The following is a 115,354-nucleotide window of genomic DNA, read 5'->3' as shown; positions in this document are numbered from 1 at the left end:
CGTCAGCGGAGGCTCTATTTCCTCTCACTGTCTGGGTGTCGGCGCGTGAGGTCAGACCCCCTGCTGTGACCCCTGCTCCCGCCCCTCACACGCACACCTGCACCCGATGACCTGGAGTAAAGGATCTCTGAGAACATCACCACACTGAGGAGGTGAAAGCTGCAGTTCCACACCTGTCTCTCTAACATCTTCAGGTTGGGCTCCCTAACAACCATCTGGGTGTAGTTGGGCTGGTTTAGAAGACGATGCACAGAGGGGAAATTTGAACCTGCAACCTTGAGATCTGCTGTCAAATGCCCTAACCACTGAGCTATGCCATCCCATAAAGGACACTATTTGTCAAGGAGACAACTGATAACATGAAGAGCTGGTAACATCAGGTGTGGTGCATAAGTCTTGTTCTAGACTCCATAGGTGTCTGTTAACACATGATCTGCTTTGTAGACACACACAGAAATATGACACCATAGCTCATGTTCATTGAGTTATTTGTCTGTGAATTCTGTTTCCTGGAGTCATTCTATCTGTGTAAAATATTTTCTGTTGACAGGAATGGTTTTCCCCCTATATGATTATTAGACAATACAGTTCCTTTGTGGTGTGTTCACAATAATGGCCAATGTCCAAAGTGTTAGCTGGTAACCAGAAAGGTGCCAGAGCTGGTCATGGAATTGCTGACCTTCTTCAGGACCTTGACTCGTGTTACGGTCCTGGCCAGCTGAATGTGTCCCCCTGGCTCAGTCCAACCGTGTCTGTGTGGACAAGGCCAGGGCACGCTCTGCCTGTCTTCTATCCTTTCATTCAGATGGAGGGATGATAGGGGGCCTGTTGGCCCCTCCCCCCTGCCCCTCCCCCCTGCCATTCCCGGTCTATAACTTCCCCCCTGCCCCTCCCCTGCCCCTCCCCTAGCCCCCCCCCTCTGTCGCTGACCCCCCCTCCTTGGCCCTTCCCCCCTACCAAATATTCCCAGTCAGGCCACAGGCTTTACTGTCATTAAACAGACCTGTGCCAGACCTTGTCATTGGAGCTAATGTCATAAATGTTGGCCACCCACCTCATTTAACACTCCCTTGTCATAACCCCCACCCCCTCCCTCTCTCCACCCAAAAATATGAGCCGGGAAAGGGCAACAGTTGGTCCCAGTCTCATCTGAAGCGTTGTCTGCCTGCCTGCCTGCCTGCCTGCCTGCCTGCCTGCCTGCCTGCCTGCCTGTCTGTCTGTCTGTCTGTCTGTCTGTCTGTCTGCCTGTTTGTCTGTCTGTCTGTCTGCCTGTTTGCCTGTCTGTCTCTTCATGTCTCACCCAGCCTGAGCTGCTCTGTGCCCTGGAGTCAGACCCAGTTGCCTCTGACAGGAAGAGATGATGACCAGGTCTTCATCTCTGTCGGATTAGGGAAGGGATTTATATATGCATCCTGCTGCCGGAACTTGAGCAAGATCAGATCACAAAGGGTTAGGGTTACCCTACTGGGTTAGGGTCCTGGGGTCGAGATAGTTGGTAGAGATAGATTGGAGAGATGGTAGAGATAGATTGGAGAGATTGGAGAGATGGTAGAGATAATTAGGAGAGATAGATTGGAGAGATAGATTGGAGAGATGGTAGAGATAATTAGGAGAGATAGATTGGAGAGATAGATTGGGGAGATGGTGGAGATAGTTCGCAAGGATGTTTAGGAAGGATAGTTAGGAAAGAGAAATAGTACACTGGTTCTTTAAAGATCCCAACGTTTTAATTTCCAACTTCCAGAGCAATCTCAGCAGTTCTCAAAATGATCATTTGCAAGGCAAATTAAACAAACATGGTCACTAAGCAACACGTGTGCAACCCAGACATTTACATTTAGTCATTTAGCAGACGCTCTTATCCAGAGCGACTTACAGTAAGTACAGGGACATTCCCCCCGAAGCAAGTAGGGTGAAGTGCCTTGCCCAAGGACCCAACGTCATTTGGCACGGCTGGGAATCGAACTGGTAACCTTCAGATTACTAGCCCGACTCCCTAACCGCTCAGCCATCTGACTCCCAGACGCCTGGGAGAAAGAAAATATGGAACGAGGATGTTGACTGATTTCCCCTCAGTGATGAGTGAAACTCTTCCAGGTTATTGACCATGTTTCAGAATAGTTTCAAGTTGTACATGTATTATTTATTTGTTTTAAGTTTGTTTGCTGTTTGCAACAAGTGCAAGAACAGGTGCATTGCCTCGTATCTATCGATTGTTTCCTGGCAGTCTAATCTAAATCCTACGTGGGTCTAAATCTTGATTTCTACATAACTAATCCCAATCCTATGTGAGCTAACATTCTTAGAAACAATATATTAACAAAACATGATTGTGGTCACAGTGCCTGGATGTAAAATTCATGTTTACTTTTACTGTGTACTTTAGTAAACCATGTGATCTTGCTATCATATATCAGCCATTTCAGTGAGGTGATGACATCACACCGAATGCAGAATGCGCAACGTTGGCCACTGTGTGTTCTCTGGCTGGTGAGTTCTGGAACTCAACCAGGAAGTATTTCAGCTGTCTGGAGGAGTCATGATGACACAGTACAGGAGAGTCTGTCTTACAGGGGAGTCTGTCTTACAGGAGAGTCTGTCTTAAAGGAGAGTCTGTCTTACAGGAGTCTGTTTTACAAGACTCTGTGTTACAGGAGTCTGTCTTACAGGAGAGTCTGTCTTACAGGGGAGTCTGTCTTACAGGAGTCTGTCTTACAGGAGAGTCTGTCTTACAGGGGAGTCTGTTTTACAGGAGAGTCTGTCTTACAGGAGAGTCTGTCTTACAGGAGAGTCTGTCTAACAGGAGTCTGTCGGTAGTCTGTGTTACAGGAGAGTCTGTCTTACAGGAGAATCTCCCTTACAGGATCTGCTGAAACTGTGTCAACCTTCACTTTCTCTACCTATTCCTGGTGATCAGAGAACACAGAAAAAACATGTAAACTTGTTAACCTGGACTAGATGTTTTCTGATATTTTAATCACGTTAGTCCAGTCAGTTAGTCTCAATCCCACACCACGGGGAGAAGCGTAAGGTCTGCACAAGATGCAGGTTAGTCAAACCAGTCAACCTCGGTTGATAGACTTTTTTGCCGAGTCACTACTTGACCCGAACTCAGCCGACAGTGTTTTCATGTTTGCACAGCTCCAAATCTACAGCTCCATCTCTGCAGCCTGGGCTGCTGTAGCCCTCTGCTCCTCCCAACAGAGCTGCACAATCAGCCCTCTGTTGTGATGGATGAAGCCTCAGAGTGTTAATCCAGACCCTGAACAGCTTAGAAGTGTGGCCTGCGTCCAACTAACTATTTCCCAGCCATCTTGAAGCTAATGCTGTATAAAATGAGCTGTCACTCTTCTGAATGGTTAACTCCTTGATCAGAGACTTGTTGCGCCGGTATTGATCGACGTGTACCTGGTGATTAGGTTGCGTAAAGTTTGGCCTCACTGGTCATGTGTTCTGCTTTAGAGAGTTATCGATGCTGAAACCAGTCATGGGTAGTATCCTATTTTTGTTCAATGTTCCTAGTAGCTGATGTGGTTAGTGAAGACAGGATTTTCCCTAACTGACCCTCCAGGAGTGTTGTTACAAGGCCTGTCGAGACAGTAACCACAGTGGAGGATAGACAACTCACACATTACACACCAGCTACAACATGGTGATTGGCTGAGTGTTCTTTACCTACATCGTCGGCATTGTAGAATGATGTAAACACTTGTGTCGCTGACATCATGTATTTGATCAGAAACAATGATTTTAAACCTCACTTCTAAGAAACACAGTGTTGTTCATGGCTCCTGCTGAGGTGAGGCCGGGCAGGGAAGGGGGGGAGGGGAGGGAAGGGGAGAGGGGGGAGAGGAGGGGGGGTGAGGTGAGGGGGCAGGATTATGTGGTGAGTTTCTGCTTCATAAAGCACCATGAGTGCTTGGACCTGAAAGACTGAGAACCCTGAAGGACTGAGAACCCTGAAGGACTGAGAACTCTGAAGGGCTGAGAACCCTGAAGGGCTGAGAACCCTGAAGGACTGAGAATCCTGAAGGACTGAGAACCCTGAAGGACTGAGAACCCTGAAGGGCTGAGAACCCTGAAGGGCTGAGAACCCTGAAGGGCTGAGAACCCTGAAGGACTGAGAACTCTGAAGGGCTGAGAACCCTGAAGGGCTGAGAACTCTGAAGGACTGAGAACTCTGAAGGACTGAGAACCCTGAAGGGCTGAGAACCCTGAAGGGCTGAGAACCCTGAAGGACTGAGAACCCTGAAGGACTGAGAACCCTGAAGGGCTGAGAACCCTGAAGGGCTGAGAACCCTGAAGGACTGAGAACTCTGAAGGACTGAGAACCCTGAAGGGCTGAGAACCCTGAAGGGCTGAGAACCCTGAAGGACTGAGAACCCAGAAGGGCTGAGAACCCTGAAGGACTGAGAACCCTGAAGGACTGAGAACCCTGAAGGGCTGAGAACCCAGAAGGACTGAGAACCCTGAAGGACTGAGAACCCAGAAGGACTGAGAACCCAGAAGGACTGAGAACCCAGAAGGACTGAGAACCGTGACCCTGAAGGGCTGAGCTAAAGCAATGTGATTATTATGACACAAAAGGCCTGATCCTGCAGAACTCTCAGAGTAGCACATGAGTCTTAACTCATTGCAACCCAAAAATACCAATCATCTCAGAATAGATGAGTTCAGAGCAATGCTACTCTGAGCTGCCTGCCATGGTAAACATCACTCAGGCAAGGTTCCAGTTATCCAAAGATGCTGAGTATGGTCTGGTACAGACTGGTCCAGACTGGTCTGGTCCAGTCTGGTACAGACTGGTCTGGTACAGACTGGTCTCAGTACAGTCTGGTACAGTCTGGTCGGGTCCAGTCTGGTCCAGTCTGGTACAGACTGGTTTCAGTACAGTCTGGTACAGTCTGGTTGGGTTCAGTCTGGTCCAGTCTGGTCCAGACTGGTCTCAGTACAGTCTGGTAGAGTCTGGTCTGGTACAGTCTGGTACAGTCTGGTTGGGTTCAGTCTGGTCTGGTCCAGTCTGGTACAGACTGGTCTCAGTACAGTCTGTACAGTCTGGTTGGGTTCAGTCTGGTCCAGTCTGGTACAGACTGGTTTCAGTACAGTCTGGTACAGTCTGGTTGGGTCCAGTCTGGTCCAGACTGGTCTCAGTACAGTCTGGTAGAGTCTGGTCTGGTACAGTCTGGTACAGACTGGTCTCAGTACAGTCTGGTACAGTCTGGTTGGGTTCAGTCTGGTCCAGTCTGGTCCAGACTGGTTTCAGTACAGTCTGGTACAGTCTGGTTGGGTCCAGTCTGGTCCAGACTGGTCTCAGTACAGTCTGGTAGAGTCTGGTCTGGTACAGTCTGGTACAGACCAGTCTCGTCCAGCTGGTTTTCATAACCCGGAGAGGTGTGGCACAATGACAGATGCAATACATGATAAACCATTCACTGTACAAATAGTATTGTTGGCCGGCAATGACAATACACCGTCCTGGAAACGACAGCATTCCAGCTACATCGTCCTGGAAACGACAGCATTCCAGCTACATCAGTCAAACGTATAACACCTGTTTGGCACAACAATAAACATCTCCTTGTCCTGTCTGGCTCTCTGATTGGTGCAAGTGAAGTATCTTGTGAAGTTACACAGTTTCCAAATAATGACTTGAGATTGCAGTCTTGGGAAATTAGATAAGACGCACCCAGAAGTCAAAGTAAATAGTTGTATCGGCACAGAGGTTACGAACTGCTGAGTTTTACACCGTGGTTCTAAATCCTTCCCTGTGCCGTGAGACTGTGTTGACAGGGTGGTCAGGTACATTTACATTTAGTCATTTAGCAGACGCTCTTATCCAGAGCGACTTACAGTAAGTACAGGGACATTCCCCCGAGGCAAGTAGGGTGAAGTGCCTTGCCCAAGGACACAACGTCAGTTGGCATGACCGGGAATCGAACTGGCAACCTTCGGATTACTAGTCCGACTCCCTCACCGCTCAGCCACCTGACTCCCATAGGAATAGAGACCCTGACAATAGAAACCATGTCTGAAAACAGGACTGGGCTTCAGCAGAAAGTTGGGCAATGTTGCCACATGACTCCCTACTGGCAAGGTGTTTCTTTGTCCAGAGTTACCTCAGTAACTCTGGAAGCTGGGTAAGGGTTAGGGTTAGGGTTAGGGTTAGGGTTAGCTGGCCGGTCAAGAGAGCTTGGGCACACACCAGGGGATCCCTGCTACAGTACTGGGAAACTAAACACTTGTTTTAGTTTTGTAGACCAGAGTCTTGGCTGCGGGTTTGGACATTGATCCAGCACATGCAGCAATGCTGCGTGGCTCAGATCCAAGCTGTCCTTTATGTGGGAAAGAGAACAAGTGGCTTTTGTTCTCAGTGACAGATGTGTGATGGAGGTGTGTCTGTGTGGTGGTGTTAGTGTTTGTCTGTGTGTGTGGTCTTGTCTAAATAACCCCCACAAGGAGGGTAAACGAAGTCCTTGAAATCCTTGTGGGGGCATTTTTTCGGGCCGAACAACTTCAAGAGATATTCTAAGAGGGTCAGGGGTTAGGTTTGATAACCAAGTTTGAATGAGAGTGAATTGTCTGTCCTTACTAGGATAGTAAAATAAACCTGTGTGTGTGTCTACGTGTGTGTGTGTGTAGTTCTGTTAAACTTATGCAACAAGTAATCTGTCCCACTGCCACATCCATCCATCCAGTTCTAGAAGGTTGAGAGCTGCCAGATTGTGCTCCCACCAGCCAGCACAAGCGCCCATTCTCTGTGAGTGTTGGCTAAGCAGCTTAGCAACCCCAGGAGCTCTCAGAAAAGCCCTGGAGGGTCTCCTTTCATTCATCTGGGACTGATTAGTGACCACAAAACAGAGGAGAGCTGCACATGTTCATGCCCCGCTGGAAGACCTAACCTTTACAGAAAAAGACAAACTGCCACATTGAAATGAGCAGAAAAAGATATTAGATGTTTTAGTCATCTGTACTTTTGAGGCGTACCTTTCTGCATCTCGTTGAAAGAGGGCTATTTCTGTCTCCACATGCTCAGGCAATCAGCAGAAGGGGGGGATTGTGGGATTGCTTGAATACGTAACTGAGTGGTCAGCGAGTTCAATGAACTGGGCTCCAGAACTGCCCTGCTTCTCTGGGCACTGGCCAGAGAAGGAACCAATTACCCAGTTACCCACAGTCATGCACTCACACACACACACTCTGACTCTCTCACACACACAAAGTCACTCTCTTACACACATTCAAACAAGGACATGCACAAACCCTCTGTCTCACACACAGACGTGCTCTGTGTGTTCTGCCTCACTCCAGAGGCCTGTGTGTTCTGCCTTGCTCCAGAGGCTCTGTGTGTTCTGCCTCGCTCCAGAGGCTCTGTGGGTTCTGCCTCGCTCCAGAGGCTCTGTGTGTTCTGCCTCACTCCAGAGGCCTGTGTGTTCTGCCTCGCTCCAGAGGCTCTGTGTGTTCTGCCTCGCTCCAGAGGCTCTGTGTGTTCTGCCTCGCTCCAGAGGCTCTGTGTGTTCTGCCTCGCTCCAGAGGCTCTGTGTGTTCTGCCTCGCTCCAGAGGCCTGTGTGTTCTGCCTCGCTCCAGAGGCCTGTGTGTTCTGCCTCGCTCCAGAGGCCTGTGTGTTCTGCCTCGCTCCAGAGGCCTGTGTGTTCTGCCTTGCTCCAGAGGCCTCTGCCTCTGTCTCGACACCAGGGCACGAGGCGGCCAGGCTGGCGACCGGGGCTCCTCTTTTCCACCTCTCACCCCGGCCCCCGGCCACCAGCCCCGGGCCCCCGTCCCTGCAGGGCCCCTAAATCCACCCTGATTAAAAGGTCTATGAGTGGGATTTTAGATGGGCTAAATTTGTTTTAATCCCACAGTAATTGAACAGAAAGAAAACAGAGGAGGGCAGTCAGAAATCTGTGGGCGTTATTGTTGCTGTTCAACGGTAGGCAGCTTTTCCCATGACCCTTCCTTTGTTGGAAAGAGCCTGCAACTTATCTTGTTAGTGTAGTAGGAGAGAGGGAGAGAGACAGAAATAAAGAGAGAAATATAAATAGAGAGAAAGAAAGAAAGAAAGAGAAAAGGCGTGAGAGAAGCAGAGAAAGAGAAAGGTAGGGAGAAAGAGAGATCATTTATCAGTCTGCTTTATATGAAAAGCAGCAGTGCCAGTTTGAAACATGATGTTATCAGGCTAGTGTACATTAGAGCCCAGGTCACCATGGAGCCTCTTGCGGCTGTCTGTGGTTCTAACCTGCAGAACACCAGGTCACCATGGAGCTTCTTGCGGCTGTCTGTGGTTCTAACCTACAGAACAGAGGAGCCGACTACAGTAACTGTACAGCTGAATAATGACCTTCCTGGCACAGTCACAATGCTGAAGGAAAGTTTTGGATCCTTTATTGGATGTGTGGGAAAACCTTAACAGGCCAATAATTCTGCCTGATCTATATGGTTGTATAATCTGATTGGTCGTTAAAATCATTGGCCGTATCAGAATGTTGACGAGATTGTTTGTACGTTCACCTGTCTGTGACTGGAGACAGGATACCACCACAGAACACGGCCCCGGGTCCCTGAGGCCCTGAGGGCCTGAGGCCCTGAGGCCCGGAGGGAATTATCCAGTCACACGTCCAGCTCCTCTGCTCTTTATGTAACGTCTTATTCAAAGTGTGAAGGAGGTCAACACGGGGACTGTCTCTGAAAACATGTTTGGACATCGGACGCCCATCCCAGCTGTTGTCACACCAGCCCAGTCAGAACCCCCTTCTGCCTGGTTCACCCGGCCCCAGTCAGAACCCCCTTCTGCCTGGTTCACCCGGCCCCAGTCAGAACCCCCTTCTCCCTGGTTCACCCGGCCCCAGTCAGAACCCCCTTCTGCCTGGTTCACCCGGCCCCAGTCAGAACCCCCTTCTGCCTGGTTCACCCGGCCTCATTAGAGAAGGCCCTCCTGAACCGGAGCCTGAACAAAACAACAGACTGTCAGCCAGAGTTAGAGGAGATCTCTGTGTTGTTGTAGAGTCACTGGAGCATCTGGATTCCAGGGGGCTCAGCCAACTGGGGGGGATGAGGAATGGAGGGACAGGGAGGAAGAGATGGAGGACAGGGAGGAAGAGATGGAGGACAGGGAGGAAGAGATGGAGGACAGGGAGGAAGAGATGGAGGACAGGGAGGAAGAGATGGAGGACAGGGAAGAGGAAGGAAAGAGAGAAGTGGGAGAGGAAAGGAGAGAGAGAGGGTAGGGTAGGAGAGAAGGGAGGACATTTCATCTCAAGGCTTAGCCGGCTCCAGACCCACAACACTGCATCACAGCACTGGAGGAATCAAACAGATATTGTTTTCTGAAATACTTAAATACCAGTGAGATTGTTTTCCAGACTAACTTCTGAATCTAAATACAGCTCCCATTGGATCACACATACACACTAGTGCGATACGAATTCCTCTGGTGTCCATGACAGTGTGAAGGTCTGAATGGAAGGTGTTAAACCTAGGAGGACCAGGAATCCCCCAGCATGATGATGCATTACTAAAGCATTCCTACTGGACCTGATGTACAGCCAGCCAGCCAGCTAGCAAGCCAACCAATCAGACAGCCAGTCATTGAATTAATCAGTCAGTCAGCCAGTCCACTCAGGATCCTGTTGGTTTGAGATGGGTGTGTGAGTCTGACTCACAGGAGGCAGAGCCTCCGTGCCTTTACACACGTTTCTCCCCCCTCCCTTTCTCCACTTTCTCCTCTCCTCTCCCCCTTCCCCTCCCCTCCTCCCCCCTCTCCTCTCCCTCCTCCCCTCCCTTTCTCCACTTTCTCCCCTCCTCCCCTCCCCCCTCTCCCCTCCCCCCTCCTCCCCTCCCCCTCTCCTCTCCCTCCTCTCAGTCAGACATGGCAGACGTGCACAGCAGCTCATCGTCTCTCATTCTCGCGCTTTTTTTCCCCCTCTGATGTCACTCAGTTCTCAGTAAGGGGACACTTTCTCTCTCTGTCTCTCTCTTTTTGTCTCTCTCTCTCTCTCTTTTTGTCTCTCTCTCTCTCTCTCTCTCTCTCTCTCGCTCGCTCTCAGGCAGGAAGCTACCCGAGCTGGTGTGCGTGCCTGTGAGCATGGTACATCCTCTGTGAGAGAGAGATCAGCTCTACTAACACAGGTGAATTGTTCTCCAGTGTCTTGTGACCAGGCTGCAGTAGGAGCGTCTCTATAGAGTGCTTTCAGAGGAAGGACAGCTTGTCAACAGACCAGAGCTGGACATCACCTCCCACCTGTCCCACCCCCAGCCTCACCCCCAGCCTCAGCCCTAGCCCCAGCCTCAGCCCCTGCAGCTCACCTCTGATGAACTCAGCAGCACACACACACATCCTCACACGGATTCACACACACACACGAGAACACACACACACATGAGAACACACACAGACACGAGAATACACACACATGAGAACACACACAGACACATTCTCACAGAGATGCACACACATACGAAAACACAGTCTCACAAAAACACACTCATAATCATCCACGAGAGTACACACACAGGTGCCCACACAAACCTCAACTTTCTACTGAATTATACACAAGCTAGACACTTTCTTTCTGTGGTTTTTACAAGGAAGTTAAAAAACACAGGAAACACAACAAGACCTCCGCTGAACGATGTTCTGAGAAATGGAACCACCCTGTCTGTTTTAAGCGACCTTGTTTAAAGTTTAGTAGGCCACTGCTCTAATAGAGACAGTTTCCAAACCAAACCTTTCCTCATGTCTGTTCCTCCACAGCTCTGTGGACAGACACCCACTCTGAGGGGGCAGACTGATGCGATACGTTTCTCTGTGACGTCGCAAAGGGCACAGAGGGAGCACCAACTGCAGGCTGCGAGCACGTAGGCACGGATCTGACTGAACAAACATGACTGCAGCTCTCTTTCAGCTCAGTGACTTCACATTCAAATCATTTGAATCATCGGGGCTGATAGTTTGGTGTTTAAAAAGGTTATTGGGTGACAAATGAAGTGTGTTGTTTTTCTTTCCTCTCTACAAAGGTGAACATGCCGTTGCCACGCCAGCGCTGCCCTGTACTGCCGCTCCAGAAAGGCTGTTCCAGGAGGTTGACAACAGAAGGATTAACCATGCAGACAGGAATGAATTAAAGCCGCACGAACAGTGTCAACAGTCCTGCAGCTGCTGGGGAGAGAGCTGAGGACAAGAGTAGAGATGGTTTATCCTCTGAAAAGGGTTAGAGCCCTCTGGGCCTCCACACACTGACCAGGCCCTCTGGGCCTCCGCACACTGACCAGGCCCTCTGGGCCTCCGCACACTGACCAGGCCCTCTGGGCCTCCGCACACTGACCAGGCCCTCTGGGCCTCCGCACACTGACCAGGCCCTCTGGGCCTCCGCACACTGACCAGGCCCTCTGGGCCTCCGCACACTGACCAGGCCCTCTGGGCCTCCACACACTGAACAGGCCCTCTGGGCCTCCACACACTGACCAGGCCCTCTGGGCCTCCACACACTGACCAGGCCCTCTGGGCCTCCACACACTGAACAGGCCCTCTGGGCCTCCACACACTGACCAGGCCCTCTGGGCCTCCACACACTGACCAGGCCCTCTGGGCCTCCACACACTGATCGATCGATCGACGCTTCATTCAATGATCTGTTGGTTGATAGACAATGTGACGGATGATTGAATGATCATTTGTTCTAAAAACAAATAAAAGTAAGTATATTTCACTAGTTAACGTTATTAATGTTTATTCAAAAATAAATTGAAGTGGTTACAGACTTCATTGTTTCCCCATTCCAACATCTTTTGGATGTTTGTTTTGACACACGAGTTTGGGGCAGAGTGACTTTCCCCGGCTCCAGTTTTTGTTTTGTCCGTGATCATCACACCGCACTGTACGTTTGACAGCCAAAATCCTGTTGCTTTGATTGGATGTGAGAGAATCGCAGTAATGAATGTATGCACTGTTGCCAGGTTCAGTCAAGCGTTCCTAAAAGGGGGCGGAGACTAACTAATCTGTTCTCTGCAAACTTCTTGGAAGAGTTTGTTGGGCCCAGGCTAGGAGAACAAGAGGCCCCAGCAGCAGGTTAACATGGTGCCCAGGTGGGGGCCAGTGTGACAGGCCCCAGCAGCAGGTAAACATGGTGCCCAGGTGGGGCCCAGTGTGACGGGCCCCAGCAGCAGGTAAACATGGTGCCCAGGTGGGGCCCAGTGTGACGGGCCCCAGCAGCAGGTAAACATGGTGCCCAGGTGGGGCCCAGTGTGACAGGCCCCAGCAGCAGGTAAACATGGTGCCCAGGTGGGGCCCAGTGTGACAACTCTGTAGCTTCAGAACAGCCTGCTAAAATAATCTGTAGAACCATCAAGATAATCGGGACATTACTTAGGATTGTTGGAATGGGGGAAATTGTCCTGATTTTCCTGTGGTGTGTCCCCATCATTAGATGTTTCCCTGCTCCAACATACCTGATTCACATGAACGTGTCATTATCAGGCTTCTGCTGAGCTTGATAACGACTGATTCAGTAGAATCAGGTGTGTTGGAGCAGGGAAACATCCTAGATTAGAACGTGCAGGACAGAGGTCCCTGAGGACCAGCGTGGAGAGAGGCTGTTAGAGAGAGAGGGGAACTGCTGGGTGTTCAGCCTTGCAGTTAGCCAAGGGACAGCACTGACAGGTTATCTTGACCTTTGATCTGTGACACTCAGGAGGGCAGCCTTTAGTGACCGTTCTGTTTTTGTTGGCGTGCTTATTATGGGATGTCCTACCTCTGCCCCTGTGGTCCATCTCAGTCATGCATTACCGTTTGTTTATAGTGTAACACAATGTACAGGATGTCCGTGATGAGCCACTTTGAACCATTGTAGTGCCCTTTAAAGAAGGTATGCTGGGGTTGAATTCAACTACATATCCTTCCTTTCAACCGTCTTCTTCCCTGAGCAAACATCCAGTCGGTCACACGGAGATGTAGCCTATAGGTAACCACGGTAACAATGAGCAGCAAAACCAGGATTTCTTCTCAAAATAAAGGATCTGAGATCTAAGACTGTGGTTTCGTGCGCCATCGTTCACGCGAACGTCTGGGTATGTTCTCCATTCAACACCCGACCAGGAACTGAGACACATCGAGTCACTTTGAAAACAAAGGAAATCAGCGGCAGATAGAGCAGACAGAACGCTGGTTTCGGGAAACAATCTCAAAGAATGTTTTACTTTAGGAATCTCTATTGTTTCAGACTAACAATCAACCCTGGTCGTCACTCTCCAAATTTATATTTCTGTACACCATTGAGGAACTACAGACGAAATAATCTAACGAGAGGTGACCATCTCACTTTAACTTGCATTTAGAATACACTTGAGCAATTCGGTCAGTTTAGAGTCAACGGTTTACTTTAGTTTTTCAGCTGACTGGGCATGAGAGCGATTGTCGGACTAAATGCTCTTGTTCTTAATGATCAGCTAATGGAATTAATTGTGCTCACGCAAAGCCACACATGATCCTAAGCAATGCTAGCATGCAGGACAGCACGCGTCAGCCGATGCCCAAAAGTAGCTCCAACAGGTCGTTATTTCAATCGTTCGAAACTTGGGAAACAAGCCTCTGAAATATATGGATATTTGTTTTAGTGTACTCCAGAGTGTACTTGAAGAATGCTATATTTGTGGACTCAGCTATCTAGGCTGAGATACTTCAAAGTTTCTCTTTCTACGACTGAGTCCTGCTCTCCTTTCATGTAACACCAATCTTAGATTCAGTCTGCGGTACGGTGTTAATTTTAGGACATCTTCAGATCTCAGACTCAAGTGTCAGACTCCTATAGAACAGAATTTGAAATTTGAGCATGTTATTCTGGACAGCAGTCCAGAACAACATATGCTCAAATTTTGTCTAACATTGATATAAATGTACCCGACTACGTTAGTTATATAAGGTATTTTATTATGAGCTTTCATTGTGACAAGGGGAGCCATTGTTCAGACGGCCTGGAGGAGTGAGTTAAATAAAGTGAGACGTGCAGTGCCGTCTTGGTTCCGGGGCATTGGAAGCCCGTGTCCTTCTTTTAAAGCCCAAACCTAAGTTTAGCATATAGAACCATCGGCTACAGTTATATGGTTTAATGATGTTATGTTGTTACTTGTTGGAGTGGCGTTTGTGTGCTAAACTACTTTTCATTTGGTGTCCTGATGTGACTGATATAGCTAGCTAACAACATCTGATGGCAATTCAGTTCAGTGATAACGCTATTCGTGTATTGTTAATGGCCGGCGTTAAGAGCTTCTTAACGAATCTGGGAAACCCGGCCAATATCGCTTGATGAACAGACTGCCACTGACCCTTCCTATGATCAAGAACATTTTCTTCATCTCCAGAATTATACATTTTGGGATCAATAACGGATCCTGATGAGAAGTAGGGTAGGTTTCAATGCTTTAAATGCCTTAATAGTATCCATGGCAACCGGAGGACTGGGTTTACTTTACACGTGTGAACTAGCTTGCAGAATTCGTATTATATCAAATAGTTTGCTTGCTGTACCAGTTAACAGAAACAACACCATGGTATTCACTTTAAAAGCTGCTTTAGCTAATTCAGAAACCTAGTAAACAGCTCCCTCATCTAGCTCTGACAACTTTTTTTCTGACGGCGTTTTGTCTGAGAATGACAGAGGTTTTTCTAAGATTGAAGCCGTTTCGCCTGAGTCTGACGACTTTTGGTCTGAGACCTGACGCCCTTTCGTTTGAGTCTGACACTTCAGTCTGAGATCTGAGGATGTCCTAAAATGAACACCGTACGCCGCCTTGTGGAGGAAGAATGCAAAATCGAGAATCTGAACATAAGTGAAACCTCATTTAAGGATTAAAACTAATTTATTTTCAGTTAGGATTCTTGGCAGAGAAAGAGGACTGCAGTTCCCGTCACCTCATCCTGCTCTCTTAGCTGAGGAGGGGGTGGTAACCTTATCTCCGGTTCTCTTTTGTTTCGTTATCATTCACCAGCACGACTACCACAAACTCACACTGTAAAAGATGACTGGTACAGACACATCCAAGCCCAACACACTGAAACTTTTGTTACAGCATCACCTGCGCTTCTGTAGGGTTACACTCCAACCCTCCTCCTGGAGAGATACCCTCCTGTAGATTTACAATCCAATCTTGCTCCTGGAGAGATACCCTCCTGTAAGTTTACACTCCAATCCTGCTCCTGGAGAGATACCCTCCTGTAGGTTTACACTCCAATCCTGCTCCTGGAGAGATACCCTCCTGTAGGGTTACACTCCAACCCTGCTCCTGGAGAGATACCCTCCTGTAGAGTTACACTCCAACCCTGCTCCTGGAGAGATAACCTCCTGTAGATTTACACTCCAATCCTGCTCCTGGATAGATACCCTCATGTAGGGTTACACAGGAGTATCTCTCCAGGAGCAGGGTTAGATTAATCAGAAACTGCTTACCTCAGCATCATAGGGTCCCTTGACCAAAGCCGTTGTTTCAGTGACGATGACCTGTGCCTGCTTGACCCCGCTGATTATGGTCATTCTCAACCGTGTCTTCTCAAACAGTCCAAAGCAGCCGACCGGACCCTGGGGTTTCCTGAGATAGTCCAGAGAGAGATACCAGGGAGATACCAGAGAGAGAGAGATGCCAGAGAAAGAGAGAGAGAGAGAGAGAGAGATGAGGAAAGGGCAGAGAGAGAGAGATGCCAGAGAGAGAGAGAGAGAGAGAGAGAGAGATACCAGAGAGAGAGAGAGAGATACCAGAGAGAGAGATACCAGAGAGAGAGAGAGATACCAGAGAGAGAGAGAGATGAGGAAAGGGCAGAGAGAGAGATGCCAGAGAGAGAGAGAGATGCCAGAGAGAGAGAGATACCAGAGAGAGAGAGAGATACCAGAGAGAGAGATACCAGAGAGAGAGAGAGAGAGATTCCAGAGAGATGAGGAGAAGGCAGAGTGAAGAGTTCCAGCTTTCTTGTCAGCCAGACTCTCACAGAGGGGCGACTCATCCTCCAGTCTCTCTCCCTCCTTCCTCTCATCACCTGATGTGCTAATGCTATGAAGCCATTATGCTGTCAGTGTAGAGGCCTATCACGGGGCTGTCAGATCTCTCTCTCTCTGTATCTCTCTCTATGTCTCTCTCTCTCTGTATCTCTCTCTATGTCTCTCTCTCTCTGTATCTCTCTCTATGTCTCTCTCTCTCTGTTTCTCTCTCTATGTCTCTCCCTCTTTCTGTATTTCTATCTATGTCTCTCTCTTTCTCTGTATCTCTCTCAATGTCTCTCTCGCTCTCTGTATCTCTCTCTTTGTCTCTATCTCTCTATATCTCTCGCTCGCTCTCTGTTTTGTTCTCCCAGCTTGATCTAAGGCCACTTGGTGAACCAGTGGTGTTCGTCTCAGCCTCCTAATTGAGTTTAGAACCAGGCTGCTGCCGCAAATCTGATAGACGAGACTAAAGATAGAGGTCCCCAGAGAGACAGGGCGTCTTGAGTCTTCACTGCTCTGTGCCAAATGTGACCTCGATAGAAAAATATCTTTTTTTTGTCTGTTTTCCCAGGCAAATAAAGGTGGGTTAAAACAGTAGTTTATGTAAGGAGTTAATATATATTATTTACACTGTGTTATTTATTCACCGTGTTAATTTGATGTGTGTGAGTTTATTCCTGTTCCTTGGAATTCTTGCAGCTTCATCTTGTGACCACTAGGTGGCAGCGTGGGACACAACAATGCCGCCCGTCATCTTTTTCACAGAAAGCTGCGAAACACTGACTGAAAATCGTTGTTTAGATATAAAAAGATTTTAAGAATGCAACCAAAAACATGCTAAACTTGAAATGCATTTGATTTCCACACAGTTTGTCTTGTTGCTTAGAGCCTCCCTGAAGTTTCAGTATCAGATCCACATTTGCATTTAGGTAAAAAGTTAATGGCTCTTAGTGGCTTTTAAAAGTCATGGCTCACGCGAGGGCAGAACTGGCACAGGGACAGACCACTGTGTTGTGTCCGTAGAAGACCGACTTAGCAGAAGGAGTCGTTATAAATATTTAATTCTGATTCTCATGAATTATAAACAACCCATTACACCTAGCCTCACGATATGCTGTAAACTACATTTACATTTAGTCATTTAGCAGACGCTCTTATCCAGAGCGACTTACAGTAAGTACAGGGACATTCCCCTGAGGCAAGTAGGGGGAAGTGCCTTGCCCAAGGACACGACGTCATTTCGCACAGCCGGGAATCGAACCAACAACCTTCTGATTAATATCCCGACTCCCTAACCGCTCAGCCATCTGACTTCCCCAAACTAGAAGTTTAAAGGTCCCATGACATGCTGTTTTTGGATGCTTTTATATAGGCCTTAGTGGTCCCCTAATACTGTATCTGAAGTCTCTTTCCCGAAATTCAGCCTTGGTGCAGAATTACAGCCATTACGAGCAGTCCCACAATGAGCTTTCCTCAGGACGTGCTGTTTCTGTGTTTGTAGCGTTAAATGCTATAAGGAAGAAAGAGGCGGGCCTTTTCATTGGTGGGCCAAGTTCTGTGTAGCAGAAAAAGGGGAGGTTACCTTCCCTATTGAGACGTCACAATATGGGGTTTTTAAAAACCGAGCGTTTGAGCTCTCATTTCCTCTAAGACGGGGAAGAATACTCAGGGCTTGGTTTACACCTATCGAAATTTCTAGCCACTGGTGGACCAAAGGCAGTCTAGGGGAACTCATATTAATGTTAAATAACCTCCTAAAGTGAAGTTTTCATGTCATGGGACCTTTAAAGGTTTGCTCCATCCAGGAAGAATGTTTCTGGGTGTACCTCTCAGTGAAACTGATGGAGATTAAGGCTGCATATATCCTAATCTTTTTGCATGCCTGTCTATTTGTCTGTTTCTCTGTCTCTCTGTCTCTCTGTCTCTCTGTCTCTCTGTCTGTCAGTCTGCCTGCTTTTACTGTACATCTATTGGGAATATCCGTGTTCCTGGAATGTCATGTCCAAACTGATGCTGGAAGCCAGTGTCAAGAGAGCAATAAGAGAGCAGATAAGTAACTCAAGGTCCAACCAAACCATTCATATTCAGATCAATTATTCAGCATCTGCAAGCCCATGAATACATTTCCCTCTCGTGTTACTGGCTGTAGAACAGGGGCCTCTCTGGGACATCCGGAACACGTAACATGGAATATGGAACACGTAACATGGAATATGGAACACTGAACATGGAACACAGAAAATGGAACATGTATTTTGTAATGTTCCTAATTTATTGCTGTCCACTTTCCTTGTTGTAGTCATGAACCAAGACACTCAGGTTAAACTACTTTAACTTCATTATAAACTGGTGTTTTTCATTTGACAACAGAACTGCATGGTTACAATCAAATTTTTGGATGACACTACTATACCACAATGTTTTAAAAAATTGAACATTTGAAAATGTCAAAGGTTACTTTCCTGGCATACTTCCCAATGTGGAGTTAATGTATTGATCTGGAGCTGCAGAGGAGGTTCAGGCTGAGAGGAGATCTAACCACGAGGAGGATCTGACCACCTCCGTACGATCTCATAGTGAGATCTCTGAAATTAAACGTACACACACACAAAGATACGCATCCATGCGCGCACACACACACTAGCTGAATTTCATGTATATTATGCGTTGTTCATCCCTGCTAATTGCCCTCCTAGTTGGTTATAATACTGGTAAACTGCATCAGTAAGGGTTAAGGCTAACGTACAATACATCATTTTTCTTTCTTTTTTTTTTCTTTCCTTTGTTTTCTTACGCTGACCTAGAACGTCATTGTTCAAATTATATGGTGTAATTTCGTTTCTTTCTGGAAGTTATAGAAATAACGGTAATAGCTGCAGGGATTTCGCAAATTCAAATCCCGGTTATATTGGTGTTTCTTCATCGCTGCAGAACCTTCTGCACACATCAGAAAGGTTCGGCCAATAAAACTCGAGCGAGGGTTAAAGCCCCTTTGTTGCCATGGACACCATGACAGGCTCCGTAGTACCGACCTGACAGGCGCATGGAGTACCAGACGAGGGAGGGGGGGAGGGGGCGTGTCGAACAGACATTCCTCCTACCCATTGGCTGAGAAGGTGTCACGTGCTCTATTATGGAATGCTAATGCGCAGAGTTGGGCTCTCCCTCCCTGCTGCCCTCGAGCTGCTGTATTTCAGGACCGCCGGATAAAACAACATCAAGACATGGTGTAGCGAAGCAGGCAGGCGGCGAGACAGCGTACACCAGTGGGGAATCACACGCTCTCTTCGGAAGGTATGGCGGCTCAAATACGTTTCGATCCTAAACAGGCCGTTCGAGGACTCGGAGCGGGAGCTCTTGTTGTGCTCACAAGGGTCAGTGACCGTGCTGGTCCGAGCGCGTGCGTGCGTGCGTGCCACAGGACTACTGAGGGGCAAACGACGTAGCTAGCTAGCTAACGTTAGCCGAACTAGCTATCCACTACAAGTAACTCTGAAACAGCAAAACATGTATTAACAGTTGATGTAACCATAGCTTCATACGCAGCACACTGGATTTCATAAGGCAATTGTTGTAGATGTGATTAGTAAAGGAATGCGCTTTTCTGCCAACCTCTGATCCGGTTAGGCATTCATTGGCATAACAGTTGTAGTTACTGGATTGAGGGCGGTCTTAATTTCTCAGCGTGTACTGTGACCAGCTTTAACATAAATTGTAAATTTGTTTCGTATACAACCCAGCTCTTCCGGGGAATGGGGGGTAGCTAGCTAGCTTGAGCAAGTACCCTTTTGAGAGAGTTCAAATCTGTCCCCTGGGTCACGACCCCGGGGTGGGGGGCTGTCTGGGCAAGTGCAGCTGTAGACTCTTAACCCGCATGGGGGAAGTGTAGCCTTCCTGCCCCTGGCTCATTCAGGGACCCAAATTAGAATTTAATGGACGCTAAAGACTTCCTTGGCGTCACTAGAGCTTATACATGCGTATGTACACGCACACGCACACACACACACACACAGATCTATAAGTCACAGGTCTATTTGCATATGTTCCGAACGTAATAAACTTCATTTAAAAGGATATTATTAATCTTAAATTGAAAATTTGACATGTATATTTTAAGATTTGGTATGTGTCTCTTTTTTTGGTTTGTTGTTGCTTTGCTGACAGCCTGCACGGACTCCACATGTTTAGCTCATGCCCCGTGTCACCCAGCATGCCCTGACCATGTTCCAGAGAGCTTCTAGTGATCTTCCAGAATGCTTGGCATTGCATACATACATACATACATACATACATACATACATACATACATACATACATACATACATACATACATACATACATACATACATACATACATAGCCTCACATGTACAAGTGTCTGTGCTGTGCAAACCCTCCCTAACCTACGCCACGGGCATATTCTCCTCCCCTGATAACAGCAGTTCCTTGCTGCTTGAGCTGAAGTGCTCAGCTGTACTTGTGCTCTGCAGTCACTGGGCTGTCTGTGTTCACAGCAACCAAGAGTCTGTCTGGCGTCATTACACAGTGTCTCAATCATACCTGATGCTCTGCAGTCGGCTCTAATTGGCTGATTTTCAGAGGCAGACAAACTGATTGGTCTCTTGTTACAGCAAAGCCTCCGCCACGCCTCCAGGCTTCGGGGGTTAATTGTTAAGTGTGATGTGATGTCTGGGATGTGAGTGGGAGGACTGAGGCGGTTATTATGGGATGAAGAGCTGTTCCTGACAACTCTGGAAGGTGTTTAGCTCTAGGAGTGTTCAAGCTGGTGTTGCTTTGAGATCATTTACACCTCAACGTGTGTGTGTGTGTGTTTGTGTGTTTGCTGCCCGCTGCCTCACCTCTCTCAAGTTTCCAACTAGATGCCCATACAGGTGTTGAGGCTATACTCTGGTCTGGGTTAGTGGTGTTGTGTTTGAGGCTATACTCTGGTCTGCGTTAGTGGTGTTGTGTTTGAGGCTTTACTCTGGTCTGCGTTAGTGGTGTTGTTTTTGAGGCTATACTCTGGTCTGGGTTAGTGGTGTTGTGTTTGAGGCTATACTCTGGTCTGCGTTAGTGGTGTTGTGTTTGAGGCTATACTCTGGTCTGCGTTAGTGGTGTTGTGTTTGAGGCTTTACTCTGGTCTGCGTTAGTGGTGTTGTTTTTGAGGCTATACTCTGGTCTGGGTTAGTGGTGTTGTGTTTGAGGCTATACTCTGGTCTGCGTTAGTGGTGTTGTGTTTGAGGCTATACTCTGGTCTGCGTTAGTGGTGTTGTGTTTGAGGCTATACTCTGGTCTGGGTTAGTGGTGTTGTGTTTGAGGCTATACTCTGGCCTGGGTTAGTGGTGTTGTGTTTGAGGCTATGCTCTGGCCTGGGTTAGTGGTGTTGTGTTTGAGGTTATGCTCTGGCCTGGGTTAGTGGTGTTGTGTTTGAGGCTATGCTCTGGCCTGGGTTAGTGGTATTCAGGGTTTCCTCGACATGCAGTAATATTAATCTGCGGAGCTGTCCACAGGACTCAAACACACGGTAATCTGCAGCTCTCTCTTCGATTGGACGATGAGCAACTGAAAACTGACAGAACGTCAATCACTCACAGTCATGACAACTGAAAGAACAACAGCGAGAGCGGAGCGCTTTCTCCTCTCTCCGCTCAGCCTGGCGGTGACAGAGCAGGTGACAGAGCAGGTGACAGAGCAGGTGACAGAGCAGAGGATACATCCTCTAGATGGCGCGAGAGGGAACGTACATTTAACTTAATAGCTAACGTTAAGTTAGCTATATTTTAGTTTACATTTATTTTCGTAATGTTTGTGATGTTGATGGCCAACTAATTCTTCTTCTTTAATTACATAAAATAATGTTCCAGCTAGTCTACTAACTTTAGCTAGAGCTAGAACTAGACTGTACTCAACCTAGCTAGACTAGCGAATTCAGTGAACGTAAGTTCAGTAAAGAAATGAAATTCCAACATGTTTACTTAAAGGCAGGGTAGGCAAGTTGCGCGAAGCTAGCTATTTTAGCTTCTTTTTGACACGATTCAACCCAAAATATCCCACCTCCTCCCTTCAAAGCCACTCCCACAAAACTACAGAAACGAGCATTGAGTGGAGGGGCAGAGTGCGTGCAGGTTGGTAGACAGACAGGTAGCCCGTCCAATCAAGTCAGGGTACCCCTTAATGATTGGTCGTGTTTATTACAGTATTGCGACACCCACAGATGTCGGAATGATTTCATATTACCGTCAAACCTTTAGATGGTTGCTATCAAGACGTGAAGTTACTTTTGGCAAATATGACAAAGTGCTTCTCAACAACATTGTCTAAAGTATTCATGATTGTATTTTCAGATGCGTTTGTAAGCTAAAATCTTTCCTCGTAGAAGAGAATTATGCCTAATTGCTTCAATGAGGAAGATGGCACTCGTAATACATTAAGATTCAGACAGTAAGGGGGTCAGAGTCTATTTATGCCCCTGAAATTTAGTAAAGAAAACCTGGACCTCTTAAACTGAGGCTTAAACCCTGGGTGCTGTACCCCCTGGGCGCTGTAGCCCCTGGGCGCTGTAGCCCCTGGGCGCTGTAGCCCCTGGGCGCTGTAGCCCCTGGGCGCTGTAGCCCCTGGGCGCTGTAGCCCCTGGGCGCTGTAGCCCCTGGGCGCTGTAGCCCCTGGGCTGTAGGTGCAAGTGTGGGACAGATTACAAGTGTGGATGTACACACGCAACACTCACACACACAACACTCTCACACGCACAACACACTCACACACAACACACACACAACAGTCACGCACACACGCACACACACACTTATTCTCACACACTCTCCAGTAGGTATTATTGCTTACAGTGTTTGTTTTGTAACACAAGCTGAGTTGACCACCATAAACTCCCACACTCATTCTGTCTCTCCCTCCCGATCTCAGCATCTTTTACTCTCTCTCTCCTACTGTCTCTCATGCACTCTCACTCTCACTCTCATCTTTCACTATCATCTCACTTACTCGTTTCCTCTCTTCCGCTGTCTCAACGTCTGTCTGTCTGTCTGTCTGTCTGTTGTCTCTCTCTCTCTGTCTCTCTCTTACTAGCTTGCCTAGCCGCTCAACCAGCTAGCCCAGACCAGCCAGCTAGCCCAGACCAGCCAGCTAGCCCAGACCAGCCAGCTAGCCCAGACCAGCCAGCTAGCCCAGACCAGCCCATATTTCAGTCTTTGGTGAGGCTGGGGTTGTTTTGTGAGGCAGAATATTCCAATCTTTTGATTGGTAGAGAATCTCCTGCCAGAACCGTCTCAGCGGGAGTGCATGCTGAACTCTGAGCGTTCTAAATATGGATGAGCGTTTTCTGCGCCTCACGAGAGCCCGTTCCAAACACGGCTGGAATGAATCAGTAGAGCATATGGAGATGAAGGCATGCTTCGTAGTGTTGGACAGCAGGGCTAACTGTTGGTGACCTTGTTCTGCTGTCTGTGTCTGCTCTGTATCTGTGTGTGTGTGTGTGTGTGTACACGTATGTGTGTACATGGAGATCATCAGACTCCATGAGAGACAAAGCCATCTCAATCATTTATTACAGCCTCATGATTCTCATTCCTCCTCCTCTCACTCCCTTCTAGTTCCTCCTCCCCCTTCTCCTCCTCCTCCTCCCTCTCCCCCCTCCTCCCTCTCCCCCCTTCTCCTCCTCCCCCTCCCTACGTCCAACCCTCCAGACAGATGTTAGCTCATTCTCTGGTCTTCAGCTAATCTATATGCTAATTCAGAGATGATAATCAATGAGCTTCACGCCTAGGCTGCGCCATCTATACAGCCTGCCCCAGGCAGGTGCTGGGTCTGGTCTGGGGTCTGGCTGCACCTCTCTGAGGGACACATCCCCTCCCAGACGGAGAGACCTCCTGCCCTGTCAGCTCACTGTGGCCGCCGCTAAACGCTCATCTCTGAGTTCAGTAGCCTCTCGGGTGCGTTTTCAGAACGGAGGAGGGAAGCTGTGGCTCTGTGAGCCGGCGGTGTTTGAGTCCCAGCCGAGGCAGGAGGGTCCAGGGCAGGGTGCAGGCAGGAGGGTCCTGGGTGCAGGCAGGAGGGTCCTGGGCAGGGTGCGTGCAGGAGGGTCCTGGGCAGGGTGCGTGCAGGAGGGTCCTGGGCAGGGTGCGTGCAGGAGGGTCCTGGGCAGGGTGCGTGCAGGAGGGTCCTGGGCAGGGTGCAGGCAGGACGGTCCTGGGCAGGGTGCAGGCAGGAGGGTCCTGGGTGCAGGCAGGAGGGTCCTGGGTGCGTGCAGGAGGGTCCTGGGCAGGGTGCAGGCAGGAGGGTCCAGGGTGCGTGCAGGAGGGTCCTGGGCAGGGTGCAGGCAGGAGGGTCCAGGGTGCGTGCAGGAGGGTCCTGGGCAGGGTGCAGGCAGGAGGGTCCAGGGTGTGTGCAGGAGGGTCCTGGGTGCAGGCAGGAGGGTCCAGGGTGCGTGCAGGACGGTCCTGGGCAGGGTGCGTGCAGGACGGTCCTGGGCAGGGTGCGTGCAGGAGGGTCCAGGGTGCGTGCAGGACGGTCCTGGGCAGGGTGCGTGCAGGACGGTCCTGGGCAGGGTGCGTGCAGGAGGGTCCTGGGCAGGGTGCGTGCAGGACGGTCCTGGGCAGGGTGCGTGCAGGAGGGTCCTGGGCAGGGTGCGTGCAGGACGGTCCTGGGCAGGGTGCGTGAGCACAGCCGGGTCACAAGAAGAAGAGGAATAGATGTAAAAACCTCTATACTGTGTCAGCTGTTTGTTTCTAATGTAGACCATGAGGCTCAGTACACAGGTGGAGGGTTGTGACAGAATGGGGTTTGGGTTGTTTTGGTGATCCTAGATAATGGCCCCGGTTTTCTACAGTGGCTGCATTAAATACCAAATCCTGAATTCATGCGGGGGAGGGGAGGGAGATGAGGGGGGATGGAGAGGAGGGGGAGGGGGAGATAGGAGCGTAAAATCATTACCATTACCATCATCTTCATTAGGGAGGCTCCTGCCAACCAATCAGCATGCAGCACTGTTGGGGGATTCCATAGGCGCCCCGTTGGCTGTCGCTAGGATACCACCTAATCAGGAGGCTGCGTCCTGGTTGGTGGGTTGCTGGGTCTGGGAGCAGACTGGAGGGTGAGTGGAGGCAGAGGGGATAGGGTTTGGATACATCACACACACTCTGTCTCTGTCTCTCTGTTTCTCTCTCTCAAACACACTCTCACATATACTCTTTCAAACATACTCTCTCACATATGCACTCTCTCAAACACTCTCACATATACACTCTCTCACATACACATTCTCACAGGCACTCTCTCTCCCTCTCTCTCTCTGACACACGGGGGTCCAGGCAGAGAGGGAGACAAAGAGCAGCGTCGATCAGCAGCTTCCCGGGGGATGGGGCACCACGGCCCTGCGGAGAGGACACGCTGGGGGGGCCGCAGGAGGTAGGACATGCTGGGGAGCAGGTAGGACATGCTGGGGAGGAGGTAGGACACGCTGGGGGGGCCGCAGGAGGAAGGACATGCTGGGGAGCAGGTAGGACACGCTGGGGAGGAGGTAGGACACGCTGGGGAGCAGGTAGGACACGCTGGGGAGGAGGTAGGACACGCTGGGGGGGCCGCAGGAGGTAGGACATGCTGGGGAGCAGGTAGGACACGCTGGGGGGGCCGCAGGAGGTAGGACATGCTGGGGAGCAGGTAGGACACGCTGGGGGGGCCGCAGGAGGTAGGACACGCTGGGGAGGAGGTAGGACATGCTGGGGAGCAGGTAGGACACGCTGGGGAGGAGGTAGGACACGCTGGGGAGGAGGTAGGACACGCTGGGGAGGAGGTAGGACACGCTGGGGGGGCCGCAGGAGGTAGGACATGCTGGGGAGCAGGTAGGACACGCTTGGGAGCAGGTAGGACTCGCTGGGGAGCAGGTAGGACTCGCTGGGGAGCAGGTAGGACACGCTGGGGAGGAGGTAGGACACGCTGGGGAGCAGGTAGGACACGCTGGGGTGCAGGTAGGACACGCTGGGGAGGAGGTAGGACACGCTGGGGAGCAGGTAGGACACGCTGGGGAGGAGGTAGGACACGCTGGGGAGGAGGTAGGACACGCTGGGGAGCAGGTAGGACACGCTGGGGAGCAGGTAGGACACGCTGGGGAGCAGGTAGGACACGCTGGGGAGGAGGTAGGACACGCTGGGGAGGAGGTAGGACACGCTGGGGAGGAGGTAGGACACGCTGGGGAGGAGGTAGGACACGCTGGGAAGCAGGTAGGACACGCTGGGGAGCAGGTAGGACACGCTGGGGAGGAGGTAGGACACGCTGGGGAGCAGGTAGGACACGCTGGGGAGGAGGTAGGACACGCTGGGGAGCAGGTAGGACACGCTGGGGAGCAGGTAGGACACGCTGGGGAGCAGGTAGGACACGCTGGGGAGCAGGTAGGACACGCTGGGGAGGAGGTAGGACACGCTGGGGAGGAGGTAGGACACGCTGGGGAGCAGGTAGGACACGCTGGGGAGGAGGTAGGACACGCTGGGGAGGAGGTAGGACACGCTGGGGAGGAGGTAGGACACGCTGGGGAGGAGGTAGGACACGCTGGGGAGCAGGTAGGACACGCTGGGGAGCAGGTAGGACACGCTGGGGAGGAGGTAGGACACGCTGGGGAGCAGGTAGGACACGCTGGGGAGGAGGTAGGACACGCTGGGGAGGAGGTAGGACACGCTGGGGAGCAGGTAGGACACGCTGGGGAGGAGGTAGGACACGCTGGGGAGCAGGTAGGACACGCTGGGGAGGAGGTAGGACACGCTGGGGAGGAGGTAGGACACGCTGGGGAGGAGGTAGGACACGCTGGGGAGGAGGTAGGACACGCTGGGGAGCAGGTAGGACACGCTGGGGAGCAGGTAGGACATGCTGGGGAGGAGGTACTTCATGCCCGTCTTCACCATCACCCCTCTCTACTTTCACAATCTCCTGTCCCCTCTCTGTCATTCTCTGGCTCCCTCTCCCCGTCTCTCTCTCTATTCCTCCTTCTGTTCCTATGTGTTTATAGTCTGGCTTTTTAAACCCATCAGTGCACACCACTCTGATCTATTGATCTGTGGATGGGACTGCAGCTAAGGGTTTCCTTTATTTACTGTGTGTCATCATCAGGGGTCGAGACCACAGCCTTGTTAGGTGAAGGAGGCTCCTGCTAGCAGCTAGCTCACTGTAGCCTGTCAGCTGTCAACAGACACACACACGGAGAGAGAGACAAGGTGAAAGACTGGGAGAGACAGGGAGAGAGACAGGGAGAGAGAGAGACAGGGAGAGAGACAGGGAGAGTGGTGTGATGGTTGTATGATTGATCCTCTCCAGGACATCAATACTGCAGGACCGAGTGGTGCTGTCATAGCAAGTCTTCAGTTTCGGAGATCTCACTCCTACCAGCTAGGTATAGGTCGAGGCTGAGACTACGTGTGTGTGTGTGTTAACTCTGTTTACATCCTTAGTGTGTGCCAGCTTCGCCTCAGTCCTTTCACCGGACCAGCTCAGGTTTCTCTCAACAGATCAGGTGTGTGTGGTAGCATGAGGATGATGGTGGGGTGAGTGTGGGGTGATGGATGCATGGAACTAGAATCTCTATCTGGAGACTAAAACTGCAGGATTTAGAATACAGGCAGGTTTGGATCAGTCTAGGATCTAGACTGTTGAGTGCTAAAGATTAGAACAGTTGTTGGGTTTTGAAGAGGACTGTCATTAACTACTGATCAATTAACAATAATTCAAGATTACAACTAATGATTACTTTACTACTTTTATACGTTTTTGAATGTTCGGCGGTATGGCCTCAAAAGTATATCACGGTATAATTTTGAAGCACAGAAGGTAACGGTATATATCACGATATATTTGTTTGTCACGTTTCTAACTTCACGTGACGTTCTAGACCTGGCCTAGCCGTGGTAGTTACGCAGGGTACCTCTTCACAATGTGTGCTTACTGTGGCGCTGATGGACACTTTGTCTTCTTTGATCACTCAAATGATTTTAGCCGTGAAAGCGAACTGTTTAGCTCCAGGTGTTGGTAAACGCGTGATAAGTGCGAATTAAGTGAACGGATATGTTGGGCGGCCTAAAAAATATTTGAGCAATGCAAGTGGGCCGCAAAGTGCAAAAGATTGGGATTGTCTGGTCTATACTATTGTCTCTGTAGATGAGTGTGACTATATAATAAACTGCTCTGTGTACTCCTGTAGATATATTGTGTGCCATAGTGCTTGCTGCAGAGCAGGACTGATGTTTACAGGCTGGAGGGGGAGGAGATTGGCTCTCCTTATTTCATTACACCATCACACCCAGCCTCAGTCTCATCCAAACCCCCTATCCAAACACTCAACCTCCACCTCACTAACTTCCCTCCTCCCTCTCTCTCTCCTCCTCTGTCTCTCTCTCTCCCCCTCCCTTCAACCTCCCCCCCTCCCTCTATCTCTCTCTCCCTTATCCCTCCCTCCCTCCCATCCTCGCCATGGTTCAAATCCTCATGATGGGCCTGCGTAGTGGTGGCAGGGGAGTTGGCCTGTGTTGCAGGACCTGTCTGGTGAGCAGTGAGCACTTGGTCTCTGACCCCTCCCCCTCCTCATGGAGAGCAGGGATAGGTGGGCTCAAACAGCAGGCTGGTATTAATGAAGCCAAACCTTTGGGGTAGAGGCAACGTGTGCTTGTAATCAGAGCCTGATGGGGAAAACATGGTTTATTTAAACAGGCCCCTCAAATTAGATTTCACATCTCCGGTAGGCATTGGAATAACAAAACGAACCTCAATGGATTTATTCAGCTGAGGGCTCGAATATCTGGCCTCTCTCCTGCTAAAATAGGCTTCATATATAATAGTCCTAGGGTGGTCACCCAGTCTTCTGGGTCTGGGGTCTTGTGGTAGGGTTCTGGAACCAGTTCTTGTGCCAGAATTCCTTCAGAATAATCTGGACTCCCTCTGACCTCCCTGCTGTCCCCCTGCAGGTACAGGAGAGCCATACAGAAGGGCAGTAGGGGCTCCAGGGTGAGAAGGGGAGAGGGCACCATGGATAGTGACCAGGGGGCTGCAGCCTCCACCGCCACTGGGGCCACCTCCTCCACCACCTCCACCACGACCACCTCCCCCAGCCCCTCCACCCCCTCCTCAGCCCAGGGTGGGGTGGTGGTGAGTGGGGCTCCTGGGGGAGCAGGGAGGCAGGTCTCCCAGATCTCCGTGTACAGCGGCATCTCTGACCGGCAGACTGTTCAGGTAAGACCTCACCTGGGGACAAAGACACATACACATGTACACACACACACACACACACACCCACACACACACACACACATATATATATGTACACAATATAGATATAACAAACACGGTAACACACTTTAATTTGTTATCCATTCTGCTGCTATGCTACTGCCCCCTGGTGGTGCTGGTAGGTAGTGCGTGTTCTCTCCATACGAACACACAGGAACCTCCAAGTCTGCTTGGAGCTAACTGTCACAACGAAGACAGGCCAGGACCTGCGTCCAGTTACCCAGTTCATAACCACCACCAATAATTGTCCTGACACCGCTTAGCGTGGTTGCGGTTGTTAGTCTTAGGGAAGCCACCTAACTAAAAGATATCTAAAATATATATAAATAGGAGGTGTTTTGTTAGTACGTGTTGCCCTTAAAGGTACCTACTGTTGCTGCAGCTCGCTCACTCAACAAGTATTGCATGAGTAACCTGGTTGCAGCTAATGCAGATTCGCTGCATGAGTAACCTGGTTGCAGCTAATGCAGATTCGCTGCATGGGTAACCTGGTTGCAGCTAATGCAGATTCGCTGCATGAGTAACCTGGTTGCAGCTAATGCAGATTCGCTGCATGAGTAACCTGGTTGCAGCTAATGCAGATTCGCTGCATGGGTAACCTGGTTACAGCTAATGCAGATTAGCTTTTGTTTTAAATTCATTTTTATTTTGTCTCTCTTCAACCCCATTTCCCTCCCCCCACCTCCTCTTCTCCCCCCGCCCTCCCTCCCTCCCCCCACCTCCTCTTCTCCCCCCTCCCTCCCTCCCCCCACCTCCTCTTCTCCTCCCGCCCTCCCTCCCTCCCCCCACCTCCTCTTCTCCCCCCGCCCTCCCTCCCTCCCCCCACCTCCTCTTCTCCCCCCGCCCTCCCTCCCCCCACCTCCTCTTCTCCCTCCGCCCTCCCTCCCTCCCCCCACCTCCTCTTCTCCCCCCGCCCTCCCTCCCTCCCCCCACCTCCTCTTCTCCCCCCTCCCTCCCTCCCCCCACCTCCTCTTCTCCCCCCTCCCTCCCTTCCCCCACCACCTCTTCCCCCCCCGCCCTCCCTCCCTCCCCCCACCTCCTCTTCTCCCCCCTCCCTCCCTTCCCCCACCTCCTCTTCTCCCCCCTCCCTCCCTTCCCCCACCTCCTCTTCTCCCCCTGCCCTCCCTCCCCCCCCCAGGTGATTCAGCAGGCTCTCCACAGGGGGCCCAGCTCAGCAGCTCAGTACCTGCAGCAGATGTACGCCGCCCAGCAGCAGCACCTCATGCTGCAGACAGCAGCGCTGCAGCAGCAACACAGCCTGCAGAGTCTGGCCGCAGCACAGCAGGTGACACACACACACATAAACACACCACACACTCAGACACCCAGAAGTCCTTAGTAAGTGTTGTGGTGTGTGTTGCCAGGCCAGTCTAGCAGCAGGCAGACAGAGCTCCACTCAGCACAACGGAGGATCAGCTCTCCAGCCTGGAGCTGCAGCTGGCACCGTGAGTCTCTCCTCTCCTGTCTCTCTCTCCTGTCTCTCTATCTCCTCTCCTGTCTCTCTATCTCCTGTCTCTCCTCACTCTCCTCTCTCTGTCTCTCTCTCCATCTCCTGTCTCTCTCTCTCCTCTCCTCTATCGTCTCTCTCCTCCTGTCTCTATTTCTCCTCTCCCTCTCTCTCTCTCTCTCTCTCCTCTCTCTCGTACTCTCTCTCTCTCTCTCTCTCTCTCTCTCTCTCTCTCTCTCTCTCTCTCTCATCTCTCTCTCTCCTCTCTCTCTCTCTCTCTCCTCTCTCATCTCTCTTCTCTCTCCTCTCTCTTCCTCTCTCACTCTCCCTCTCTCTCTCTCTCTCCTACTCTCTTCTCTCCTGTCTCTCTCTCTCCTGTTTCTCTCCTCTTCATGTCTCTCTCTCTCATCTCCTCCTCCCTCTCTCTCCTGTCTCTCTCTCTCCTCTCCTGTCTGTCTCTCTCTCTCCTCTCCTGTCTGTCTCTCTCCTCTCCTGTCTCTCTCTCTCCTCTCCTGTCTGTCCTCTCTCCTCTCCTGTCTCTCTCTCCTGTTTCTCTCTCTCCCCATCTCTTAACCACCTCCCTCTCTCTCCCCCAGATCAACCTCTCCCCCTCCCCGGCCCGCTCAGCTCATCAGTCGTGCCAGCAGGGCGTTAGCTCCTCCCCCCGCCACCATTTCCCAGCAGGCCGTGCTTCTGGGACCTCAGTCCAGCCCCACCTTCGCCAGCCAGGCCCACATTGTACCTGCGGGCACAGATGGTACACACACACTCACTCATGTATCCTGCGGGCACAGATGGTACACACACACTCACATGTACCTGCGGGCACAGATGGTACACACACACTCACAATGTACCTGCGGGCACAGATGGTACACCACACACTCACATGTACCTGCGGGCACAGATGGTACACACACACTCGACATGTACCTGCGGGCACAGATGGTACACACACACTCACATGTACCTGCGGGCACAGATGGTACACACACACTCACATGTACCTGCGGGCACAGATGGTACACACGACACTCACATGTACCTGCGGGCACAGATGGTACACACACACTCACATGTACCTGCGGGCACAGATGGTACACACACACTCACATGTACCTGCGGGCACAGATGGTACACACACACTCACATGTACCTGCGGGCACAGATGGTACACACACACTCACATGTACCTGCGGGCACAGATGGTACACACACACTCACATGTACCTGCGGGCACAGATTCTGGTTACACACCACACTCTCTCATGTACCTGCGGGCACAGATGGTACACACACACTCACATGTACCTGCGGGCACAGATGGTACACACACACACTCACATGTACCTGCGGGCACAGATGGTACACACACACTCACATGTACCTGCGGGCACAGATGGTACACACACACTCACAAGTACCTGCGGGCACAGATGGTACACACACACTCACATGTACCTGCGGGCACAGATGGTACACACACACTCACATGTACCTGCGGGCACAGATGGTACCACACACTCACATGTACCTGCGGGCACAGATGGTACACACACACTCACATGTACCTGCGGGCACAGATGGTACACACACACTCACATGTACCTGCGGGCACAGATGGTACACACACACTCACATGTACCTGCGGGCACAGATGGTACACACACACTCACATGTACCTGCGGCACAGATGGTACACACACACTAACATGTACCTGCGGCACAGATGGTACACACACACTCACATGTACCTGCGGGCACAGATGGTACACACACACTCACATGTACCTGCGGGCACAGATGTACACACACACTCACATGTACCTGCGGGCACAGATGGTACACACACACTCACATGTACCTGCGGGCACAGATGGTACACACACACTCACATGTACCTGCGGGCACAGATGGTACACACACACTCACATGTACCTGCGGGCACAGATGGTACACACACTCACAAGAATGCACACCATAGATAAACATACGTCGATAAACAGACAAATACTCATGTACACACACATCATGCTTTCTTAGTGGTGTGTGTGAGTGCTCTGGTGCTGTGTGTCTGAGTACTGTGTGTGTGTGTGTCTGAGGACCGTGTGTGTGTGTATCTGAGGACCGTGTGTGTGTGTGTCTGAGGGCTGTGTGCTCTGTGCTGTGTTCCCAGGCTCAGCAGAGTAACCTGGTCCAGGTGGCCAGGACTCTGGGCCGGGCTGTACCCCTCTCCCCCCAGCTCATCTTCACCCCCACTGCCACCGTCACTGCTGTCCAATCAGAGAGCTCCAGTCAGGCGGCCTCCTCCCAGGTAACTTTAACCTTAAACTGATCAAACTGTTTATACCAACCAGGGAGTCAGATGGCTGAGCGGTGAGGGAGTCGGGCTATTAATCAGAAGGTTGTTGGTTCGATTCCCGGCCGTGTCAATTGACGTTGTGTCCTTGGGCAAGGCACTTCACCCTACTTGCTTCGGGGGGAATGTCCCTGTACTTACTGTAAGTCGCTCTGGATAAGAGCGTCTGCTAAATGACTAAATGTAAATTCACTCTGTAGATTAAACTATTTATACCACTCTGTAGATTAAACTATTTATATCACTCTGTAGATTAAACTATTTATATCACTCTGTAGATTAAACTGTTTATACCACTCTGTAGATTAAACTGTTTATATCACTCTGTAGATTAAACTATTTATACCACTCTGTAGATTAAACTGTTTATACCACTCTGAAGATTAAACTGTTTATACCACTCTGTAGATTAAACTGTTTATACCACTCTATAGATTAAACTGTTTATACCACTCTGTAGATTAAACTGTTTATACCACTCTGTAGATTAAACTGTTTATACCACTCTGAAGATTAAACTGTTTATACCACTCTATAGATTAAACTGTTTATACCACTCTGTAGATTAAACTGTTTATACCACTCTATACCACAGGCAGGTTTACATTAGAAGGACTAGCACTGTCTCAGGTGTTCACAGTCTGTGAGGTGGAACACTTCAGGACAAAACATTAAAGTACCAGCTACCACACGCTCAAACTGAATGTAGCTCTGATCTATTGTTGTAGTACCTAGAGTATGTAATAGAGGGCAATAGAGAAAAAACTGAAACGGTTCAAATATTTTTGCAAAAAGGTTTTCTGTTTGTTTCGAGAGAAAAAAAAAAGGTAAAATTATATTAATTGATGGCATCATTGATTAAGACTGTGCTCTACTGTGCTCTGCTCTTTACTCTGTTTTCCCCTCCCTTCACTGTGTGAAATTTTTTTTTCTCGATTAGTTTTAGGTTCTAACAAACCTTTTGAGAAAAAACTTTAATTATTTTTTATATTTGAAGTTGAGAAAGGTTGAGAATATTTTGGACAAAGTTTGTAACAATTATTTTTTCAGAAAAAAAAGTGTCGGGGGGGGGGGGGGGGGAGGAAAAACTATTTTTGAAAATAAAGTTTTGAAATGTTTAAATTGTTTAACTTTATAGAACTAAACTGTATCAGAAATTGTATGAGTGTTCACGCTGCTCATCTCCACACCTGCAGCAGACAGTGTTTCCTGTCTCCTCCATCCAGGTCCAGAACCTGGCCCTCCGTGGCCCCCCGGGCCCCCAGGGCCCCCCGGGCCTGCAAGCCCTCAGCCTGAAGCAGATCCCAGCCCCCATCCAGCCCTCCGCCCCCCCCAAGACCCCCAGCCAGGGGGCCCCCGGGGGGCCGGGGGGGAAGCCCGGCGCGTCCGCACCCCTCTACGAGGGTGGTCGGAAGGGGGAGGCGGTGGTGGCGGCGGAGGGGCGTGCCCTGAACATGAGCCGCAGTGTGACTGTGGGGAGGGGCTCTGCTCTCATCGCTCCAGGTGTGTATAACCCTAAGGGCGGCTAGCACACACTAGGTAGCACACGCTAGGTAGCACACACTAGGTAGAACACACTAGGTAGCACACACTAGGTAGCACACACTAGGTAGCACACGCTAGGTAGCACACACTAGGTAGAACACACTAGGTAGCACACACTAGGTAGAACACACTAGGTAGCACACACTAGGTATAACACACTAGGTAGCACACGCTAGGTAGCACACGCTAGGTAGCACACACTAGGTAGAACACACTAGGTAGCACACACTAGGTATAACACACTAGGTAGCACACACTAGGTAGCACACACTAGCTAGCACACACTAGGTAGCACACACTAGGTAGAACACACTAGCTAGCACACACTAGGTAGAACACACTAGGTAGCACACGCTAGATAGCACACACTAGGTAGCACACAGTAGGTAGCACTCACTGATGCTGGTCCCCATGGTGGTACACACTCGGTAGTACACTGGTTGTACTCTCCAAGGTTCCTGGAGTAGGCACTAGAGGGCAGCAGAGCGCCGTGTAAGACACCATGATTGTGTCCCTGGGTTTAATGTATCATGAAGCAAATGACAGTGTCATCTGGACATGATTAAGACAAGTTTCCAGTCAACAATGTAGCAGCAGCTAACAACATCCATAGAAGAGCAGTGTTGCCTGGGTACTGTTGTGTGTGTGTGTGTGTGTGTGTGTGTGTGTGTGTGTACTATGAGGTGTTAACAGTGTGGAAGAAATTGGGATTTCCGGTGTGCTTACATTATTCACATTTACATTTAGTCATTTAGTCATATTCATTATCAATCTGCAGATTGGGAGAGAAAACCAGTCTTCTGACCATAAATGACAACACAACACCAAGCTTAGGTCTCAACCAGGTCTCTCTCAGCTCCGAAAGCCGGAGGACCATCTTTTATAGAGCACAAGAATGTAAACATAGATTGTGACAGTCAGGCAGTAATGACGTTTCACCAGTCTCAGAGAAAGAGATTCACTGCTCCCAACACATGACAACTCTCAGACTAGAGAGTTCATAGTTGGAGCTCTCCTTGTAGTCATGACAAGGAACGTTTAGCCAGTACTTTCTCCTGACCTCGAACATCTATTAACCCTGACACATAGACACAATATACTCTTATTAATAGCAAGCTTACATGAGAACGTACTAACTAGTATCCAATGACTAGTTCTATTGATTAGTGAATAATGTAAGCACACCGGAAATCCCAATTTCTTCCACAACAGGCGCTGTGTGAAGGCTGTTACCTGCTGAGGTCTGCATGTCTGAACCTGCTGGGTTACCCATCCATGACCAGACACACGAGCAGAGGAGAGAGCGGGGAGAGGTAGAATCAGAGAGAATGCGAGGAGGGAGGAAGGGGGATGGGGGGGGAGGTGGAGAGTTTGCAAAAGGGATGGATAGATGTGGAGAAAAGGAAGTGAGTTGTGTTGGTGGTGTGATGTGTGTGTGTGTGTATGTGGGAGAGAGTTAGGGTTCGGTGTAGAACATCCTAGTGGCTTAGTAAACCAGAAGCTGTGAAGGGCAGGCTGTCTTCCTCTAACAGGTTGTCTGACACTGCAGCTGGAGTTCCAGCAGGAGTGAGTGTACCAGCTGAAGAACAGATGTGTGTTGGGACGACTTTGTTTTGTGTGTGTGTGTGTGTGTAATGCCTGTCTGTTTGCCATGCAGCAGGTAGGAGGGGTGTGTGTGTAATGCCTGTCTGTTTGCCATGCAGCAGGTAGGAGGGGTGTGTGTGTAATGCCTGTCTGTTTGCCATGCAGCAGGTAGGAGGGGTGTGTGCCCAGGAGCCAGTAATGGACTCAGGCAGGGGCGGAGCCTGAAGCTGGCCACATGCGCTCTCATAATTACCCAGGGTTGCCATGGTAGCGGTCGTGAGGGACAGGTGTGCCCCGGAGATGTGTGGAGCTCTCTTCCCAGAGAAGTGGGACCAGGGAGGGAACTGGCCCAGCTAGCCAAGTCACTCAGCCAGCCAGCTAAGTCAGCAGTGGTGGTACCCTGGTCCATAGAACAGTGTTCCTGTCTGCTGGGCGGTAGAGCTTTCAGGAGGAGGAGGGGGGGGGGGGGGGGGGGGCTGAGGGAGGGGGGGGGGGGGGGGTATAATCTCCCAGCAGCGGAGCTTTGTGTCTCCAGGGGACCTGCCTGGAGCATCTGCTCTCGTGTTCTGTGTTGTTTTCATCCTCCTGTCTGATGGAGGGGAGGCTCTGCACCCCTCTTACACCTCCCGGCACCCTCCTACACCTCCCTGCACCCTCCTACACCTCCCTGCACCCTCCTACACCTCCCTGCACCCTCCTACACCTCCCTGCACCCTCCTACACCTCCCGGCACCCTCCTACACCTCCCGGCACCCTCCTACACCTCCCTGCACCCTCCTACACCTCCCGGCACCCTCCTACACCTCTGTAGACCCCTTTAAACCTCTCTGCACCCCTCTACACCCAGCTTGCTACTGGATGTACTTGCCCTGTTAGGTAGTCAGGGTGAGGGTAAGGTAGGCTACATTCTCCTGTGTCTGAGGCTTGGTTACGTCCTGTCTGTTTCTGTCTGGTGACCAGAATGGAGGTTCTCAGGAGATGAGGACGGCAGCAGGAGCAGCCAGAGACTGACTGGAAACTCAGGGATTTTCCAGGGCCTGCCCCCCCCCCCCCCCCACACACACACACACAGCCCTGTCCTGTAGACATCCTGCTACACACACACACTCCATAGGAAGTGTGAGTGTGTGGGAGGGATGGGCTGACTCATTCTTCTCCCCATCCCACGGCCTTGAGGGAGAATGACCCCCTCTTCCTCCCCCTTTCCTTCTCTCCTCTGCAAGACGTCTATCTCTCTCTCCTTTTTTCTCTGTTCCTCATTAGGGCTCTGAGAAAGCTGTGAGTTGGAGTAGTGAGGGCTGCTTCTTGTATCCGGTTTATGTTCACCATAAGTTGTGTTGCCTGTGAGTCCTGTGTCCCCACATGTTAAACCCCTCCCCTGCAGACCCCAGGGCTGAGGAGGCTAGCTGGATGGAAACCTCCCAGCTCTGCTGGGGGAGGCAGTGGTCTCCTCCCCCACACCCAAAACACCCTCCAGCTCTGCTGGGGGAGGCAGTGGTCTCCTCCCCCACACCCAAAACACCTCCCAGCTCTGCTGGGGGAGGCAGTGGTCTCCTCCCCCACACCCAAAACACCTCCCAGCTCTGCTGGGGGAGGCAGTGGTCTCCTCCCCCACACCCAAAACACCCTCCAGCTCTGCTGGGGGAGGCAGTGGTCTCCTCCCCCACACCCAAAACACCCTCCAGCTCTGCTGGGGGAGGCAGTGGTCTCCTCCCCCACACCCAAAACACCCTCCAGCTCTGCTGGGGGAGGCAGTGGTCTCCTCCCCCAGCAGAGGGAGGCAGTGGTCTCCTCCCCCAGCAGAGGGAGGCAGTGGTCTCCTCCCCCACACCCAAAACACCCTCCAGCACATGTGGCCCGGCCCGGCTTTCCCACAAAGGAGCCTGAGAGGGGGGCCTGAGAGGGGGGCCTGAGAGGGGGGCCTGAGAGGGGGGCCTGAGAGGGGGGCCTGAGAGGGGGGCTTGCCCTGTAGGCTGGCCCCCCTCCAGAACCAGAGCCCTGCTTCTCCCAGTGTCCCTGCTGCCGGAGTGGGCTCGTGGGCGGAGCTGTGTTCAGGACCCTCTCTGGGGAGCAGTCTGAGAGAAGCCCGTCTCGTTACGGAGCAGTGAAGGTGACTCAGCAGGTTCTCTGGGTTTCCCAGAGGGAGGTGTGTGTGTTGAGGTAGCAGAGTAGCAGTCTCCCACTGACTCACCCTTGACTACAGTCAGTAAGTCATGAATCCTCTCTCATCCCCTCCCTGTGTCTGCCCCTAGCTGTGATTATACAGAGCTGTCCTCCGTAGAGGCCAAGGCCCGGCTGGCCTGACCCCAGAGGAGGAGGCTGGGCTGGGCTGGAGGCAGCTCTGTTCCTGGGTGGACGGTGTGTTTGCTCCAGAGCTGACAGGCGCTGACGAGCTAGTCTGAGTTGGATGCTAGTGAGTAATGACTGCTTCAGAACTCTGATGTGGGCTTTTCAACGCGCTCTTAATGCTGCGTTCTGTCAACAACGCCCGCTAGCGAAGAGACACAGCAGCACTCCTTTCATACACCGGCTTCTCTGTTGTGGAGTCGGTTTCTGCTTTTGTTTCTTAGGTGATTCCCACATGGTTTGCTGTGACAGTTGGCAGGATCTGGAGCAGGCCCAGTATTAGCCTGCAGTGTTCCTCAGGTTGATAGGCAGCCAGCTGGCCTGCTCTGGGGTCTGTGGTTTATCCCACGAGAAACAAGTGGGTTAGAAGGATCTCTTCACTGACTCTACATTGTGTGTGTGTGTCCTCCAGCCTACACCCAGATCCAGCCCCACTCCCTGGTGATCCACCACAAGCAGCAGAGCCACGTTCCTCAGAGGGCTCCTCTCAGCCTCCAAACAGCCTCCATCCAGCCTCACCTCCACACCCCCGGCCCCGTGCTGCCCCGGCCGCCCGGCCCTCCCCAGGCCCCACCGGCCAGCCACCAGGCCCCACCGGCCAGCCACCAGGCCCCACCGGCCAGCCACCAGGCCACCATCTTCCACTCCACCATCAGCCCCCACCACACGCTCCACCCCAGCCTCACCCTCAGCCAGGCCAAGGCCCAGCCCGTCCAGCTCACCCCCATCAACCTCCAGATCCAGCCCACCGCCTCGCAGGTCAGGGGCCAGGTACGGAGGGGGCTCGGGGGCCAGAATGGAACAATGTGTTGAGAAAAAGAGTTGTGTTTATATGACTGTTGTTAATGTGTTTGAGTGAATTCAAGTTCTCTTCTTCTCTTTTTCTACCTTTCTCTATCTCCTCTTTCTCTCTCACTCTATCTCCTCCTCTCTCTTGCTTTCATTCTCTGTCTTTCGCTCTGTTTTAACCTCTCTCTCTCTCTCTCTCCCCCCCAGGTGTCCCGATTGGATCAGGACAGCAAAGACAAGCCCACCTCATTGGTGGTTAGAGAAACTCCGCCCCCTGCTGCCCAGCAGAGCCCCGCCCCCTCTCCCTCACCGGTCGCCAAGCCTTCCGAGCCTCTGAAGCCCGCCCCTGCCACGCCCACCTCCACCCCCGTGGCCACGCCCACTAGCCTCCCGTCAGGTAGTAGCCCCGCCCCTCTTTACTTCAGTTGCCGTGGTCTCGCTATCGCCAGAAGCATTTTTTCCTGATGGGATGCATTTGCTATTTGGAGTTTAGACACCTTGACTCAAACACACCTGTCTCCCCCTCCTACTCTCCTCCTCCTCCTGTCCACTCCTCCTGTCTCCTCCTACTCTCCTCCTCCTCCTGTCCACTCCTCCTGTCTCCTCCTACTCTCCTCCTCCTCCTGTCCACTCCTCCTGTCTCCCCCTCCTACTCTCCTCCTCCTCCTGTCTCCCCCTCCTACTCTCCTCCTCCTCCTGTCTCCCCCTCCTACTCTCCTCCTCCTCCTGTCCACTCCTCCTGTCTCCCCCTCCTACTCTCCTCCTCCTCCTGTCCACTCCTCCTGTCTCCCCCTCCTACTCTCCTCCTCCTCCTGTCCACTCCTCCTGTCTCCCCCTCCTACTCTCTCCTCCTCCTGTCTCCTCCTACTCTCCTCCTCCTCCTGTCCACTCCTCCTGTCTCCTCCTCCTCTCTCCTCCTCCTGTGTCCTCCTCCTCTCTAGAAAGATGTTAAAAGTCAGATTCCTCTGAGCTGCACACGCAAGAGAACAGAGTTGCTGGTAGTTTAGCACTGTGTCGGTTCAGCCATGTTGAGTTTTCTTGTGGAAAATCTTCAGTGTCAGATTTGTCGTTTTTGTTAGTGGAAACCGTGCGTTGCACAATGGGATCTGCTCCAACCACCCAGCGCCCCATGCTGCCTCCCTGGTTCCTAGGGTATATTTCTGATGTAAAACAGCTTTTTTGTTTTTGCCGGTGTTGGGGTGAATGTGGTGACATTACTGATCACCAAGTTCCATGGTAACTCGGGTGGCTGATATACATTTACATTTAGTCATTTAGCAGATGCTCTTATCCAGAGCGACTTACAGTAAGTACAGGGACATTCCCCCAAGGCAAGTAGGGTGAAGTGCCTTGCCCAAGGACACAACGTCATTTTGCACGGCCGGGAATCGAACTGGCAACCTTCAAATCACTAGCCCGATTCCCTAACCGCTCAGCCACCTGACTCCCTTCATATGGTCTCCATGGTTACTTTGTGCTACTTGTAATTGCTTTCCAATGAATTAACTCACCTATATAATTGAATGATCAATTAAATAATTTGGCCAGAAGAATATTTAACAAGACAATAATTACTAATCCTAAATTTCTCTTTTTTAAGGCCATTCACTTTTACCTAGCTAACATGAAGACAATGAACTGATACTCATATTACATTACATTACATTTACATTTAGTCATTTAGCAGACGCTCTTATCCAGAGCGACTTACAGTAAGTACAGGGACATTCCCCCGAGGCAAGTAAGGTGAAGTGCCTTGCCCAAGGACACAACGTCAGTTGGCATGACCGGGAATCAAACTGGCAACCTTCGGATTACTAGCCCGATTCCCTCACCGCTCAGCCATCTGACTCCCAGGCATGAGTATGATATATTAGGATATATATATATATATATTAGGATATATTAGGAAGTCAGAAACCATCCAACTGTGTTCATAATTAAAACTTGAGCCCGAACTGAATTAGTGAACATTACAGGAGTGTAAAGTATGGTGTTAAGAGGAGCCTGTATTAGTGTCCAGGGGGAGAGAGTAGGCGGTGCTTCTCTCATGCTGCCCAGAGTGCACCGCCTGTCTTTAAACCGTGACACACGGCAGCTCTGAGCGAGAATCGCACATTGTCGAGCCGTTTGTCAGCCCTCCGTTGCCGTTGAGAGGCGTGCGATTCGAGCCTCTTTCAAAGAGTCGCGCAGATTTAGCATTTTTGTGTGGGAGTAAAAAATAAATTGGATAACAAGCTTAAGGGAAGCGACAGAGAAAGTTTTGGTGAGCCAATTCTTAATCTTTCTCTATAAGCGAAAGCTTTTAGAGTGGGTACGGAAGCAGACCTTTGTGAGTCTTTTAGCGGAGCTTTGGGCTAATGTGTAGAAAAGAACCCGCTTTTAACGACTTTGTTTACAAGATGGATGTCAGCGTGCGTTTTTTGTTTGATTGTTGTGCAACGTGTTAAACTGATGAATTGTATTTCGGCAGATTTATGTAAACTAGTTCACTTATTGTTTGCTATATGATCAAGATGCTGAACTACAAACCTAGTGTAACCTTTGGCGCTCGCCGCATGTAAACATGCTTGTTCTTGAAAGCGCAGATCGACTCCTTTGCGCCCAGGTATTTGTCAGTATCTTGTTATGATATCAACAGTAAACAATCTTCTCAAATCCTAACCTACACAATAAAATAACCTTACGCGATAATACACCACAACATAATTTGAAGGGGTGGGGTGGATTAGATATCCATGATTTCCTTGCATAATTGACTCCCACAATTACGCAACTAGGAACAACTCCGGTTTGACAGTAGGTCCCGCAGTGACAGAGTCGAGCGTGAACACGTTTTGTGGATCTTAACTCCGTTTGTTTACCTGTCTGTTTGCGACTCAGCTCCGGCGGAGAGCGCAGCTTCGACCAAGCGCGTGAGCTCGACCCCATCACCTGGAACGCCCTCTCCTCCGACGAACATGACCTCCGGAAACGAGAGCGAGGTGGCGCCTGTGGTGGCGGGAAGCGCGCCGCAGAACGGAGAGAACAAGCCCCCGCAGGCCATCGTCAAGCCCCAGGTCCTCACACACGTCATCGAGGGCTTCGTCATCCAGGAGGGGGCTGAGCCGTTCCCCGTGAGTGCTACAGCTCTCTGAGGGGCGGCCATTAGGAAGGAGTAAACAAGCTGTCACTGTGTGTGTGTGTGTGTGTGTGTGTGTGTGTGTGTGTGTGTGTGTGTGTGTGTGTGTGTGTGTGTGTGTGTGTGTGTGTGTGTGTGTGTGTGTGTGTGTGTGTGTGTGTGTGTGTGTGTGTGTGTGTGTGTGTGTGTGTGTGTGTGTGTGTGTGTGTGTGTGTGTGTGCCCTGAGGGGTATACTACTTGAAACAAACACATAATTTTCCTACAAGGGGCTGTTTTTGCCAGCTTGACAGCTGCTTCCTAGTTACCTCCTGGCTTCTTCCTGGGCTCACACGGGTTACTGGCTCACGTTACCGTGTACCGGGTGTAGACCTGACGGAGGGGGCGTCAGCTGTGCACCATCAGGGTGGTGCCAGGGCGTGTCAGAGATCTGCACAGAGAGCCCTCAGATGAGCATCATAATCACATTTCCAGTAGGATTATTGTAGATAAGAACACATGTAGATTGAGGCGTTTGTCTGGGGACACATTTACATTTATTCATTTAGCAGACTCTTTTATCCAAAGCGACTTCCAAGAGAGCTTTACAAAAGTGCATAGGTCACTGATCATAAACAACGAGATAGCCCCAAACATTGAAGGTAGCCAAAACATGAAGCATTGTGAAAAACCAAGGTGCCAAAGGGAAGAACCATAAGAGCATGCAGTCAAAACAGTCTAAACACACTGCCCCCTAGTGGCTGGTTGTGGTTCCTGTTCCCCTCCTGAGGTGGGGCATGGGACTGTCAGACACTACACAGTGCTTGTTCCACTCCTACCTTCCAATGACGATAGTGTTGCTGCTGGTGTTTGTTATTGTTGATGTTTGTGACATCGCTGTTCTGTTTATTGTTTATGTTGTGGTTGATATTATTGTAGATGTTATTGTGGATGTTTGTGGTATAGTTGTTGATATTGCTGTGGTTGGTGTTAATGTTGATGATGATGTGAAATTGATGTTGTTGTTGTTGTTGTCCAGATTGAGCGGTTCCCCCTCCTGGTAGACAGCCCCAAGAAGGACCAGCTCTCCTCTGACCCTGACAAGACCCCCGGCAGTAACCCTGACAACAGCACCGACTCTGAGGCAGAGGACCAAGGTGAGGCTGACTGACTGGTTGGCTGACTGGCTGGTTGGCTGACTGACTGACTGGCTGGCTGGCTGGCTGGTTGGCTGACTGGTTGGCTGACTGACTGACTGACTGGTTGGCTGACTGACTGGTTGGCTGGCTGACTGACTGACTGACTGGTTGACTGACTGACTGACTGACTGGTTGGTTGGTTGGTTGGCTGACTGGCTGGCTGGTTGGCTGACTGGTTGACTGGTGAGGTAACTGACCTGACTGGCTGGCTGGCTAGCTGACTCCAGTAGACTTCTGACATGTTACATTGTTCAGGTACAACTTGCCAGTGTTGATGCTAACTGTTGTGTGTGTGTGTGCTCAGAGCTAAAGGAGCAGGAGGAGGCAGATGTTCCTAAGCTCACCTGTGAGTACTGTGGCTGGGTGGACTTCAACTACAAGTTCAAGGGCTCCAAGAGGTTCTGCTCCATGGTCTGTGCCAAGAGGTACGCTGCCCCCCTGGCCTCGCTGTCCCCCCCCCCCTTGGCCTCTCTGTCCCCCCCCCTTGGCCTCTCTGTCCCCCCCCCCTTGGCCTCGCTGTCCCCCCCCCCCCTTGGCCTCGCTGTCCCCCCCCCCTTGGCCCCTCTGTCCCCCCCCCTTGGCCTCGCTGTCCCCCCCCCCCTTGGCCTCGCTGTCCCCCCCCCCCCCTTGGCCCCTCTGTCCCCCCCCCTTGGCCTCGCTGTCCCCCCCCCCTTGGCCTCGCTGTCCCCCCCCCCTGGCCTCGCTGTCCCCCCCCCCTTGGCCTCTCTGTCCCCCCCCCCTTGGCCCCTCTGTCCGGCTCCCTGGACTCTCATCAAGTGTCCTGTCAGAATGTTATAGATTATTCAACACATTTTGTATTATGTATTAACTTATTCAATCATTGTGTGTTGAATATTTTTGAATATTTAAATTGTATTCATTCAGCGGAAACTTTTATCCAGAACGACAGACAAATTAGAACGTACTGCAATAAATCTCCTACCTGCATGAAAGACGTGTGATCTTCTTCTCCTACCTGAACAGGTACAACGTGGGCTGCACTAAGAGGATGGGCCTTTTCCGCCCAGAGAGGAGCAAACCAACCAATCGCTGGCGCAGGAGGTCTGTGGGCCGTCCCAGCGTGGAGGCCAAGAAGCAGGTAGGATCTACTTCCTGTACCACTTCCTGTGTCCTCACGCAGGTGTAAGCCAGCGAGCTCTGACCATCTGCCCTGTTGTCCTTCCAGAAGCTGTCCCCCACACCCTCCCAGCCCCCCCGGGGGTCCGCGGCCCCCCCCCTCCCCTCCCAGCCCAGCCAGGGGGAGTCCAGCCCCTGTTCAGACACGTCCAGCGACGAGGAGCCCCCCTCGCCCGCTTCCCCCCTGTCGGCCGCCAGCTCTGGGCCCCCCCAGGGGCCCCCCCAGGGGCCCCCCACACACCACCCCGCAGGGAGGGGCTCTGAACAGGAAGCCAGGGAGCCGCCCCTCTCTCAGCACTTCATGCCCACCGACGCCACCCAGTGGAAGGTGGGGGAGGTGTACGAGTTCATCCGCTCTCTGCCAGGTCGGTCCACACACCAACCTTCACACATTTAGAAACCCATTAAGCAATTAGGTATGATCATTCAGTATTTACATTTGGTCATTTAGATGTTTTTACTAGTGTTGTGCCGTTATCGGCGTTAACGCACCGTAACGCCGCCGGACTCTTATCGGTGATAAAAAAAATCTGTTAATCTATTCTCAAAGTTGGGTTGGGAGCTTGGTCTATACTACGCAAGCTATGATGACTTTCACCTTGATATTTTAGCGCGGATGTATACCTAGCCGAATTGCACTGTAGGGGGCGAGAACGAGTCTTCGAACCTGTGTGTATGCCTTGTGTATGAAATTATCACATCAAACGTGCCGTGCTAACATGGATGCAGTTATGAAGCCGCCTGGTTTGCTTCAGGGAAAATGTATTTTTAAGAAACTTGCCAATGGAAACCTCGACAAGACTAAGGTTGTTTGCACCTTGTGCTATGCGGAATTAGTTTACTGTAGGAGTTCTTCCAGTCTCAAATACCACCTAAACGCAAAGCATCCCTTAGCTAATGCGGAAGATGCCGGGCCAAGCACTGATGTAGTGCAGGGGAAGAGTCGTCGTCAAACTACGATGTTTGAGTGCAACCGAGGCAAGCCCGTCAGCACAGCTCTATCAGCCAAGCTAACTAATCTAATAAACAGTTAATAAACACAAGTACATCTTATTGAACACAATTTATTTTCATCACCAATTATCATAGTAGAACAGCTTTCTCAAGCAGTTTGTGATGCATTTTGGAAACAGGAGATGAGCTCCTGGTCTAATGCCTCACCTGGCTTGAGAAACCCGTTCTCAAAGACTTAGGCTACTTTTAGTCATTATGTGGGTAGCACACATATTCTGAATGCATTCGGCAGAATTCAAATGAGCCATTTTAATCTAGATTAACGCCAAAATTACAGTGAGATTAATCTAGATTAAAAAAAATTATCTATGCCCACCACTAGTTTTTACACAGAGACGTGCAAATGATGCATGTAGTACGTGCTGCAGATAATCAAGGACTTGGAAGTGCAGTTTTAACTGGGTTAGTTAGTGCAGGTCTGACTGCTGTGGTTGTGTGTGGGTTAGTTAGTGCAGGTCTGACTGCTGTGGTTGTGTGGGTTAGTTAGTGCAGGTCTGACTGCTGTGGTTGTGTGTGGGTTAGTTAGTGCAGGTCTGACTGCTGTGGTTGTGTGGGTTAGTTAGTGCAGGTCTGACTGCTGTGGTTGTCGCTCCAGGCTGCCAGGAGATCGCGGAGGAGTTCCGCTCGCAGGAGATCGACGGCCAGGCCCTGCTGCTCTTAAAGGAGGATCACCTGATGAGCGCCATGAACATCAAACTGGGTCCTGCCCTGAAGATCTTCGCCAGCATCAACATGCTGAAAGACTCCTAGCCAGGGGCCAAACAAGGGAGGGGGGTGGGGGGGGGGGGGCATCTACAGGACTGACCGCCTACGTGTGTGTGTGGGGGGTGTGGGGGGGGGGGGGGGAGTCACTCGGGGACAGGATGTAAGACTCGTCACCAAAGCACTATCTCTGACTGCACTAGCATATCAGCTCTTCTCCTACTCCAAGCCCTCTGCCCCCCCCCCCCCCCCCCTTGGAGACTCCGCCCCCAGCTGGCTCCACCCCCTCCTGGCTCCACCCCCTGGAGAACCCGCCCCCTGCTGGCTCCAATTGTGATTCGTTTTCAGGGGAGTTGGAACAGAGATTTTTTTAATATTATTACTAAAATAATATTCTCCTGACATGTAATTGTGACTGAACATAGGACTTCTTACCTTAGATGCTGTGTTTTATTTGAGGTTGTTACTTTGGTTATTGGCATCAAAACACAAGTGTGTATGTCAGGGGACACTGAAAGGTTTGTGGAACATTGTGTGGGGGAGCAGATAATGAGAGAAGTATATCACTTCAGAAAAGGGTGTAGTTCAATTGGTAGGGGGGGGGGGTTTAGAAGAGGGTGTAGTTCAAATGGGAGGGGGGGTTTAGAAGAGGGTGTAGTTCAAATGGGAGGGGGGGTTTAGAAGAGGGTGTAGTTCAAATGGGAGGGGGGGTTTTAGAAGAGGGTGTAGTTCAAATGGGAGGGGGCGCTAAAAATGTTTTTCTGTTTAGAGGCCTGACTAATAGTTTGAAAAGCACTTGAGTTTATTTCTCTTGCAAAAGATGCTCCTTAGTTCTCGTTTTCAAGGGAAGATACTTTTTCTGTCTCAATCTCTCTCTCTCTCTCTTGCTCTCTCTCTCTCCCTCCAAAGTGATTTAATGCGTCCAGACTTGTTCAAGTGTGTGCTGGAGGTGGCACAGGAAGTACAGACCTGGGTGGAGACACACACTCAAGGGTCTCAGTCACAGGACATCCTAAACCCAGATGGAAATGACCAACCAACGCTATCTTCAGAAGAGACTGCTGAATGTGTGAATCAAGGAATAAAATGCCTGTGTTTTGCTTTTTAAGTTATTCATGTTTTATATTAAAAGGTGTTGTTTAATATTTTGAAATATGCAAATGTGTAAATATTGTCCGGTTTCAAGGGAGTTTTTGTGTTTTTTATAAAGTTCTTATCTTGGTCTTTGTCTGTTTGTACTTTGTGGTCATGTGATGGTAAACGAAGTTTTTGACTGTTTTGAGATGCTTTGTAAAATGCCTGTATTTATCAAAGAACGAATTTGTAATGCAAACTTTTTTCCAATGATAAATAATCTGCAACATAAAGCCATGGTCTTCTTGTGTGTGTGTGAGTTTGTGTCAATCTTTGTGAAGGATTTTTCGGGAGCTGTCACTACTAGTCTGTTTTACCGAACCCGTGCCAACAAAAGCAGCGATATAATGCCTCTTGCTCAACAGGACAGATCTAGTGTCGCAATGTCTTGGGGGCGGAACCCGGTGGAATGTGTCAGAAGCACGCCCTCTGTTTTTGTTTGAGTCTGGAATAAGCCAATCCCTGCCCCACTCAACGTACCAGAAAAAATACTGTAGTTAATTAAAATACAAATTACACAAACACACAATGGATTATTGTTTGCCGCGGAATATTAGTGAACGTAAACCTTCTTGGAAGTGGCACGTTTGACTTCGGTTCGGTGTAATGCCGATATTCGAATAATGTAGCTATGCCCCCTCTTTGTGAAATGGTTCGCTCCTGGTTTGAATCTGACAGCGCTGCGACCCCGGACACAACGATTCTTCAATACGCTACCAACGTTGAATGCAAGCGAAATTTTTGCCTAACACCAGTTTGCCAAACACTCACATACTTTATTTAATTGAACATCATCAAACGTGGGGGTAAGCAAAACTTTTTTTCCTCTTTTTTTATGAGGTAGTTCAATGTGACCGAAAAGTTAACAAATAAATGGTCTGTTGATAACCCAGTTGTATTTAAATGTAAGAACGTTGTAAATTCCGTACACATACGTCAACTAACTCTTCTAATGAATCCAGTTACAATGCCGAAGGTAAACGAGGTAAAAGAAGCGGGTGGAGAGACACCGATCGACATACCTTGTCTTCAGAAACTGGACTCTCCCACAGGTAAGATACACACCACGTATTATGGGTAGGCTACTGGATTAATCCCAAGGGGAAATTGCAGCCTTACAGCAGTCCAGATGTACAGAAAGAAAATAAAAATAACATAAAACTATATGTTTCTTTATATTTACATCTAAAGAGACAACTGTTAATTACTGTTTAAACTGTTACAGTCAATCAATCCTTGAACGTGCCTCTCATCCTCCCTTTCACTCTTTACCCCCCTCTCCTCCTCTTCCTCTCTCCCCATCTCTCTTCCTCACCCCCTCTCCTCCTCTCCCCATCTCTCTTCCTCTCCTCTTCCTCTCTCCCCATCTCTCTTCCTCACCCCCTCTCCTCCTCTCCCCATCTCTCTTCCTCTCCTCCTCTTCCTCTCTCCCCATCTCTCTTCCTCTCCTCCTCTCCCTCTCTCCCCATCTCTCTTCCTCTCCTCCTCTCCCTCTCTCCCCATCTCTCTTCCTCTCCTCTTCTCCCTCTCTCCCCATCTCTCTTCCTCTCCTCCTCTCCTCTTCTCCCTCTCTCCCCATCTCTCTTCCTCACCCCCTCTCCCTCTCTCCCCCTCTCTCTTCCTCACCCCCTCTCCTCCTCTCCCTCTCTCCCCATCTCTCTTCCTCACCTCCTCTCCCTCTCTCCCCCTCTCTCTTCCTAACCCACTCTCCTCCTCTCCCTCTCTCCCCGTCTCTCTTCCTCACCCCCTCTCCCTCTCTCCCCCTCTCTCTTCCTCTCCCCCTCTCTCTTCCTCACCCCCTCTCCTCCTCTCCTCTCTCCCTCGTCCTCTCCCCCGCTCCTCCCCAGGTAGCCCCACTAAGGGGACCACCTTACCCGAGCGGGCGGAGCTGGAGGGTTGCGTCTCCAACCTCAGCCTGGCCCACGAGATCGTGATGAACCAAGACTTCTGCTTCAGACAGAACAGCCCTCCCAAAGACAGGTAGGGGGCCCTACCAGCCCTCCACCCATGAACCACATCATGGTTGTGATCATTCGTAATTATCAGCAATAGAAACGTTTGAAGTGAATTTAATTAAAATACCTTAAGAACGCATAGCAGTTGCCCTCATGAATACTTGTGGTTGAAACGGTCCTCAGTGTGGAGGGGAGGGTGAAGGAGGTGGTTCACCGAGCCTTCTGGGACGTTCTCCAGGAGCAGCTGTCCAGCTGCCCTCCAGACTACAGCCATGCTGTCACCCTGCTTCAGGAGGTCAAGGCTGTGAGTACAGGCTGGAAGTTTGTTTTCAAATGACTAAATGTAAATGTGGGACTTTTTTTTATGATAACTGACTGGGTGTGTCTGTGTCTGTGTCTCTGTGTGTGTCTCTGTGTGTGTCTCTGTGTCTGTGTCTCTGTGTGTGTGTGTGTCTCTGTGTGAACATGTGTGTCTGGGTGTGTGTGTGTGTGTGTGTGTCTCTGTGTATGTCTCTGTGTGTGTGTGTGTCTCTGTGTGTGTGTGTGTCTCTGTGTGTGTGTGTCTCTGTGTGTGTGTGTGTCTCTGTGTGTGTGTGTGTCTCTGTGTGTGTGTGTGTGTGTCTCTGTGTGTGTATGTCTCTGTGTGTGTGTGTCTCTGTGTGTGTCCAGACCCTCCTCTCCCTGCTCCTGCCTGGCCATGCCAGGTTGCGCGCCCAGCTGGACGAGGTTCTAGACCTGCCTCTGATCCAGCAGCAGGCCCTCCACGGGGGCCTGGACCTGCCCCGCCTGGCCGCCTACGTCACCAGCACCATGGGCTCCCTCTGTGCCCCCGTACGGGACCCAGAAATCCGGGCCCTGCGAGGCCTCTCAGACCCAGTGGACATCCTCAGGTAAGGGACAGGGGCAGTAGGGGTTCCCTGAGGTGGATGAGGGAGGGTAGAGCTTTGTGGTTAGAGCATTTGACCGATCAAGAGGGTGTAGCGTGCTACACCCTCGGATAAAAGGGTCTGCCACATGAACACATTATTGTTACAACACTGATGGCACAGGATCCCTTAATGTTGTAGTTGAATGTGAAAGGCTCTGGTGTGCTGCTGCAGGGAGATCCTGCGTGTGCTGGGACTGATGAAGACCGACATGGTGAACTTCACCGTCCAGAACCTGAGACCACACCTGCTCCAGCAGGCTGTCCAGTACGAGCGGACCAAGTTCCAGCAGATCCTGGACAAGGAGCCAGGTGAGGGTGTTTCCAGGTGAGGGTGTCTCCAGGTGAGGGTGTTTCCAGGTGAGGGTGTTTCCAGGTGAGGGTCTCCCCAGGTGAGGGTGTCTCCAGGTGAGGGTGTCTCCAGGTGAGGGTCTACGTCTCCAGATGTAAAGAGTTTTTCTCTTTAAACCTGTTTTTCAAAGAAATGTCAGACTCTCTTGGTTCTCAAACCCAAGGCAGGATCATTGATAGGACTTCAGAACTTTATTAGCTCATAAAACCACAGTTCTGAAACCTGAGTTCTCCTCATCCCCCAGCCTCTCTGGACCGCACCACTGCATGGCTCCGAGGGGCCGCCCAAGAGTTCGTATCTAATTCATCATCGGGACCGGAGGGGGTGTCCCCCCCGCCTGATGGTGCTCCTGGTCCAGTCAGCCCCACGGCCGTGCTCAACAGAGCCTGCCTGAACCTGCTCCACTGGGACCCACAAGACCACAACTACCCCGAGGTAGAGAGGTCGGTCTCCACCCAGGGGCAGACATGGAGAGGTAGAGAGGTCGGTCTCCACCCAGGGGCAGACATGGAGAGGTAGAGAGGTCGGTCTCCACCCAGGGGCAGACATGGAGAGGTAGAGAGGTCGGTCTCCACCCAGGGGCAGACATGGAGAGGTAGAGAGGTCAGCCTCCACCCAGGGGCAGACATGGAGAGGTAGAGAGGTCGGTCTCCACCCAGGGGCAGACATGGAGAGGTAGAGAGGTCGGTCTCCACCCAGGGGCAGACATGGAGAGGTAGAGAGGTCGGTCTCCACCCAGGGGCAGACATGGAGAGGTAGAGAGGTCGGTCTCCACCCAGGGGCAGACATGGAGATGATGCAAAGTTCTGAGATCAAATGTACACAGTTAGATTGTGTTTGTATTTGACAGTGCATGTGAAAGTAATAGATAGCTAGATTTGTTTATTTTACTTTCTGTGCCACTGTCTCTCTCTCTCTCTCCCTCGCTCTCTATCTGTTTATCCCTCTCTCCCCTCTCTCTCTCTCTCTCTCTCTCTCTCTCTCTCTCTCTCTCTCTCTCTCTCTCTCTCTCTCTCTCTCTCTCTCTCTCTCTCTCTCTCTCTCTCTCTATCTGTTTCTCCCTCTCTCCCTCTCTCTCACTCTCGCTCTCTATCCCTCTCTCAGACGGTTGTGATGGATCGGGTCCGCCTGGATTCTCTGGGTCGGAGTCTGAATCTGCTGGTTCTGGAAGCCGCAGTACTTCTGTTGACCACCACTCATTGTGGGGGCACTGTTTCTTCCCAGCATGGGTTTGTAGGTAAACTGAAGAAGACCTTCACTGCCCTGTTGGAGGGCAGTCACAGCAGGTAAGAAGAGATTAGTTTGTATCCTGGCTGTCACAGGGAGCAGATAAAACACTAAGAGTAAGCAGCAGTTCACCTTCTCTGAAAGATCGGCAGTGATAGATGTTTAGCCTCTCTGCCAGGGATTGTGTTGGTTTCTGTTCTCCAGCCCTCCTCATCCACCCTGAGGGAGGGGCCACGTGTCACTGTTTCTGTGCTGCTTCCAGGAGCTGCGACCTGCAGGGGGCGCTGCAGGGCCTTGCGGAGCAGGTTCTGGTGCAGGTGCGGAGCGTCCAGGAGGGGAGCGTCCAGCTGGACAGAGACGGACTGGAGCTGCTGAAGAGACAGATCTCAGATCTGGGGGAGGCTGACAACCCTGTCCGCAAGCTCCTAGGTGTGTGTGTGTGAGTGTGTGTGTGTGAGTGTGTGGGTGTGTGTGGGTGTGTGGGTGTGTGTGTGTGTGTGAGTGTGTGAGTGTGTGTGTGTGTGTGTGTGTGTGTGTGAGTGTGTGGGTGTGAGTGTGTGTGTGTGAGTGTGAGTGTGTGGGTGGGGGGCGTTTTTTTTGTCATAACCTCACCACACCATTGTTATATAAACAACATTGTTGTTATAAATACTATCAATAGTCATATAGCATCACTCCCTCCCTCCCCCTCTCCCTTCATCTTTCTCTCCATTTCATCTCTTCCATCTCCCCATCCCCCCCACCCTGTGCTCCACACCCACCTCTCTCTCCCTGCCCCCTCCCTCTCTCTCTTTCTCTCTCCCCTCCATCCCTCACTCTTTTCTCTCCTACCACCCCCACCACTCCCCTCATCCTTCCATCATTCTCTCCCCATTTTCCCCCCCTCTCTCCCTCCCTCTCTCCCCTCCCTCCCTCCGCCCCAGGGGAGAGAGTCCGGGGCTACCTGCAGGCTACGCTGGAGGCCGGTTCCCAGCAGGGGGCCCCGTCCCCGCCCCAGGCCCTGCGCCTGGTGGGGGCTGAGCTCACCTCGCTGGCCTCCTCCTTCGGAAAAATCCTCCAGTTCAACCGCTCTGTGTTCGGGCCCTTCTACGCCCCCATCCTCAGGACAGTCCTGTTCCCAGAGAGAGAGGCCGAGATGGGGGAAGACTCCCGCTAGACCCCCCCCCCCAGCCTGGAGCTCCACCTCGCTAAGAAGCTGCTGGGTCACTCAGGAAACAGTGACAGTGTATTGGATATTGTACAACTAAAGGATCATGTAAATATGTGTTTTGTAAAAAAAAAAAGTTATGTTTCTTTTTTTTTTTGCATTGTTGTGTCATAACTGCAAAATGCTTTGGTGGTTTTGCGTGTACAATAATATTTCTATAGTTTCCGTCATAAAGGAAAACTGTTACATATATTTAACAATGTTCCAGAAATGTAGTGAAGTGTTTATTCTTACTGCTGCTGAAAGGTTTTGGTTCCTTTCCTTCTGATCTGCAGTTTGGGATTACATTGTTTACTAGTTAATGTGTGTTAACTAGTAGACAACAGCATTAACCAAAGATAGAAAGTCCTTTTCTTTCAAATAATAATCTTTCTGAACTGGAATCAGCCTACTGTTTCTTCTGTTGGGGTAAACATTCTGATGACAAATGTACATTATATCATTAGAATCTCCCATATAGCAGTAAACATAGGAAATAAGTCATTTCGTTTTCAAATAAAACAATAGATGAACAAAGAGATTTTTCATAGTATTATTTAATTTCATGTATATATTGCTTTGTAATTTGAAACAGTATCACATTATCATTGAGTAACCATGCTCTGTCCACAGTCATGGGCAAAGCATTGTATGCTGGTACAGTAGTTAAACACGTTATAACACATCTCATAACCATCCTGTGGATCCTCCCCCTGTCATCTGCTACAGAGATGATCTCCGGAGATGATCAGAGGCGGGTCGCGTGATCTACATGTTACAGCAGGGGCGTAGGTTTGTTTTCAGATGTTGGTGAGACAACTGAGGATGCAGCCGTTAGATATAATTGTCTTTAATATAAATGTGTGTGTGTGTGTGTGTGGGCACACAAATGACACAAATGTGTTTCATATATACTTTGGGGGGGACAGTTACATGAACATTTCTCAAGAGCAATTTGAGGCAACACACCAAAACTAACGCTGTAACACATTATCGACGTTGTAATTTATATTGGGGGGGGGGGGGGGCGGGGCATCGAATTTTGACTAGGATTGAGGGGGTCGTGTACCCCCGTCTCCCTCGGGATTTCTGCCAATGTGTTTGGAGGGTGTGTGATGTGTGTGTGTGTGTGTGTGTTGGGGGAAGAGACTTGCCGTTTTCAAAGTGTTTATAATGAACCCTAGGCCCCTGGTTTACAGTACCTACAGCACATGGACGAGGCTGGGGCCGGCGAAACCAGCCCGACCTTCTACGATGACCTTTCTCCTGACAGGAGAGGCGGGGTGACTGACAGGTAGACAGACAGATCCCTGGGAAGTTAGCCTGTTGAGACACCGCTGCTGGACCCGTCTCCTCGCCACTCTGTGCTGTGAAGCCTAACAGCGTGAATCTCTTCATCCTCCACTCTTTCGCTTTTAACACACACGCACACATTCTCAACGGTCGCTCCCCCATTCCACTCACAGACGGGTGTCCGGGAACTTGAACGTTGGAGCGAGCTACACAAGAGAGACACTGATGTTAAAACACCGAAACATGCACAGCTATGACATGCCACCAAAACTGTGTTCACTTTAAATAGCCTCAGTTGTTTAAAAATGTAAGGCTTATCCATCCGCATTCAGCACGCTTACTGGAGCGGGTTAAATGTGTCGCTACGTTACTTTCAACATGGATGAACATAAACACACAGTGCGACAGGTAGGCCTAATGATAATGGTGGACAGAATGTAGGTGAGATGAGGTGCCGTGTTTTGCTCGACAAAAAATGACAACTAAACAGGACGGTAAAAAAAAAAAAAGAACAACCGAGATGGCGTGGAAAACCAAAATAGTCCAGATTCCACAACAACAACAGGCGCCTCAGCTGTGCGCGTGCGATCATGGGTGCGCAACACGAGCGCAGCATGCGTCAGAACAGTCGTTACAACAGAAGACAACAGTCGGTGACAATAGTGCCAGTGACACAGCTATAGGCTACAGGACAGAACCAACAGAACGCGCCAGCATTTGACACCGACAGACATTCCCCGGTAGATACGCGGGTGTGCCGGTGTGAGAAGAGTTGAACAGCCGTTAACGGCACAGACAGACAAACGGAGAGGAGAGATGGGACTAACTCCACCCAGTGCAGACAGACATTAGACAGCACAACTACAGAGCAGACAGACTGGTGTGGCAGACTGACAGGGAGAGACCACAGCTGTGAGACACCGTGGGGCTCAGTGAGATATAGCCTACACAATAATCACTTGTTCACACCTTCCAATGTTTCTCTAACACGTCTGTGACTCACAGACCTGTGTGCTTCTAAACGGAATGACTGTGTTCAGGCTGGGAGCAGCCGGGATCCCCAAGTCAGGGTAAATTGGACGCGACGTGAACATAGATCCCGTGAATAATCCGACGTTAACTGAAGGAGAGCCACGGCACTTAAAGCATTTGCTCAGATGAAAACAGTAGCATCAAATGGATCCGTGTCATTCGGGATGTTGTGAATCGTGTCACACAATACGCCTGATGAGTGCACTCCACTGTTTAATGCTATCATCAATGCAATCATCAATCACAGTTGTTTTAAAAACATTATTTACCAGATTTAATTTGAAAACAGTATCCTTGTGGTTCCTCTCTGAAGATATTTCCGTATTTCACGATCTGACTGAACACCACATACTAGTAAACATAAACATGTCCTATTCTGGTATCAAAAGAAGGGCAAATGAAGAAACAGTTCTGACACAGTGCTGTTCTATGGAACTATCTCTGTTCATTCCCTCAGTAGCTACAGTACATACACACGCACACACATGCACGCACATGCACACACACACACACCCTGTCCAGTTGAAGGGCAGGGCCAGCAGGAGTTGTACTGGTTCATTCCCAGCTCCCAGCTGTAGTGTCTGTCTGCATCATGACATCACAGGTTCAAAATGGCGGCCAGCCAGCAGGAAGTGGGTTCGTGCAGTTCAGGAGACAGGGAGATGGGAGAGGAGGCCTACAGATTCAACGATGGATGGATTGATTGAAGTAAGGCTGGATCACAGACAAGATGTCATGTGTGTGCGAGTGTGTGTGTGTGAGTGTGTGAGTGTGTGAGTGTGCGAGTGTGTGTGTGTGAGTGTGTGAGTGTGCGAGTGTGTGTGTGAGTGTGTGCAGGGATGTGGTTCAGTTCTTGGTCCAGAGAGGGGGATATTCAGGAAGCCCGTTACAGAAGGATCAGAAATGCTTAGAAAAAGAGTTTGTTTTGCTGAGCTTCGTTGTTTGTCTGTCATATCTCAGTCCGTCTGGCTTCCTGCTACATAAGGCCAGACTGGAGCAGCTTCTCCTCACAGTGGTAGAGCCTGGTAAGACAGGACAAGCTACAGATGGGAAAAGAAACAGTAACTTGCCTGAGGGGTTTGTTTAACAAACTTAACGAGAACAAATAAAAGCAAAGGTAAACAAAGGAATAAACAGATATAATAGATAGGGGGCAGTAGAGTAGACATGGGTCTGCTTGGGCATTTTAATATTATTATTATTATAATAATAATAATGTAATTGTTTAGTAGATGCTTTTTTATCCAAAGCAATACTATGGTATGTAGTTAAACTACTACCACAGTACTACCACTGAGACATGCCCAACCCGACATTAGATCCTCCATTCTGCATTGCGACAAAATAATCTGTGATAAATTCCCCAGAAAACTAGTCCCTTGTGCATTGTATGGTTGAGGGCCTTAAGAGTTAGGACATTTCCGTATAAAAAAATAAATAAACATGAAACTGTCATTCACTATTACTAAGAGACAGAATAAGGCTATTTTTCTTCACTAAATATGTAATTGGATGGTTGGATGCAGATGCAGGTAGTTTTGGGGAAGAGGAGGAGGAGGAAGAGGAGGAGGAAGAGGAGGAAGTTTGGTTGAGAGAGCAGGTCAACCTATCGTCAGTCAGCAGTTCAGTCCAGATGCATCCAGAGGCTCCAAGATAGGTTGCAACAGGAGGAGGGGCTTAGGACTGGCAGGGTAGAAGATGTGGAGGGCACTGGGGGCAGCCCTGAGGGAGGGGGCTGGGAGGGGGGGGGCAGCCCTGAGGGAGGGTGCCGGGTGGGGGGGGGGGGTAGCCCTGAGGGAGGGGGCTGGGAGGGGGGTGGGGCAGCCCTGAGGGAGGGGGCTGGGTGGGGGGCAGCCCTGAGGGAGGGGGCTGGGTGGGGGGGGGCAGCCCTGAGGGAGGGTGCCGGGTGGGGGGGGGGGGCAGCCCTGAGGGAGGGGGCTGGGTGGGGGGCAGCCCTGAGGGAGGGGGCTGGGTGGGGGGGGGGCAGCCCTGAGGGAGGGGGCTGGGTGGGGGGCAGCCCTGAGGGTCAGTCACAGTGAGAAAGCACAGGGCTTGTGTGAGAGAGACAGAGAAGGAGAGAGGGACTAGGGTCTAGGAGGTTGTGACTGGGCTACGTTCTGGTACTGGGCCAGGCCAGGGTGGGCTGGGGAGGGGGCAGCCGTGGAGGTCGGGCTGGGGAGGGGGCAGCCGTGGAGGCTGGGCTGGGCTGGGGGGGGGCAGCCGTGGAGGTCGGGCTGGGGAGGGGGCAGCCGTGGAGGGTGGGGTGGGGAGGGGGCAGCCGTGGAGGTCGGGCTGGGGAGGGGGCAGCCGTGGAGGGTGGGCTGGGGAGGGGGCAGCCGTGGAGGTCAGGCTGGGCTGGGGGGGGGCAGCCGTGGAGGCTGGGCTGGGCTGGGGGGGGCAGCCGTGGAGGTCGGGCTGGGGAGGGGGCAGCCGTGGAGGTCGGGCTGGGGAGGGGGCAGCCGTGGAGGCTGGGCTGGGCTGGGGGGGGGGCAGCCGTGGAGGCTGGGCTGGGAGGGGGCAGCGTGGAGGCTGGGCTGGGGGGGGCAGCGTGGAGGCTGGGCTGGGAGGGGGCAGCGTGGAGGGTGGGCTGGGCTGGGGGGGGGCACCCGCGGAGGCTGGGCTGGGAGGGGGCAGCGTGGAGGGTGGGCCTCAGAATATGGTGGTCTCGTACTTGGTGCTGGCTGGACGCCTGCTGGGGTCTCTGGGGTTGAAGAGCCAGGCGGTGCTGCCTAGGGACAGCCTGTCTGGATCCTCCTCCAGAGGACCAATCTGCCAGGGGGGAGGAGGGGGGGGGGAGGAGGGGGGGGGAGGAGGGGAGGGGAGGGAGAGGAGGGAGAGAGTGAGGGGGGAGGGAGAGAGGAGGGGAGGGGGGAGGGAGAGGAGGGGGGAGGGATGGAGAGAGGAGGGGAGGGAGAGGAGCGTGAAGGGGGAGAGGGAGAGGGGGGGAGGGAGGGAGAGAGAAGGGGGAGAGATGAGGGGAGTGGGAAGGGAAGGGGAGGGAGAGAGGAGGGGAGAGGAGGGTGGAGGGAGAGAGGGTGTGAGACGGCTGGAGAAGGGAGTCCAGCGTTCACACACCTGACTGCAGAAACACACACACACAGAGACGCAGACACACACACACACACACACACACACACACAGACACACACATGGAGACACTCCAAGCCCAGCTAACCCAGATAACACCGTCCCTCTCTCTCTCCTCTCCCCTCTCTCTCTCAGCAGGGACTCAGGGGAAGACAACCATCACACACACATGCTGAAACACACACACTCACACACGCTCCCACACACACACAGACACGTGCGTCAGTAAGCCAACCTGCTGTGATAACTACCGATGTACACACAGCCATGGGTTCCATATTTAAATAGTTATTATCAGGGTGGGTTTACATGAGGGCTGTCATGTATCACCCAGCACATCCTGTTTGACAGGAAGCTCTCTGGATGATACCAGACCTCCTTCCTGGTCGTAGAAATGAAATAATTCCATCATCTCTGGAGTCGAAAACATCTGACCAACGCCACCTCTTGGTAAGAACTCAACAAACCACTTAAAACATAAATGTTGATGACCATCTCCCCACTATGCATTTACACTGCACAACACTTCACTCACAAGCCAGAAAAAGAAGTGAGCTTTTCTTAAAATAAAATAAAAGAACAAGCTTTAATGGAATGATGAGAGAGCAGAGTGTGATACGAGACAGCAGAGCTGACATCATCCATCTCATTTACACACGTCTGTGTTAAAAGAAGAAAAAAAGGAAAATGGAGCTTCATGCTCTGCATGAAGAGCACTGCAGCCAATAATGAGAGAGAGGAGAGAGGGAGGAGATGATGGAGGGAGGGAGGATGTGGAGATGATGGATGGGTGATGTGAAGATGATGGAAGGGTGATGGAGGGCTGATGGAGGGCTGATGGAGGGAGGATGGAGGGGTTATGGAGGGAGGATGGAGGGAGGGAGGATGGAGGGCTGATGGAGGGGTGATGGAGGGGTGATGGAGGGAGGATGGAGGGCTGATGGAGGGAGGATGGAGGGGTGATGGAGGGGTGATGGAGGGAGGATGGAGGGCTGATGGAGGGAGGATGGAGGGGTGATGGAGGAGTGATGGAGGGAGGATGGAGGGCTGATGGAGGGGTGATGGAGGGGTGATGGAGGGAGGATGGAGGGCTGATGGAGGGGTGATGGAGGGCTGATGGAGGGCTGATGGAGGGGTGATGGAGGGGTGATGGAGGGAGGATGGAGGGCTGATGGGGAGGGCTGATGGAGGGGTGATGGAGGGGTGATGGAGGGCTGATGGAGGGCTGATGGAGGGGTGATGGAGGGAGGATGGAGGGAGGATGGAGGGCTGATGGAGGGGTGATGGAGGGGTGATGGAGGGGTGATGGAGGGAGGATGGAGGGGTGATGGAGGGAGGATGGAGGGGTGATGGAGGGAGGAGTAGAGGAGGGAGGAGACCTGGACTGCAGGGCTAACAGAGCTCAGGGGGAGGAAGGAGGGCCGGTGGGTGGTACAGCTGTGACAATAACAGCAGCGACAGTCCAGCACAGGTGCACCCTGGGAAACAAGAGGACCAAGAAGACAAGAACACAGACACGTTACACAGGGGAACAGCAGAAGAAGAAGGAACTGCTGAAACGTTACAAAGGAAAAGAGCAGAAGAAGAAGGAACTGCTGAAACGTTACAAAGGAAAACAGCAGAAGAAGAAGGAACTGCTGAAATGTTACAAAGGAAAACAGCAGAAGAAGAAAGAACTGCTGAAACGTTAAAAAGGAAAACAGTAGAAGAAGAAAGATTTTCCTGGTATTTAAACTCACCACAGCAAAAGGAATGATGAGAACAAGCCAAATGAGAATAAGTTATTAATAAAGAATGAACTATATATGTGAATGGATGTGATTTATTTAGGTTTCAGTAGTTGTTGTGGAGATGAAGTGAGCGGCTGTTCTCCAGGGGACTGTTAGCTACAAAGGAGGATAGACTTCCTGAATTCGACCCAGAAATACGGCATTAATAAAACAAGACACGTTTTACCAATAATGAAAAGATGACAGATTCATACAACACAAGAGATTCTGTTTTAGACTTCTGTACTTGTGTGGGTGAAAAAAGTAAAAAAGATTACAAATAAAAATAGTTTTACGTGTGTGACCCTGGTCTCTGCAGACCTCACATGGGACAGATGATAAACCAAGGTGACCGGTGCGCATGCTTAAACACGCTCAGCTGTGTTGACTCAGAGGCCCGACATGTTCACTGACAGCTTCACCCAGGCCTCGTCATATTGAGTCAGAGGCCTGACAGCTTCACCCAGGCCTCGTCATATTGAGTCAGAGGCCTGACAGCTTCACCCAGGCCTCGTCATATTGAGTCAGAGGCCTGACAGGATCACCCAGGCCTCGTCATATTGAGTCAGAGGCCTGACAGGATCACCCAGGCCTCGTCATATTGAGTCAGAGGCCTGACAGCTTCACCCAGGCCTCGTCATATTGAGTCAGAGGGGCGGATCAGAGCAAGGGCTCTGGGCCTGCGTAAACATTGACACAGTTAACACAGCGCTGATCAATACTGAGGAGCAGTATAGACTAACCTGCAGGATCGGCTCTACTGATCAATACACACACTTCCACCCTGCTTTCTCCCTCCACCCTGCTCTCTCCCTCCTCCCTGCTCTCTCCCTCCTCCCTGCTCTCTCCCTCCACCCTGCTCTCTCCCTTCACATCTCCACCCTGCTCTCTCCCTCCACCCTGCTCTCTCCCTCCTCCCTGCTCTCTCCCTCCTCCCTGCTCTCTCCCTCCACCCTGCTCTCTCCCTCCACATCTCCACCCTGCTCTCTCCCTCCACCCTGCTCTCTCCCTCCACCCTGCTCTCTCCCTTCACATCTCCACCCTGCTCTCTCCCTCCACCCTGCTCTCTCCCTTCACATCTCCACCCTGCTCTCTCCCTCCACCCTGCTCTCTCCCTCCTCCCTGCTCTCTCCCTCCTCCCTGCTCTCTCCCTCCACCCTGCTCTCTCCCTCCACATCTCCACCCTGCTCTCTCCCTCCACCCTGCTCTCTCCCTCCACCCTGCTCTCTCCCTTCACATCTCCACCCTGCTCTCTCCCTCCACCCTGCTCTCTCCCTCCTCCCTGCTCTCTCCCTCCACCTTGCTCTCTCCCTCCACATCTCCACCCTGCTCTCTCCCTCCACCCTGCTCTTTCCCTCCACCCTGCTCTCTCCCTCCACACCTCCACCCTGCTCTCTCCCTCCACACCTCCACCCTGCTCTCTCCCTCCTCACCTCCACCCTGCTCTCTCCCTCCACACCTCCACCCTGCTCTCTCCCTCCACACCTCCACCCTGCTCTCTCCCTCCTCACCTCCACCCTGCTCTCTCCCTCCACACCTCCACCCTGCTCTCTCCCTCCTCCCTGCTCTCTCCCTCCACCCTGCTCTCTCCCTCCACCCTGCTCTCTCCCTCCTCACCTCCACCCTGCTTTCTCCCTCCACACCTCCACCCTGCTCTCTCCCTCCACCCTGCTCTCTCCCTCCACACCTCCACCCTGCTCTCTCCCTCCACACCTCCACCCTGCTCTCTCCCTCCACCCTGCTCTCTCCCTCCACCCCAGTACATTGTACTGTACTGCAGGCACAGAACTGACTCATCACTTTCACAACGCCGCTAATGTTGTTGCTGTGTATGAAACTTTGAATACACCCAGTTCTCATATGATCACTGCTTATGCACGCACGCACGCACACACACCCACACACACACACACCCACACACACACACACACACCTACACACACCCACACACACGCACACACACACGCACACACACACACACACACACACACACACACACACACACACACACACACTCAGACATTACCACACACAAAGCTGGCTGGGTGATACTCACTGTAGTTCTTCTCATGCTGCTCCAGTTATGAGAGACAGGTCTGCTGGCTTTGGTCTCAATGACCTCTGACACCAGAGAGGCCGGGGGCACATACTGCCTGGCCCGGGCCTGCAGAGCGATCTGATAGGCCACCTCAAACGCCTGTCCCAGCGTCAGGATGATCTCATAGGTCTGTGTCTGGAAAGGAAGACACAGCGTCAACAGGAAGTCCCAATCAGATGAAGATGAGTTCCTAATCAGCACTGATGTCCTGCCTGGCTCTGGAAAGCCTCCTAGTTAATCAAGTTCTGTAACGAGGCAATCGGGAGATGAACACCCGTTAGATGTTGCTATGGTTTTGTCTTCCGCCCCTCCCCTTTGTTCAGAAGACGCGTCCAGACTCACCACCTCCACGGTGCTGAACACGTGACAGAAGTGGTGACCGCTCTTCAGGTCCTTGGTGATGTAGGCGAACGTGTGGAGGTCGTCCGGGTCCTGGGCTGCACACGAGATGTTCCTGATCTCGTGCTCGGCTACTATGGTCTGGAGGAACAGCAAGTCAGGTACTGTGGTCTGGAGGAACAACAAGTCAGGTACTGTGGTCTGGAGGAACAACAAGTCAGGTACTGTGGTCTGGACGAACAGCAAGTCAGGTACTGTGGTCTGGAGGAACAACAGGTCAGGTACTGTGGTCTGGAGGAACAGCAAGTCAGGTACTGTGGTCTGGAGGAACAGCAAGGCAGGTACTGTGGTCTGGAGGAACAGCAAGTCAGGTACTGTGGTCTGGAGGAACAGCAAGTCAGGTACTGTGGTCTGGAGGAAGGGCAAGGCAGGTACTGTGGTCTGGAGGAACAGCAAGTCAGGTACTGTGGTCTGGAGGAACAGCAAGTCAGGTACTGTGGTCTGGATGAACAGCAGGTCAGGTACTGTGGTCTGGAGGAACAGCAGGTCAGGTACTCTGGTCTGGAGGAACATCAAGTCAGGTACTGTGGTCTGTAGGAACAGCAGGTCAGGTACTGTGGTCTGGAGGAACAGGAAGTCAGGTACTGTGGTCTGGACGAACAGCAGGTCAGGTACTGTGGTCTGGAGAAATAGCAAGTCAGGTACTGGGGTCTGGAGGAACAGCAAGTCAGGCTCAAGACGCACTTGTTCCGGGAGTACAACGGTAATTAGGAATGGTTCGCTTGACCCGATGTTAGTTTCCTCAAGGATCACAATGACTCTTGCTCAGAGACTTGTTGCTCTTGTGGTTAGTGGTAACTGATTTAAAATTGTTTGTACTCGCTGTGATATATTTTTACACTTTACACTTTGTAAAGCTCTCTCTTGGAAGTCGTGGAGAAACAGCAGGTCAGGTACTGTGGTCAAGATGAACAGCAGGTCAGAACTGGCATGTATGATGACGCACACCTCCATCTAGCGGAGGAAACAGCGAGGCCAGGTAGAGGATGGAGGGAGGCTGAATGGCATCTGAATAGAGTCTCTTACCTTGGTGGCTGCATCGATGAAGCGAACCCCTTTATAGGTGATGGATAGGATGACCACAGGGCCTTTCTTAGAGTCCTTTGATTTCTGAGAAAAGAGAAGTGAGGAGAGTAGAGGGGAGGGGATGAGAGGAGAGGATAGGAGAGGGAAAGGAAGGTGATGAGAGGAGAGGAGAGGGGAGGGGATGAGAGGAGAGGAGAGGAGAGGGAAGGGGAGGGAAGGTGATGAGAGGAGAGGAGAGGGGAGGGGATGAGAGGAGAGGGAAGGGGATGAGAGGATAGGAGAGGGGAGGGGATGAGAGGAGAGGATAGGAGAGGGGAGGGTAGGGGATGAGAGGAGAGGAGACGGGAGGGGAGGGGATGAGAGGAGACGGGAGGGGAGGGTATGAGAGGAGAAGATAGGAGAGGGGAGGGAAGGGGATGAGAGGACACGGGAGGGGAGGGGATGAGAGGCATGTTGGGATGAAGTCAGATAGTCACAGCTGCCATCCTGAGGACTCATCTGCCACTCCCAGACTCTGACTGCACATCATCCATCGATGCATCTTCATCCATTAGCTTCACTTACTCACTCACTTACTCACTCACACTCATTCAGTCCCTCATGCATGGACTGTGGATCTACCCTGATCTTGGCACAGGCTTCTTGAGTGGACTCGATCCCTCGTAGATCCCTGATGATCATGGATCCCAGATACTGCAAGAGGAGGAACAGGTCTGGATTAGATGCCTGCTTTGAGACAAGCTGTGGTCATGCATGAAACACATTTAGATGCGAGGCCTTCCCACAACAACACCGACTCTTGCAGATCTCGAAAGTATTTCTTACATTTATGCACTAAACATAAACTAAGTGTAACTTTGTGCCATTACAGCAGTTTATGTTTAATTCAGGGAAGTTCAAGTTCAAATGAACTCTGTGAAGTTCCCAAAGTCAAGAGACTTTGTTGGTGTTTAACTCAGGTGTGTTGGTGAGAGAACTGGTATGAGGGTGACAGGGTGAGGGTTCAGATGAGAGGGTGACAGGGTGAGGATGTGACAAGGTGACAGGGTGAGGGTGTGACAGGGTGAGGATGGGACAGGGTGAGGGTGACAGGGTGACCCACGCTGGCCTCGTAGCCGCAGGACTCCAGGATGAGCTTCTCAGGCTGGTGGTGCCAGCCGGACACGGTGCCGTAGGAGGCAGCCTGGCTGGGAGGCCTCAGGGCGGGGCGGGGCTCCCAGTGACGCTCGCTCTGACGGTCCTGCGGGGGAGAGGGCGGAGGACAGAGGGGGGAGGAGAAAGGGGGGTGGAGAGAGGGGAGAGGAGAGAGGGGGGAGTTACAGAGAGACACAGAGATATACAGATCATAGACGGAGCCAGGCAGACGTACTGACCACAGAGCGGGGCCTCTCACTGTATGATCTCAGCGATACGCTGCAGTCCTGCTCCCTCCTGCGCCCCCCCTCCCCCGGCAGCAGCAGGTCCATGGAGCGGCTGGTGTAGGGGTCCACCTGGGACAGGGGGGATGGCCCCTGGGACAGCAGGTCCTGGAACTGCACACACACACACACACACACACACACACACACACACAGGGACACACACATGGCCCAGATATATCCTGGTTATTATAACAGCCTATTGATCTGCTGCTGAACTTCATCAGATGAATGCTGGAGAGCTGTCATGGCCGGATGTGATTCTGGGGGGGTGTGACTCTATAGGAGGCTGTACAGCAGGGCTGTTGTCTAGGTGATGTGATTCTGTGGGGGTGTGACTCTATAGGAGGCTGTACAGCAGGGCTGTTGTCTAGGTGATGTGATTCTGTGGGGGTGTGACTATAGGAGGCTGTACAGCAGGGCTGTTGTCTAGGTGATGTGATTCCGGGGGGGTGTGACTCTATAGGAGGCTGTAGAGCAGGGCTGTCGTCTAGGTGATGTGATTCCGGGGGGGGGTGTGACTCTATAAGAGGCTGTACAGCAGGGCTGTTGTCTAGGTGATGTGATTCTGTGGGGGTGTGACTCTATAGGAGGCTGTACAGCAGGGCTGTTGTCTAGGTGATGTGATTCCGGGGGGGTGTGACTCTATAGGAGGCTGTAGAGCAGGGCTGTCGTCTAGGTGACACTAGGTGACACTCCCACTAGCATTTCCTGTGTGACCACAATAACATGAGCATTGATGCGTGGAGGGGGAAAGGGGCATGCGTGCTTGTTAACTTGACAGTCCTCTACACCAGGGGTTCCCAACCCTGCTCCTCAGGGAAACACCTAAAACATGCAGGGCAGGGAGGCTTGGGTTGGAGGGCTGAGAACCCCTGCTCTACACCACACAGTACTACCCCACACCCTGTGTTACAGAACATCAGCAGCATGGCTGGTCCTGACAGGGTGACGGGGAGGGGGGGACAGCTTAGACACCATTTCACACGGGACGACATCACTTCCTGACTGTCATAGTGACATAGCTGTGTGATGTCCCAGTGACAGCTGTGTGCTGTCCTGGTGCAGGCCTAGAGCTGTGTGATGTCAGAGGGGGGCAGTCCTCACCCTGATCTGGGAGAGGCGCTGGGTCTTGGTGGGCGCCTCCTCGTAGGGCCGCTCTGCCAGCGAGGCGATGATCCTCTTCCTGTGTCCCAGAGGGACGATCTTCAGGACCTGCGGAGGAGGACACAGCGTCCTGGTCGTCATCCCAGGAGACTCCTGCCACACTGGACACACTCTGCTGGGGACGCCGGTGTGTGTGTGTTTGTATAACTGCACTGACACTGATATCAGGTCAGGTCTGTCAGGTGGCTGAGCGGTTAGGGAATCGGGCTAGTAATCAGAAGGTTGCCAGTTCGATTCTCGGCCGTGCAAAATGACGTTGTGTCCTTGGGCAAGGCACTTCACCCTACTTGCCTCGGGGGAATGTCCCTGTACTTACTATAAGTCCCTCTGGATAAGAGCGTCTGCTAAATGACTAAATGTAATATATGGACAGGTGGTTACGTGGGTACAAAACACACACGCAAACACACACACACACAATCATACAGACTAACAACCTGGAGGCAAACAGAATGAACCCTCCTCAATAATTAATCTTCAATCTGTGTAGCTTTAAGCCCCTCAGGTCTGGCTCCTCCCCCAGGATCTCTGAGTCACAAAACACTGGTGAGGAGATGAGGAGGTCAAGACAGGAAGTGAGGAATAGAGTAGAGTAGAGGAGGAGAGTAGAGGAGGAGAGTAGAGCAGGAGAGTAGAGCAGGAGAGTAGAGCAGGAGAGTAGAGGAGGAGAGGGGTGTGTAGTTGCTGCTCTATCATGTAGTCTCGGTTCTCGTGGGAGAGTGAAGGCCCTCACGTTGACGATTTCCAGCTCCCAGAGGTTCTTCACACAGTCCAGGGTGCGGTAGCCGCTGGACAGGAAGTTGGGCAGGTACTCCTGCAGGCCCAGAACATCCAGCCAGGAGGAGAGAGATGAGCTGCCATCACAACCCAGAGCCTTCACCTGGAGGAGGAGGAGGGGTTAGAGGAGGAGGAGAAGGAGGAGGGGTTAAATGAGGAGGAGTAGGAGGAGGAGGAGAGGTTAGATGAGGAGGAGAAGGAGGAGGGGTTAGATGAGGAGAAGGAGGAGGGGTTACAGGAGGAGGAGGAGGAGAAGGAGGAGGGGTTAGATGAGGAGGAGAAGGAGGAGAGGTTAGATGAGGAGGAGAAGGAGGAGGAGGAGAGGTTAGATGAGGAGGAGAAGGAGGAGGAAAGGTTAGAGGAGGAGGAGGAGGAGGAGGGGTTACAGGAGGAGGAGAAGGAGGAGGGGTTAGATGAGGAGGAGAAGGAGGAGGAGGAGAGGTTAGATGAGGAGGAGAAGGAGAGGAAAGGTTAGATGAGGAGGAGAAGGAGGAGGAAAGGTTAGATGAGGAGGAGAAGGAGGAGGAAAGGTTAGAGGAGGAGGAGGAGGAGAGGTTAGATGAGGAGGAGAAGGAGGAGGGGTTAGATGAGGAGGAGAAGGAGGAGGGGTTAGATGAGGAGGAGAAGGAGGAGGAGGAGAGGTTAGATGAGGAGGAAAGGAGGAGGAAAGGTTAGATGAGGAGGAGAAGGAGGAGGGGTTACAGGAGGAGGAGGAGGGGTTAGATGAGGAGGAGAAGGAGGAGGAGGAGAGGTTAGATGAGGAGGAGAAGGAGGAGGAAAGGTTAGATGAGGAGGAGAAGGAGGAGGAAAGGTTAGATGAGGAGGAGAAGGAGGAGGGGTTACAGGAGGAGGAGGAGGGGTTAGAGGAGGAGGAGAAGGAGGAGAGGTTAGATGAGGAGGAAAAGGAGGAGAGGTTAGATGAGGAGGAAAAGGAGGAAGAGGAGGGGGAAGAGGAGGAAGAGGAGAAGGAGGATGAGGAGGAGAAAGAGGAGGGTGAGTAGGGGTACCTTGGGCAGGTTTCGGGCTGCGTGGAGGATCTTCTTCCTGTGTCCAGGATCAGTGATTCCCATGTCTCTGAGGTCCATGTCCTCCATCACGTTACTGCCCTACACACACACACACACACACACGAATGAACGCACACACACACAATAGTCTTACACATCATTGAGTGGAATGTCATTACATTGCAACATTCCCTACAGACAGACAACACACACACACACAATCTATCTCTCTCACATACACACACAAACACTATCTCTCTTACACACACGCACACTTTTTGTCCTGGAACAGCACAGTGGAAGGACGTAGGAGTCAAATAAATTGCGCATGCCAAACATAATCAATCTCATCTAATGCAACAGCAGCGAGACTCAGCCAATCAGAGCGGCAGCAGGATCAATCCTGACCTGCAGTGTTGAGACATCGTAGAGAAGAGAGGAGAGGAGAGAGGAAAGGGGAGAGGAGGAGAGAGGATAGAGGAGAGGAGGAGAGGAGGAGAGGAGAGAGGAAAGGGGAGAGGAGAGGAGGAGAGGAGGAGAGGAGGCAAGGAGGAGAGAGGAGAGAGGAAAGAGGAGAGAGGAGAGAGGAGGAGAGAGGAGAGAGGAGAGAGGAGAGAGGAGAGGAGGAGAGGAGGCAAGGAAGATAGAGAAGAGGAGAGGAAAGAGGAGAGGAACGAGGAGAGGAGAAGAGAGGAGAGGAGAAGAAAGGAGAGGAGGAGAGGAGGAGAGGGGAGGAGAGGAGGAGAGGGGAGGAGAGGAGGAGAGGGCCTGCTAACTGGACCCAAACACAAAGTCTGCAACATCTCCTCCTCCCTGCACCTACACCAAGCTGGACACACAACACTGTGATCTCCTGGTGTGTGTGTGCACACTGTGTGTGTGTGTGTGTGCACACTGTGTGTGTATGTGTGTGTGTGCGTGTGCACACTGTGTGTGTGTGTGTGTGCACGCTGCCTTGTCATCCTGCTCAGGTTGTGGAGGGGAACGTACGAGCAGAGCCTTGAAAATGTGCAGCTAAGCATTTCTGCTGGTGGGCCACTGCAGACGGCCTCCTCCCAGACAAGCAGGGAACAAAGAGCTGTCCTGGGCTCTGCCTCCAGGAGGGCTGTCCTGGGCTCTGCCTCCAGGAGGGCTGTTCTGGGCTCTGCCTCCAGGAGGGCTGTCCTGGGCTCTGCCTCCAGGAGGGCTGTTCTGGGCTCTGCCTCCAGGAGGGCTGTCCTGGGCTCTGCCTCCAGGAGGGCTGTCCTGGGCTCTGCCTCCAGGAGGGCTGTCCTGGGCTCTGCCTCCAGGAGAGCTGTTCTGGGCTCTGCCTCCAGGAGGGCTGTCCTGGGCTCTGCCTCCAGGAGGGCTGTCCTGTGCTCTGCCTCCAGGAGGGCTGTCCTGTGCTCTGCCTCCAGGAGGGCTGTTCTGGGCTCTGCCTCCAGGAGGGCTGTTCTGGGCTCTGCCTCCAGGAGGGCTGTCCTGGGCTCTGCCTCCAGGAGAGCTGTTCTGGGCTCTGCCTCCAGGAGGGCTGTCCTGGGCTCTGCCTCCAGGAGAGCTGTTCTGGGCTCTGCCTCCAGGAGGGCTGTCCTGGGCTCTGCCTCCAGGAGAGCTGTTCTGGGCTCTGCCTCCAGGAGAGCTGTTCTGGGCTCTGCCTCCAGGAGGGCTGTCCTGGGCTCTGCCTCCAGGAGGGCTGTCCTGGGCTCTGCCTCCAGGAGGGCTGTCCTGGGCTCTGCCTCCAGGAGGGCTGTTCTGGGCTCTGCCTCCAGGAGGGCTGTCCTGGGCTCTGCCTCCAGGAGGGCTGTTCTGGGCTCTGCCTCCAGGAGGGCTGTCCTGGGCTCTGCCTCCAGGAGGGCTGTCCTGGGCTCTGCCTCCAGGAGGGCTGTCCTGTGCTCTGCCTCCAGGAGGGCTGTCCTGGGCTCTGCCTCCAGGAGGGCTGTCCTGGGCTCTGCCTCCAGGAGGGCTGTTCTGGGCTCTGCCTCCAGGAGGGCTGCAGCTAGCGGGGTACTGATCCAGATCACACACTGATCACCACCCAGATAAACATCAACAAGATACTGACGTCATCGAGGGACTGAAATAAACACACACACACACCGTGTGTCGGGGGGGATATTGGATGTTTTACTGGCTGCGCTGTGAGAGGAGTCGAAGCTCATGCTCACGTTGAGAGCAGAGTGAGAAGAGAGAACTCCCTCACATGACAGAAGGTGGAAGATCTGACTGGTGTAAACATCTCAGGGTGTGTGTGGATTTGGCTGCTGTCCTCAGTAGCATAAAGACAAGGCTGTCAGAAACTTTCCTGTTCCTCTTCTTTTCGTTTCCTGTTTCCATCTCGCAGGACCAGGGCTAGGCAGCGTGAGACCAGGGCTGGACAGCGTGAGACCAGGGCTAGGCAGCGTGAGACCAGGGCTAGGCAGCGTGAGACCAGGGCTAGGCAGTGTGAGACCAGGGCTAGGCAGCGTGAGACCAGGGCTGGGCAGCGTGAGACCAGGGCTAGGCAGCGTGAGACCAGGGCTGGGCAGCGTGAGACCAGGGCTAGGCAGCATGAGACCAGGGCTGGGCAGCGTGAGACCAGGGCTATGCAGCATGAGACCAGGGCTATGCAGCGTGAGACCAGGGCTAGGCAGCATGAGACCAGGGCTAGACAGCATGAGACCAGGGCTAGGCAGCATGAGACCAGGGCTAGGCAGCATGAGACCAGGGCTATGCAGCGTGAGACCAGGGCTAGGCAGCATGAGACCAGGGCTAGACAGCATGAGACCAGGGCTAGGCAGCATGAGACCAGGGCTAGGGAGCATGAGACCAGGGCTAGGCAGCATGAGACCAGGGCTGGGCAGCATGAGACCAGGGCTAGGCAGCATGAGACCAGGGCTAGGCAGCATGAGACCAGGGCTGGGCAGCATGAGACCAGGGCTAGGCAGTGTGAGACCAGGGCTAGGCAGCACAGACGGGTGGTAGCGGTGGTGTAGAGGGAGATGAGGACAGACAGGGAGTACATTATTCATAGTTCCTCCACCGCTGGGCAGAGGAGCCAGCAAACACAGGCACACTGGGGGGGAGGGGGGAGAGAGGGGGGAGGGGGCAGGGGGGGAGGGGGGAGGGGGGGTCACACTAGCACACTGGGGGGGAGGGGGGGAGGGGGGGGCGGGCACATGAGGTGGTGGGGGGCATGTTCCCTACACCAGGGGCTAACCACCATAATATGTACCACACCACGTATTTCTACATTTACACATTCACTCTGTGTGTGTGTGCGTGTGTGAGTGTGTATGTGAGTGTGTGTTAATGATGTTAACAATCATTAAACATGTTAAAGGATTATGCAGTAGATGCTACTCGCAATGTGTTTGTGGCTATCTTGTTGTTATGATCAGTGACCTATGCACTTTGTAAAGCTCTCTCTTGGAAGTCGCTTTGGATAAAAGCGTCTGCTAAATGAATAAATGTAAATGTAAATGTAGAGGTGGTTTGATGACGCATCACTATCTGAGATGGGGGAACCTTAATGTTGTTTTCAGACTATGAAAATGACATTTTGGTCTGATGGTTGATGGCGAGAGCTGGGCTCAATCCCCCTCCAGGCACACACACACACACACACACAAGCACTACACGCACACACACACACACACACAAGCACTACACGCACACACACACAAGGACAACACAACACTGAGATAATGATGGAATTAGATCTGTGAAATTGAAGTTCTTGTAGAAAAGACATAGCTTCATCTTGCCGGCTGCTGTGACCTTTCCTAGCCACAGCCTCCCAGCCCTTGTAAATACCTACGGCTAATTTGTCCTGTGACACGCTTATCTACCTAACGTAGCTCTGCCTCCAGACACATCAGTCATGTGACAGGAAGGAAGATGCCAGCTCTGCAGAGCTCCAACGCAGACACATTTCTCCTCTGGATGGAGTCCAGTGAATGACAGAGGAACTCGAGAAGTTTTGATCTCTCCAAGAATCAATGTCCCACACGTACACCGATCATGAGCACTTGTCCACTAGCTGCAGCAACACAGTTAAGAGACAGGAATCATTTTATATCGATAGTTCATCTGTAGATTATTTATTTTTCATTTAATATATACTAAATAAACTATCTAAAAATTATACACTAGTATCAACTAACCCTGACCCTCACCAGCACCTAACCCTTGAAGATGGGAATGTGCCTCTTTTAGAAATGTGTCACAAATCTTCTGGAACCCTGGTGACAAATGTTCCAGAACACTGGTCACTAATACTTTGGAGCCGTAGTCGCAAATGTCTGGAACCCTGGTCCTTAATGTTATGGAACACGGCTTACTAATGTCCCACGGCTCTATTAAAGGGTATTTAATTCAGGGGGGGAAGCAAGATAGTTGTTTTGCAGAGTCACTGCCAAATGCTGGATCTGGTTTCTTTGTGATGTCTTCCAGTGAAGTTGGCACGCCCCTCTCTCTTTCTGAAACCAACGTGCCAAACTGCAGCTGAATCCCTTCATCAACCTCTCTTACTAAAGCTCAGCCCAACAGAATGTTGATGATTTTCAGAGAAGAATGGAACTTCTCTACTGTTTAATTCCTTTCAGACTGCCCAGACAATAAAATCATGCATCCCTTGTCTGTGTTGAATCATATAATACATGATCCATTTGACAATGCTATCAAATTTTTATATAATATTTGATCATGGAAATAGAGTACATCTGTGTTGCTGTTGATGTGATGTTGTGTGTAGAGAGAGCCTGCATGGTGCATGGTGCATGGTGCATGGTGCATGGTGCATGGTGCATGGTGCATGGTGCATGGTGCAGTGAGCTCTTAAATCTGCCGCTCTCCCATGAGGGGGAGGAAGCCAGGATGGAATGACTGTAAATGAGATACGACGATTTGGGATCCATAAAAAATACGTTGATAGGTTTTGTGTTGTGATCTGTCTAGGTGACAAGCTAATATATTTTATCCAAGTTCACTTTGTGGACATAATTCAGCCTGTGGTCATGTGGGGGGAAGGGTCAGGAAGAGTTATGGAGGGGACAGAAGAAGGTAGGAGAGGAGAGAGGGAGGAGTGGGGGAAGGGAGGAGAGGGGGAGGAGTGGGGAAGGGAGGAGAGGAGTGGGGAGGGAAGGGGAGGGGAAGAGTGGGGGAAGGGAGGAGAGGAGTGGGGGAGAGGAGGAGTGGGGAGGGGAGACAAAGTCAAGTGCAAGAAAGAGCCATAAAGAGATGAGAGCGAGAAACACAAACCAAAGGGCAGGAGAGAGAGAGAGAGTGGGGGGGGGGGAAGAGAGAGAGGTAGGGGTAGGGAGAGAGAGAGTCTGTGGACTGCTTTGGCAACTGTGATTAATTGAAAACATCCAATAAAGCATTTATAATTGAAATCGATATCGGGAGAGAAAGAGACAGAAGGTCAAGTGAGGAGAGGTAAAGCGAGAGAGAGAGAGAGGTGGAGAGAGAGAGAGAGAGTCACAGTCAACACACAATCATCATCAGAAGGGCGCTGTGAGCCTGGCTCGTAACTCACCATGAAGCGCAGGTCGTCAAACCCGTTGAGCAGCAGCTTGCTCTCATACTGCGGGAGCCCCACACGCTCCAGCCACTCTCCCACCGTCTGGTCCAGCAGAGCCTCTCGGCCGCCCCCCCTCTGCTGACACAGGGAAGCGCTTGAGCAGGGAGAAAACCGTTCAGCCGGTAGCAGCGGCACTCAGAGGACGACAGGTGGCATTGCCACATCATCCTGGGGCAGCGCAGGCACCAGGGCAGCAGGCAGGGAGACAGGGTCCAGACCGGGGGGTCCCGGGGCCCACGAGGGGGGGCGGGGGCCGGGCTAGTCTGACACCGGGGGGGGAGGAGAGACCTCCACTGGAGGCTCTGCCCAGCCCTTCTGGGGGGAGGATGGGAGGACGGGGGAGGGAGGACGGGTCTGGACGCTGTGACAGGGGAGCTAGGGGAGGAGAGGGAGCCTGTTTGAAAACGGATTCTTGATTAAGTAATTGATATTTATTAGACGGGGGGCCATCTGGCATCTGCCACCAAACTGGTACGCAAGAACCTCCTCCCCAAACAGTTAGCTAGGTAGTAGATAGGTAATAGGTAGATAGTAGGTGATTAAGTAAGTGCAAAAAGGGGGTCATCTGAGAATGCAGAATATTCTAAACCTTCCAGCCACAAAGCTCCACCAGACAACAGAACTGCCAGCGCAAAGATCTCAGGTGTTAAGTTCCACTGGCTGGTTCCTCCCAGGAGCACAGTGAGGCAGGATCCCATCCAGATAGAGAACCTCTGAGCAGAGCTCCAGGTCCAGACCAGAGACACCTCCTCTCAGAACCCTGCGTGCTCAGTCCCTCTCCGCGCAGCACGCCAGTCCAGCCCCCCCCACTCAGCGCCCGGACCAGACCGCAAGGAATCTCGACAGTGGAAAAGCTTGTATGTCATTTCCTGCAGTAGAGAAAACGCATTCAGGTAATCATGCTGCATAATCCAACATCAGAGAATCCAAGAATCCGCGAGTGCTGAAGATTCCACCCGAGGGGTTCCAAAAGCGCCTGGATCAGAAGCGTAACATCCCCTGGATCCTGCAGACAGTCTGGGAGGAGAACAGACTACGTCCTCGCTCTCTCGAATGCTCCTAGCTACTGCCCAGCACACACACACACACACACGCACGCGCAGCACACACCACACACACACTCCCCTGGCTCATTCAGAGAGCGTCCTTTTCATTCCTCGGTGCAGAGAATCCTGTCTGAGACCCAACACACAGCAGGTGAGCCTGGTGGCTGTGCTCTCAGGATCATCCAGCAGCAGTCCCCAGCGCCCAGCCCGGCTCCCCCACCTGGCTCTGCTCTGTCCTGGGTACAGCTCGCTCCACAGCCCCCTGTTCTGCAGGCGGAGGTTTGCTGCATCCCCGTCTGAGACGCTCTCTGTCACAGATGCTGCTCTCCGCTCTCTCTCTCTCCTCTCTCTCTCTCTTCCCGCCCCTCCCTCCCTCTCTCCCTCTCTCTCTCCCTCTCTCTCTCTCTTCCCGCCCCTCCCTCCCTCTCTCCCTCTCTCTCTCTCTCTCTCCTTTCTCTCTCTCTTCCCGCCCCTCCCTCTCTCCCTCTCTCTCTCTCTCTTCCTCTCTCTCTCTCTCTCTTCCCGCCCCTCCCTCCCTCTCTCCCTCTCTCTCTCTCTCTCTCTCTCTCTCTCTCTCTCTCTCTCTCTCTCCCTCTCTCTCTCTCTTCCCGCCCCTCCCTCTCTCTCTCTCTCCCTCTCCCTCTCTCTTCCTGCCCCTCCCTCCCTCTCTCCCTCTCCTCTCTCTCTCTCTCTCTCTCGCTCCGGTTGGCAGGATCACACGCTTTCCTCCCCGTTCACAGGGAATGACGTCCCGCACAGGAAACAAACCAGACCAGATAGCAGCTCCAGCCCCAGCCTCACCAGCCCCAGCCTCACCATCCCTCGCCTCAGCTCAAGACCCAGCCTCACCAGCCCCAGCCTCAGCTCAAGCCTCAGCCTCACCAGCCCCAGCCTCAGCTCAAGCCCCAGCCTCACCAGCCCCAGCCTCACCAGCCCTAGCCTCACCAGCCCTAGCCTCACCAGCCCCCAGCCTCACCAGCCCCAGCCTCACCAGCCCTAGCCTCACCAGCCCTAGCCTCACCAGCCCCAGCCTCACCAGCCCCAGCCTCACCAGCCCCATCCTTCCTTCCCCCAGCCAATCTCCATGCTCATCCCTTCTTCCCAAACATCAGCCTTCACCTTTCTCCACCACTCACGTCCTCAGTCTCTCCTCTTTACCTTCCTGTCTCTCTTTCTTTCTCTGTCTCTCAAACTCAGTCTCTCGTTCCCTTCCAATCCACAGCAGACTAGAGCAGGAAAAAGCTTCCTGTATCTCTCTGTTCCTGCCCTCTCTCTCTCTCTCTCTCGCTCTCTCTCTCTCTCTCTCTCTCTCTCTCTCTCTCTCTCTCTCTCTCTCTCTCTCTCTCTCTCTCTCTCTCTCTCTCCCTCCCTCTCTCTCTCTCTCTCTCTCTCTCTCTCTCTCTCTCTCTGTCTCTCTGTCTCTTTCTTTTTATTCTGTCTCTCTGTCTTAATCTCTCACTCCCTCCTCCTTCTCTGACCTCTTCCCTCTCTCCCCCTCTCTACTCATACTGATCAGGAAGGCCACTGAAGCTGAGGCTCTATGTTCTTCAGTGCAGAAACCCCAGAACACGTCCAGGCAGGGCTGGCCTGCGTCCAGGGAGCCTGAGCCCACACAGGGCTGGAGACAGACAGAGGAGGGGGATCAGCCCCTCAGGGTCCCTGGCTCCTCCCTCCTAACCCTCACAGCAGCCCCTCAGGGTCCCTGGCTCCTCCCTCCTAACCCTCACAGCAGCCCCCCCAGGGTCCCTGGCTCCTCCCTCCTAACCCTCACAGCAGCCCCTCAGGGTCCCTGGCTCCTCCCTCCTAACCCTCACAGCAGCCCCCCCAGGGTCCCTGGCTCCTCCCTCCTAACCCTCACAGCAGCCCCTCAGGGTCCCTGGCTCCTCCCTCCTAACCCTCACAGCAGCCCCCCCAGGGTCCCTGGCTCCTCCCTCCTAACCCTCACAGCAGCCCCCCCAGGGTCCCTGGCTCCTCCCTCCTAACCCTCACAGCAGCCCCTCAGGGTCCCTGGCTCCTCCCTCCTAACCCTCACAGCAGCCCCTCAGGGTCCCTGGCTCCTCCCTCCTAACCCTCACAGCAGCCCCTCAGGGTCCCTGGCTCCTCCCTCCTAACCCTCACAGCAGCCCCCCCAGGGTCCCTGGCTCCTCCCTCCTAACCCTCACAGCAGCCCCCTCAGGGTCCCTGGCTCCTCCCTCCTAACCCTCACAGCAGCCCCCCAGGGTCCCTGGCTCCTCCCTCAACCCTCACAGCAGCCCCTCAGGGTCCCTGGCTCCTCCCTCCAAAAACCCTCACAGCAGCCCCCCCAGGGTCCCTGGCTCCTCCCTCCTAACCCTCACAGCAGCCCCCCCAGGGTCCCTGGCTCCTCCCTCCTAACCCTCACAGCAGCCCCCCCAGGGTCCCTGGCTCCTCCCTCCTAACCTTCATAGCAGCAGAGCTCTACTTCTCTGTCTCTAACGAGGGCATTAGAACAAAGAGCACTGTCAAGCCCCTACTTAATAGTGGAGGGCTTTTAATTCATTTACAACTCACATTGATGAGAGAACGAGAGGGGGGCCATGTTGACCCGAGTTAGCAGGGAGAGACAGAGAGAGAGAGAGAGAGAGAGAGAGGGAGAGAGAGAGGGAGGGAGGGAGAGGCAGGAAGAAAGAGAGAGGCAGAGGGAGGGAGAGGAAGAGAGAGAGGGGGAGAGAAGGTGAGAGAAGCATGTGCACACCATGCACCCATGCGCAAACACACACACACACACACACACACACATACACACACACATCCACACACACACAAACACACATCCATGCACACACGACCGTCACTTCCTTTGTCATCTCCCCCCCTCCCCCATGCAGGGACGATTTGCACAACGAGCTGCTCTTGTCCTGGTTCCACACGTCACATCACACACACCTGGACCCCCAGCTGTGACCCTCCCTGGGTCAGAACACACACATGCCAGGGACACATGACACAACACCCTCATCTGGCCAGGCCAGGCACTGCACTGCACTGCAGTCTAGTCTGGTCTAGATTACGTAAAGTAAGAGGAAAGCAAGAGAGAAAGAAAGAACAGGAAGAGAAAGAGAGAGCAGGGAGAGAGAAAGAGAGAGCAGGGAGAGAGAAAGAGAGAGCAGGGAGAGAGAAAGAGAGAGCAGGGGGAGATAAAGAGAGAGCAGGGAGAGAGAAAGAGAGAGCAGGGGGAGAAAGAGAGAGCAGGGAGAGAAAGAGAGAACAGGAAGAGAAAGAGAAAGCAGGGAGAGAGAAAGACAGAGCAGGGGGAGAGAAAGAGAGAACAGGAAGAGAAAGAGAGAGCATGGAGAGATAAAGAGAGAACAGGAAGAGAAAGAGAGAGCAGGGAGAGAAAGAGAGAACAGGAAGAGAAAGAGAAAGCAGGGAGAGAGAAAGACAGAGCAGGGGGAGAGAAAGAGAGAACAGGAAGAGAAAGAGAGAGCATGGAGAGATAAAGAGAGAACAGGAAGAGAAAGAGAGAGCAGGGAGAGAAAGAGAGAACAGGAAGAGAGAAAGAGAGAGCATGGAGAGAGAAAGAGAGAGCAGGGGGAGAGAAAGAGAGAGCAGATGGAGAAAGAGAGAGCAGGGAGAGAAAGAGAGAGCAGGGAGAGAGAAAGAGAGAGCAGGGAGAGAAAGAGAGAGCAAGGAGAGAGAAAGAGAGAGCAGGGGGAGAGAAAGAGAGAGCAGGGGGAGATAAAGAGAGAGCAGGGAGAGAGAAAGAGAGAGCAGGGGGACAGAAAGAGAGAGCGGGGTAGAGAAAGAGAGAGAAGGGGGAGAGAGCAGTAACACAGTCAGAGATGAATGAAGGGTAGATTGTGAAACAGGTAGAGGAAATGAAAGGGTAATAAGAAAGAGATGAAAGATGACTAATAATGAATCACCAGTATCTCCACCCTCTTTTTCCCTCTCCAACCCCCCTCCCTCCTCTCTCCTCTCCCCTCTCCAACCCCCCTCCCTCCTCTCCCCTCTCCCCTCTCCAACCCCCCTCCCTCCTCTCCCCTCTCCCCTCTCCAACCCCCCCTCCCTCCTCTCCCCTCTCCCCTCTCCAACCCCCCTCCCTCCTCTCCCCTCTCCCCTCTCCAACCCCCCTCGCTCCTCTCCCCTCTCCTACCTCCCTCCCTCCTCTCCTCTCCTCTCTCCTCTCCTACCTCCCTCCCTCCCTCCTCTCCCCTCTCCTCTCCTCTCCCCTCTCCAACCCCCCCTCCCTCCCCTCTCCTCTTCCCTCTCCAACCCCCCTCCCTCCTCTCCCTCCCCCCCCCCCCCCCACCTCGTCCAAAATCCGCCTTCTCTCTTAACAGCCCAAAGTCAGACGCCTGTTTAAAAATATGAATCAAGACCGTTTATCAGTGACCACCTCCCCGCGAGGAAGATCCTGAATGCTGGACCTGTTGCCACGGCAGCTGCCACCGCACAGAGGAGGCTGGATCACTGTCGGACTCCAAAACAGGTCAGACACTCACCAAACAGGCTCCCATGGCAACAATACAAGAGAAAAAGAAAGAAGGAAACAGGTATAATACAACAGAGAGAGGGGAAAAAGAGACCTATTGGCCTCAAACTAGAAATAGAGAGACAGCGAGAGAAAAGAGAGACACACACAGAGAAAGAGATAACGAGAGAGAGAGAGATCTACACTTGACCTAGGGGATAACTATAGAGGCCAATTTGCCAGGAAGATGAGGTGGGCTGGTGAGGCTGCGACTAGATAAAGCTGCCAGGATTTATCAGTGCGCTGGAGAGCAGCAGCTAGCTGGGTGTCTGTCAGTGCATCCAGAATGAGGCAGGAATAACTGCAAAGCTGAATTAATTCAAGGCAAGTGGAGACGTCGTCATCGCCGAACACAAACACAGCCCCAATAAACCTCCTGTGTCTCTCTCCCCCCTCTCTCCCCCCTCTCTCTTTTAAGCTCATTTACTCTGCGCTCTTGTAGCACACAATCGAGCCACTTTGAAATGACAAACACAAACAGCTCAGTGCCTGTGCGCTCTGAGCTTGGAGTGTTACCACAGGCAGGTGGCACGAGGCACAGGCAGGTGGCACGAGGCACAGGCAGGTGGCACCATGCACAGGCAGGTGGCATGAGGCACAGGCAGGTGGCACGAGGCACAGGCAGGTGGCACCATGCACAGGCAGGTGGCACCATGCACAGGCAAGTGGCACGAGGCACAGGCAGGTGGCACGAGGCACAGGCAGGTGGTACCATGGATAGGCAGGTGGCACGAGGCACAGGCAGGTGGCACCATGCACAGGCAGGTGGCACCATGCACAGGCAGTTGGCACCATGCACAGGCAGGTGGCACGAGGCACAGGCAGGTGACACCATGCACAGGCAGGTGGCACGAGGCACAGGCAGGTGACACCATGCACAGGCAGGTGGCACCATGCACAGGCAAGTGGCACGAGGCACAGGCAGGTGGCACGAGGCACAGGCAGGTGGTACCATGCACAGGCAGGTGGCACCATGGACAGGCAGGTGGCACCATGGACAGGCAAGTGGCACGAGGCACAGGCAGGTGGCACCAGCCACCTAGCGTTCTCACGAACTAGCCTCACATCAAACAGAATGTGCATGACCTATTTTTACTCCCAGTCCATCCCTACCGCCCCGCAACATTAAGGCACTTTGAACAAAATTACCCCCAGAACTCTGAGGTAAGGGCCAGAAAAATAAACCATAATTGTTCCGGACCCTGGACTGAATGGAAATTTGGTTAGTGGACCTTTTGGGTTTCTAATTGAGTACCCCTGACCTACACCATGGTGACAGAGAGATGGTCTGGGAACGAGAGAGGGAGAGAGAGAAAGAGAGACAGAGAGACAGAGAGAGAGAGAGAGAGAGAGAGAGAGAGAGAGAGAGAGAGAGAGAGAGAGAGAGAGAGAGAGAGAGAGAGAGAGAGAGAGAGAGAGAGAGAGAGAGAAAGGGAGAAAGAGAGACAGAGAGAGAGAAAGAGAGAGAGAGAGAGAGAGAGAGAGAGAGAGAGAGAGAGAGAGAGAGAGATGGGAGGCAGAGTGATGTAGAGACCAGGATGGACAGAGACCAGAAGAGAGAAAGAGGGCAACCAGGATGGAGATCTAGTAAAGAACATCCTGTCTAATGACTGATCATCTCGGGGGTAAAATGGACACACCTTATGACTCAGCTAAAACTAGGACACTTGCTTTCCAGGATCCTCAAACAGGCTCTCTAATGAGGAGAAACACACAGCATGGGTCCTGTACAATCCAGAACAGAACGAGCCCTTCTACTGTGAGGAGAGTGGACACACAGGGTGATATCCAGGTGAACCACAGAGACACGATGAAGAGGGCAGCAGACCTGAGATCATGCACCAGGCCCAACTGCTGCTGTGCTTGTGTTCTCCTTTACAGAGTCTAGATGTTAATTCTCAGTTAGGTTACAGCAGGCTGGGTAACTAGGTTACAGGAGGCTGGGTAACTAGGTTACAGGAGGCTGGGTAACTAGGTTACAGGAGGCTGGGTAACTAGGTTACAGGAGGCTGGGTAACTAGGTTACAGGAGGCTGGGTAACTAGGTTATAGGAGGCTGGGTAACTAGGTTACAGGAGGCTGGGTAACTAGGTTACAGGAGGCTGGGTAACTAGGTTACAGGAGGCTGGGTAACTAGGTTACACGAAGCTGGGTAACTAGGTTACAGGAGGCTGGGTAACTAGGTTACACGAGGCTGGGTAAGTAGGTTACAGGAGGCTGGGTAACTAGGTTACAGGAGGCTGGGTAACTAGGTTATAGGAGGCTGGGTAACTAGGTTACAGGAGGCTGGGTAACTAGGTTACAGGAGGCTGGGTAACTAGGTTATAGGAGGCTGGGTAACTAGGTTACAGGAGGCTGGGTAACTAGGTTACAGGAGGCTGGGTAACTAGGTAGTGTAAATATTAACACATGGATGTTCCTCCAGGATCCTGATGCTCCCTGCCTCTCCTCTGCAGCCAGGATCACTGAGACACAGCACCTGCCTCTCCTCTGCAGACAGGATCACTGAGACACAGCACCTGCCTCTCCTCTGCAGACAGGATCACTGAGACACAGCACCTGGCTGACTGACAGATAAGTGATTTCAGAATTGTGTTTCTTTGAAAGTGGAAACACCCCCTTACATACTTTAGCTAACAGCATTTGCACACCGAGCTGAAAGGGATTGTTTCCTCACCGATAAAGATGGATGAGTACTCATATCTCTATGATAGCAGGCTGTCCCTGTAATGATTCTATTCATAGCTGACCTTGATCTGACCTTGACATGAACATCTTATATGTAACTCAGGGCTTGTGAGCGTCATGCATGTGCAAGTTCCCCAGCATCCCAACCAGACAGGACGTGACACGTGACAAATCAAACACACCTGAGGGTGTGGGCGGCTGGTCACCCGCCAACTCGATGCCTTCTCCAATCAGGTTCATAATTTTCTCGATCTGAGGGGGAAGAAGAGGAACAGGAAGTGAGGTCACACCTCAAAGAACAATTGTGAGATAATTTATTCCCCAAAACATTTGAAAACATTTAAATTGTCAGTAGAAACTAATCGCTCAGCCACCTGACTCCCTCATGATATGACTGTTTTGTAAGGGCATGCTTTGTCAGTCCGATTATTATACAATTTCTTGTACAATCATGTTATAGGTCATGTATGTCATGAGGACTCTGAGGGAGGGGGGAGAGAGGTGTGGTGTTCTGGGTGAGGTGGAGGCCAGGGAGGTGGATGCCAGGGAGGTGGAGGCCGGGGGGGCCGGGGGGGCCAGGGAGGTGGAGGCCAGGGAGGCCAGGGGGGCCAGGGAGGTGGAGGCCAGGGAGGTGGAGGCCAGGGAGGCCAGGGGGGTCAGGGAGGTGGAGGCCAGGGAGGCCAGGGGGGCCAGGGGGGCCAGGGAGGCCAGGGGGGCCAGGGAGGTGGAGGCCAGGGGGGCCAGGGGGGCCAGGGGGGTCAGGGAGGTGGAGGCCAGGGAGGCCAGGGGGGCCAGGGGGGCCAGGGGGGCCAGGGAGGCCAGGGGGGCCAGGGAGGTGGAGGCCAGGGGGGCCAGGGAGGTGGGGCCGGGGAGGTGGAGGCCAGGGAGGTGGAGGCCAGGGGGGCCAGGGAGGTGGAGGCCAGGGAGGTGGAGACCGGGGGGGCCGGGGAGGCTGGGGAGGTGGGGCCGGGAAGGTGGAGGCCAGGGGGGCCGGGAAGGTGGAGGCCAGGGAGGTGGAGGCCAGGGGGCTGGTTTGAGGTGATGGATTAAGAGCAGAAGTGGAACGTGGACGGGGTCTCAACATCCCCAGTCAGCAGAAACAGAGGAGACAGCAGACTGTTCAGAGCTGCAGGACAGGAGGAGACAGCAGACTGTTCAGAGCTGCAGGACAGGAGGAGACAGCAGACTGTTCAGAGCTGCAGGACAGGAGGAGACAGCAGACTGTTCAGAGCTGCAGGACAGGAGGAGACAGCAGACTGTTCAGAGCTGCAGGACAGGAGGAGACAGCAGACTGTTCAGAGCTGCAGGACAGGAGGATCAATCTGTGCAGCAGACAGACCATCTGCAGCCACAACAACGCTCTGGATCCACACCAGCATCCATCCTGACTAACCATCAGAGGAGACGGAGAGAGGGAGGGAGAGACTGATATAGGGATAGAGAGAGAGAAGGAGAGGGAGGAAGAGAGAGGGATAGAGAGAGAGAGCGAGGGAGGGGGAAGAGGGAGGGAGAGAGTGGGAGAGAGAGATGGATAAAGGGAGGGAGAGAGAGAGAGGGAGAGAGATATAGATGGATATAGGGAGAGCATCATGTCTGATACAATCAAATCTCTGGACAGAGGGCACCAGTAGTATTGAGGATGGATGGATCGATAGATGGATAGATGGAATGATGGACAGAGACTACTACTTCTCATCTATACTGTGACTGCCTCTAACTCATCCATACTGTGACTGCCTCTAACTCATCTATACTGTGACTGCCTCTAACTCATCTATACTGTGACTGCCTCTAACTCATCTATACTATGACTGCCTCTAACTCATCTATACTGTGACTGCCTCTAACTCATCCATACTGTGACTGCCTCTAACTCATCTATACTGTGACTGCCTCTAACTCATCTATACTATGACTGCCTCTAACTCATCTATACTGTGACTGCCTCTAACTCTAGTGTGACTGCCTCTAACTCATCTATACTGTGACTGCCTCTAACTCTAGTGTGACTGCCTCTAACTCATCTTTACTGTGCCTCTGAGCTACCTACCCTAGCCGTAGTGTAACCCAAAGTCTTGTTCCACCCTGTGATGTCATCTGCATATCATCTCGCTAAATAACCTGAAAAGCTCAATCTGTCTCTCAGCACAGACACAGAGAGAGTTCTGTGATGTAATATTTAGTGTTTGGAAAAGCCTGATGCACTTTGCTAGTGGCATCAACACTCAGAAAAAGCCTTGATTCATTTGGAAGTCAGACACTAGGGAAGCGTGGTTTGCCTGCAGTCCTTCTGCCAGCAGCCCTTCTGCCTGCAGCAAAACCACGTTTCCGTCTTGTACTCTGAATCCAGAGTCCCAGATCCCTGCAACCTCCATCCTATCTCCCTCCTATAACCCTCCTATCTCCCTCCTACCTCCTTCCTACATCCCTCCTATCTCCCTCCTATAACCCTCCTATCTCCCTCCTACCTCCTTCCTACATCCCTCCTATCTCCCTCCTATAACCCTCCTATCTCCCTCCAACCTCCTACCTACATCCCTCCTATCTCCCTCCTATAACCCTCCTATCTCCCTCCTACCTCCTACCTACATCCCTCCTATCTCCCTCCTATCTCCCTCCAACCTCCTACCTACATCCCTCCTACATCCCTCCTATCTCCCTCCTATCTCCCTCCAACCTCCTACCTACATCCCTCCTATCTCCCTCCTATAACCCTCCTATCTCCCTCCTACCTCCTTCCTACATCCCTCCTATCTCCCTCCTATAACCCTCCTTTATCCCTCCATCCTACATCAACACACAGGTCCTCATTACTGCACCCCAAAAAACGTTTTAATTCAAAAGATCTAGAATGCAGAATGGCACTAACTGGCCCCTCCCCACACCACCCCCCCAGTACTGTGCTCACCAGGCACGGGGGGAGGAAACTAGCTGGAGGGAAATGGTAACAGTTTTTGAAAAACCTTGCAGCTATTAAAAGCCTAGCTTTCACGGCTGAACACATCAGAAGATCTCCACAGCCTCAACAAGATCCTGCTCCTGTGTATGCAGCAGTGTAACACACAACACAGTCATGAAGCGTGCTATTTGTCTATTGTGAATAACACTACCCCTTGTTAAATATGGATTTAAAGGCAAAAATAGTCTGGATTACATCCACCATGGCTGAGGAGGACCGGAGCATTGGACCGGAGCATCCCAGCATCCCGGTTCTTCCTTCCTCTCTGATGGTGACCTCGTTTCTAGGAACGGCATCTAATACGGAGATGAGATACGCAGAGAAACTCAGTTAGCATGGAACCTTCAGGGATCTGTGTTAGATTGTCTCGGTGCTGGCTAGAGTCTCGGCCCTGCTAGGAATAATCAAGAATCAGGATCTAATTGAAGAGAGTGATGGACAGAGAGAAAGAGAGAGAGAGAGAGAGGGGGGGGGGGAGGGGGTAAGAGAAAAGAGAGTGAGCACTAGATAAAGAGAGAGAAGATATAGCACAATTAAGTGTAGGGGCTATTAAGAGGAGTACAATGAACTGCGCTAATCTCGTGGTGATCGTGCTGTACTCTGAGCCGATGTAATTGTTAATCTTGTTACCGAGCACTTCAATTTCACCTGCTGTGGAGCCCGCAGAGCATCGGCCCCTCACCAGACTGGGTCTCTCATTTCATCAAAACACGCTGCTTTTTGCACTGCATTACAAAATTGTATCTTGTACATTTGTATTTTTTGTAATATTTGTATTTTTGTATTTTTATATTGTAAATTACGGCAACTTATATTTTATTGTATATTTTATTTAATTCTAATTCCACTTAGTACTGCTAGTTTATGTACCTTAGTATAGATAGTCCACATATTTAAATTTTAAGTCAGGGAGTCAGGTGGCTGAGCGGTTAGGGAATCGGGCTAGTAATCAGAAGGTCGCCGGTTTGATTCCTGGCCGTGCAGAATGGCGTTGTGTCCTTGGGCAAGGCACTTCACCCTATTTGCCTCAGGGGAGTGTCCCTGTACTTACTGTAAGTCGCTCTGGATAAGAGCGTCTGCTAAATGACTAAATGTAATGTAAGTCCCTATATGTTTATTGTATGCACTTTCCTGCCAAAGCCTTGTCTGTGCAAAGTTTCATGGCGAATAAATCCCATTCTGATTCTGATCATTAAAGTCAACTTTTAAAATAAGTTGCCTGGAGCCGTTTGAGTTGACGAACTGGAAGTGTTGAGTAAACTACACCTCAGATGCTGTCGCCAGGCTGCGGCAGATGCTGTCACGAGAACCTCAGTCAAGCGCTTCAAAGTGATGAGAAACAGTTTCGCTTGGGAGGAACGCTGAATAGTATAATGTGAAAGAGCTATAGGCCTACTAAAATATATATACTAAAATATATATATATATACTAAAATAGCCTATATATACTAAAATATTTTTAAATATTTTTAGCGTGAATGTCTGTCCAAGAGTACGGGTAAAAGGCCCCTTTAATCTTCTTCCATATGTGCACATTCCTGATAATCACTTTAAACTATAGGCTTAGGGTTGAATGACAGTATGCAGCCATTAAAGCGCTTAACTCAATTAGCAATAAGAAGCCGCACTCCCTGGCCAGACCTCTCTGCCTCCCTGTTAATATGACATCATCACTCTGCTCTGAGCTCCGCAGGGCAAACCTAGCCCTCCACAAGAGGAGCAGCCGTGTCTAGAAAGAAGTAGCGGGCAAAATGTCACTTACCCAATCCCTCCTCCCCCTCCTGTGTCCTCCCCTACCTGTGTTTCCTGGGGAAAGTCTCCTGGGTTTGCGATACATGCCTGCGTATAACTACACTACACCACTGATGAGGTCTGTGTCTGTTACGAACATGTGTGGTTGGCCTAGGAACAAGGACACACGGCCCATGGGGATTTCCGAAACCCAGTAGAGATGTCCAGCTGCTTGTTCCAACTCTATTGTGCAAAGTTAAACCCGTAGGCCTACTACTGTAGTCTAGTTCTCCTCCTTCTAAACAGTTGCCTGATGTGGTCTAGCGTAGCCTAGTGTCGTTTACTGTAGTCTAGCGTTGCCTGAAATCTAGCACAGCCTAGTACAGTAGTAGGCTACTGTCAGTACGTAGCCTAGCGTGGCCTATCATAGCCTAGCAAAGCATAGTTGGATTTTTTTAATGGCCTAGCATATGTTAGCATATCATCACCAGCAACAGCTTGTCTGATATTTGTAGACAATAACAAGAGTGAGTAAAGGCTACGTGTAGCCCACCTGATGACCTGATGAAACCATGTGCCAGGGCTGCCAGGCTCCTCTGTAGTCATTTGTCTTCAATCAACGTCTTTTGATGTGAACAAGCCTCAATCACAACCTGGTCTGCGTGCATGTGTGTGTGCTTGTGTGTGTATATGTGCGTGTGTGTGTGTGTGTGTGTCCTGCGCTCTCTCTGTCTTTACTTCCCTCTCTCAGATCAGGAGGAGGGGTTGTTCACAATCTAAGCGCTTGCCCCAGCCTCAGCCCCAGCCTCAACCCCAGCACCAGCCTCAAACCCCAGCACCAGCCTAAGCCCCAGCCTCAACCCCAGCCCCAGCCTCAACTTTAACCCCAGCCTCAACCCCAGCCCCTAGCCCAAGCCTCAGCCTCAACCCCAGCCCCTAGCCCCAGCCCCAGCCTCAACTCCAGCCCCTAGCCCCAGCCTCAACCCCAGCCCCTAGCCCCAGCCCCAGCCTCAACCCCAGCCCCAGCCCCTAGCCCCAGCTCCAGCCCCAGCCTCAGCCTCAGCCTCAGCCTCAGCCTCAGCCTCAGTTCCAATAAACTCTCAACATTTGGAAAAGGAATAGACACTCAGGGGGCAGCTTCAAAACAGGATGCCCTTGAGAACAGGACGCCCCACCCTGCCAGACCAGTCTGAATAAACAGTTTAGTCAGACTGGGGGGTGGGGGGCAGGTCGGGGAGGGCAGGGGGGAGGGGCAGGCAGGAGGGAGGAGCGGGCAGGGTTAGGTCGGGACTGGGGGAGAAGGAAGTGCTACCAAAATTGAAGTGAGCACTGTCGCCTCTCGCTACAGACCCTGGAGAGGGAGAGGCAGGGGAGGCAGGGGGAGGCAGGGGGAGGCAGGGGGAGGCTGGGGGAGGCAGGGGAGGCAGGGGGAGGCAGGGGAGGCAGGGGAGGCAGGGGGAGGCAGGGGAGGCAGGGGAGGCAGGGGGAGGCAGGGGAGAGGGGTGTGGAGCCAGAGAGAGAAGAGGGGTACAGTGAAGCTGGAGCGTGGGCAGACCCCATGTGAAGCCAGCTGAGGGGATAAGGAGTGACAGCACAAGGCCAATTAGCCCCGTGTGGCAGGGCAGCGGGGGGGAACAGGGCACTCATGCATTCAGCAGCTCCTGCCCTCGGGCTCCCTGCCCTGACAGCCTGACTGGGCCAGGAGAGAGTACTGGACGCCTACATCTCCCGCTGGTCTTCGTCCTCTCCAGACTCCTGCATATTATTCTGTCCTCTCTTTTCCTCCCTCTCGGTCACAGTGTCCTCCCTCCCTCTTTCCCTCCTTCTGTCCATCCCTACGTCTTTTCCTCGGCCCCAGAGCAGAATCATTACCTCATCCCACTCGGAGGCGAAGGAAGGCGAGTGCTCCACCCTCTGCTGGTCCCGCTGCCCCGAGCTGCAGTCGAATACAGACCCTCCATGGCCTCCCGGAGCGCCATCCTCCTCCGCCTGCGGCCACACCAACAGGTCCGAGTCGGACTTGGACAGGCTGCGGGTCAGCTTCAGCACCCCAGGCGGCCTGAGCCTGGCGGCGGGCACGGCCTCAGGCGAGTCCCTGGTCTCGGCCCTCTGGCTGGGGGCCATCTTGGCATGCGTGGTGTCAGTATCCTTAGGGGCTGGCTCCATGTTTACGTCCGGGTCGGGTCGGGGGGGTGTCTGTGCTGGAGGCACCAGGCCCAGGTCTGTCCTGTGTAGCCGGGGTGGTCAGGGCGTGGAGGCCCGGGGAACACAGCTGATCCAGGCTTCTCTCTCTCGCTCCCTCCTCCTCGTTTCCTGGCTGAGGAAAGCAAGCAGACACCGAGAAGGATGTAAGACAACGGAGCAACAGGAAAAGATCTCCCTCTGCAACGCCACAAACACAAGCCGCCTGCACACACTCCAGCCTGGTGACTGCACTCCTGTTTGGTGGAGAGGGAGTGTGTAAGAGAGAGGCTTGTTGTGTGTGTGTGGATCTGATTCATATCTCCTGGGTCCACCCACTACTGGTATCCTGCTTACCCCCGCCCCTCCCCTCCACCCCCTCCGCGCCCCTCCACCCCCCGCCCCTCCCCTCCACCCCCCTCTACGCCCCTCCACCCCCCGCCCAGTGACGGCCTCAAAGAGTTTCTTTCCTATGCTTTTCCTTCCTCGACTCTCTGGGACTCTCTTCCCCTCACGTCCTGTGCTCCAGCAGCAGAGACCAGGACACTCAGGTTTCAGAAGCGCTGGGAACACCACAAGGATGGATCCCTGAAAGAGGATATCAGGATGGTAGCAAACTGAAGACCTAGTGAGATACGACATAAAACAGGCACACACCCCCCCCCCACACCACGCCCCCCCCCACACACACACAAACACACACTAATCTGTTCATAGCTTTGAAAACATACATTACATTACATACTAATGCTATATACTCTACTTTAAAAAAGAGAGCAGTTTCAAAACTAAACAAATACAAGCGCCTTTAGTCAGTCAATCTAAATGAATTAAAGTAGTTTGCACGGCTTCATCTGACACATCCAGTCTCCCCTCTGAACCAAACCTGTTCTTCCTGTGTTGTTCCTCTCTGTTGTCTCAGTGTAGAGTCCTGGTTTGTCCTGTGATGTTTTGTGATGTATGTGCTGTCCTGTGTCCTCTGCGTCCTCAGTGCTGTCCCTGTGCTGTCCTCTGTGCTGTCCAGTCCTCAGTGGAGCTCTATCCGTCTCCCTGGTCGTCTGCAGACTCCCAGAGCTGAGGAACGCTGTGATCCCTGGCTGAGGATCGGAGGATCCTGGGCCTCAGACTGACAGCTGGGATAATCAGGTTACTGACGCACTGTGTGTCTGGTGCTGCTCTGAGGAGGGGGTGGTGAGGGGTGGGGGCGGGGGTAGGAGTCCTCCTCTAGTCTGGGTCTGGGCGCTCGTCCCAGTAGAGCTGGCGTCTTAACGACGCATATGAAGCCCTGAGGAAGAGGAAGGAGAGAAGTGCCTTGGTGTGAGGCTGGCAGTGGGAGGGTAGAGGCAGAGGAGGGCGTGGCCTGGCAGTGGGAGGGTAGAGGCAGAGGAGGGCGTGGCCTGGCAGTGGCAGGGTAGAGGCAGAGGAGGGCGTGGCCTGGCAGTGGCAGGGTAGAGGCAGAGGAGGGCGTGGCCTGGCAGTGGGAGGGTAGAGGCAGAGGAGGGCGTGGCCTGGCAGTGGCAGGGTAGAGGCAGAGGAGGGCGTGGCCTGGCAGTGGCAGGGTAGAGGCAGAGGAGGGCGTGGCCTGGCAGTGGGAGGGTAGAGGCAGAGGAGGGCGTGGCCTGGCAGTGGCAGGGTAGAGGCAGAGGAGGCCGTGGCTTGGCAGTGGCAGGGTAGAGGCAGAGGAGGGCGTGGCCTGGCAGTGGCAGGGTAGAGGCAGAGGAGGGCGTGGCCTGGCAGTGGGAGGTGAAGAAATATTCCAAACAGTAGAAAAGTCATTAAGTAGTCTTTGATTATTGTTAACTGATCAGTGGTTAAGGACAGACCTCTTCTGAGGGTGGAGGCAGAGCAGGGCTGCGTGACCGGGCAGGAATGCAGACACGACTTTTTCTCCCTTAGTTCTCCATCAGCTCCTAGGAGGGGGCTGGATTCCAACAAAAAGGGTCCCTTGTGAGGTGCACTTAGGATTCACCAGCCCTGCGGCCGTGCTGCCTGGACCCCCACCGTTACCCCCTCCAGCCCCTCTACCATATGACCTGTACTGGACCATGTGACCTGCCACCCAGCTCGTGTCCCCAACTGTTCCCTACAGTCATCCATGATCCTGTAGGAGCAGCCACCACACCAGGGGTCTGGCCTGGGTTAGGGTTAGGGTTAGGGCCTGACCTGCACTGCCAAGGCCCAAGAGGAGAGGGAGAGAGGGAGGTGAGAAGGGGGAGAGGGAATAGAGGAGAAAGAGAGAGACAGAGAGAGAAAGGAGAGGAGAGAGAGGAGAGGAGAAGAGAGAGAGGAGTGGAGAGAGCGAGAGAGAGAGCGCCCACACAGCTCAACACAACAGGCAGTCACACCTGATAAATCTCAGTGAACTGAACACTGACTACATTTTATGGCGATGACTAAACAATAACATGCCTGGCATGAAATCTTTCCAAACCGCTCCCAGCCATGTAGCCCATCGTTGAACTGTTGTTGACATGGAGTAAATATTTACAGATGACTGAAGTCTCCACGATGCGTTAGAGGGACAGGAAGGACAGTTGTCCTGGTCCTTCATCTGGCTACAGAGCCCTGGGGGCCACAGTGAGTCATCAAGACACACACGAAGACAGGCAGAGAGACAGGCAGACAGACAGACAGGCAGGCAGAGAGACAGACAGGAAGAGAGACAGACAGGCAGAGAGACAAAGAGACAGACAGGCAGAGAGACAGACAGGAAGAGAGACAGACAGGCAGAGAGACAGACAGGAAGAGAGACAGACAGGCAGAGAGACAAAGAGACAGACAGGCAGAGAGACAGACAGACAGGAAGAGAGACAGACAGGCATAGAGACAAACAGGCAGGCAGGCCTTGAGAGCTCCTCCTACTGTAGCTGTCACAAATGGAGCTGACCTTGAGACAGGAGACTGAGTCAGAACCAGCTCGGCTGAGAGACCCTGGATCTGGCAGGGCTGACCCCCAGAGAGACAGCCTTGCCAGGGGCCACACAGGGCACGGCGACCCAGCACAGAGAGAGCGGGCAGAGAGACAGCCTTGCCAGGGGCCACACAGGGCACGGCGACCCAGCACAGAGAGAGCGGGCAGAGAGACAGCCTTGCCAGGGGCCACACAGGGCACGGCGACCCAGCACAGAGAGAGCGGGCAGAGAGACAGCCTTGCCAGGGGCCACACAGGGCACGGCGACCCAGCACAGAGAGAGCGGGCAGAGAGAGCGGGGCGCCAGTCTGGAGGAGGAGGCATGATGCAGGAGGCCTGGACGGGCTGGGGGACTGGTAACCTCTGGACGGGCTGGGGGACTGGTAGCCTCTGGACGGGCTGGGAGACTGGTAGCCTCTGGAGGGGCTGGGGGACTGGTAGCCTCCGGACGGGCTGGGAGACTGGTAGCCTCTGGACGGGCTGGGAGACTGGTAGCCTCTGGAGGAAACAACTTGAATTCCTTCAAATGGTTTGGCAGCAGACAGAAGTATGAAAAGATTACGCTTCATGAAGACTAATGAGGTGTTTCTGCAAAGAGCTGTACGTTGGGGGTTATAGATTAGTGGCTACACGTCTGCATCAGTCAGAAATGGACTGTCAACAGCTTTCATCAAATCAGAACAAATGTTATTTTTGTTCAGCCCTTTTTGTTACAAGCATTGTCAAGGAGCGCTTCACAGATGCCCACAGATTAGCATCTAGTATATAACTTAACTAATAAAACAACAGTACTTCTCTTGGCAGAATCGCTCATCCAAAACGACATGCAGATGGTGCAGCAGGAACCACGTCCACAGCGGGGATGTTACAGTAAGACGATGGGTAGCTAGGAGCTAATCAAGGAGATCCTGCAGACGATGATGTTCCAGCAGCATCTGTCTCTCTGCCTCAGTGTGGTAGTGTTCATGTGTTCATCTCTGGTGTTTCTGCCTCAGTGTGGTAGTGTTCATGTGTTCATCTCTGGTGTTTCTGCCTCAGTGTTGTAGTGTTCATCTCTGGTGTTTCTGCCTCAGTGTGGTAGTGTTCATGTGTTCATCTCTGGTGTTTCTGCCTCAGTGTGGTAGTGTTCATGTGTTCATCTCTGGTGTTTCTGCCTCAGTGTGGTAGTGTTCATGTGTTCATCTCTGGTGTTTCTGCCTCAGTGTGGTAGTGTTCATGTGTTCATCTCTGGTGTTTCTACCTCAGTGTTGTAGTGTTCATGTGTTCATCTCTGGTGTTTCTGCCTCAGTGTTGTAGTGTTCATGTGTTCATCTCTGGTGTTTCTGCCTCAGTGTTGTAGTGTTCATCTCTGGTGTTTCTGCCTCAGTGTTGTAGTGTTCATCTCTGGTGTTTCTGCCTCAGTGTTGTAGTGTTCATGTGTTCATCTCTGGTGTTTCTGCCTCAGTGTTGTAGTGTTCATCTCTGGTGTTTCTGCCTCAGTGTTGTAGTGTTCATGTGTTCATCTCTGGTGTTTCTGCCTCAGTGTTGTAGTGTTCATCTCTGGTGTTTCTGCCTCAGTGTTCATGTGTTCATCTCTGGTGTTTCTGCCTCAGTGTGGTAGTGTTCATGTGTTCATCTCTGGTGTTTCTGCCTCAGTGTTCTGGTGTTCTGGGCCTGGGACACAGAGTCAGTATATATGTGCTCCCACTAGTGTGCAAATACGTGTGCATGTGTGCGTGTAGAGGTGTGCAGGTTTCCCTGTACTGAGCAGCCCTGTGTGTGTGTGTGCGTGTGTGTGTGTGTGTGTGCGTGTGCATGCGTGTGTGTAAAGGTGTACAAGTTTTCCTGTGAAAACAATAGTGAGATGAGGTACATGTGTTTGGTTTTCTCATCATGGGGTTTCCATGACGAAGGGCTGGTGACAGATTAAACACATTTCCTAGTTATTGCTGTTGGCAGAATAAGACGACCTGAATCCACAAAGAGAAATACACAGAAATAGAACACGTGCATTGTTTTTAATCACCTGTCAGATCGCTGCATGCTCTGATCGCTCACCGACCACACCAGAACCAACCACACACAACAGTCCAAATGTTCAACCCATCAAGCAGAAAGGACGCCCGGTCTTATGAACGTGACTGATAGTTTACGAGTGAAACCGAACGGCGGTGGAGATCTGGAGGCAGAGGAAGGGTGAGAGGTTGAGGCAGGGTGAGAGGTTGAGGCAGGGTGAGAGGATGAGGAAGGGAGAGAGGATGAGGCAGAGGAAGGGAGAGAGGTTGAGGCAGGGTGAGAGGATGAGGCAGAGGAAGGGAGAGAGGATGAGGCAGAGGAAGGGAGACAGGATGAGGCAGAGGAAGTGAGAGAGGATGAGGCAGAGGGGGAGAGGATGAGGCAGAGGAAGGGAGCGAGGATGAGGCAGAGGAAGGGAGAGAGGATGAGGCAGGGTAATTTATCTCCTGACATCTGACGGCTGACAGCGAGGTCACTTCAAGCCTGATGTGGTCATGCCAGGTGCCCATGGCAGGGTGGATGGATCCGGCACAGAGAACACACTGAGGAGCTGGTGGTCATGTCCTCCAGGAGGACCAGTGGCATCTCCATGGTTAGGAGGGTGGAGGCTCCAGTGCCTCGATCATCCATCATCCTTTTCAAACTGAGATGGAAAATGGTACACAGATAGACAGACTGACAGACAGACAGATAGACAGACAGACTGACAGACTGACAGACAGAGATACAGACATACTGACAGAGAGACAGACTGACAGACAGAGAGACAGACAAAGAGACAGACAGAGAGAGAGAGAGAGAGAGAGAGAGAGAGAGAGAGAGAGAGAGAGACAGAGAGAGAGAGAGAGAGAGACAGACAGACAGACAGACAGACAGACAGACAGACAGAGGGATGGAGACAGACAGACAGACTGACAGACAGACAGAGAGATGGATACAGACAGACAAAGTCAGACAGAGAGAGACAGACAGACAGACAGAGAGAGAGACAGACAGACAGACGAAGTTGTGTCTGTGGCTCACGGCTCAGGGGGTAGGAGAGGGTTGTCTCTTAATCGCAAGTTTGGCGATTCGATCTCCGACTCCTCAGGCCATGTGTGGAAGTGTCCTTCAGCTCACTGAACCTTCACTTACTCCCGATGGGCAGGCACCTTGTGAGTGTGAATGGGTGAATGAGAGGCCAAAATTATAAAGCGTGTTAAGTGCCGCTAAGGTATAAAAGCGCTGTATAAATGCAGTCCATATACAGACAGATACTATATAGGGAGAATCCCTGCCAGGCCTGGGGCTTCTGTCAGAGGAGAGGAAGAGGAGGGAAGGAGGTCGCTGGTGATGTGAAGATGAAGGTGCAGGGTGGAATTACGTGGCTCGTTTCCACTGCCATCTGACACTCTGACAGCCACACGCGCCGGGAGAGATACTTACACATGATGAGTTTTCAATTTCACACAAAACGTCTTATTGACTGGCAAGGAGAGAAGGGCCGGCTCCTCTGGGAAGCCAGGATGATGAGTGTTGTTTGAATAGGATAATAGAAGATGATGGTTCAGTCAGTCTGCACGGTGAAGCTCTTACATCTGCTGTGTGCATTCTTCTGTCCCGGTGATAGAGCAGAAATTGTTGTCGATATTTACAATAATTGTGAAGAAAAATGATCAAATCACAGACATGGTTTTCCAGCTGTGTATGTGCCGCATATCAGGTTCCAGCCCAGCATCTCAGGTTCCAGCCCTGCATCTCAGGTTCCAACCTAGCATCTCAGGTTCCAGCCCTGCATCTCAGGTTCCAGCCCAGCATCTCAGGTTCCAGCCCAGCATCTCAGGTTCCAGCCCAGCATCTCAGGTTCCAGCCCTGCATCTCAGGTTCCAGCCCAACATCTCAGGTTCCAGCCCTGCATCTCAGGTTCCAGCCCAGCATCTCAGGTTCCAGCCCTGCATCTCAGGTTCCAGCCCAGCATCTCAGGTTCCAGCCCAGCATCTCAGGTTCCAGCCCAGCATCTCAGGTTCCAGCCCTGCATCTCAGGTTCCAGCCCTGCATCTCAGGTTCCAGCCCAGCATCTCAGGTTCCAGCCCAGCATCTCAGGTTCCAGCCCAGCATCTCAGGTTCCAGCCCTGCATCTCAGGTTCCAGCCCAGCATCTGACATACAGAGAGCCTCTCAAAAGAGAAGTATGACAAAGTAACTTGACAGTTTGCCAGGGGGAAATCAGGTGGAAATCAGGTGGAAACCAGGTGGAAACAGGGTGGAAACAGGGTGGACCGCACTGGGACCCGTTCACCCTCAAAGGAAGTAACGAAATAAAAATGGCCGGAATTTGGAAGTGCACCACCACACTGTATATTACGATGGGATGAGGACCTTGATGAAAAATTGAGATCCCTCTGTATGAGGCGAGGTTGAATTAAATATTAATCCGGTTAAGTTGTTCCAAAATTACACAGACACTTTTAAGTGAACAGCTGTAACACTTATGTAGGATGTTCCATAGGAAGGTACTTACCCTTCATGAAGAAGACTGCACTTCTCTTCCATGTTTAATAAGTTAGTCACCTTCAAACCTGCCTCTCTCCAAAACTGAAATACAATCAACCCTTAAGGAGTTTATCAAAATACACAAACATCTTTATCATTTTCCCTGTATCCTTTTTTGTCAAAATGATATATCACTGCAAAACATTAGCCCCAAAAGCAACAGAAGCAGTTGAGAAAATCTTTGAGCAGAGATAATCGTGTGCAACACATTTCAAACTTGCTGAATTACTTCTAGGAGGAGGACATTCTGGAGATTTATGGTGAAATGTTTCTTTCCTTTTGACATTTAAAAACTGCCACTACAAATTAAAATGTTGACAATGATGCTGGATGAGGACAGCTCTGTGTGCTGGATGGGGACAGCTCTGTGTGCTGGATCGGGACAGCTCTGTGTGCTGGATGGGGACAGCTCTGTGTGCTGGATGGGGACAGCTCTGTGTGCTGGATGGGGACAGCTCTGTGTGCTGGATGGGGACAGCTCTGTGTGCTGGATGAGGACAGCTCTGTGTGCTGGATGAGGACAGCTCTGTGTGCTGGATGGGGACAGCTCTGTGTGCTGGATCGGGACAGCTCTGTGTGCTGGATGGGGACAGCTCTGTGTGCTGGATGGGGACAGCTCTGTGTGCTGGATGGGGACAGCTCTGTGTGCTGGATGGGGACAGCTCTGTGTGCTGGATGAGGACAGCTCTGTGTGCTGGATGAGGACAGCTCTGTGTGCTGGATGAGGACAGCTCTGTGTGCTGGATGGGGACAGCTGTGTGTGCTGGATCGGGACAGCTCTGTGTGCTGGATGGGGACAGCTCTGTGTGCTGGATGGGGACAGCTCTGTGTGCTGGATGAGGACAGCTCTGTGTGCTGGATGAGGACAGCTTTGTGTGCTGGATGGGGACAGCTCTGTGTGCTGGATGGGGACAGCTCTGTGTGCTGGATGGGGACAGCTCTGTGTGCTGGATGAGGATAGCTCTGTGTGCTGGATCGGGACAGCTCTATGTGCTGGATCCATCCTGCACAACCGAGGGGCAAAATGGAATGTTCCGGACTCTCCATTACTTTGACGCCTTCAGAGACTGGAGAGAGGCGTGTCCTGTCATTGGCAAGGTTTGAAATTGTGGCAGAGGTCTTGGAGGGTCAGTATGGATGCTGGGTGGGGGTGTGTGTACGTTTGTGTGTGTACGTGTGTTACAGCCAGTGACCCCCCAAGGAAGAATTGTTCTGTTTCAGTGGACCCCCAAGTCTCAAGCTGGACACAGCCTCTGTTAAATAATGACATTACATCTGAAAACTCTGTTTCCATGGGATATTGCCCTGCATATATACAGAAATACTTTCTCCCTGTGCAGCACGCCTCCTCAGTCTACACAAACCCTTACGTCGGATCATCACTTATAATTAATCAGTTTTATTAGACATTAATCCTTACTCTGCTAATGTGCCACATCTCTCAAGTTCCACCCTTTACACTGGCAAGCAGGCCAAATCAGTTCCACTTGGGTGGTCAGACTGGCTGACACTAAATCTATCACAGTACTGAGGAGAAAAAGAGATGAGTTGGATTTATAATCAGCATTTCATGACACCTTCCTTCATGGTTCACTTGTAATTGCCCACTAATTAAATCTTGCAACTGGAATTGAACTTAATTCAAGTTTTGAAGTTATGAATCAGACCGTGCACAGAAGTATAGTAATCTAGGTTAGTCTATAATCCATAGTATGTTTCAGTAGGCCTTCCATGGTGTGGAGAAACAACACAACAGTAATGCTGTTTTAATTATCTACTTAATTAAGTGGTTAACTAGGAAAAATAACTATTAAACTGCATGAGCTGGCATACATACATACCAGTGTGTAGTGACCAAGTGATAGTGACCAGGAGATAGTGACCAGGTGTGAGGGCTTGGGCTAACTGTTACCGAGGGATACGGAGCGTGTGAGGTGTAAACTCTTCCTCTGCTTCTCTGGGATGTAACATGTGTAGGTGTAGCCCCAGAGAAGACCTGCTGCATAATCCAGACAGAAAGAGGAGAGAGAAGAGAGGAGGAGAGAGAAGAGAGGAGGAGAGAGAGCAGTTTTCCCTAAGGCTCCAGAAAATGGATATTGATTCAGAGCCATGACTAAATGGATTAAATTACAGAGTAGTGGTGTTGGTGGCAGGGCAGTGGAGGGGTGGGTGAGCGGGGGGTGAGGAGAAGGGACTCTGCCAAGCTTTCATCATTCCATCCGTTCATTTCTGATTGGCAGCCCACTCCCTCACCCACTCTCACCCACAACTGAGTTTGGTTTTAGGTTGAGGGTTTAGGTGCAGTTCCATGGGCATTTGTGAAGCAGTCTGTGACATGTCTTGTAGAAAGGGCAAATAAAATGTGATTTGAGTCTCTCCACAACAAGTTGCATCTGACAGTGTGTGTGGATGAGAGCCATGCACGACCGCAGACAGGGCTGGCTGCAGACAGGGCTGGCTGCAGACAGGGCTGGCTGCGACTGGTCAGGATGGAAAGCCTGGACAGATCCTCCAGCACCTGCCTGAGACAGGGACGATATCAAAGTAGCTTTATTGGTATGACAATCTTTGAATTGCCAAAGCGCTAGCTATATTGAAACGAGACTAAAATAAACAATGCATAAATCTCACTGTCGTTGTTTTCATGCCTCTATCTCGTGTATAAATGTGTTTGTTTGTGGTCTGCAGAACAGGAGGGTTGCTGGACTGGATGGAGAACTCAACATGGCAGTTTCTCCTGCATGCTCTAAGTGTTAATATCCTACCCATTTAATGTATGCGATTGCGCGACAGGAATATCAAACGCGTGCCAGCGAGTAGCAACCAGAACATCACAGCAGGGCTGGCTTTAACCCCCGAGGACACTTCCTCACATCTGGCTTGATAATGTCCGTGAACAATCGGAAAATGTTCAAAGATTTAGGTGTCATTTTCAGAGTCCAACACACGTTTGGTGCTGTTTCAACCCTTTTGACAGAACTAGATTAGCTTTACTGTTTTGGTCTGTTTGTTGCATGTGATTTGCGATGAGATTTGTCCTGTTCACAATTTAACATTCGAGAGCAATTTTGCAATGCACTAAATTAGCTGACGCTTTAATGCAAATTAACCTACGGAAATTATTTTGAACCTGCAATCTCGTCATTTGCAGTGAAGTAGGTTACTCTAACCACTGAGCTACACCCTCCCCCACACACATGGAAACCTAATCAGAATTGAACTTGTCCAAGAAAAAGTCAATAAAAAAAGCTTGTTTTCTTCCAAAAAACACACACCAAAAAAGTGCAACCATGGTCTAAAAGGCTCCGATGTTTAACCGTCGCTTCCACTGCACTCTCCCGCCCCCCAGGACTAGAGGACCTGAGCGCCTCTTTATGGAATGATTGAATATTCATAAAGACCTCTTTCCGTTACAGCTGACACATGGAAATCCGCGTATGCTGTAGCTATATGAAGTATATACATTAATATTTCTTCCATCTCAGTGCAGTGCCAGCCCTCATAGGCGGCAGGACGTGGGGAAAGTGTATGTTCATTGAGCCCTTAATGGATCCCATCCCTGAGAGTAGTCATGCGATTGCCTACAATCATGTTTTCATGAAATATATTAAGAAAGGCGATGACAGTGATTTTTTTTTTTTAGCAACTCGCGTCTTTGAAGAATTCCTGATGGATGCTGTGAACCGTCTATCGATGCTAACTATGTACAGATACGCCTCCATGTTATCAGTAGCTACATCAGAGGTAGTTTGTGGCATCTCTTCTTGTGGTTTTTGCATATTGAAAAATCTGTGGATTACTTAGCAGTCATTTCCTGAAAGTGAAGACATTACTTATTTTTGACATGCATCATATGATGTCCTTTAGGAATCTGGAACTGCTATAATACTAAAGTGGTTATTGTTTTGTCGATTCCAGAGGGACCGGCTATTCAGTGCTATACAGTACATAGCACTGATCATCTAGACCTCAGACCCACACCTTCTCTTGTCCTCTCCTTCCCCTGCACACATACCTGCCCCCCGTCTCTGTGATGAGCTGCAGTGAGTCTCTAGCGCCACCTGGAAGTCACCATGCATAACCTCAGCAGACCTCCACAACCTGCTGTTTCAACGGCAGCTAACAGCTCACAGATAAACCCAAACACAACTCCAAGTCAACACACTTTATTTCACGAAGAGAAGACTGGACTACATTTTTATAAAACAATGGCACAATAAAAAGAAATCAGGGAGCTGTCGACTTGGAAAGTAAAGTCTTACAGTGAGCATCTATTCAGAAACTTAAAAAAAAAACACACCACGCTTCAAAAAAAGACCTGTAGGATGGAATATCACACGTCTGCTTGTGTGTGACATCACTAACAAACACCATGACCAGGTGTGTGTGTGTGTGTGTGTGTTGGGGTGGGGTGGGGGGGTGCTAACTCTAAAAATGATGATAGTCCCAGGTTCAGGAACACAAATTTCTCCAAAAACTCAAAAGAACCTACTGCTGTGGCAGAGCGAGCGTCCTCCAGAGTCAGAGAGTGAATGTTCATGAGGGAGCCGATCAGAGGAACCCTCCTGGCCTGCGGCACACCGGGGGCCCTATCTGTCTGGCCTCATCATGCCCGGCCGAACCGGCATCATCATTGGTCGAGGGGGACGCATCATGTGAGGTCCTGGCATCATTTGCATATGGCCTCCCATTGGTGGACGCATTCCTGGACCTGAAGGACAGGAAACAAAGGATTAGACACCGGCCAACATGAAAACACAGTCAGCACATCATGACAGGTCAGGCATGAAATGAAATAGTTGGGGACTCAGTCACAGACAAATGTCCTTGGAGGGTTTTTGTAAGATGGAGGTGAGCAGCCAGACATATATAGTGAATAAATAATTCTGTCCTAAAGGAGACATCTTGGCAGACTCGAAAAACAGACCAGATCATATTTGATGACTGCATGTTAAGTCTGACACGTGTAATGCTGTTTAAACTAACCATCAGTGTTAGGCTGCTGGTAAATATGTTCAACTGTTTATTAGCCGTTACCTAACATAACTTTCTCAATATCTGGTCATATCCTTGAACTTATTTCAGGATCAATTTTTATTTTTATTTTAAATTGACATTTTTTTCATTTAGCAGACTTTCATCTAATGCGACGTATGAATACTGTATGTAGAATGTATGGCAGAGGATCATGGATTAGGGGTACATGGCTCCAACTGTTTGTCCAGTGGTCAGATTCAAGGAACAATGTGAATTGTTGGTTGAGGGGCAGTTCTGTGGGCGTATGTGAAGCCTTCTGACATTGCTTGTAAAAAGGGCTTTACCAATAAAGTTGTATCATATTTGAATTGAAAGTGAGCTGTGGGTCCCATTCTTACCTGGTCCTCCTGGCATCATCCCATGAGGAGGGGGCCCCATCATGGGCATCATGGGGGGGCCTCCCATGGGGGGCGTGGGCAGCATGCCGGGGCGCGGAGGGCCCCCTGGGTGTCACAACACAGACAGGATTATTCAGATTTGACAGATTAGAGGTTATTAATCACTGAACAAAGACAGAAGAAACAACTTGTTGGTCCTGAGTTTTGTTAGTAGATGAAACAGTAGATGTACAGGGGAGCTGCACACAGAGCCTGCCTGGGAACTCATGGCAGTGGGGAACATAGTGCAGTACCCTCTGGTCTAATTATGTTTGACAGAATTTCTACATGTGAAGCAGCAGACATCAGATCATCTCTGATCCACAGCTTGGCCATGTTGTCTTACCTGGGGGAGGGGCGCCAGGGAAAGGGGTGCTGGGGATCTTGCCCTGCTGGAATGCAGCCGCTGTGGAAGAAGAACACCCATCAGACACACCAACAGCTGCACGGTGACTGCTCACGAGCACATCACCAATCGCGGGGTCAATTTGGTAATCAGATAGTCACAGAGAACAAGGCTTTCAACGTGCCGACACCGCATTCGCTGTCTGCTTACTTGTTTTATCAATGAGGCTCTGTGCCTGTTCCTCCATCCACTTCTGGTAGTAGTCCTTCACATTCTCCTTGTGTTTTCTTCCACTGCAGTGGGTCTTTCTCACAGACGGCTGTCAGAGGTCAAAGTACTATTAACTGCATCATCACGAAATTTATTTTACATTACAAAATCGTATGATTATTCTTCAGTTACTTACCGAGTCATGTGTGAGGTACGTATCGCAATAGTCACAGTAAAATCTGCGGGATTCATAGAGATTTTGGTCATTGTAGCTAGCTAACTAATTCGTCTAAACATCAAACAAAGCAATTTAGCCAATATCACCACATCCTCTAAGAAAGTGAGAAAGTATACGTTGATATGATTAACAACGTTACGTTAACTTTCTCAGAGTCAACGTGAATTGACATATTAAGTGATCATTTTATAGAACAGTAACGTCAACTGTAGCAAAGATTATCCACTGTGCCGGCGATGATAGCATAGCAAACGTTAAACTAGCTATGTTGTAGCTAGCTAGTCTAGCTAGCTAACGTCTAAAAGAGCTAGCTACTAACACGTTTTTATGTTTCTGTTTCATAGCCAGTGTGCTCAAACAATTGCTCATAAACATGTTTAAACTAATTTGACCCACGAGAAGTATGCGTTCAAGTTAAATGTTTAATCGAAAGATATACTTACTTCGGCATGTTGTTCAAGCAACGCTGCCCCTCTGCCGCCGTGAATTCGTCACTTCCTGGTGTTCGATATAAATATTCGTAAACGCAAGGTTTGGTCTCAACGGTTCCACCTGAAACAAATGCTATTATATACCTTGTCTTTAGTCAATGATTGACTAAATTATCACGAATAAGGGATTGAGTACATGTTTTGTGTGAGAACACAGAAATTGTATGTATTTGAATTAATTTTGGGCAGAAGTACACTTCCAGCTATGTCATTACGCTTTCAGAATCTGCCACACCACCCAGAAATGGCCAGGCAATAAATATATAAATAACTTTATATGAATAAAATAATAAACTTGATAATTTATACGTTTTTAAAATGTTTTTAATTTATGTTACCGTTAAATTCAGTTTCTCAGCAACCTCGACACAAACGGCCAGCATTATTGCATACTTTGTTTCTTTTTTCGACAGTTTCAATTATCTAACTAAAAAAAATGTTTTTGCAACTTAATTCTTGGGAGTTTCCTACGATCTGTTTCATTAATTGATTAGCCAATGAAATGATGCATTTGAATAGCAACAGATGACGTAGCCATGTTAGTGACGATAGCTGACGTTCGATAGTAGCGACGTCAAACGCTGTTCCCTACCATGGTTGTTGTTGATAAACTGGTTGTTATGACTGGACAAGGCCTTGGTGTAAATTAGGAGAGGAACCCCCGTCTCCGCCACGGGATACCTGCCAATGGAGGGCATGGACATAGACCTCGACCAAGAGCTCATGCAGAAGTTTAGCTGCATGGGCACCACTGACAAGGACGTCCTAATCTCTGAGTTCCAAAGACTGCTGGGGTTCCAACTCAACCCCGCTGGCTGTGCTTTCTTCCTCGACATGACCAACTGGTGAGCTCGGGGATTTGGGGCCTAGCTAGATAGCGTATTAGCATGCACATTGCTAAAGGAATGTGAAAATAGTTAGTTGAGAGAAGGCCAACGTTTCAGGCTTTCGAGCCGTTTTGAAAGGGTGTCTGGCATTATCAGCATTGATTGAAACAATTAGCACGAGATACTAACAATGGCATTTGAAACTAGAACTAGCCAGCTAGCTACCTACTACTATTGAGTTATGTGAGCTAGGCTAGTTAGCTAGCCAGGTAGCTAACTAAATAATAAACCACAAGGCTACGATCTAAGGTTTACTGCTGTTAAATGTGCTAAGACATCTGCTTTAAATCCATTCTTTTACGTAGATAATGTGTGCTAGTAGCCACTCGTTAGCTACTGCAGAGTCCTACAGTCTGAGAGGCTAGCTTGTATTTCTCAAGACAACTTTACCAGTCAGCGTAGATAATGACGTAATGGGTCGTGAGTGTTGCCTAGCGTTTGAATAAAACGCTGACATGATAAGATTTAAAATAAACTATTTCTCAACGACCTTCACCTGATCACAGATAGATTGACAATGTCATTGAAAGTGAAAATAAAAAATATTTGAGCTTGATCTTGTTTTATTGTACGTACGTTGTAGCGACAAGGACACACTTATCCAAATGTAAGTTAAAATCTCCTCCCCTTGTCTCTCGGAACAGGAACTTGCAAGCTGCTATAGGTGCGTACTATGACTTTGAGAGCCCTAGCATCAATACCCCGTCCATGTCCTTCGTGGAGGACGTGACGATCGGGGAGGGGGAGTCCGTCCCGCCGGAGACACAGTTCACCAAGACATGGAGGGTCCAGAACACAGGTGGGTCGGAGGATCCAGAGGGGAAAGGACACACAATACCACAGAGTGTTCTGGAAGGTTCCGCCATGCCAGTAATAGTGGAAGTAGAGATAGTTATTTTGTGTAGTAGGTTTAGTGCCTGTAAATGTGTGTTTTATTTGAGAGATTTGGAAAGAGAGTTGTTCAGTAGTGTGTGTGTTTCGAATTGACAGTGTATCTCTGTGTGTGGAATCGCCACATTACGAAATGGTGTGTGTGTGTGTGTGTGTTGCAGGAGCAGAGTCGTGGCCTCCAGGTGTGTGTCTGAAGTACATCGGTGGGGACCAGTTTGGTCATGTGAACATGGTGATGGTGCGCTCGTTGGACCCCCAGGAGATCTCTGACGTGAGTGTGCTGATGTGTAGCCCCTCCGCCCCGGGCATGTACCAGGGCCAGTGGAGGATGTGCACTGCCACCGGACTCTTCTATGGAGGTGAGACACTACACCTCACCACTAACCCAACACTACACCTCACCACTAACCCAACACTACACCTCACCACTAACCCAACACTACACCTCACCACTAACCCAACACTACACCTCACCACTAACCCAACACTACACCTCACCACTAACCCAACACTACACCTCACCACTAACCCAACACTACAGCACACCACTAACCCAACACTACAGCACACCACTAACCCAACACTACACCTCACCACTAACCCAACACTACACCTCACCACTAACCCAACACTACACCTCACCACTAACCAAACACTACACCTCACCACTAACCCAACACTACAGCACACCACTATCCCAACACTACACCACTAATCCAACACTCAATACCACACACTATACTAACTCAGTTTGGCTTAGCGGATGGCCTGGTGTGGGTCTGGAGCTTGTTGATAGAATGACCAGAATGTAATGCTCAGCACCACCTTTTCTGTCCTTATTTCTCTCTTTCTTATTCTTTCTTTCATTTGATCTATTTTCCCTCCCCCTCTCTCTTTCACTCTCTCCTTTTCTCTATCTCTCTACCACTCGCCCTCTCTCCTCCCTCTCTCCTCTCCTACCCTCCCTTCCTCCCTCTCTCTCTCCTCCCTCTCTCCTCCCCCCTCTCTCCTACCTCTCTCCTCTCCTACCCTCCCTCCCTCCCTTCTCCCTCCTACCCTCCCCCCCTCGCTCCTCCCCCTCTCCTACCCTCCCTCCCTTCCTCCCTCCTACCCTCCCCCCCTCGCTCCTCCCCCTCTCCTACCCTCCCTCCTTCCTCAGATGTCATCTGGGTGATTCTGAGTGTGGAGGTGGGGGGTCTCCTGGGAGTAACCCAGCAGCTGTCGTCCTTCCAGACAGAGTTCAACACGCAGCCTCACCGCAACCCCGAGGGGGGAGACTTCAACCCCTTTGCCTCCCCGCAGAGGAACAAGCATGACACCGACCGCGACCTCCTCAAAGACCCAGGAGGATCATGGGAAGGCTCGTCGGACGGCCAGGACGTGAACGGACTGTCACACAACGCCGTCAACAGAGCGGCCAGCCTATCAGTTGTGGCTTACAGTCAGGTAGCATGCTCGCGCCTCACCTGACAGCCTTGAGCTTCCTGTTTCCTGTTTCGGAGTCTGGCCTGTGGGCGTGTCCAGGTTTTTTGTGATGATGTCAGCTGCTCATGCGTTCAGACCAGGGAGGATTCAAATCCAAAAAGAAATTCAAGCCAATTTGCAACCACAGATTTTCCCCATACTGTACAGTCTCTGTGTAGTTGTGAGAGAGATTGCCCACCAGTGTCCAGGCCTTTCCACTGCTGCCTGGCTGTGACCCTGTGGAGAGTTACAATAGGCATGCCCTGAACTCTCTCACCTGCCAGATCCCTCTGCAGCCAGCCAGCGATATGGAACAGTGAACCCATGGAGGTGGTTGGTATGATTTGATAGCTCAGGTCGGACCAACACCTTTCTTTAGTATACCAAAGGTGTTGCGTCATCATGGTTCAAAGGTCAGCTGGTTTATTCGTTGTCTGACACAACTGTACTGTTGTTTATTGTTGTAACGTTGTGAATGTTGGCATTTGTTGTTAAGTCTTTCTGGGTGTTCGGAACATCTAGAATCCCTCTGGTCAAGGACACAAACGGGCTGCTGTTCTGGATGAATACACAGCGGACAGATAACCTATACCTCAATGTATCCTTCTTCCTCTGGCCTTTATATAGGCCCTTACATTGAAAGGACCTTTTGAGTACTAGTTTTTCAGGACAGAACACAAACATAGTAATATGCAAACACACCTGTGAGTAAGGACTGCCATAGCTGTGCTCATGTCCCACTACTACGTTTATAGTGGTGTGTACAGCTCAGTGGTTAGATCTTTTGACTGCAGATCAAGAAGTCACAGGTTCGAACCCCCGATGTTTGTTGCTTTGGATCAAAGCTACATGAATTCTATTATTATTGTTATTATTAATATTATTACTCACTTGCGGGTTCATATCCAGTGCTGCTGTAACTACTGGGGATGGTTATCTAGGGTTAGGGTGATCTAAGGTTAGGGTGATCTAGGGTTAGGGTGATCTAGGGTTAGGGTTAGGGTGATCTAGGGTTAGGGTGATCTAGGGTTAGGGTGATCTAGGGTTAGGGTGATCTAGGGTTAGGGTGATCTAGGGTTAGGGTTAGGGTGATCTAGAGTTAGGGTTAGGGTGATCTAGAGTTAGGGTGATCTAGGGTTAGGGTGATCTAAGGTTAGGGTGATCTAGGGTTAGGGTTAGGCTGTTTCTTCATGTCCCAAGGTACAGGGTTAGGGTTAGGGTGATCTAAGGTTAGGGTGATCTAGGGTTAGGGTTAGGGTGATCTAGGGTTAGGGTGATCTAGGGTTAGGGTTAGGGTGATCTAGGGTTAGGGTGATCTAGGGTTAGGGTTAGGGTGATCTAGAGTTAGGGTTAGGGTGATCTAGAGTTAGGGTGATCTAGAGTTAGGGTGATCTAGGGTTAGGGTGATCTAAGGTTAGGGTGATCTAGGGTTAGGGTTAGGCTGTTTCTTCATGTCCCAAGGTACAGGGCCGGTGTGGGAGTGTGTGTTAACCTTTACCTTCTCCTCCTCCAGGGGATCCACGGGCCGTACCCTTTCGGACAGAGCTAGAGAGACGCTGCTGGCCTGTCCTGGAGCTCCTGGAAAGCAGGGGGTTGGAGACCAGAGGAACACTTCTTTCATATGGACTCTTGATAAGCCTCTCCCTGGCCCTGCCTCCAGCCCTGCCTCCAGCCCTGCCTCCAGCCCTGCCTCCAGCCCTTACTCCCAGCCCTTACTCCCAGCCCTGCCTCCAGCCCTTACTCCCAGCCCTTACTCCCAGCCCTGCCTCCAGCCCTTACTCCCAGCCCTTACTCCCAGCCCTTACTCCCAGCCCTTACTCCCAGCCCTGCCTCCAGCCCTTACTCCCAGCCCTTACTCCCAGCCCTTACTCCCAGCCCTTACTCCCAGCCCTGCCTCCAGCCCTTACTCCCAGCCCTTACTCCCAGCCCTTACTCCCAGCCCTGCCTCCAGTCCCTTACTCCCAGCCCCAACCCCCAATTCACAGCCCCTTTCCCAGCCTCCGGTCCCAGCCCCTAGCACCAACTCTAGCCCCAAACCCAGCCCCACCCCTATCCCCACCCTCGGCCCAGCCCCAGCCCCCATCTCTGCCCCAGCCCTAGCCCCAGCCCTTCCCCAGCCCCGGCCCCCATCTCTGCCCCACCCCTAGCCCTCAGCTTGTCCCACAAACAGGAACCACAACGAGGGCCTGGGATGTCAGCGTTGGCTGTGTGACCAGGACCCTAGAACGTGTGGATCCACATGTCTGAATGCTGAGGACAGATCGCTCGACACCCTAAAGACACGCTACAAACACAACTTGATTAGTTCTCTGTGAGCCGTCTGCACCTTGTGAAGCAGGTACGAGAGCTCGGCCTGGGGGCAGGGGAAGGGGAGCCACGGGAGCAAGAAGCCATCAAAATCTAGTTTGCCTGGTGAGTGGTTGTAGATTCAGGATCTGTGTGTGTGTGTGCACGCCAGTGTGAGTCTGTATGTGGGCATGTGTGTAGGATTTTCTTTTGGATTTTACTGAACATCAAGCAGTGTATACTGTCTGGGTATGGATGTTGCAGCGACTGAATTGATCAAACCGAATATTCTTTATTTTTTCTCTCAACTTCAACATTTGTTTATGACTATTTCAGTAGTGCTTTATGAGTTACAACAAGGATTCACGCCTCGCAGGCAAGATAACATTCTGGCTTGTTTCTCCTCTGAGGTCTGTAGGCTCATGCTTGTGCTGTCCAGTCTTGGCTGTGCCACTGACGCAAGGTCGTCCCCAAATCAAGTAACATTGTCCTTTGAAGACACCAGATGGTGCTATAGGTCCAACTCAATCACACTTTCACCAAGCAGCCCCGGGGACAAACACTACCAGCAAATACTTCTAAATACTTCATCATGCTGATTTTAAATGTTTTTTTGAATCAATATTCTAGATGTAACGTTTTGGCTCATGAAATAATAATGTAGGTAGTATTTGTATGTGTTTGTCCCTGGGGACAGACGGGAAGCTGTGTATCTGGTGGACCCTGCAGCTACACCTGCTGCATCACTGCTGCTGCATCACTGCTGCTGCATCACTGCTGCTGCATCACTGCTGCTGCATCAATGCTGCTGCATCACTGCTGCTGCATCACTGCTGCTGCATCAATACTGCTGCATCAATGCTGCTGCATCACTGCTGCTGCATCACTGCTGCTGCATCAATGCTGCTTCATCAATGCTGCTGCATCACTGCTGCTGCATCAATACTGCTGCATCAATGCTGCTGCATCACTGCTGCTGCATCACTGCTGCTGCATCTATGCTGCTGCATCACCTTGCACCACGTCCGTCACAAACATGTTTCGTGTGTGCGGAGAAGATAGTCTACATTTACTGTCCGTTTTCAACACACACACCCCTGAAACAGCTGCTTCTGCTCTGCCAGCTTCTCTGACTTCTCAGTTGATCATGTGACATGTGACCTGGGGCTGAATGATGCTGGCGTGGTTTCTGGACGCGTGCTGTGAAGCATTGGGATCAGTGCGGCTTCGAGTGAGGTTTGACTGGGCACATGACAACTGATAAAATGCTGATATTTCTGCCTGATGTGGAATGTACACGTGTAGGATGGAGGATGCAGCCATGCGGCGGGTGGGTTTAGATCATTATTGTTTACAAAGTAGAAGGGATCAGCAACACTGACGGGTAACAGCGTGTCTGGTTGCTGAGGCGACAGTCAGACCTTCTCTTCCAACCAATCACGATGGTCCAACTTCAACAGCTGATTCATCGACACTACAGGCCAGAGGAAACCAGGGAGTAAAGGTGTGGGTTTCCATGGTTTCCTCAGGTGATGTGTGGTCTGTCTGAGCAGCATGGGGTCCTCCCCAGTGTCTGTTTCTACCCAGTCACTACGACTGCCGGCCCACACAGAACACCCTGGCCTGTCTTCTCTGATCGCTTTCACTTCACAATCAACAGATCACTGTCAACTGTGTGTGTGTGTGTGTGTTAGGTGGTGTGTAAAAGACCAGATATTATATAATTTTGCTGATTTTTTTTGTTTTCTTTCAATTTGTGTCGATGGATAGATTTGGTCTGGATGGCCTGGTGATGGATGGGGTGAGAGTTTGCGTTAAGAGTCCTAAGATAGCACATTTATCAAAAGAGAACACGACAAAAAAATTAAGCCTTTTTCCTGTATGTATAAAAAAAAACATTTGTATGAATAAATTAACACTGAAACAAGGAATACAGAAGTGTGTGTTTTTGTGGGGAGGTAAGGGCTGGGTGTGTGGGGGTAAGGGCTGGGTGTGTGGGGGTAAGGGCTGGGTGTGGGGAGGTAAGGGCTGGGTGTGTGGGGAGGTAAGGGCTGGGTGTGTGGGGAGGTAAGGGCTGGGTGTGTGTGGGGGTAAGGGCTGGGTGTGTGTGGGGGTAAGGGCTGGGTGTGTGGGGGTAAGGGCTGGGTGTGGGGAGGTAAGGGCTGGGTGTGTGGGGAGGTAAGGGCTGGGTGTGTGGAGGTAAGGGCTGGGTGTGTGGGGGTAAGGGCTGGGTGTGTGGGGAGGTAAGGGCTGGGTGTGTGGGGAGGTAAGGGCTGGGTGTGTGGGGGTAAGGGCTGGGTGTGTGGGGGTAAGGGCTGGGTGTGTGGGGAGGTAAGGGCTGGGTGTGTGGAGGTAAGGGCTGGGTGTGGGGAGGTAAGGGCTGGGTGTGTGGGGAGGTAAGGGCTGGGTGTGCGTGGGGGTAAGGGCTGGGTGTGTCCGGTAGGGTTCATCTCAGTTGGCTCCTGTGTGCTGGATAGGTACTCTGGTACAGGTTAAGAGAGGCTAATATAGGAGAATCAAAGGATTGTTTGTGTGTTTATATAGTATTGTGAAAGTATTAGTAAAATCAAATGAGTGTTAATATTAAGATAGGTTCCTATATACCCTGTCTGATCTCTCCGTGTGTGATTTAGAATTAATGCAGGGCACCTTGGCGGCGAAAATGTGTATAGACGATTTATTTGAGGCGCGATCCAGTGCTCCATCGCTTTGTACAGCTCAACATGGCGGGGAACGGTTTTAACATGCACATTTATTAGTCGCGTACCGCTCATCCAAACAACTCCACACTCGACGTCCTTGAGTCCTGAACGAGACATCTGCCTGTACTTCACACAGTTCCCGGTTCACAAGATAACCAAGACTCAGCCTACAGACAGACCCTCCTGAATTTATAGTTGATGTAATTGAAAAGGCCGGTCAGCAGCTGTGTGACACCAGGGCCTCTTCTCACGTTTACTGCGCGGCCGTTATTTTACTGTGAGACAAGCCGTGAGGTACGAGCTGCCCCGGGGGTTACTGCAGTTTGCTCTGCTCGCTCCGCCCTCGGGGGTACTGCACGCCGGCCCAGGCCTGCGCAAGTGTCTGGCCTCATTAGGTTAATGGGTTCCAGCAATCCAGGAAGTAGCGACAGGTTTACGTTGAGACATTTAATGGTTTACTTTGCTCGTTATTTCTTCCATTTGTTGACTTTGTTGACATCGTTTGAGTTAAGTGATTCTTCAGAAGTTTAAAGGACTGACTTCTTAACCACATCACTGTTGAACTGTCTGATATTTGATGCAACAGACTCGCTGTCTGTTTACAAATGTCATCCCATTAATGGCTGACACGATTCTCCGTGTGCCTGTGTATATCATGTGTATTTGCAGGTGTTAATTTCATTGGTTGGTGCAGACTTTCAGGAAATGGACAAATAGTTGCAAATATTGACTTTTCCTCTGTATATTGTGAAACTTTGTGGAACCTGTAATATTTTTTTTTTGACAAACGCCAAATCAAACAGCCAATCTTACCAGGCTTTAAACAAACAACACAGCTGAAATACTGAGTTCAGTCCAAGACACACCATCTCATCATCAAAATACGTGATTTGTCACATCTACAGTTGGGAAAATTCACAAGGTTTGATCAAAACATTTGATTATGGACCATATTTTACAATGTTCACTAGAAAATTATCTCAATAAAGTTTGAGAGCTATGGGAGCACTGCAAATCACGAAAGAAAATGTAGGCTTGCCATTTCAATGTAAAGTAAAAAATAAGTATGTAAAATGTTTACTATTATTTACAGTAAGATTAAACCAAGTGGTGTTGTTTAAATATTGCTCAACACTTACATGTTATTTACAGGAAAGTACGATATTAAAGAATGGTCAGTATGACCGCAATTAGATTTCAGTGTAAATTAAAAATAAAATCTATACCATAATTTACAGGATGTGTCCTCTGAATTGCCATGATGCCACCCTCTGATAGTGAACAGCACAATGTCACCCTCTGATAGTGAACAGCACAATGTCACCCTCTGATAGTGAACAGCACAATGTCACCCTCTGATAGTGAACAGCACAATGTCACCCTCTGATAGTGAACAGCACAATGTCACCCTCTGATAGTGAACAGCATGATGTCACCCTCTGATAGTGAACAGCACAATGTCACCCTCTGATAGTGAACAGCATGATGTCACCCTCTGATAGTGAACAGCATGATGGCACCTTCATTAAACACCTGAATGAGCGCAGAGCCAGCAGGCTGCGGTGCGGCGTGTGTTTGCAGGATGTGCAGTAATACTGCTCACTTCCGACCCGGACGCCCTGACACAGTCCCCAGCTGCTGGGCTGAGCCTAACCCTAACAAACATCAGGTAAATAGAGCGACCCACATCAGGTAAATAGAGCCAGATAGCAGACGGGCTCAGGTGGAGGGCTATCTGTCGTCAGGAATTGCAACATTCTTGATTAAAAAATAAATAAATACAAAGATATATGTATTGTGTGTCATGACGCCTGTGTCTACTGGTGACATGCTAAGCACTGGGATGCACTCGGAAACGTTACAGTGTGATTTTCCAACTTGAAACTCCTTCTTGTGGCTTTAGTACAAAAGCCTTGTCACATGGTAGATCAATGCTGTGGTTCACGCTGCAGATGTGAGTCCCCGTCTTTATAATGGTTCTGAAGGTAAAATCAAATTAAATTTTTTCCATTTGTGGTAGGATTCGTGGTCAACTGTTCAGCCTCATTGACAAAACCTGTTAAAGTTTGCCTAGAGTATATAACACTGTGCACATTGAGTTCCCTAAACTCCAAATTCCACATATAAATTCTCTAAAATACTTTTTTCATGGTTAAATATCGACATCGCCTAACACGTTAATCACAAGTCATGAGTCATGACTCACAGTCCCGTCATCCCTATGAATGTTGCTGTGTCTGTCAGACTGTGGCAGTTTAACAAAATAAATAATAGATATAAAATAGCAGAGCCAACAATCTACAACTGAGGATGTCAATCATATGAAAGACACCTGCTTACATATATATTACGAAACGATACCCTCTAGATGCAGGAATAACGGAACAATTGATCTTTATCCTACTACAAACCAAGACTGAGATAGCATCTACAACAGAAAAAAAGGAAAAGCGTTTGTGAGTAAGTGAGAGACAAGCCCACATCCACCTGCTTACTGTCGAGGCCCAGCAGTTAGAGATGTTCAGGTGATAAGGGACATCAGTCTCATGTGCCGTCATGTGGGGGTCATACTGGCCCTCAGCATGTCACACCAGATTTCTACCTGCCATTCAGAGGGCCACGCCCCTAGACCCCTTCAGAGGTCAGATTAGAACCACCTCTCTATTAGTGGTTCATAGCTGAATAAACTGCCATGCAAATTTCCCAGATGAATGGGATGTGTGTAAAACCGAAGCAAATAGAAGAGATGAAGAAAATGACTCAAATGACTCAAGCTCAGCTCTGAGATCTGTATTTTGATAGCACTGACAGATCGTTGGGATTAGTTTGTGAATGGATCTAAACTGTGTAATACATAATATATAACTCTTTCAACAGCTCATCACCTTTACTATAATCACTACAACAAACACACAGCACACACACACAACACACACACACACAACAGACACGCAAAGACAGCACACACACTCACAAATAACACACACCACACACGCACAGATAAACAAACAGTTAAAAAAATGTTTAAACGTAGCAGGCGTGAAAGGGCAGTGATGGAGTGTGTTTGTATTGGTGTGTCTATAACAAACAAACGCCATGCTGCTCCACCATTAAAGGCCCTGTGTGTCTCTGACGCAGGCTCAACACACCTCGTTCAGATCTCACAATCACTCCATTCAAGCCCCTAACATTGATATCTCCCTCAAGGCACTGGCTTAGCAGGTATAGAGCATTTAAACTATGTACAGGTCTGAAAGCAACAATATCTTTTGATTTCTACAGAGGTGTGATGCAATTAATGTGTGGTTGTATTGAAACTGATACTGGTTCTTAAGTACATAGTCCCAATGAATGGTGTGCTTGTAGGTAATTGGTAAACCACTTGTGTGTGTGTTTTGGAGGGTTGTGGGTTACATTTTACATTTAGTTATTTGGCAGATGCTCTTATCCAGAGCGACTTACAGTAAGTACAGGGACATTCTCCCCGAGGCAAGGAGGGTGAAGTGCCTTGCCCAAGGACACAACGTCATTTGGCACAGCCCGGGAATCAAACTGGCAACCTTCTGCTTAATGGCCCGATTCCCTAACCGCTCAGCCATCTGACCCTGTGTGGCTTAAACAGTTGTGTATAATATACTGTCCTTGTGTCTTCAAATGTCAGATTAGAAACAGGATGACAAAAATGCAAAGACATGGTGTTGAATAAGCCTACTTGTGTTCAAGGAAGAAGGAAACAAAAATATTTTCAGTTTTTTTGTGGTTATCAGTTGTCATGTCGAAAGGCTTTCCACATATTAAGAAAGATCTGGAGACTGCTGGGAATGTACCTGTTGGTGACTAGATAACAGGGACCACCCCTATTCCACGGCTATCTACCTGTACACAGACAAAAACACAGACACACAAAAACACAAACACACACACACACACACACACACAAACACACACGCACAGTGTGGATGATAAAACTCACCCTCAATTTAACAAATAATGTTTCAAAAGGTTATATCACAGACATGTGGGCCACCAATCAGAAACCAAACTCAG

At 51.2% G+C, this 115,354-nt stretch overlaps 5 protein-coding genes across 6 annotated transcripts; 3 read left to right on the top strand and 2 right to left on the bottom strand.

The window, feature by feature from the left end:
• Window positions 1-19,178: 19,178 nt before the first annotated feature.
• On the top strand, window positions 19,179-46,512 carry phc2b (polyhomeotic homolog 2b (Drosophila)). Its single transcript, XM_067234567.1, is given in 17 exon segments — window positions 19,179-19,254; window positions 28,913-29,177; window positions 30,373-30,519; window positions 30,599-30,679; window positions 31,278-31,300; window positions 31,302-31,419; window positions 32,103-32,120; window positions 32,858-32,995; window positions 34,267-34,543; window positions 38,928-39,286; window positions 39,512-39,701; window positions 42,188-42,420; window positions 43,442-43,559; window positions 43,906-44,026; window positions 44,586-44,700; window positions 44,788-45,103; window positions 46,348-46,512. Coding segments are annotated over 16 exon segments (2,613 nt in total). The 5' UTR covers window positions 19,179-19,254; window positions 28,913-28,973; the 3' UTR covers window positions 46,503-46,512.
• Window positions 46,513-48,057: 1,545 nt separating this feature from the next.
• Window positions 48,058-53,637, top strand: LOC136967165 (T-complex protein 11-like protein 1). Of its 2 annotated transcripts, none has more exons than XM_067261104.1 (10): window positions 48,058-48,394; window positions 48,551-48,640; window positions 49,440-49,568; window positions 49,727-49,847; window positions 50,213-50,433; window positions 50,644-50,780; window positions 51,065-51,255; window positions 51,925-52,106; window positions 52,310-52,476; window positions 52,971-53,637. In XM_067261104.1, exons 1-10 carry the CDS (start codon window positions 48,315-48,317, stop codon window positions 53,201-53,203), a joined length of 1,551 nt encoding a protein of 516 aa, XP_067117205.1. In that variant the 5' UTR covers window positions 48,058-48,314; the 3' UTR covers window positions 53,204-53,637. The 2 variants fall into 2 exon arrangements, with proteins under 2 accessions (XP_067117205.1, XP_067117213.1); XM_067261112.1 differs by having other exon boundaries at window positions 48,060-48,394; window positions 49,436-49,568.
• Window positions 53,638-58,207: 4,570 nt separating this feature from the next.
• Window positions 58,208-74,012, bottom strand: anks1ab (ankyrin repeat and sterile alpha motif domain containing 1Ab). Its single transcript, XM_067261200.1, is given in 13 exon segments — window positions 58,208-58,327; window positions 62,471-62,647; window positions 62,855-62,992; window positions 63,938-64,021; window positions 64,559-64,630; window positions 65,040-65,177; window positions 65,311-65,469; window positions 66,463-66,570; window positions 67,256-67,402; window positions 68,307-68,405; window positions 73,801-73,893; window positions 73,895-73,954; window positions 73,956-74,012. Coding segments are annotated over 13 exon segments (1,452 nt in total).
• Window positions 74,013-100,528: 26,516 nt separating this feature from the next.
• On the bottom strand, window positions 100,529-103,135 carry snrpc (small nuclear ribonucleoprotein polypeptide C). Its single transcript, XM_067238653.1, has 6 exons — window positions 103,030-103,135; window positions 102,545-102,587; window positions 102,349-102,457; window positions 102,139-102,198; window positions 101,754-101,858; window positions 100,529-101,089 (listed from the first exon to the last, which is right to left on the bottom strand). The coding sequence occupies exons 1-6, from the start codon at window positions 103,035-103,037 to the stop codon at window positions 100,968-100,970; spliced, it is 447 nt and encodes a 148-aa protein (XP_067094754.1). The 5' UTR covers window positions 103,038-103,135; the 3' UTR covers window positions 100,529-100,967.
• A 536-nt stretch (window positions 103,136-103,671) lies between these two features.
• Window positions 103,672-108,085, top strand: LOC136944749 (protein ILRUN-like). Its single transcript, XM_067238642.1, has 5 exons — window positions 103,672-103,922; window positions 104,609-104,763; window positions 105,017-105,214; window positions 106,015-106,301; window positions 107,833-108,085. The coding sequence occupies exons 1-5, from the start codon at window positions 103,765-103,767 to the stop codon at window positions 107,866-107,868; spliced, it is 834 nt and encodes a 277-aa protein (XP_067094743.1). The 5' UTR covers window positions 103,672-103,764; the 3' UTR covers window positions 107,869-108,085.
• The last annotated feature ends 7,269 nt before the right edge of the window (window positions 108,086-115,354 follow it).

The sequence above is a fragment of the Osmerus mordax genome, chromosome 1 (assembly GCF_038355195.1).
Source record: "Osmerus mordax isolate fOsmMor3 chromosome 1, fOsmMor3.pri, whole genome shotgun sequence".
Classification (NCBI taxonomy): domain Eukaryota; kingdom Metazoa; phylum Chordata; class Actinopteri; order Osmeriformes; family Osmeridae; genus Osmerus; species Osmerus mordax.
The sequence above is the reverse complement of the archived record's forward strand: the minus strand, read 5'-3'. Positions and strand labels throughout refer to the sequence as shown.

Excerpts from the sequence above, each read along its gene's own strand:
- LOC136967165 (XM_067261104.1), top strand. The coding sequence starts at position 48,315 with ATGCAAGCGAAATTTTTGCCTAACACCAGTTTGCCAAACACTCACATA. Across the intron at positions 48,395-48,550 it reads GAACATCATCAAACGTGGGG|TTACAATGCCGAAGGTAAAC; the intron begins GTAAGCAAAACT and ends TAATGAATCCAG. Across the intron at positions 50,781-51,064 it reads GATCCTGGACAAGGAGCCAG|CCTCTCTGGACCGCACCACT; the intron begins GTGAGGGTGTTT and ends CTCATCCCCCAG.
- snrpc (XM_067238653.1), bottom strand. Across the intron at positions 102,458-102,544 it reads CGTACCTCACACATGACTCG|CCGTCTGTGAGAAAGACCCA; the intron begins GTAAGTAACTGA and ends GACCTCTGACAG. Across the intron at positions 101,090-101,753 it reads GATGATGCCAGGAGGACCAG|GTCCAGGAATGCGTCCACCA; the intron begins GTAAGAATGGGA and ends CCTGTCCTTCAG.
- LOC136944749 (XM_067238642.1), top strand. The coding sequence starts at position 103,765 with ATGGAGGGCATGGACATAGACCTCGACCAAGAGCTCATGCAGAAGTTT. Across the intron at positions 103,923-104,608 it reads TTCCTCGACATGACCAACTG|GAACTTGCAAGCTGCTATAG; the intron begins GTGAGCTCGGGG and ends CTCTCGGAACAG. Across the intron at positions 105,215-106,014 it reads CACCGGACTCTTCTATGGAG|ATGTCATCTGGGTGATTCTG; the intron begins GTGAGACACTAC and ends CTCCTTCCTCAG.